Raw genomic sequence first — 142,206 nt, 5'->3', positions numbered from 1 at the left:
GACCGCCAGGAGCTCAGGTGTTTTGGAAAGGATGATGTCAGTAGGGTCTGTGATGAAAGGCTCGCTGACAGCCTGCCAGGCGATGCCACAGGGACAGCCACAGGTAGGGGCTCAGCTGTCCGTGGGTACCTCCAGCTCTGCTCCATCGGCCCCACATCAGTGGGTGCTGTGAGCAGGGCTATCCCACGCCACCAGCCACCCCATGGGAAGGCTGGACACGAGCTCAGGGACTTTGCCCCATCTGCTCCCCATGCTCACCCCCATGCTGTTATTTTTAGGGCAAAACCAGTTAGTTTTGTGTAAAGAAAAAAAGCTCAGAGTGAAAAGAGGCTCCGGAGCCCTTCCCAGCAGGGGACAGCTGGTGACAGTGTGTGCCCAGCCTCCCTTCAAAGCGTGAGTGGCTAATCTTGTTTCAATAAAACCAGCATCGTGTCAGAGTAATCAGCAGACGTCAACACTTTAATGGCACTGGCAGAGCCCCAGCAAGGTCTGGGGGTTATCCTGGCTGCATCATATTCCCACGGGAAAGGTAGATAGCAAGCTCCCTCCTTCAGGTACACATCTGATGGCTGTCAGATGCTGTGGGGCACGCGTAGCGCTGCCGGCACCTCTGCTGCAGCTCTGTCTGGGTTATTAATGGGCTCTCTTCTGCCTGCAGCCATCTCCCCTGGGCATCCTGCCTGCCCGTGGCAGGAGGGGACGGGAGGGGACGGGACGGGACACCTCACTCGCTAGCAGGCAGTGTAAATCTCAGTTTCCCAGGCGGGGCAGCTCTGTAAACCGCAGCAGCTTCAGTGCTGGGTTTATACACTTACATTTACAACAGGCAAATTGACAGATGATGCTGTGTACACAGATTGTGTAAACTGCTGTCGGGTGCTGCCCCGTGCCCCTCATCGGGTGCCGGCAGATGCCCAAGCCTCTCTGTGGGGACGGGAGGGAGATTGGGGGACCTGCTGGCGAGGCAGCCCGTGGCAAGCCCAGCGTGCTCCCACATACCCGTCCCCTCAGCCTCAAGGGCAGGCCCAGAGGAGAGCTAGGCGGGGGCGCATTGATTTAAGATGTGAGAAGGTCAAAAGTTTTCTCGAGTGGAGTTGCTATCACGATGCCGAACACTTCATCCCCCTTTTTATCTGCACCAGTATTTATTGTCCATGAGCAAATACTTGTGTTTTTATAAATTCCTTTAGAGTGAATCACCCTTCTCCTGTTTAAACCAGCAAAGACCACATCAAACAGTATCACTCCATCTAGAATTAATCATTAATTTGAAGTATTTGACAATATTTTGCCAGCATTATTTCTTCCTCTCCCCAGTTAATAAAAGTTAAGCCTCGGTACCGGCACTTTTGCAGGATGCTCAATGCACAGTGGTGTCACTGGGAGCTCACCAGCCCCAAACCCGCTCTGGGCAGCACAGGCACAGATGTGCAGGTCTGGTCCCAGCTTTCAGGCAGGTGGAAGCAGCTTTGCCACTGCCTGCATGTTGGCATGGAGCAGGCAGCCAAGCTATCACGCTGCCCAGTGCAGCCCCAGGACCCTCCAGCCCATAGCCAGAGAGCTAGTGCACACAGGGGCTGGTGTCAGAAGCCTTTTCACTCTTGGGGAAGCACAGAAAGGCTGGTCTGCTCTAGAAGATTGTAAAAGGAGATGGAGCCTTCCCCTGCCTGCACTCGCTGCAGCCTCCACCAGCACAGTTTCAAATCAGGCCAAAATCTGATCTCAGATGGATGCATGTGGCTTCTATTCACTTGAGACAGAATCCAGCCTTTAAATGCCACATTTTGTACTTCGGTTTTGTTTTATGCCTCAGACATGTGTTTTGCTAGGACACTGCATTTCATTTAAAAATTATTTTTGACAAGACCTTATGGTTCATGAATTCCTGCACGCCAGGTCCTGCAACACGCATCCCAGATCTCTGAGGCACCACATTGGGGTGGTTTTGCTTCCTGCTCACAAACAAGCCATGAAATGACCTTGTATTTTCCAAAGTCTTTGTGGCAGGACGTTTTCTCGACACTTTTATGCCAGTCTGTTACAGCCCTTGGATGGCTTGCAATCTAGCTTGCTTGGATGCTTTGCTATTTAGAGAGCGTGGCTGGTTGCTTAAGTCATGCAGCATCACTTCTTGCTTTCGAACAGATGGGTAAAATGTATAAACACACAACGGCACATGATGAAGGCAGAATATAGCCTGCCATCCACAAATAACACACCAGAGACAGAAAGATCAGACATGGTAAGCTGGCCATGCCAACATCACCCAGGCAGGCTGAATGAACTCCAGGTCTTTGGCATTTCATGAGCACATTTGGCTATTAACCCAATACTTAAGGGAGTTAAATATGGGCAGGCTTGGGACCTTTTGGCATGGTTTCCACATCGCAATGCTCCATGAGGTCCCCTCCAGCTCCCCTTGCTGAAACAAGCTGTTCTCCATGTGCCTACAGCAGGCACACTCCGGATCCACAGGTGCCTGCGGCTCAGAGGAGAAAGCAGGGACAAGCTCCTGGGCGTGCAGCACAAGCAGCCTCTTGTAGCTCTTTCCTCGTCCTGTGACATCCAGGGTGCTTATGTCACAGGGGACAGGGAATTCACCACCACGTGCTGCTCTCCTGGCTGCGGCTGGTGCTGCTCAGGAGTGTGATGGAGATGGTGCCAGGCAAGGCATGAGTCTTATTTTCTTGCCTCTCGTAAAGCCAGTGGGAAGGGGCTCTGCTTGCCTTGGAGGAAATCACCTGCCAAACTCTCCCCAGATTTACACCAGAAGAACCCCATTTTATTGTGAGACAGCAGCAGAGAGAGCAGGACAAAGTGCTCCATAACAACGGACTGGGACACAGTAACATCCCTGCAGAGAGCATCCCTGCCCGCTCTGGCTGCTGGCATTTCTCCACCAGGTTTATCACGGTATCAGCCATGTCAATACACCTTTTTTATGGCATGAGCCTTTCAGTGGACTTTCTGAAAGACAATGATGTGCCTTTGAAGGTTTGTCTGATCCTATTTCCGGTATGCTCCTGAGCCTTGTATACATTTAAATTTTACTTGTTAACTTTATAAGAATACTTCAGACTTGCATTGTACTGAAATTGGCTGGGATCTCAGTATCTCCCTTATTCCCACGTACTTTTTTCTTAGAAATGCTTTGTAGTCGTGTTATTGCTGTTGGGAGGTTTGGCTTTAACAGCCTCCAATAAAGATATGAGCCTGCAAAAGGGCACCAGTAGCCCAAGATTATTCAAGAGGAGCAACCAAAGTGCAGGTGCCTGCTGTTTGCAGGGCCTCTTATTTGGGGCAGCGACGGCCAGCCACAGCTCCGGCAGCCAGTGTGGCAGCAGGCAGGCAGCAGGCAGAGCTCCCCGTGCCCCGCAGAACAGGACCTGCCTGTGACAGGCACAAAGTCCCACAGTCCCACAGCCTCCAAAGTCCTGCAGCCTCCTGCTGCAGTGGAGGACAGCAGTGGGCTGAAAAAAGTCCCTTTGCTGGATTTATTTGCTCCTGCTTCTGTTTGAATCCTTGCACAGAGCCAAGGCCTCTCCGGTGCTCAGACCATGGCACTAACACCTCCTTTTTGTCGCCAGAAGTATTCCCCGCTCACCTCCTCGGGTCCTGCCTGTGTTTTTCACAGCTCTGCAGTCATCCTGCCATCAGCTAACACTGATGTGAAGCCTCCCAGCCCAGCACAGACATCCCTGATTTTCTCTCTTTGTGTTTTGTAGTATTAAAAAATTGCACCTGCATGAACCTAGGTTTGCCACCCTGCTCTCTATGTCGCTCCTGGAGGACTCTGGCCTTCCCTTGTGCTCCCAGGCAGCCTGAACGCATTTCTAAAGCAGATGATGAAAACACTGCCCTTCGTTGCACGGGAGGAAGGACAAGGCCCCAGAAATCTTATTTCAGGACATTTCATCATTTGGATTACATGCGAAAATAAATGTCATTTCATACAACACTCCAGATTACTTATCAAATAATGATCTGCCTCTTAATACCTAGACTACTGGAATCTCTGCAAATTAAATGTTGTATTTGCAAATGTATTTATTCATTACATTTAGCAATTAACTCATGAGTTAAGTAATTGGGCTGTAAATTATCCCCTTGTTTATAAAATAACAACATCCTCTGAGGGATAATATTTTCTATTACAGCAATTAGTAACAACACATCAATTCTTGACTCACATGTAAAAGACCTCCACCTTTTCTCCCCTCATACTAGCTATTATGAGAAAAACTCTCTCCAGCATGATGTCATGTCCAGCACCAGGGCACACACACAGCTCTGGAATGGCACGTGTGGCTGTGCACAACCAAAGCAAATGGAGAATGCAGTTTTGCCAAAATCCTACCCCTTGCTAATGCATGTCAGTGGCCAAGGGGTTAATGGAGGGGCTTGGCTGCAAATCAGCAAGAGAAGGAAGGAAATTAAGGGAGAAAAACAGTCCATCCTAGCACACACCCTGTTCTGCTGTCAAAATGTGTAAATTGAGGATTTTGAATCACCATCTCCCACATCAGGTCTGACTGTCCTGGGCAGAAAAATAAACAAAAATCTGCCGTCCCTGTGTCCCCCTGGCACACCATCCCTGATCACCTCACCTGCCTCCACAGCTTAATTCTGGCATAATTCAGGTGACTCGCTGGGACTGCCACAGGCAGGAGGCAGGGCAGAATCTGGCTCCCCAGAGAGGCGGCAGGGATGATGGTGAGGGCGCACTGCTGTGCAGCTTAGCACCGTGCCCTGCTGCCCTACCCACATGTATGAAGAAGACGTGTCTTCATGAGGTCGCTAATTAAAATAGCATATGATCATCCTGATATTCTTGATATAGCTAAAGGACTAATTTTACCTCTGCTATCACCTTGAATAATGATTTTAGGAATGCAGCATTCAAATTATATATACATTAAAATATTAGCGAGATAGGCTAATTCTTTCCATAATGCTGCCAAGCTAAAACAAAACTGAAGACGTGGGGGAGATCAGGCGCCAAGTGCAAATGATTCATCGTACCCTGGACTTATCAGAGTCCATCTACTTACCACTTCAAGAAAGACACTGGCTGTGCAAAGGCTCTATTCTGCAGAGGCAAAGCACTGCACCCTGAAGTATCCTGTGTTTTGTTGAATAAATGGATATGGGAATAGCGGAAATGGGAGGGCTGGCAAGCTGTGACCGATCCCATCTGTCAAGGGGAAATCCCAAGGGCTCCAAGACCAGGGGGGTTGCGACCTCTGTCCCTGCCCTCAGCAGGGCACACAGCCCCTGTGCTGGCGGTCCTGCCCACCTGCCTGCGCTGCCTCAGCTGAGCTTCCCAGGGCGAGGCACGGCTGCCTGTGCAGCGCCTCCCAAAGGTCCCAAATATTTTCTTGCTGCATTGCCGTGGTTGCCAGGATTTTAAGGATAATGTGTAGTTTACACACCACTCTCCCCGCTGCCAATTCATGGCATCAGGAATAAGAGATGACGATCAGCTGATGAATTTAACAGAAAGCTCTGTGGCAGTGATCGTCCAGGCTCCTTTCTTGGACTGATTAGTACCAAGGAGAAGGAATCGTATTGGAAAATGGGATTGAGCACTCTGCAGAGGAGCACAGACGCTACGGTCAAGGGCTGGCCCCATGGGATTTACGAGCCTGCAGTCGGTGAAGGTTGAGTCCCCAGGGAGCCACATGCCATGGCTCCCACCTGCCCTCGGCTGTGGGTGCCAGCAGGGCCAGGGAAAGAGGGCAGAGAAGGCTCAGAAGGGCTTGTGTGCCAGGACTTGGAGGGCACGCTGATGCAGCCGGGCGTGGTTTCCCTGAGCGGAGGATGGCTGGCGAAGCTCCCACCTCGCCACACTCCTGCCTGCGCCTTCCTGCCCCCCGGCTGCACCGATCCAGCTGCACACAGCAGGGCTGCAAACCACACTGCTGGTCTGATCTGACTTAACAGCCATGTTCTGGAAAAGCCTGTGCGGCTTCCTACCACCAGGGCATGCCAGGGATCACATACGGCTCAGCACACCAGTGCTGCAGCAACAGAGTGGGGGGCTGGACTCAGTGGATGTGGAGATGCACATCCACCTTTGCCTGGAGGCTCTCAAGTGGGTGCCTTCTGCTCGGTGTTTGGGACAGGGACATTTTCAGTGCCAACAAGCCCTGCACGCCTCCTCCAGCCCCACCATTGCCAAAGTCACGGTACTTCTATGTATGTACCCAGGCTCCATGGCTTGCAGGTCTCTTTGTGCCCTGCAAGCATGCAGGCAGCACAGCTCCAGCACAGAGACAGCAGCCTGAGGCAGCAACGCAAGCGGGATCTTAATAAATAAATAACTCGGCTCTCACTGCCAACACCTCCCACCACACAGGGAGAGGATGACAGCCGAGAGACACTCCTTCTCCTTTCCAGAGCGCAGCAGTGATTGCGCATTTATTTCTAGTTCTCAGAGGGATGCAGGCTCAGCTGTACGTCTCTCTGCCTGGAGCTGCTATATCTTGCAAAAGATACTGGCTGTTGTGCTGGAGCGGGACTGCCCTGTCATGGCCAACAGACTGCAAATTCGTGGCCAGTTATGTCACACGGGAAGAGCATCTCCAAGAGAAGGGTATAAGGCAGCTCGCAGCCCGCGGCTGGCAATGGCAGTGGCAGATAGAGGGCCAAGCCCTACAGACAATCTGGGGATGTTCCTAGTGCTTGTTCCCAGCTGCAGTGCTTGCCAGCCACCCAGCCCTCACTGCCAGCAGAGGAGCAGGCTGGAGCCGGGGCTCTACAAGGGCGCAAAGGGGAAAGCTGGGGCTGCACCATCTCGTGCGCAATAGCACATGCGGCCGCTCCAGCCCAACCGACAACCTCTGAATTAAAGCCATGGGTATCAGGGCAGGAAGGGAATTCCCATCCACATGGGTGGCATTTCACAGCTGCCAAAATGCCCTCCTTGCCAGCTCCCCGGCAGCGTTTCCTTGGTTCAGCAGGATAGGAGCCTGCCAAGAGGAATCAGCTTAGCAAGAGATCCAGGTACCCTGGCTCTTGTCCCAGAGCCCTCCTTGGTGCAGAGCTGTGCTCTGGCCTGTGCTGAGATGGGATGGGGAGATGAAAATGGTTCTTTAATCCGTCTTTAGCGACATTGGAGTTTCTCGGAGAGGTACTTTGCTACTCCAGCAAAGCCTCTGCCGCTTCATCCCACAGCTTCCAGCACCATTTCCAGGGATGCCTGCCTGGCCGTGTGGGCAACAGAAGGAAGGGTACTGGTTCCTGGAGCCCACAGATGCCCCCCCAATGCAGGTGTTGCCACAGAATGGCTGGAGCTCCCCCACACCCAGCCTGACTCACACAGTGAGGAGTAACTTGAATAAACACTTCAGCCTCTTCTCTGCGGTGGCAGCCAGAGAACAGCTGAAAGAGCCCAGCTCCTGCAAGGCACACGCTTGCTGGGGGAACAGCAGTCATGCAAGCACCCCAAGACTCATCTGCCAGCACCAGCATCCTGGGTCTCAATAGGCCCTTGGGATATGGGTCCCAGTGAAAAGGAGAGGTCAGGATCTGCCAAAAAATAGAGGCTGCTGCCCTACCCAGCAAGCTGCTCCTGCCATCAGGAGAGCCAGGCAGTGACACTGCTGCATGAAAGCTGCTCTTTTTGCCATGAGGACCTGATCTGTAGGGGAGCAACATCCAGGAAAGCTTTGCTTCATCTAAGGAGCTTTGTCAGGATGTCAGTTTGAAAGTGACCTTGTCCCAGAGATCTGGCAAATGTTTTTGGAGGGGAAAAACCCCCTGAAACCTGCACCCACAGGTGAGATCACACCTCCCAGGGGAGCTGGCTGGGTATGGTTTTCACGCCAGCTTCTGGGCTGGGGACCACAAGTAGAGGCAGTTGTGTGGCGGCCCAGAGGAGACATCTGCACCAGGAACATGTCCCTGAGACACAGCACTTGAAGCACTGCTTTCAAGGTGGTGATGACTCTGAGCTGCAGCCAGGCTAGGATTTCAGTCATGACCCCAAAGGGGAAAGGCTTGGTGTGTCATTCCTGGCCTCCAGCTTGTTCCCAAGCTCTTATAAGCGACTTGGTTTCTGTTTTTCTGTATTTCCTGAGATCCTGCAAGCTTTGGATATTAAGGCTTTCAGATCTCTAGAAGCACATTTTGCTCATCTTGGCTGCTTCCTAAAGGCCTGGAGAGCAGGCACAGCCGGCCCTGCCACCTCCTCACCACCTCCATGCCACACCAGCAGCAGCATCCTATTTTATTCCACCTTCCCACCCCTGGGCCCGTGCCCAGGACTAGTCTAAATTTTCTTGCCAACACATTTGTCCTCCAAGATGTTCTGCCAGTCAGTAATGCCCTAACATGCTGTCTAAAGGTTCTTCCCAAATCTATTTTGGACAATTCCCAATTTGTAACCCAAGATCACTGCCTGAGCAAAGAAAAAACCATTGCCAGAGGACTACGGGACAAGGGACGCCCCAGTCCCTGGGGCAGTCCCTTATCGCGGGGCTTCAACTCCCCCTTTGACACCTCTTTCATAAGCAAAGGCAGGGCTGGAGAAGCCCAGAGGATCCATTCCAGGTCCCCCCAACAGTTACAAACCCTTTACCGTCTCCTTCCAGCCTAAACTTGGCCTTGGCCGCTTCATTTCCAGACACATCCTTCCATGTAAACCCTCCCCTTCCTCTCCTGATCCCCAGGGAATTCACACATACACGTGCTTCCGCTTGGGCATCACAACCCTCGCACGTGTAAGGCATTTCACAGCACAGGCCAGCAGCAGAGGAGATGCAGAACAGGGACACCAGCGTCACTACCTCCCCGCTGCCCCACGCAGCACTCAGCCCGCGCACCAAGAAGCCTCTGCAGAAGTGGATGTTTTTGGAGACCCAACGTCCCCCAGCCCAGCACCTCGCTCACCCCAAAAGCAAATTCCCCCCGCTGCGGGCTCTGCAGCAGGCAGGGGCTGGGCTGCGGCAGGCAAGGAGGGAGTGTGGGTGACGGGAGGTCCTGTCAGACTCTTCCCAGGTCGTAGGCATGGGCGAGCACTGGCAACCCCTAATGACAGCCTGTTCTCACTGCCTGCCCCACTCTTGCTCCCCAGAGACACCGACCTGTTGCCAGCAATTAGAGGCGGTTAGCAGCTCTGCAGCTACCATAAACATGGACATAATTACAGCCTGTTCTCACTCCCGGCCAGGAGGGACCAGGCTGCCCAGTTCCTTGCTTCCTGAGCCCTTTGCAAATCCCCACAGGAGGGAGAACACCAGCTCAGTAATTGTGATAACCTTCCCTCCCCCCTCTCCCATGCAAATGCACCCAAATGCCAGCACTAGAAAGCATACTGGTCCACTAGGGAACTTTATAGGCTCTTCAGAAATGCATGGCCGTTTTCACGCTAATCAGTTGTCTCCAATTTCCCCATAAAGGCAACTGAGAAAAGGGTTTTCAGTAGTGACTTCCCCAGGGCAGCCTCCATCTTCTTCCTTGCTTGAGTTTGTCTGAACATCTAGCTAATTGAGACTTACGTCAAATATTGCTCATCTGAAGTTAAATCTTACACGCTGAAGGCTGCTCTTTGTCTTTAACTCGAAAAGCTTGTGGTTCCCTCAAGGAACTGAAAGAAAGCCTGGATTTGTACTTTTCTGCAGTTTTAAACATGACACTCTCCCTTTTATTTATTTTCCTTTTTTTTAAACTCTGAAGGCTCAGCAGGCAAGCCTCTGCAGAGACGAGAGCTTTGCACCGGTAAGATCTGCAAACATGTCTCTTCTTTCTTGAACTTTATTTTTCTCACGGTCTCTGAAAAGGCAAGATCAGGTGATACGTGTGGGATTGGCCCCATACAGGTGCAGATCAGGTACTGGAGAAGGTGGAAAAACATTACTGTGTATACTAACAAAAAAAAAAAAAAAAAAAAAAAAAAAAAGAAAAGAAAGAGAGACCAAGAGAAAGAAAGAGCGAGCGAGCACATTTTTGAATAGGCCAGGTCTAGTTCTTGGCAGGATGACTCAGGCTTAGCTGGCAGACCATGGGAATAGGAGTGTGAGAAAGTCAGTCAAGCGGAGGGGGAAAAAAAAAAAAAAAAAAAAGATTCAAGTCCCCAGGCAAAATACTTTTTATTTTTTTTTAAAGTAACCCACAAAGTGTCCGATCCAGCTGGAGGTAGCAGGAGAAGCACGGCTGGGCCAGGGCCGAGGGACAGGCACCGCCCTGCGGTTTCGCCTTCATCGCCTGCACACGCACCACCGCACCTGCAGCCGCACCGCCACCGACGCGTGCCTGCGGCGCGGAGCGCCACCCGCAACGCCGCCTTCCCTCAGCCCCGCGTGGGCCGCCGGGCGCCCCTGCCCTCCGCCCCGCCGGGCAGCCCTATCTTCCACCTCGCTGGGGTCCCCTGCAGAGCGGTGGTTCCTGCCATCGGTGATGCATGTAGGCAAGCCCAGATTGCCGTAGCAATGCCCAGGCTGCCGTGGCGAGGCTGAGGCCACCTCAGCGGCGCCCGGCGCCCGCCGCAGGCCCCGCGCACGGTAGCTAAGTTCCGGCCACCACAGCTAGACCCAGACCTCCACGTCCCGGCCATCGCCCCGAAGGGCCGCGGCCCCCCACAGCGCCGGAGCCGTCAACCCCCGAGGGGAGCGGGCGGGGCCGCGCCTGCCACGGGCGCCAATTAACCCGGTAATTAGCGCGGACGCCCCCCGCGGGCCACCCCTCCCGCCCCGCCGCGGGCGGCGCCCAAGGGGTTAAACCGCGACCGCCAGACCGCCCCGCCCCGCGCCATTGGCCGGCGTCCGCCGCCCGGCGCTCAGCCAATAGGCGGGCGGCGTCCACGAGCGGGGCCGCGTGCGGGCGGCGCCCATTGGCTGGGCGCGAGTGTGGGAACGGCGGCGGGGGACGTTTCACACGAGCCGGGCGCGTGCGGCGCGCGCTATAAGTAGGGGCGGCCAAGGGCGCGCGGCACCCGCCGGCCCCGCCGCCCCGCAGCGCGCGCCCTGCCGCCCCCTGCCCCGCCCCGCTCAGCTCCCGCCGCGGCGGCGACACCCCCCCCTCCCCCTCCCCCTACTGCGGCGGCGGGCGCTGCCGGTGCTGAGCGCAGGATGCCGGCCGACCTGATGGAGAAAAGCAGCGCCTCGCCGGTGGCCGCCACCCCCGCCAGCGTCAACGCGACGCCCGACAAACCCAAAACGGCGGCGGAGCACCGGAAGGTAAGGGCGGCCGCGGACGGGCGGCGGCGGGACGGGCGGCGCCGTAGGGAGCAGCGCCGGGCGCTGACCGCCGCCTCTCTTGCAGTCCTCCAAGCCTATCATGGAGAAGCGGCGGCGGGCGCGCATCAACGAGAGCCTGGGGCAGCTGAAGACTCTCATCCTGGACGCGCTGAAGAAGGATGTAAGCGGGGGGGGCCCGGGGCGGGGGGTGCGGGGGGCGCCTCTGACCCCGGGCCGGACTGAGCCCCGCCTGTGCCCGCAGAGCTCCCGGCACTCCAAGCTGGAGAAGGCCGACATCCTGGAGATGACCGTCAAGCACCTGCGGAGCCTCCAGCGAGCCCAGATGACCGGTGAGTCCCGGGGGGGAGAGGCTGGGGGGGCCCTGGCTGCATCCCGGGGGCTGGGGGTGTCGGGCTCCTCGTCTGCGTCCTCGGTAGTGAGGATAACGGGAGCACTGGGCTCCACACCTCCACACCTGCATCCCTGGTGCTGGGGTGCACTGCTCTGTACCTGTATCCCTGGGACAAGGGGTCAGCGGGCTCCCCACCTGCATCCGAGGTACGGGGTGGCCACGGGGGCAGAGTGCTCCCGACATGCACCCCAGTTATTTGGGATGGTGTGGGGGACTATACTCTGCACCTGTATGCCCAGTACAGAGAGGCTGGGGGGGGGGGGGGGGGGGGGGGTGTTTGTGCTCTTGGTCTGCACCCCTGGCACTGGAGGGCATTGGGAGGGTTGTCATCCTGGACTTTGGTCCCTGATACCAACTGAGCTGTGCTCCCTACCTGGGTCTGTTTTGGAGGGATGGGAGGCATGAGAGCTAGTGGCAGGACTGTGCTCTCAACCTGGATCCCCAGTACTGAGGGGTACAGGGAGGACACTTGGGGGTTGTCTGTTCCCCACCGGGACCCCTGGTTCTGGTGGACTTCGTAGTGGAGGGGCCACGCTCTCCATCTGGATCCTCGGCACTCAGGAGTGTGGGTTACACTGCCAGAGGGGCTGCAGGATGCAACACCGGTGGGCTGCACACCCCCTTTCCCCGCTGAGCCTGCTGATCGCTGTGCGCCTCTCTCCCCCTGTAGCCGCGCTAAGCACAGACCCCACGGTGCTGGGCAAGTACCGCGCCGGCTTCAGCGAGTGCATGAATGAGGTGACGCGGTTCCTCTCCACCTGCGAGGGCGTCAACACCGAGGTGCGCACCCGGCTCCTGGGCCACCTGGCCAGCTGCATGACCCAGATCAACGCCATGAACTACCCTGCACCCCCCCCGCCGCCCCCACTGCCACCGGCTGCAGCCTTCGGCCCACCCCTGGTGCCCCCGGGCAGTGGCACGGGGCCACTCCCGGGCATGCCTTGCAAGCCGGGTGCCGATGCAGCCAAGGTGTACAGTGGCTTCCAGCTGCTGCCGGCTTCTGACGGGCAATTTGCCTTCCTCATCCCCAGCACGGCCTTTGCTCCAGGCAGTGCCGTACTGCCCCTGTACGGTGGCCCACCCACGGCTGCCACTGCCGCCTCGCCACCTGGCCCGCCACCTGGCACAGCTGACTCGGTCTGGAGACCCTGGTGAGAGTGGCAGGCACTGGACCGGACTGGACTGAGCACCGCACCCCGTGCTGCTGGCACGGCTGTACATAGGTTATATGTTCATATTGGATTGTGCCTTTGTACCATAGCACTCCCTTGACAGTGTTTCGTGTTTTACACGAGATCTTTTTTCTCCCTTCCCTTCCCTTCCTTATGAGACACCAAAGATTGGGGGGGTGGGGGGGTGTTTGGATTTTTTTGAATGCTCTTAAAATAAAAATGTCCCTTCCATTTTGGAAGGCCTTTGGAGATAAGCTGGTGTGTGTGCATAGAAAGGAGCCCAGCTCCTGGCTTGCTCCTTGGCTGTGTGTGGATCATGCTGCTCCAGGGCTGCCTTGTCCTGCTCTCCAGGCTGGAGCTGTCACTCATGCTCTGTCCCCTCTCCCTGCCCTGGGGCAGATGTAATTACTGCTTCCTTGGGAGCAACTCAACTGATCAGACTTGTTAAAAAGAGCTTATGTTTGCAGAGCTGATGAACGTGCTGAGAGAGGCACCTCTGCTCTGTTCCTGGCTCCTCGGGCTGACGGAGTGGAGTAGCCCAGGTAAAGCGAGATGGATTTGGCACAGCCTGACAGCCGGCTCCCAGTCCAGGCTGCCCGGGTGAGCCTCCTGCCCTGGACCCAGAGGGTCCTGCTCCTGACCCATGGTGTAAATCTTGAATGACTTCAGTCAGTTGATTTAGAGAGCGGTGCCTGCCAGCTTCTCATGTTACAAAAACAGCGGCTCTCTGCAGGACAAGCCTGACACCAGTGCTCCTGTCTCCCAGCTGACAAGCTGCAGCAGGCGCTGGGCACCACCTCCACCTGGACTTAAAAGCGCAGAGCTGTTCCCAGCCCTGAGCACCAGCCAGGCTCTGCTTGATGATTGATGCTCTGCATGTGTTTTTGATAGAGTTGGGCATTTCCTCTCCTGTTATATGGAAAACATGTGTCTAGGGGAGTGCTGTGGGGCTGTGTGGACTCTCTCTAACCATGAGTGGCAACTGACCTCTGACTTGGGGATGCCCTTTTTCCAGGCAAGATGCAAGCCTTAGAGGTGAGTCGCAGTCTCGGGTTACAGCTTGCGTCGCCCTTCTTAGCAAGTCCTAACTCAGAGCGGACAACTTTAAAACATGCCAAGATCCACTGGGGACTCCTTCCAAATCCTGCTGCAAAAGCATGTTGGATTTTGTCTGGATCAGCCAGGTGCTTGACTGTATCCAGGTGCTGGGGAAATGAAAACTAGGGAGAGTGTGAGACCAGGCAGATGAAACCTGCTGGGGTTTGAATCCCTCCCCAGCTTCCCTTCCTTCTCCATGTATATGAGCACATCCTCCTAATCTGAAAATACTTATTGGGATGGATTTTGAAGGGGGACAGAGGGGGGTGTGTGTCCAGGATCTCTATACAGGGTGTACTGATGAGGTTTGGGCCAGTTGTAGCTCTCCTTTTAAAAAGGGGCTGCAGGGACTATCTCCCTGAGTGATACAGAAGAGCTTCCCCTTCTCTGTCTCCCAACACCTTGCTGGCTGCCTGCATTGCCACCCTCACAGTGGCATCTTGCAGCCAAGTTTTGTGTGCCAGGCTTGGGAATATTGGATTTGTCCCTAGGCAGGCATGTAGCTGTATGGGCTGAGCTTGGCTTCCCTTCTGTGCTGGAGGTACTGAGGGCAGGACTGAGCCCACCTCGTGTTAGAGAAGTGCTTGCAGGACCTGTCTGTCTGGGAATTGCATCAGACCAACTCCTGCTGCTGGACAGCCTGCATGGAGCTGATGCAGACCAGTAACGCATCACCTGTAAAAGCTGAGGCTGTTCCAGCTTAGCAGAGTCTTCCTTTTCTGCTGAAGCAGTTGGTTTGGAAAGCGCATTAGAAAAAAAAAAACTTTGCTGTAGGCTAATGGAGAGCACGTAGCAGATCGAGGAGTGAAAGACAAGAAGAAACCTATTTGCTAATGAAGTTTAAATAGCCTAGTATAAAGCAGTTATGCCATGCTTGGACCGGTTTCTCCAAAGCTCTCTGTGTTTACTCTATCCCACAGCCTGTTGACATGAGAGATCTGCCTGAGTTTGTGAGCTTTGAGGGGATCAGAGCAATTCCCAGGAGCCACACTCTTGATGCCGATTCACGGAGCCCGTGACGAATAGGGATGACAAATGCAGGCTGTGGGTCTGTGGATCATTATGTGCAGGCGTTGCCCTTCAGGTGCAGCAAGAGCCTTCAGACTGGTGCTGTGGGATGAGCAGGCAAGGGTAAGGGAGGGGTGGGGAGTGCCCGGGAAGGAACGGAGCTGAGCTGCTGGTCAGCGGCCTCTTTTTCTGGCTGTGACCCTGCATGGGCCTGTGCAGGACAGGTAGGAAAAGGGATGGGACTCAGTGGTGCTGGATGGGATGCAGCTCCTGTTGGCTTCCCTGGACACCTTGGTCAGCCTTGCCTGCCAGCGGAGAGGACCCTAGGGGGTGCTGGAGCCAGGTCTGTCCCTCTCGGATTATTGCCCTTGGGTTTGTAAGCATTTTGCCACAATCCGGTGTGTGCATTTGCAGCCCAGAGAGTGCCGAGCTGGAGGGAGCAGTATTCCATCCCTGCCTGCAACACCTGCATGGGGGTCCATGGGCAGGGGGCTTTGCCTGCCTCCCCCGGCACCCTGCCATGCCCCCCACCCACCACGGGGCTTACATCCCTGGCTGCCCCTTGCATCCCTGCAGCTCCCTTCCATCGGCCGCTGCTGCCATCCCGGGAAACCTGTCATTAAAGTCAATTAACTTTTCCCACACTCCTCGCAAGCGGTGCAAAAACCCCTCCTTGCTTCCTCCTTGGCTCTTAAGTGCTACCATATGGCATGGCCCCCCGCGCCCGCCCTGCCTTTGATTCCAGCCAGACAGCCGGAGCTTTATGATTTAAGCCGGGAGAGCCCTCGTACCAAGCCCTGGGCCGCTCTGCGGCCAAGGTGGTTTTTTTAGCAGGCAAGGCTGTTTTCTGGCAGGAAATGAATAGCTCCCAGATGAGCTCAGGAACCTGAGAGGTCGTGAGAAAGGAGCGAACCCCCGGCGCGGTGGCGGGCTGCCAGGCGGCGCGGGGAGCGCGGGAGGGAGCATGCTGCCGCCGCCACCACACGAGCCTGCTCCGGCCCCCGCTGGCAGGCGGCGAGGCTGAACGCCGGCAGCCCGCCGCCGCACGCCACCCGTGTGCCTCGGATGAGACCCGGCCCCGCGGCAGCGCGGCCCCCCAGCCGGCTGTCCCAAACCATCGTCCTCGCTCGTGCCAGGGGCGCGCGGCCGCTGGCTGACCTTGGGCTGGAATCCAGGCCTCCGGCCCACAGAGAGCATGGGGACAGTGAAAAAACAGCCTGGCAGCTGGGCTGGGATTTGTGCGGAGTGGGTTGGGTTGTCTTGGGGTGCCAGCACAAGTGTCCCTTGGGACTGGCACTGCAAACCTCTCTGGGGGCTGCATGCTGCGGGTGTGGGAGCAGGTTGAGGATGGCTGCTTGCTGCAGGGACCAGGATGCTCCAGCCCCACGGCTCCCACTTGGGGCACGCAGCCCCTCCCAGCCCCACGGTGGGGCTGGATCCTGCCCAGATTCATGGAGCCCATGACAAGGGTTTGTGCCAGTGCCTCAAGGCCAGCACCCGCCTTTGCTCTGCTGCTGCCCCTGGGGCAGGGTGGGGAAGGAGACCTGTGATTTACGGGGGTGACATGTGTTTTACTTAAAACAAGTCAAACAAAAGCCCGGTTTGTTTTGCGGAGTGCAGACTTCCTGGGGGGGTCAGCCCAGACAAATGACTCCACTCCCCGTTCATTAAGCATTCGTGGCCGGCCACGCCATCAGCTGGCGCTGGGGGCGGCATTCCTGGCTGGGCTGGGACAAACTTCTCTTCTTCCCAGCCTCTGCTGTAGGAGCGATTTCCGATACGCCCTGTCCTGGCATAGCTTCCCCCCCCCCAGCACAGCCATGCCAGAGCTGTGCACCCTGGGGTACCAGCTCACCATTACAGTGCCTTGCACATGTCTGAGAACTGTGGTTTGACCCACGCAGCCTCTGGTTTGCTCTTCTTGTGCACAGCTGTGGCTCAGCCCTGGGCTGGCACCTGCGGTGAGCACCGGGAGCAGGCTGGGGGCACTTGTCCTGCCCACTGGCACTTCAGCGAGGATGGCACAGGGGCTGTGTGACACCAGAGGGGTGCAGGGCTGGGGGGTGGCTACCCCTGGGGTGTTTGCTGAGGGGAGTGCAGGGGCAGCAGTGCAGGGCAGAGGTGCTGTTGCTGAAGAACAGCTGCAGAGGTAGGACTACCTGGAATCTGTAATGATTAAGAAGTTGTTTCTAGCCAGGGTTTGTTGCCAACAAAGCCAGCTCAGCACAACTGCTGGGACATTAACTCTCATCTGCCCAGTGAGACAAGAGCCCTGGGCTTTGCCTTTGGGCCCAGGGAGACCAAACTCTCGCTGCAGAGGATGGCACAGCCCGTGATGTGCCCTCCCACGCTGGGGACACAGCCAGCACCAAGCACAGGTGGGATGGGCTCCCCTAGCACATGCTCCCAAAGCCCCTGGCCCCAGCTTCCTCCACCTACTGCCCACCCTGCGGGTGGAAGCAGTGGGAGCCCAGCAGCAGGGGCAAAGTCTCCGCACCCGAACTCCTGAGGGGTTCAGCTGTACAAAAGCAGCGTCTCACTTAATTAAAAGCAGACCTGCTGTAACGAGCCTGCCAATACACCAGCGTGGCTCAGGCAGCTCTGCTAGAGCAGGGGCTGGGACTCAGCCTTGCTGTGGGACTGAGACACATGGTGGCCCAGGGGCTGGGAGCCAGGGCAGGGTCACCCTGTGGCTTCCTGCGAAGCCACACCTTCCTTTGTGTCCTCCCACCACCCTGAGGAAACACAGCCTGTCTCCAATCCAGCATGCCGCTGATTAGCACCTCGCCAAAAGTCATCTCTAACAATGCCCACAGAATGGGGCCTCTGCTGGGTCGTTTCCCCCCCAAGGAGGGTCCCGTGCCATACCCGGGCCGTCAGCTCTCATCGCACCAGGACCCAGTGAACGTGCTGGCCCTGCGAGGGAGATGTCTACTGAGCAGCCATGGCAGCACTGGGAGAAGGCTGCTCTCTGCTTTGGGTCCTCGGGGACTGGGACAGCACAAACCACCCTGGATGTGGGCACACTGGGGTGCCTCGCAAGAGCCTTTCCAAGGGTCCCCTGCATTTTGTTGGCTTTCTTTGGCTGCCGAGGTCAGAGGGCTGTCAGTAATGACTGGAAGCTGCTGCGGCTCTTCCCGCTGCAGAAGATGGGCTGCAGCTCTGTTCTCTGGAAAACATTATGAGTTCTTGAAACCGTAAAACAATCTGGCTGGTGTCTCTCCCTCTGACGTTGGAAATCTGGACAGTGTTTGTACCAAGAGAGGGAGCAGGATGTAGACACACATGCCGAACCTCACAGTTACATATCTTGCCTGGCTCTCACTCCTCCAGCCCTGCTGCAGCCCAGGCACAGATAGACCCCCTTCTCATTTGGCAGCGCTGACACTCGTAGGGCATCTGCCAAAAAAGGGAGATGGTTCTGGGCCTGAGCCCACCGCAGCCCAGCAGCATCCTTACAAGGCTAATGACTAGTATAAAGCAGGACCAAAACAGGCTGATCCTGCTGGGCTTGGGGAACATTTGGCTTTGTTTGCAGCTCCAGCATCAGACTGAGCCCCATCCCCACCTCTATCAGCAACAGGCTGAGCTCCAGACCTGGAAGACAACCCACCTTTGCCCCGACAGTGAAATGAATCCAGTTTATGGTGGGGGAGAGCAAATGGCCCGTTGCACTCAGGGGTTTGACTGAAACATGTAAATGCAGAGCAATATTGGAGCCCTTCCCGGCTACAGAGGAGAGATCAGGACATCCTTCAGAGCTGCATGACGGCGAGTGCTGGAGTAGATGATGAGTCTGGAAGGGGATGGGGGAGGTTTGGGATGATGATGCATTGGAACAAACCCTTCCACTAGGCAGCATTCCCAAGTGAACCTGTCCCATGTATGGTGAATGGACAGGTAAATTAGAGCCCTCATCCCCAGCTTTGTATCTGGGCGGGCTCTGGCTGGTCAGCAGCCGCACAAGGGTCTCACGGCGAGGACCCCGGTAGGCCTGACGGATGCTTCCTTTCTCCCTGCAGCCAAGCCTTGCTCCTCGCCATGGGGTCAGCACTGGCTCATTCCACAGCACAGAGCTCTGCGCTTCACTTCCCACGGGGTGGCTTGCTTTCAGCCATCCTTCAGCTTTCATTGTGCTCTGAAACAGAGGGCTGGCAGCTGGACAGCCCAGGCTGGTGTTTCTGAGCGGGATCCAAGCAGCTGTTTGTGCTCGCAGATGGTGCTAGTGCTCACTGCCTTCCCTGCTGGGCTCAGCTGCGTGCGGGCAGGCTTCAGGCAGAGGCTGCGGACAGCCCCCTGCCTGTGGCACTGCCTGTTTGAGTCAGCTCTTCCTGGAGGTTTGAGAGCAGGTCTGGTGCTGGGCACCGGGTGAGTGGGGTCACGTCTCCCCGAAGAGACAAGTTGCCGGACCACCACAGCCACCCACTGCTGGACAAACAGACACGGGCAGTGGGATGGGAGCTGACAAACAGACAAAGGGTAGAGGGGCATGGCCGTGAGCTGCATTGTGCTTGCTCAGCCAGTGTCGCAGTGAGCGTGAGAGGAGCTCCCCAAGAGGTGCCTTGCACAGCTGCCGCTGCCCCCTCTCACTCTGTCCCCCACAGCAGACCTTGCACGGGGTGAGGGCTCCCTTATCACCCTGTGTTTACCTGTCTGGAGGAGCATGCTGCAGAGGGACTGGTTAACCATCACCCATGGGAAGCAGGACAGGGAAAGGTCTGATGGGACAGGCTGTCCATGACCCCTCACCCTTCATGGGGGAGGCTCAGACCCCAGCTGGTCCCATGTACTCACCAGCGGCTGTGGGCTGCTCCAGGAACAGCTCTGGTGTCAGCCACGTTTCACAGCTCAGAGTTAGCCCTCCTGTGTTAAAGCCCGCTGAGACCCCCTCCCAAAGTAAACAGGAGCCAGTTTATTGCTTGCTGGAGTCGTTTCCCAGAGAGGTCAGGAGGGCTCTCCATGGGGCTTGTCACAGCCTGCTAAGCTCCACTGAGCCACAATGTTAGGAGAGCATCATGCGCTGGGAAGAACAGTGTTTAGCCATGGGGATGCCTGAAGCCTGCTCTAAACCTTGGGACAAAGTCCTGTTTGTCTTCCCTTGCTCTTCAGGGTGCTGTGCTCTGGGCTCCCCTGCCTGCTTGTTTATGGCACTGATGCAGAAAATTGCAATGGCTGTAATTGCCAGTGGTTTGCTGATTGTGTGCCTGTCCCATTTCTGGGCTGGAGACAAAAGCCCTAAATACCCTTCCAAGGTTTGAAACCGTGTCATCCTGATGGGCAAGAAGGGGAAGGGATTTATTTATGCGTTTGCTTAAAGACTGCCTAGACACAAAATAAGACCGGTGCACCTCAGGGCAGGAGCAACGCCGGCATCCCTGGGGACTGCCCTGTAATGCCAGTTCACTGCCCCCACGTGCCTCCCTGCACCAGGGAGGCAGCTGGGCAACCCCACATCCCCTCTGGGCTTAGTGTGCGGGAGGCTGACCCCGCACAGGCTGCCAGCTCTTCTTCTGGCACTGATCCCTCTGCAGCTCGGGCAAATTGGCAGAAAGCTTTCCCTGGGGGCCTGAGCCACCATGGACCCATGCTCTGTGTGCCTGAGCCAGCCCTGCAGGAGACTGCTCCTGGCAGGGTCCCTGCCTCCAGCCGGATACTGCCGGGAGGATCCGCAGGCTTTTGAGAAGGGGGGAACCCCACCCTGCGTGTGAGACCCCAGCAGGAGCTCAGCAGCAGCTGCAGCAGGGCTGAGCAGAACGATGCAAGATGTCTGGAGATGGCCAGCTACCGGCAGGAGTGCGTGGGAGAGGAGCTGCCCGCCACTGGGCTCTGCCTGTGTGCGGGAAGGACCACACAGACACTTTGCTGTCCAGCCCTTCATAGCCTTGGGGTGTCTGGAAAGAGCAGCACAGCTTTTCCATCCACTCCTGGGCTGGGTCTCCCCTCCAAAGCTGCTCCGTCACCCCCCAAAACAGGCAGAGCAGCAGTGCAGCCCCCAGAAGTGGGACTGGCGGATCTGTGGTTGTGCTGCTGGATGCTGGGGGGGCATCGAGCATCAGTCTGGGGCCTGAGGGGTGTCACTATGGCTGAAGGAGCTTTGCATGGGACCCTGGGGAGGAGAGAATGAGGATTTGACTGGACAGAGCCCCTGAGGGCAGCCAGGGCAACTGTTGGCACCGCACAGTGTGATGGACATGGGGACACCCTGACACATCGTGCAGCTGCAGCTTTGCACTGTGCAAGCCAGGGAGCACCAGCAGCTTGGTTACAGCCCTGCCAGGCCCCCAGGGAAGGACCCTGTGCACAGCCACATCGGAGCACATTTGTGCAGAAAGGGTAAAACTTCAGATGCTCGGTGTTGTTTCAACCCTGGAGCCTCTTCAATAGCAAGCTGCCCTCTGGAGACCTCCCCTTCGGCCGCAGAATGGAAGTAGCAGCCTCAGCACTTCGGCAGAGGCAGTGAGCTTTCGGCCTCCGGCCCCGCTGAATAGCAGCAGAATTCATTATAGCCCCATTTCACTTCTGCCTCCAATTATCTCCCTGGACAATGGGCCGGGGCTGCGGTGGAAGGTCCCTTTCAGGAGGTGCCGGTAGCAGGACATACTGCTGGGGCTTGGCCGAGAGCCCCCTTACTGGAGGGCAGTGACCTGAGTCCAGCAAATGCCAGTTTTCGGCCCAGGCAGTGAGCATGCACAGGACAGCAGGGCCAGCCCGGCTCCAGGGCCCAGGGGATGCTCCCTGCAGGGCGGGAAGCACTTGTTAACAAAAGCTAGCCCCAGTCTGCGAAACACCTGCAATATGGGGGTATTTTGGTCAAAAGTAAGATATTGATGATCACTTTAATCAAGTACCGGAGTGCTATTTTATCCTTACAAACACAGAGGTGATTCAGCTCATCTGGCACTTTGCACAGCAACTTGGGAGCCAGCAAAGACCAGAGGCACTACTTGCACAGTGGTTCTGACCCATGGGCCTAGGCTCCTGCAGGTGACACCTTGTATCCAAGGACCAAGATATCTTCCTTGCTGCGTTTTGGCCACCCAGATCACCACTCTCCAGCCAGCCATGTGTAGACCATCAGCTGCTGAGGTGGAGAAACCAGCAGCAATCAGTGCCGGAGCCCATTGGGGCTCTCTGAGAGGCTGGAACTGGGCTTGGGGGTCAGAAGATGGACATGACACCTAGGTAAGGGCTGGTCCTCACCAGTTCCCCCCTGGTTGCTTGGAGAGTCCCCTCTCTTCCAGAGATGCTGTGCCCCAACCACACTCATTGCTGCATAGCTCCCCAGAGCCTTGCTCCTGCCCAGTGGAGCAGAACTTGCTGGAGGGAGATTTGAGGGTGGTTGATGCTTGGAGCAAACTTTGGTGTGGGGAAGGGGCAGGTCCCCAAAGCCTGTGGGCTTTGTGGGGTGACTTGCAGCTACGCAGGCAGGGAGAGCCTGGAGGTTTCTGCAGCTACCCTGTCCCTTCCGCCACTGGCTTTGCAAGACATAAGGGCTGTTTTGGAGAAGCCAGCACAGGGGAGTGACTTTGCAACAGCAGGTCCAATCCTGGCATGCTCAAGGCCATTGCAGGCCATTGTGGTGTGCAGGTCATCAAAGCAGGCTGTGCCCCAAGCTGGAGACCCTGCAGAGAAACCCCAGGGAGAGCGCGGCAAGGGCTGAGGACATTTCCGATGGAGGCAGACAGGACACTCAGCCTACTTAGTTTATCAGGAAGAAGATCAAGAGGCAGCTTGATTACAGTCACAAGGACCTTGGTGCGTAAGTACCTTGGCAGAAATAACAAGCCAGGTACTTAAGAGCTCTTTAATCTAGCAGGGAAAAGCAAAACAAGGGCCAATTGCTCCACATTTCTAGCAGTCCGGGTGATTAACTCCAGAAGGAGAGGCAGGAACCCAGGCTGCCTTCCCTGAGGCTGCTGCAGGGCTGGCTGGGAGCTCTCACCTCAGCATCACCTGGAGCACCGTATTCTACCTTAACATAAGGTACAAAAATCTTCTGGAGATAGCCGAGGGGCTGCAGCAGGGCTGGGGCACCATGGGGTGACCTGTCAAACACTTTGGCTGCAGAGGGCGCACCTCTTCTTGGCAGGCGAGGTGCCCACCGCTGGTCCTTGGGACAAGGTAGGGTACAGGTGGGATTGTCTGGGAGCAGCGGCTGGCTTGGCACAGGGTGGGTGGTTCTGGCCAGGGAATCTACAAATTGGCATTTATGTTGAGATTGCAGCTGAAGGCTCTTTGTGCCTGAGGGATCTCCAGCTACTGAGGTTTGAGCACCTGAGTAGAGAAATGATTGATCCTCTCTGTGCAAGCTCACAAACCTGAAAAAAAGCTGCAGGGGAGCCGGATTGCCCAGCAGCCAGCAGCACCTGGGACTGATCCCGGTAATGTGCCCCTGGGATCTCCTGCTGGACACAGCTAACAGGTACTGAGCAGCTGCATCTCCATCATTCCAACAACACAGCGAAGCAGAAGGAGGAATGGAGCATTTATCCCATGGAGTGATTCATGTTTCTATTTAAATCCTATTTTTCCTCAGGTTTTTAGAGATTTCTGGTTAAAAATCAATAGCCTGGCCAGGGCCCTGTTGCAAAGCATCGGGAAGAAGCCCAGGAGGATGGCTCAGGGCCCTCTGTGCAGCCCTGATGCCCCACATGCTGCCAGTGGGGCTAACAAAAGGCCAGCAGTGGGGCCAGCCCATGCTGGGAGCGCCGTGGTGCCACTGCTGAATAGCTCTTCCCGCACAGAGGAAGGCATGAAGAGGCGTAATCAAATAAGGGTATCAGCATGGTGCTCCTTGAACGGCGCTCCCAGCGTGAGCTGGTGCCGAGGCCAGGCGGAGGTGACAGGTATCTTTATCCCGCCACGCAGGAGAGCTCCAACATCCCGCTGGCAGGAATTTGTCTGCAAATTTTCCCCCATTGAAAGGAGCGAGGGGGCCAGTGAGGCGCAGGCTGAGATGATCGCTTGATTAAGGCTGGGGCAAGCGAGGTGGAGAGACGGGGCAGCTCCCAGGGAGCCGTGCTCCCAGCCCTTAACCTCTCCTTGGGAGACCGCAAATTATCTCTGTTAATGTATCAGCCCCCTGGTATCCTACAAATAAGTCGTCTGACTAAGTGCGTGTCAAGGCATTCGCAGGAGTTGTTACCTTTTCATCACTTAATCATTTTCACCATCATCATTTAATTTATCTTGCAATAAACTTTAACCTGGTGAGTCCCGGGAAAGGCAGGTAAAGAGGCTTACCAGCCCAGCTGGACTGTAAACACGAGCAGGAGGCACCGGCTGTAAAAGGGGTTTGAAAAGCACAGGGAAACAGTTTTCCCTGCTCCCCCAGGGAAACGGGAAACCCTCTGCCACGGGGACAGGGGTATTCCCAGCCCCACTTCCCATCCCGCTCCCCTGCCAGCCTGGGACGAGTGAGTGCGCAGAGCTGGGGTCCCTTTCTGCCAGGGACCGGGAGCGGCTGGAGAGAGGATGCTCCCCCGGTGTACCGGGGCCGGGGCGGGGGCACATCACGCACTCCCCCTGGGTGCCAGGAGTGATTTACACAGTGCACTGAGAGCAGAGTCAATTAAGGTCACATTTCTGTGTTGCTAAACAACAGGCGGCTCTGGGTTCAGGCCTGCTGAAAAGAAAACAAAAGCCACCCCTTGAAACAGGGGCTTTGAGAGGGTTCAAAGGATCACGAAACAAAAGGCGGGCTTTGTGGGCTGCCCTCGCCCGCGCCTTCCCGGGCCCTTCCACCACCAGAGACACCGTTAATGTGGCAAGGGGGAGTTTTTAATTGTGCGGCACAAACAATGCTGGCATATTTAGGCCGGCCTCATTACAGAGCCATCCAAAATGCCTGAGAAGCATTCCCACCGCTTAGCATAAATAGCAGAAACGCTCTTTCACGAGCAGAGCAGGTCCCATCTGCTCGCAGCCCATCCTCACCTTGACTTGCAATGATGAGCCTGCTGGGTCGGCCCCTCTGCCCTGCTGCTCCCAAACTCCAGCGCGGCAACCTGCCTCTCTGCTCTCAGCTCACCCCACTGTAGGGTGCTCTCTGCACCCCACAGGAGTGGAGGGCAGGAGCCCTGGGGTTTTTCAGCAAGGGGTGCTTGACTGAATTGGCTGGTGCGGCATGCCTGGCTGGGGTTTGCTCTGCCCACCTTGCTCCAATGGCTCAGCCATGGGTGCTGGGTGTCTCAAGGGGCGTCATGCACGGCTCCTGACCAGACAAGGCAGTTTGCAGTGGCCCCGCTGGGTGCTGGCTGATGTCCCTTATGGGGAATGAGGCAGAGAAGGTCTTGGGCACCTTCTCCAGCTAGGCTGAGTCTGAATTGGCAATAAGACTGACATTTCCCAGAGAGACCCAAACCCAACTGGGAACCGGGGTCTGGGCTCTTCATGGCTGTGGCTCTTTCAGGTTTACACCCCAATGCACTTATTGGAGCTCCCTACCAGCTGGTGCATGAGTGCCCTTGACCCAAGCAGAACATCCCACCAGCCCCTTGCAGTGAGCCACACCAGCAGGCCATCGCCCAGACTGGGCAGAGGAGCACATGGCTGGGAGGGGGCTGCCCTGGCAGGGACACAGGCCCTCCGGGGCTTGGGAATGGCATGGCTGCAAACACTGCTGGGTCGGCTGCCACCACCGAGCCCAGCAATGTGCCTGGCTTTCCTGAGCAAGCGGTGCTGGCAGGTTGCAGCCTGGCAGCCAAGGTGAGGACGGAGCTGTGCCGAGCGGGGCAGCGAGGCTGCTGGAACCGTGGGCCTGGAGAGCAGGCACCATGGCACAGAGACAAGCCAGCCCAAAACCCCCCAGGCAGGGGGCCCTACAGGAGCCAAGCTGTGCTCCCTGCACCAGGAGTAGTACTAGGAGTAGTAAAGGCACTGCAGCCACCCACCCTGCATGTCCCACATGTTCAGGGAGCACAGGGACCCCTTTGCAGCCCAAGCAGCTTCTGTGCCCCCTGCCCTGCCTGGCTCTCCCACTTTCCCCCAGGACTTGCAGCTCCCACCCCTGGAGCGAGCTGCCCTGGCGGCCACGAGCAGCCCAGCGCAGGGCAGCCGGGGCGGTGAGCCTGTTTGCATTGCGTGGGTCCTGGCATAGAGCCTTGTCAGCCCACAGGGATCAAAGCAAGCGGCGTTCCCCCGACCGATACCTGATCCCGGAGCTGGAAGGGAGCCGGGAGGCTGCTGAGTGCCTCCTGCACCGCTCCCACCACCATGCAGCGCCGAGCGTGCCAAAGGCCCCGCACCACCGGGCTGTGTTTTATGGTACTGCCGTTTCTGCCAGCTCCCTCTTCCCCCCCTTTGCCTCCCCTTTCTTGGAGGCAACAAGCTCCCCCACGCCCACAGTTTATTAAAAATCCTGGGTACCTTGGAAGAGACAACACAATAGTGTACTTGTTACAGCTGCCTTATATTAATGGACTGCCCCTTTTGATTTTAGAGTGGAACTTTTGGCAGAAAACCAGCATCCAAAAGGGAAAATGGCTGTAAAACTCAGCAAAATGTGGTGGTGGGGAAGCCCCCAGCTTTGATCAGAAAGGCTTGAAGATGAATCACGGTGATGCCCAGGCAGATTTGCTAGAGGTGAAGTTCAGTTGCAAAGAGGGGAGCCAGGGTGGGCGCGAAGAGGCTGGCCAAGGCGGTGATGAGGCCAGGATGGAAGGGAGCCACAGCAGCCAGAGGTTCAAAGGCCTCTGCAGCGAGGAGCAGAATTGGAGGATTATTCACTTTCTATATTTTCACTCCTGCAGCACACATGGGAATCTAATTGGCCAGGATGAGAAATACAGCCAGACAGCTTACAAGTGGGCTTGAGAAGACAGAAAAATATTTGCAGCTGCAAGCCATTAAAGGCAAACCCAGCCTTGCTCTTACACTTTAATTACCCTGCTGTACGCTCTCCTCCGCGTACCAGAGCTAACGTCAGTTCAGAAACCTTTCTGATCTTAAAAGGCCAAGTGCAACGCCTGGCTGCACCGGGGTGGCAGTGCTCTGGCACAGTGAGGGCTGCACACCTCGCAGGGCATCCAGTCATCAACTCTCCCCCCACTGTACCAACACAGATCCTGACACTGCTCCTGCAAGGCTGACAGCACCCTGCGTCCCCCCAAAGGGGTTAGCGTGGCTTTTTGTGGAGGGAGGGAGCCCAGTCTCAGGGGGTCAGGGCTTCCCATGAAGCCCATGCTCTGCAGGGTCTGGCCAAGCTCATCCCAGTGTCTCCCTGCAGTGGTGGCGTGTGGCAAAGCCCTTTGCGTGGCAATGCCCACAGGTGCGTCCTCCCACAGCTTCCCCAGCCATCATTACTACTTTTGCGATGCAGCTGAGTCACTTATTCCCCAAGATCCAAAAGCACTTGCTGGGGAGATTTTTCTCTTCTCGGCACCTGGACCCACCCTGACGGCTGGAGGCAAAGGGTGATGGAGGGACCCCCATTTCCCCACCCTCACATCTCCACCATGGCAGCCACGTGTCCAGATCACTCATCCCAGTGCTATAGGCACTGCAGGCTGCCTGGAGGATCATGCTGCCCACAGCCACAGGGCAGCCACCCCAGGGTGCCAGCAGCACAGCACTGCCTGCGGGGGGCCTCTGGATTCAGCGAGGGGTGGTACAGCGGCAGTCACGGCCCATGCCGCCCGGCCACCATCGTGCTGCTCCCAGCTCCTTGACTGCTCATTTCCTTTTCCGCTCCTGCAGTGACACCAAAGATGTTATTGCAGGTGCCGGCCCCGGCTCCACTCACTCCCCTGCGTCGTTCACCCTGCTTCTCCTGAAACCTGAGGAGAACTGAACTCATTTTATGCCATTTTATTTCAATGCTCTGAGTGTTAACCTTGTGCCAGGCATTTTAAATCCAGCTATAAACATGGGAGAGGAGAGGGGCTGCAACTTTGGCTTAATGGGGCAAGTTTTTATTGATTACTTTGAAGCTTTGATGCGATCTCTTTCCAAATGCTTGAGCTGGGGCGGAAGAGGGTGTTTGAGTCTGGACTCATTTTAAATTGAGCTTAGAGTTGCTCGGCAGCACCAAAGGGGCATAGCAGGACATAGCCAAGGACCCCAAAAGACAGGGAAAAACCCTCAGGTGGAAGGTCTGAAATTAATACATGGTATTTGCGCTAGTTTGAGACATTAAACCCAGGTGTGTGCATGGGACAAGGGGAAGATCCACCTGGAAGTGCTGGTGCTGGGACTGTGCACCAGGGCATAGGCACGGAGCTCTCTGGTCCTGAGTCCCCGTAGTGTCAGTCCTGCAGGGTTGAGAGAGCTGCTGTGCTTCTGGGGACACATTTCAAGTCCAGTAAGGAAATGCAGAGACAGACAGGCTCAGGAGCCCAGTGCTGCCTGGGGACATGTCTGCTGGAGCCAGCGTGCTGGGGGGTGACGCGGTGTCACCGGCACTGCCCAGGGGCCGATGGGCACAGCACAGCAGAGCCTTGAAGGCCGGATGGCGCAGGGGCAGCAATGCAGCACTGCCAGCAGCCCCGGCAGGCCTCCATGCATGGAGTGCAGCGGGCAGGACCCAGCCTTTCTCTCTCCTGCCCCACACCCTGCCAACCTGGCAGGAGCTGGCAGGGAGGGCAGAGAGGGTGTCATGCCCCAGGAGTCCACCTGTGCCAGAGGACGGGGAGGAGGCGGCCGCTGGGGAGGGCAAAGTGAGGCTAAATAAGGATGCTGGATGCTCCTGGCTGCCAGCCCAGTGTCACCCCCGCAAAGCACCCAGTGGCAGATGAAAATCAAACCCCAATGGGAAGATGATGCCCAGGGCCTGGCTAAGCACCAAAGGAGTGATGTTAGCCCCTCTGTGGGGTGCAGGCCAGCGAGGGCCTTTCTGGCCACTGTGTCCCCAGTGGGAATTTGCCACGATCCTGTCTCACCCCTAGGGGGGTGGAGGTTTTCCCTGTGCTCCCCAGGAGAGGACTGGCCAGGGGACATGTTTGGGGGCTGAGAAGCTGGGCGGCTGCTGCATGCCCAGGCCAGCATCGGGGCTGCTCCCGGCTCTGCCCCGCTCAGCTGCTCCTGGCCCCTGCCGAGCCCCGAGGGGCAATGCAGGGGGAGCGGGGGCTCCAGATTGGAACCACATGGAAGCACATTTGCAACGAATTAGGCTGGGAGCCAGCAGCTTTTGCTTGGCCGGGTGTGCAGCCAATCTTTGGGGATTGTCAGCTCCTCCCAGGTTTCCACAGCGGATGTTCCCCGGCCAGAGCACAGCTGGGCTCTACGCGAAGCCACGACCAAGGCAGCCCAGAAGAAGAGCACACACGCGGGCAGGGACCCCCACCCACACACACACTCTGCTGGGTCAAGCAGGCCCCCATGCATTCTTTACCTGTGCTGAGGATGCTTTTGGGGGAGTGAGGGTGCCCCAGCACTCTGGGGAAGAGGAGGAGGTACACAGGAGGGTTTATTTGACTGTTTCCCAGCATGGCAGCAATGGGCAGCGAGGGGGCAGCTGCAGCGGGCATTATGTCTCTCTGCCTGCCCTGGCTCACCGACCCCTCGAGCTGCACCCAAAATTTGGCAGCTGGAGGGGTCCAGCTCGGGTGTTGGTGTGAAATCACATCTAGTGGATACCTTAGAAAAGGGCTGACCCTAGAGGGGTGAAGAAAAGCTCCACCTGGCAGCCCTTACGGGGGGGAGAGGGTTAAATCAGTGGTACAGAAAGGCTTTGAGTGTGCATGTCAAAGAATGACACTAACAACTCATGTGACAACCTGCCAGGAAAACTTTTCAGATCATAATTCGCATAGCGTTTGTATCATGTTCCCTTCCTGTTTAAAAAGACAATATGGAAACCGTGCAAGGGGTTATTTGCTGGTCAGGCCGGTTTGCTGGTTATGCTCCCTGTCACGCACATCCCTTTAGGAAGTGATGCCACTGTGACAGACATAATTTCTAAAAATAACACCATCCCATGCATTAGTCTCCAGTGCCATTTGTTTTAATAATTCTTCCCCAATTAAAAAATAATGGCTAATGATTAGCAGTGAGTGCATACTAAGACCCTGCCAGAACAAGAAATTGGGGTGCCTCCCCACAAGCCATCCAAGCATCTTCCTAGGTGGCATGTCCTCCCAATGGCAGAGGACAGAGAAGGGACGCTGCCTTCCTCTGCCCAGCCCAGCCATTTCAGCCCTTGCAAACCCACCACCAGCATTTCACTGATCCTGCCCCACATCTGAAGGACAAATCCTGGGGGCGCCCAGAGCCCCTGCGCAGCTGCGGAGCCACAGCACGGGTGCTTGGCTGGATGCTTGGGGCCCCAGGGGCACTATGGCTCTCCAATAAGGCCATGTCTGCTGTAAAACAGCCTCTTGTTTCATGAGTAAGGATATTTATGAAATGACAGGCTGCAGTATTAGCCTCTGGTTGGCAAGCGAGCATGCCAGTAGCATGGCAACCGGGCACAGCCTGCAAAAGCCTTTTGCTGCAGTCTGGGCAGGAAGGTGCTTTGTGGGGTCCGCTGGTGGGTTTCACGTCCAGCACTGTGCACAGCCCCTGCTCCCTGCATGCTGCCCGTGCCCAGCTCCCGGCGCAGAGGGGCCAGGGCAGGAGCTGCCCATGCGTGGGCATCCCCAGCTGGGGGAGCTGACCTGCAAGCCCCCCATGTGCTCCCACTGATCACCCTGCAGCAGCAGCAGCCCAAACACAACTCCCCTTTGGATTTTTTTTTTTTTATCGCCTGCATAGCGCTGGCGAAGGAAGGGAGGCCACCGCCGGGGAACATCTGGGCTCCATTGCTCATTGTCTGGCAATTAATGTCAGTGCTGAAGACAGAAGGGACGTCAGATATTAAATAAACACAACCGCACTCTGCAGACCAAAACAGCCCCCCTGGGGAAAGGCACACATGCACCCGCTCCCGCACGCCCCCCCCGGCACGGCCCCAGCCAGGGCGCAGGACACAGGCGGCTTGCCGCACACACGTGTGAGCACAGCCACACACGCTTACAGGCTCCCACACAGCTTGGGTTTCACGTCAGCTAAGGCAGAGCACGGAAAAAAAATAGAACTCCTTTTCCTTTTTCGTTTTCCAGCAGGCAGATTACATCTGTGAGTGCAGAAACTGCCAAAAACTCGACCCCATGAAACAGGGTGATGCAGGAAAGGTGGCCAGAGCCCCCCAGGGTCTGGGCTGGCTGGTACCCCCGCAGCCAAAGCTGCTGATCGGGGTCTCGCCCCTGGGCTGGACACATGCCTCTGGCAAGGAGCAGCCACGTGCCGGTCCCCGTGGGTGTGCACACTTCACACACGGGGCCATGCCGGCTGTGCCCTGCCTTTACGGGTACACCCAGCCCCTCCTGCTGCCCCCACAGTCCCAGCACAGCCCAGCACATTGAGGGGCTGACAGCAAATTAGCTCAAGGCCCTACCCTGTGGGTTCCTGTGCATCCTGCTGGCCAAACAGTGGGGATGGACAGTCCCATTCTCCCTTCCACCGAGCTGGTTAAAGCGTGTGTTTCCCCCAACTCCAACCTCAGGGGACTCAGGGGACACTGAAGCCTTTTCTTCTGCCCTTTCCCTGCCTGTGCTCAGAGTCAGAGCAAGTGTGAGAGCATCTGGACCCCCAGAGAGCGGGGAGGCTGCCCAGCCACTGCGCAATGGCAGGCACGTGCCTCAGTACTGCTCCTGCAGGCTGCCAGCCCCCGGGCTGAGTGAGCTGGTGCACTATTTAGTTCACAGGCTGGGGCAGCTATTCCCCACGGGCTGCCTCATGACAGGCAAAGGATGTACAGTTGGGCTGCTGGCCCAGCCCTAGCTCGCAGGGCATGCTGGCTGGGTCACCGGAGCACAGCAAGACTCAGCATCACCCCTGTGTGCAGCTGCGGTGCCAGGCTGGCCTCAACTTCATGCTGCCATGCAGATGCTGCTCTGATGTGTGTGTAAGAGCCACACCACAGCACTGGGGCATGGTAGGGACTGGTGCTTGCTGCTGTGCAGCTGTGCAGGATGCTCCTGACCTCTGCCTGCGCTGCAACGCTGGATCAAAGTTTACTGCATCCCGGCATTTTCCATCAAACAGGAGGTGTTTCAGCAAGGCATGTTCACCCTGTACAAGTGCGGGGGCAAAAGCAAAACACGGTGGGCTGGTAGGTGCCCAGGCTCGGCCTGAGTGGTCTCCCATCCCTTCTGGCCTTAAACTGGTGGGTCTTGGAAAGGGCAGCGAGGAAATGGACAGGCAGTGAAAGATGCCCCGTTCACACAGGAGAAGAGTGTTGCACCAGCCAAGGACAGCTCACAGGGTTTTCTGCTCCTATGTGCGTCAGGGACTCATTAGCTCAGGGCTGGCTGTGCCTACTTTATTCTCTGGAAGCTTTTGTTCCCATACAGAAATGTAGTCTCTCTCTCCATCACCCTTAGCCCCTTTTAATATTAAGGTCAATAGGTTGATGATTAAGCAGGAAGAGGGCATGAAGAATCAACCAAATTAAATCTTGTGTGCAAACAGGTGGGTGTGAAATTTCAATCAATGGCTGGTGTTAGCAGGGACCTCCGGGATCCCGATTTCCCAGGGGAAGACTGGGCAGCCCCAGGGGGATTTGGGTACAAAAACTCCAGACATGGGAGAATAGAAAAAAGTCTTCTCAAAAACCAATATTGACAAGGTCCCTGTGTTTGCACCCCGGCTTTCCTCGGCAGCACAAAGGGAGATGATTATCCCGGGTCCGGTGGGGAGGGGATGAGGGGAGCTCAAAGGTGAGCCGAGCCCCCCTGGCTCCCCTGGCCCCAGCCCCTATGCTTAATCCCCCTCTCGCCTGAGCTTTGAAGTCTCCAGAGGTCGAATATGGGATGTAAATCACGTTAGCCGCAGTGTGTGATCACAACACCACTGCGAGACAATGCCGCGCTTCCCCTGGTGCCCAGGCATCCCACCGAGCCACGGCCAGCGCCGGGTTATAAACAGCCCTGAGCTGTGGACGAAAGTGGGGACCGAGGGTGGGGTGTGGTGGGGGACAGCCATCACAGGCAGGAGAGATTCTCATGCTCTGCTGTGGAGCTGGGAGCGGGAGCCGTGGTGGGCACCGGCGCCCAGCGGCCGCAGGGATGCAGATAGCAGGAGGCTCGTCCCTGGGATTAATTAGCAAAGGCTGTGGCCACAGAGCGATGTAAAACACAGGCTGTTTGCTGGGGCGTTGGTTACCAGGGCTGTCCTGCAGTGTTGCACATCTTGTAAGCATTAGCATCACGTAAGAGGAGCCTGCACAGAAGGACGTGGAGTTTATTGGGTTGTAAACTGCGTTGTTCCTGTTACAGTAACGACGTCGCTGGTGAAGAAATGTGCCTTTCGCACATGAGGCTCAGAAACCAGGTGTGCTGGCAGGAAACATAGCAGGGTTTGGAGGCTCTACTATCACCATTGGGATAACAGAGAAACAAAGCAGGCATGGGAGAAAGCAGGAGGAGGCACCAAAGACATGCTACCACTACCCCCAGGGCTGCTGTGCCTTTCAGCCATTTGCATTTATCTGCCCCAGGCCCAGCTTGCCAGTGCTCAGCCCCCCTTCTCCCCAACACAGGGCTGCACACCCCATCCACTGCCTGGGAATTTCAGACCCAGGGTGCAAGGCAGTGACAGGGAGGCAGCAAGTATCTGCAAGCTCCTCGGCTCTGTTTTGATGCCCTTCACTCTGCCTTGCTCCAGCACTTGCACTGCTTCCTGCAGCAGCTGGGAAGATGTGACACATTGGGTGCTGCCCAGCACAGCACAAGGGCACTGCTGCCCGAGCGAGCAGCCCCGAGCATCAAGAGCTTCCCTGCCCCGCAGAAAAGTCTCCCGTGTTTAATCTTCTCTTAGCCAAGGAAGCATCCTCCAAAAAAAAGTGACGGTGGACCTGAATAACTAACCCATTTCCTTTCTTCCCACTACCAAAAATGCATCCCTTCTCTGAAGGCAGCATGTTAGCTGGTTTAAGTCTTTTTTCACCATTTCACACCCAAACCAGGACTGATTGTCCAAGACCAGCACCTGAGCTTATCAGCCACCACCATACGGCTGCACAGACCTGGATGAACTGCATTACAGGCACGTCCCTACCAGCCTGGCTCGAAATGCCCCTGGTTTCTCCCCAGAGCTGCCACCTGCCTTGGTGGCCCCAGCAGACCTTCCCCAGCAGGTGCCTGGTGGAAAAGTCAGGACCTGTCATGCTCTCTGCCTGGTGCTGAGTGACGGAGAGGAGCTGGATGATGCCAGGGATCTGAACCACATGACATCACATGACCACACGTACCCGCTAACAGGCACCAGGTGCAGGTAGCAGCCCAGCTCACCCCGCCAGGCTCCCCTTTGCTCCTCTGCAGTTGGAGGGACTGCTCCAACCCTGCTCACTGCTGCAGCGCCTGAGCACAGGGCCCTGGCAGCCAGAAAATATCTGCTTTCGAAGCTTTTTTTCTTAATTCTTAATTGGGAGACCAGATTTTTTTTTTTAACAAAATACGTTGTTATTGTGGAAAATATCTGCTCTCCACAGAAAATGGCTTGCATTCGCTGTACACATTGTGGGCCATACCAGAAAACATCTGATGTGCTTCCAAAACCGCTGGGGCATTTCTTTTCCTATTAGAGTGGAAATTTTCTTCAGGAAACAAGTTTTTCCTAGTTTGCACTGACATTTGCTGCAGCAGAAAGCAAGCAGCTCTGCCCCCGTGCCACCCCTCCATCTCCGGGAGGTTGCATCGTAGGGGAACCCTGGCATGACCCGGCATTCAAACCTGCAGCACAAACCCTGGCTTCGACCCAAGCTTTGACCCAAGTCCTGTGGGCCAGCAAGCACCAACTGCCAGCACCCACCCAGGCTGGCCCAAAGGGGAACCACGGCTTCTCAGGGCAAGATGATATCTGTTTGAGAAACACAGATGAAAATACATTATTTTAGTCCTATCAACAGCCCCCCAGTGCCATGCGAGAGCCGAGAGGAGCTCAGCATGCCCAGCAGGCTGCCAGGGTCATGCTGGCACAAGGGCAGTTATGGAGATGCCCTTTTCTGCCCCGATGTGTGATCCGCCCGATACTGCGGCACTGCTATTTGTCCCACGTTGGAAGAAAGGTCTGAAATTTACTGTGGAGCTGCCATGTTTGGCTATTAGATTTGGAAAAGTGACTTGATTTTATCACCATATCTTCTGCCCATATTGCTGGTGTTTCACAACGTGAAGTACCAACAGTGTCCAAGACTAACATCTTCTATATTTAACATTAGCCAGTATGGCGGTACAACATCAACACTAACTGAAAGTTTAGAAAGCTAAATCAAAACCAAATACTGCCATTTCAATTTAGCATTTTCCATGATTATTCTATAGAAATTTTTTAAAAATACCCAACAACAACAACAAAGCACCCTGCAAAATTTCACTTGTGTCTTTAAAAAACATCTGTGATTAGCAGAGATGTCAGGATGGTGATTACAGCAACTCTACCCATTGGTTTTCCTGCTGTGTCCACAGCACCCCGTAGAAAGCACCCAGGAACAACTGTTATGGTCCCTCCACAACAACTACCGGCAGCCCAGGACTTAAAGGCTGCCTGGCTTGGGACGAGCTGCACCCTTTCCTGTTGGGGACTATTCCTTAACACTGTTCCCCCCAGCAAAGCCTCCAGGGACAGTAAAGAAAACTGCCTGTGACTTCCCACCTGAAACATACCTAACTGCTGCTCATCAAGTGTTTATAGGGTCAAAACCATAGCGGCTTGCTGGGGGCTTGTTAGGCAAGGGCTGGCTTCGCTGGCGACGAGCCCAGTGAAGATGCTGCAATGCCATGTGGCGCACCCAGCCAGGCCACAGCCATATTCTGAATTTCTTTCTTTTTTTTCTCCAAGCGGTCTTCTGAGAAAACATCTGCTGTGCCCCAAGCCCGCACCAAAGCCGAAGATCAAAATAAAGGACTTTTGTCTTTTTATTAAGCATTTTAGCAAACGTGACTATTACATTCATATTATATTTCCCTGTTTTGTACAAATACGTTTAAGTCAGCACTAAGAGGATTACATTTATGGTGCACCAATCTCTGCTCAAATGGGCTGACTAAAGAAACTCTTGTTAAACAGTATTTTCTCTAATGCCTGTTGCTTTTCTTCCTTGCCTTAGTGCTCAGACATCTATCCAGGCTCCCTAAATCCACCCTGCTCATAAGCTTTCAGATCAAGACTCTTCCCCCCTCCGCCCCCCTCCACACCCTTTAATACAGCTGAAGATGAACATTAGTGCTTGGTTCAACTGCACTGGAAAGGGAAAGGGCAGATTCATCAAAATCTTTATACCTCCATAGAAAAATGTAGCCTTTTGCCTTTCCTCGAGTGAATGCCTTTTCTAGAGGGTATTCATTAGGGGTTCGGTCTGTTTTTGCAGACAGCTCCACAGATGTTGACATTTTTTTTCTTCACTGGGTTAAGACGCCTTCTATAGGCTTTCAGTCTTCATTTGTTACTTCTTTATTATCCAAGAGGGGTTTTTCTTTCTTTTTTTTCTTCTTCTTTTTTTTTTTCTTTCTTCCCAAGGAGTTGACTTGGTTCTCTGAAGAGAGCAGTGGTAGTCAGGCTCATTATTATCTCGGACCCTTTTTCATCGCCCCGGCAGGCCAGCCGGGGCCGCGGGGCCATTGTGGCGGAGCAGCAGGTAGCTGTGGCACGGCGGGGTCAGCGCTCCGGCCGGCGCAGCGCCTTTGTGCGCCCGCCTCGTGCTGCCGGCTCCATTTGTCCGGTGGTGGGAAAGGTCAGGAGCACGCCACCGCTCTGTACCTGAGCTTTTGTCTCTGGCCTCTGCCAAGAGCTTATGGAAATAATTTGTTGGAAAGCAATCGCTGGATCTGGGGGGAAGCAGAGTGAAGGGGTGGAGGTGTGTCAGCAGGGATAGGGCTAGTACCAGAGCAGCCTGGTCCATCAGACATGCTGCTTCTTGGCCAGAGCTGTTGCATGCAGCCAGTGTCCACCCTCTGCATGCTGCTCGGGAAGCCACAGGCTTGCCGTGGTCCACAAGACTCAACATCATCACCTTTACACATAGAGATAGCCAGTTTCCCACAGTGAACTTTGCAAAGAGAGCAATTTGTCTTGGTGTGGAGACTTAACGAAAGATGCAGGCAGCACCCTGTGCTGAGACCCTGTCTCTGAGACCAAATGCACCACACTTTTCCCAGGACCCATCACCCTTGCCTGCAGATATACACCAAATACTCCATCCCAGTGCCAGAAGGTGTCAAAATACCTCTACTCCAGCTCCCAAAGAAAATTTACTGCATACCTAGAGACTTTTTCCCAAAAAAAGATTGCAGGGACAGACACAGGGACTGGGAAAGGCATCATATTCGAGTGGTGCTTCAGGACCTGCCGTAACAGAAACCAGAGGTAAGGGCTCCAGCCTATTCACAGCTGGGATCATTCTACCGTCTCACCGCTGCAGGCCATGCATTATCTCAGGGAAAAGGAAAACCCTCCAGCTCCTCCCAGGAGCCCTCCTGGCCCGTTTCTGGAGTCACCAGCCCAGCAGCCAGCACCGAGCTCCCCAGCCGTGCTGGGGACAGGGCTGGGCAGAGGTAACAGGTATCTTTATCCCGCCACCCAGGAGAGTTCCAGCATCCCACTGGCAGAAATTTGTCTGCAATGTTGAAAGGAGTGAGGGCACTGAGATGACCTCTTGATTATGGCCAGGGCAGGTGAGGTAGAGAGATGGGGCAGCTCCCAGGGAGCTGTTCTCCCAGCCCTTAGCCTCTCCTCCCCAGCTTGATGGTTTAATGCCATAGAGGGGCATGTCAGCTCCAGCCATGGGGCAGCAGGTGGGCATTAAGGGTGATGTAATATCCCAATTAGCACTCACCACCTAAATAATGCCGGCTGTGGTTGGGAAGGAAGGTGTCTGGCCAGCAGGCATAGCACCCTCCCATCTTCACAGCCCTACAGGCTTGTGCTGCTGCTGGGTGCCCATGCTGGGTGCCCAAGTGCTCCCCAGACACCCTCACCTAGTCGAAGGAGGAGCTGGAGGGCAGCAGCTTCCCCCCAGACAGCTGTAGCCCAGTGTCCAGATCAGAATATTGATGGGGACACTGAAAACCACCACATTCAGCCCCCACCAGTATGCTAAAAGCTCCTGCCATTTTCCCTTTTTATCACTGCTTTAGCAGGAGAGCTCTCATTAGCTTTACATATCATCCTTGGGGAAATAGTGCTGATAGATGCGTGAGATCAGGCGGGTGGATTTTCTTTTCATCACTTATGCTGAAGAAGTCTTCCACTGCTAAAAGCAAGAGGAGAACAAGCCAGCTCCTGCAGCTTAATAGTGATCAACCCAGAGGGTCACAGCTGGATTTCACGCGCCTTGCTCTGTGCCAGTGCCTGGGGACTGCCTGGCCCTAGTGGGCAGGGCAGGATCTGGCCCAGGGCAGCACTGACCTAGAAGAGCTTTCCTTGGGGCTGGGCTCCCCATTTCCCCCTGCACAAGGATGAGTTGCCTCCCTGTGCAGCATTTCACCCTGGCAAATTGCCAGCCACAACTACAGGGAGAATGCAGCTTTTATAGGAAAGTGGAGTGATGGTACCCTTGCTGCGCCTGTTCTCTCTCACCCCACTGTGTTTGCATTGGCCGTTGTGTTCCCCCCCGAGCGTGCTGCAAGCTTGGTGGTGCTGGCCGGCTGGCATTCACACGTACTGACCGGCATGTGAGTGCTGGATCCCTGGGCGCGGGATCCACAGCAGCCTTTGCATAAACGTTGCGAGTGCTGAGGTTTATAACCCAGAAAATCTGGGCTCTGAAGGGCTCTATCTGGTAGGGCAGGAGGCGTGCTGCCCTGCCCAGAGGCACTTTTATGCCATTGTGCCTTTTCAGCATTGCATTAAGGCAGCCAAAGAAGGGGGATTTTTAATGGTTCCAGGGGAACAAAGCAGGAACGTTCAGCCCAACTTCATTACAGAATCATCTGAAATGCTTGAGGAACGTTTCCCGCTAATTATCATAAATAGCCGAAAAAAATCTTTCCCTCCCAAAGCAGGTTCCAGCTGCCCCTCTGTGTTTTCTCACCTCCACTTCCAATAGCCTGATCCTGCCCCCACACAAAGGGCAGACCCCATCTCTGCTCCCCCAACACTCGGGGGCTCTAAAGAAATACAAACAGGCAGCAGATTAACAGCACTTGTTTGCACCTTAAACAAACAGGCGACTTCCGCCCCTCCGGGCTCTCCCGCTGCCCAGGGGAGGATGCACTGGCTGGGTTTCCTTGTCCTTGCTCTACTGCCCTGCCCAGATCCTGGATAAAAGCATGGGCAGCACAAGGCATGAAGCAGGTGGACCACGGATAGGAACCTTGGGCATGCCAGCCCTGCACCCCCCTTGAGCCCTGTCCCCCATGGCTGGGTGTCCTCTCGCTGCCCCAGTTGCCCTGGGGGAGGTCAGGCCCCTGCCCCAGTGGGACGTGGCTGCAGTCCTGTTGCAGTAGGGTTGAGAGTTGCCAAGGCCAAAGCAAACAAATGAATGCCCCAGGTCATCTCCTGCCCTGTGCATCTCACACGGCTTGTCAGCAAGGAGCAGCCTGATGCAGCTGGATGGGTGCCATGAGTGGGTGCAGAGAGGGGTGATGCAGGGGAAGGATGGGGAGGGAGAAACAGACCATCCAGAAGATACATGGAGGAGTGGTGCTGGTGTTCAAAACCATCACCAGCATCGAGGGGGCACAGCAGCAACACCAAGCAATGACTGACAGCCCACAGTCACCTCTGCCGAGCGCAATAGGGGATGGATGGGTGCTGGACATGCCTGCTCAGCTGTCCCAGGCTGATCCCAGCAGCTGTAGCTGCCTCTGCCAGGTACCTGCCCCAGCTCAGGTCCTCACCCTGCAGGTCCCATGTCATCCATCTCACCTCTCCAGGCAACACTGCCAGCACCTCCCTGCTCCTATAGGCTCCAGTGTCAAACCAGCCCCTTCTTGCCCTGCCCGCAGCACACAGAGCAGCCAGCCCCCAGCACCCCACCCTGCCGGGGCAGACGGCTGTGAGAGACGTGGGGGCTCAAACCACACCAGCAGCCTGCGAGACACCACTCCCAGCACAGCTATGGCACGTGTTTGGGGCCGGCACACGAGGCGGGCGCCCAGGGAGGAAGCTGTGGCGGTGCAGTTGCAGGCTGGGGCAGGTTCCCAGCAGCAAGCCAGCAGTGGGACTCGCCCGCCAGAGGCTCAGGTTTGCTCCCCAACTGGGTTATTGTGCAAATCCCCCCATGCAGGTGTTCATTGCCCCCCTCCTACCAGCCACAAGAAAGGGCTGTTGCTCACGAGTCCCCTTCCTGCCCGCAGGGTGCCCCAGGGCAGGAAGGGGACCGGAGGCAGGTGGCAGGGACAGTCCACCGTACCCGCAGCATGGGGGCTCCCAGCAGGGCTGACGGGCAGAGGGGTTACAGGCAAGCACTGCAGCATGAGTGGCAGGGCTGTGGGAACCACATCTCGTCTGCACAGGGCAGGAAGAGAGCCAGCAGCAGCTGTGGGACTCCCAGACCATGCTGGGGACCCCCGTTCCCAGTGCCACTCAAGGACATGCATGAACAGTGTCATGTCTCTGCTTCTAACTGGTTGTCACCTGAGGCGGACTTCAGGCAGTCACAGAAACTGGGAAGAGGTTTACAGTGTCACAAGAAGCCTGGAGATGCCACACAGGGATGCTCACCTCTTTTTTTTTTTTCCAGTGCAAGAACCAGGGGCATCCCATGCAAGGAACAGTAAGCAGGGGGAGAGCAAGGGAGGTGCTGCCTTGTTCAGTGTGTGGGCAATCCTAGGCACTCCTCACCACAGGGTGCTGCGGATGCTAAAATCTTCCTAGTTCAGAGAAACCAGAGAAATTCACAGATTAAAAATTCATCAAGTGCTACTCAGTGCAATGGCTGTCCTGCAAAAGGATGCCCAGGCTGCACACAGCAGAGCAGGGAGGGTGTGCTGCGGGCTGTGCACTCCCATGGCACCTTACTTGGCCATGTACCTCCCTGCTGGGAGGACAGCCTCTCCTTGGCATCGCAGCAAAGTGCAGCTCTGAAGCAGCAAACCTGTACACTGGTCTGTCTCCCTGGTGCAGATCTCCCACGCTCTGCTCCATCCCCGTGTGCTCTCTGGCTGCCTTTGCTCAGCGATCAGGAAACCCAACCACGTTCCCCCACAGGGTGCCCAGGCACATCACCCCTAGGACATGCTGCATCCCTCCTGCCTCTCAGCCTCCTCCCTCCCAGGGGACACCAGAGGGAGCAGGGGAAAACAGCTGCTATTTCCTCCCAGCCCAGCAGAGCCAAAGCCCTCCAGGGATCAGCCCCATAGCAATGGAGGGAGCTGACTCCTGCCTGCGAGCCAGCTGCACCAGCCTGTCCCTGGGAACATGGCGGCTATATTTTCATTGCAAATTAGAAATCAATCATAGCAGGAAATTCCCGTGCTGAGAACACCCTGGCTATTATTATTTCACAGCACTCGGAGGTGTTCTGGGGACTTAGAAAGACGTGGCCCTTTCGGGGTATTATGGGGCAAATTAGTTTTAAAGGTGGCTGTAGGAATGCTGGCCATTTGGTTTCCAGAGCAGGACGGGCACAGGTGGAGGCTGCGGAGCTTTGTGCTGCTTTCAGACACACCACTGCTCTGCACAGAGGGAATCAGCATGCTCCGGAGTGAACACCTCTAGCCTGACCCCAGCTTTATTAATAACAAGTAATTAATATGAGAGCGGACGTGCCTTGTGTCTCTGAAGACCTTTTAAGATGTGATTATGTTGTGCTAATCTCACCCCAAAGTACTTCCCTGTTTAGACTGCACTGGGCCATTAAATATCTGAAAAGCCAGCACAGACCCCCCCTCACTGCCCTGGGAAGTGCTCGGGGTCTGTTCCCCAGCAGCCAGGCCCTGCTTTCAAACCCTCTAAATCAAGTATTAAGTCGAGCCCATCTGTACTGCCAGGAAAAACACTCCTTCCCACTCATCTGCGTCTCATTACCCACCGTGCCAGCCCCGGAGCCGGAGCCGCTAGCTCCATCCCGCCCAGATGTGCTGCCCTGCGTTTGCCTCCCGTATTTCACAGCCATCAGCAGGACTTCAAGGAGCAGCCGGAGGGCCTGTAACACTGCACAGGCTCTTAGCAAAGACATATATTCACATCCCTCATTCATCGCTGCAAGCACGTACCCTAACATGAAGCCCCCTTCCACCTCCCTTGGCCTTGCAACAGGCAGGGCATTGGGGGTCTCCAGCCAGGTTTCTGAGACACTTCCCCACGGCTCTTTGCCCAGCACATGTCCAGGCTACTGATTTTCAGGGGTTCTACCCCCTGAGACCCCCCCCAAAGCCAGGCAGCCCCACACGTTGTACCTGGGGAAGGGCACCCAAAGGCAGAGCAGGATGGCGCAGGCGCTGGCAGCAAACACGAGGAGTTGAAGACAGATGCTTGCAACCCTGTAGGAACCAGGGTGATTAAATCTGGGAGCAGCTTGCCTGGCACAGAGCAAAGTCAGCACAGAGCCTAGAGATAATAAGGTACCCAAAGACCCAAACCAAGGAACAACCCCTGTGTTCATCAGCGAAAAAATCTCTTGGGCTAAAGGTAAATCTTTCTAGTGAAAGTTTCAGCACTTCCAGAAAACCCAAAGAAACAACCACTTTTGTTTAAGTTTGGCACTTTCCTGGCCCTGGCAGCATCCCAGGACTGCAGAGGTGAAGGCGCACATCAAACCTGTATTTACGAGGAGAGTTACCCCTCTCCTCCTGAGCTTCAGAAGACCTGGTACTTAGCGGGCAGTCAGGGCTCAGTGTCAGGTGAAGTTATGGTATGAGCACTACGTGGCCGGTCATGCTTATACTCTGCCAGGGCAGGCAGCATCACAATGAGGTTTTTGGCACATGAGATTTAAGAGGGGGAAGAAAAGCATGTCTATTTTCTCCCTGCATCGCTGCCTGCAGGAGGATGTGCAGCCCTGGTCCTACCCCAGTCCCTGATGGCGGCACTGACTGCGCCCACCATGCTTTAGCAAGCAACAGGAATCCCCTGCAGCAGGTCGCAACGAGAAAAGCCCTGGGATGAAAAAACTACTCTTGCCAGCCCTTCAGTGCACGGCAGAGATGCAGGGGAAGCTTTAATATCAGTGAGGAGGAAAGGGAGAAAGAGAGGGGAAGAGGTCAGAGTGTTATGACAGACATACAGGTACTGACACCTCGTGTAACATGACGTGGGGAAGAGGCTGGGGTGTGGGGCAGGAAGCCTTGAGAAGTCCTTCCCCAAGGACTGCTTGTACCCTGCAGGTACCCGCCAGGGATGGGAGGAGATCCCGGCAGGAGCCCCGACCAGACCCTGCAAGCAAAAGTGGGCAGTGTCTGAGGTCCAGCGAGGTCCCTAGCCGGCAGGGTGCCGGGTCTCCAGCATTTCGGTTGCCCTCTCTGCTCCCGGTGGCCCTGGGCATGCAGTGGCAGCCACTGCCTGTGTCGGGATGCCATCTAGTGTCGCTTGGCAGAAGGGCCCGTCAGGCAGTGACACTGGGCATAGGCTTTCCAGGCTCACAGCATCTCCAGGGGCCAGCTGGGAGGCACCTCAAAACAGTCTGGGTGCTGGGACACCCATCCCTGGGGGACTGCACCACACCGATGCTGGTCCACACCCTGTGACATACACACTCCATTGCCAGCAAGCTCCAGACCCCAAAGGAGGGCAATGGGTATTTCCCAGGTCATGCAGGGGCAGCAAGGCTCAAAGCGGTGCCTGGGCTTGCTCGGGTAACCCCGGGGCAGCCAGAGCTTGAAGTCTCAGCAGCCTCACCGGCAGCAAGGGGTGGTCCTGGCGGCAGGTGGCTTGGTGAAGGAGAAGGGCGAGCATCCCCCATAGCAGCGTGCAGCCCACCTGCAGCACCAGTGCAGCCAGGCCCAGGGCCAGGGAGACCTGGCAGTGCTGTGGGCTGGACCACAGGGCAAAGCCCCAGGCATGGTGGCCACTGTGGGCCAGGGTTTGGGAGGCCAGCCAGGGGCTTGTATGGTCTGGTGGCAGGGGGACAAGAGACGTCGGGAGCAGGATGGTGTCTGCGGGGGTGGGAGCATGGTGGGGGGCAGTAGTAGTAGGCTGGGTGCCAACCATGGACAAGCCCCATGCAGTGGCATGATCCTGCTCCCTGTCTGCTGCAGGAGCATGGTGGGATGGGGAGTGTGAGGCCAGCGGGACCCTGCCTAGCACAGCAGTCCTGGGGGGTGGCCAGAGTGCCATGGGAGGTGCTGAGACAAGAGAGGTGCTGGGTTTCCCCCATGGGATGGTGGCTGGCCTCTCCGTGGGCACCAGAAGAGCAGGAGGCACTTGTCTGGTGGTGGCTGCCAGTGGGCTGGTTGGCACTGGAGTAGTGGCAGAAGCCAGAGTGGACAGTACAGGCTTTGGTCTGGTGGCCCCAGGAGGCGGAAGGCTTATGATGGATGGGGTTGGACGCAGGCTGAAGGCCTCCTGTGGCACACCTGGTGATGGAGCGGTGATGGAAGCCTTGGGCAGCACGGTTGATGATGGCATGTTAATGGAGGTCTTTGGCAGCACAGTTGGTGTGTTGATGGAGGTCTTTGGCAGCACAGCTGGTGATAGCGTATTGATGTAAGCCTTTGGCAGCACAGCTGGTGATGGTGTATTGATGTAAGCCTTTGGCAGCACAGTTGGTGATGGTGTGTTGATGGAAGTCTTTGGCAGCACAGCTGATGATGAGGGGGTGACAGAGGCCTTTGGCAGCACGGTTGATGATGGTACAGTGATGGAAGTCTTTGGTAGCCCACCTGATGATGGGGTGGTGATGAAGGCCTTAGATAGCATGGTTGGTGATGGAGCACTGAAGGTCTCCATTGGCATGATTGGCAACATGGCAGGGGTGGCCACAGGTGACAGCATGGTTGGCAGTGCCATGATGGGAAAGGCTGACAGTGACAACATGGCTGGTGCTGCAGTGGGCAAGGCTCCAGGCGACAGCAAGGTTGATATCTCTTGTGATGATGTGGAGGTGAATGGATGAGGTGGGGCAAAAGAAGATGAAAGAGGCAGAGTAGCTGGGCAAATTAAGTGGTCGTCCCTCAGTGATGTCACTGCTTGCCCTGCCAGGTGGGGGGGACTCTTGCATGACACTTGAGTGGACAATTTGACCTTCTCACTGTTGCCCAGGATCCAGCTGTGCAGGTAGCAAAGATTGCAGTCACATCTCCATGGGTTCCCACTCAGATACACTGAGCTGAGCTTCTTCAGGGGGTCCAGGAGACCTCGGGGGACACTCTCCAGCTGGTTCTTCCGAAGATTGAGTGTTTTCAGGTTTGGGAGAGAGGCAAAGACCTCATTATCCATAGCAGAGAGCTGATTTGTGTCCAGCTGGAGTTCTGAGAGCTTGCTGAGCCCAGTGAAGGCTCCTCTTGGTAGGGTTGCTAGCTGGTTGTGGGACAAGATGAGTTTGCCAAGAGATGTGAGGTTGACAAAGATGCCATCTGGAAGCATGGCCAAACTGTTCCTGCCCAGGTCAAGCTCACGCAGGTGTGGCATGGTATCAAAAAGGCAGCAAGGGAGCTCTGTAACGTGGTTTGAACCCAGAGTCAGCAGCTTCAATTTTTTTAAACCAAAAAAGCCCTGAGGTGGGAGAACCCTGATGAGGTTGTTGTCCAAGAGGAGTTTCTCCAGGTGAGACAGGCTCCTCAGGAGCATGGGTGGCAATGCCCTGAGCCTATTCCTCTGGAGGCTGAGCTCCAGCAGCCCCAGCTGACTGTCTAGCAGCCCCTCTGGGAGGTCCTGCAACTCATTCTCATACAGCCGGAGGACTTGCAGCCTGGGAAGTTTGCTAAAGGCATCCCCAGGAAGAGTTGTGATCCTGTTTCTAGCCAGGTCCAAAAATGTTAAATTGACAAGAGAATCAAAAATGCCTTCTGGAAGTGAATGGATTACATTGATGTGCAGTGAGAGCTCTCCCAAATTTTCCAGCCCATTAAACAGGCCTTTGGGGATGCATCTGAGGTGGCTGTCTCTCAGGTCCAGCTTTTGCAAGCTTGGGAGGTTTTGGAAAGTGCCCACAGGTAGTTCTTCTAACAAGGCACCAGATATCTCCAAGTCCCTCAGCTTCTTCAAACTATCAAAGGCTCCAGGTTCAACTGTCTTGATCTTGTTGCCAATAAACAAAATCTTGATCAGGTTGGGCATGTACCTGAAGGCACCTTTCCTTATAGCAGTGATGCTGGTTTCTACAAAGATCATCTCAGAAACGAAGGGCTTTGTAATCTTTGGAATCTCTTTGACGTCATTTCTTGTCCCTCTGTAGACCTCCTGGTAGTCTTCGGGCATTTCATCCAGATCTTCACCCACAATTTGATCTTGGCATTTATGGGGATGGAAGGAGAGGAAGAAAAGGAAAAGGAAGTGCTGGTTCATTGTCCTGAAAAAAAGGTTTCAAAAATCAGTTATGGAGAACAAAAAAAACCAACTCTGTCATACCATGCTGTCATTCAGCTCTTGGGACTCTTCTATTCACATATCATAACTCATTTTATGAGAGAGACTGTGCAAGCCAACATACACTGCATTTAAAAGAGTGCACTGCTGTTGGTACCAAGGGATGGAGAGGAAGGGAGAGAGAGCCAGCTCATGGCTTGGCACTGGAAGACGCTCCAGGAGGGGCAAGGGCTGGACCATCCTTCTCCCACATTTGGGCTGTAGGCTCAGCATCTGTCTGTGTGAAGAAGGCAAAGTGGTGCTGCCCATTAGCCCTGCCCCGGTAGGTCCAGTTACTCAGCATGGCAATAGCCCATTCATGCAACAACAGAAGCAATCAGCCCTGTGCTTGTTAATGAGGGACCAGAAAGGGTCCCAGAAGCCAGCCAAGACCAGACAACCTTGTTTATTCAGAATTTCTACACTGTGCTAGATGGACTTGCTATTTCATTGGTGCTTCTCTCAGTGCAGGGGAGTAATTTAAAACATTGCTTCTAAGCGTTTCCTTTTCAGGATTCTTGCTAATTGCATCATATTTTGGCCTTGGTTATGCCCTTCTGTCAGATAGAAACAGTTAACCTGTGAGCTTTAGAGCAAGGCTCGTTAAAATGCTATGAAATGTCCAGAGATTAACTCCTTAATTCCTAAAATCTAGGGCTCTGACCTGCAGTTAGGAAGTCACGCACTGATGCACATCTACCAGTACTCACATAAGGCCCGCCTTTTCCATCGAGTCATTTGGAAACACTCAGCTAACACATTAGCTAGGATTTAATGGCAGGGAGCATCGTCCTGGGACAGTAGTTTCCAGCTTGTGATTCACAGCCCTGGGTGGGAGCAGGCGAAAGGGCTGTGGGTTGCTTCTTGGGTGTCCATCAAAGCTCACCATGCAAAAAAAACCTTATGCTGGGAGGGTAAAGTTGCTATGAAAAGCTATTTTTTTTGAAAGATGTTGAGGTCAACAAATACAGGAGGCTGAAAGCTGCTGGGTTTGAACAGAAAGCAGTGGGAGGTGAGGTAGGTGCCAGCTACCCCACGGAGCTCTCCAGGGCCAAGTCATTGCTGATCCCTGCCCATGCTCTCCCCAGGGAGACTCAGGTGCGGGAGCCAGGGGTGTGGGTGCAAAAATGCCTGCTTCACGTCAGCTGCAGCGGCAGTGCAGTGGGTTAAATGCACACGTGGGAATTGCTGGGCTGGGTGCATGGGGATGGAATTTAAGAGTTATGAACTGCAAAGCTCTTTTAAAACCCTCCCTCAGCCCAGCTGACTGGTCCATCAGTGGACCTCGGTTGTGGTCTCCTGCTTGTCCCACCCTCCAGCAGCGCAGAGGGACATGTAGGGACAGCCCCCGCTCGCAGCACTGCAGCCTCTCCTGCTCCTTGCTGCAACAACACGATCAACAGCCCCCCAGAGCCACCCCTCCCGGCACATTTTAAAGAGCAAAAATAACTATTTTGTATCACTTACTTGGCCGAGTGCTTGCGAATGAGCCAGCTGCTGGAGTCAGCCGTGCCATGCCAGGAGCGACGGGGGGTCCCATCACCTGGCCAGCTCTTTATCCACGGCCCAGGCACAGGGCCTGGTTTTGTATGAGGTCAGGGTGCAGGTCTGCAAGGGGAGATAAGGGGACAGCCGGGGAGCAGGCAGCAGGGCTGTGACCCCAGCATGGGAGGCCGTTTGCAGAAACCCCTTGGAGAGGACACAGACACATACTCCTTAGGCACTATCTGCTGGTGCCACTTGACTAGTCACATCCAGGGAAACCTGAAGATCTCCAGGCCAGCCTGTTTTGTAGCTGAAGCTCTCTGCAGTCCCCTATCTCCACCAGCTCCACAGGCACCACTCCCACAAACACAACAGAAAGGAGATTTTCCTATTTAAAGCTTTTCCTATTAAAAATATCCAGCTGTTTCCTTCCTCAGGAATTGGCTTATACAGCTAAAGATGCTGCTCTGAAGCCATCTGTTTAAACTTATAACAGTGATGATTTCTGTGGCCGGACAGACACACTGACACCCAGGCTCTGGGCTCTGCTCTGTAGCCTCACACCTCACCGACCACAGGGCTGGGGCAGAGTGCTGATCTCCCCTCCACCCTAGCACAAGCCAAAGGCCCTCCCACGGTGACAGCCAGGGCTCCTGGCCAGTGCAGGATGTCTTGTGGAAAAAACCCACTCCATTTGATGCAAAGAGTTAAAATGACTTCCCACCAGATAATTGCACTAATTGCATTTAAGTGTTTCTTCTTTGGTTTTCAGGTGCTTTTGTTAAGGTTCAGCTGTTGCTCCCGGGCTTTCCCAGCAAATTTTGAAACCCTCCAAACTTTTGCATGTTTTCAACAGCCTTACCCCTTTCCAACATCAACCCTGTATGCATCCCCACTTGGTACCTGATCCAGAGGCTGTACGCTAGCAGAGCCAGGGTGCACAAGCGGCTGGAGCTTGCAGTAGGAGTGACACCAGCTTCCCTGGGCCACGGACAACATACAACCCCACGGTGTGGCAGCTGTGCCAGGGCTGGGGAGCTGCAGCCAGCCCCAGCCTCCCTGGTTCAGGCTTGGGGGTAGCCACACCAGCATCACCTGGCCTGGGAGATGGCCACAGTAGGGTGGCAGTCCCTTGTGTGGGAGAGGTGGCAGGGTGGCTGTGTGGCATTGTGTCTGGGGGTGCAGCATCACCCACCTGCCTCCCAGGAGCTAGCACAACACGGAGCTTCCACTTTGCCCCCAGCCCTCTGGCTGCGCAGCAGCAGGGAAGGGGCTGGCAGAGACGCGCAGTCCGGCAGCAAAACCAGCACAGCCCCAAGCAAGGACCCCAGGACTCCTGCTGCTGCAGGCAGGAGGCACAGGCAGGCGTTCTCCCAGCTCTGCCTGCTCTGGCCCAGGAGAGCCCGTATCGTCCCATCGGCCGCAAGATGGTGCAGCGACACCGCCCGGCCTCGGCGCCGCCGGCAGAAGGGCGCTGCTGGCTGGCAGGTCGCTGCAGGCTGCTGGGCGGGCGCCTTGCACCCACGCACACGGGCGTGCGCCCACGAGCACACACACACACGCACGCACCCAAGCACACGCATGTGCGTGCACACACACCTGCTCTCTTAGGGGAGCACCCACCTTACCTGCCACCCCCTAGACGGGCAGCTCTGCTGGGACTTTACACCCCATCTCCGCGGGTCCCCGTGGCTCCCTGGGGCAGACCACAAGGACCCAGGGCAGGGCTGTGGGCCAAGCCCTGCCAGGGTGGGTGGGGGACGTGCTGGTGCACAGCCCTGGGCCAGAGCCCACCCGGCAGCCAGGCAGCCTGTGCCCCTCACTGGGCAGCTGGCAGCGCTCGCCCACCCCACACCAAACCCGTGCCCTGGGGGTTGGTGCCAGGCTGCAGCTGAGCCTCTGCACTGCTGAGGGAAACGGGGAAGGAGGAGAAGCTGGAGAGTTGCAGCGGGCAGAGATGAGCACACCACACAGCAGCACCTACTCGACACCAGGCATCTGCACCCATGGGACACCACGCACAGCCCCAGCCAAGTCCCCGTTGGACCACAGTGACCGTCACTTCCCCCAGATGCACAGGCAGAGATGGGGAAGTGTTTCCTCTCTCCATGATGGGAACTGGTTGCACAGAAATAATGTACACATTTTAATGATATTTGAAATACACAGGAAACACATAGCTGCGAGAATAAGTACCATGAAGCCAGCTCTTGCAGAGAGCTCAGTGACAGCTGGTGACTGTGGTAGGGGTAGCAGAGCAAGACAGGGTGCCAGTTGTCAGACTGGTTCAGAGGATGCCAATGCAAGAGCAGAGCAGAAGCGGGTGCCTGCCCAAGCCCTAGGGTGCAGGGGGGAGACCTGGCGATGTGGCCCCATCCCTGCTCTGCGCTGTGATGATGACGTTGACCTGCAGCGTGCCACAGCGGGAACGCAGCTCCCAGGTGCCCTGGTACACCAGCCCTGGCCCCATCACTTGCCTGGGAGGAGGAAGAGGAGGAAGGCAAAGGCTGAGCGGCTGGCAGCTCGTGGCATTGCAGGCCACACTTAGGGTGCCCTCGGAGTTGCTGTAGGTGCACTGCCCTGGAGCATCCTCCCCTGGCACCTCATCCCAGCCCACCTCTGGGGGGTTGGTGGGCTCTCCCGGGCACTCCAGATGCCCCTGGGGGATCTCCAGCAGGGACTGTCCTTGGAGGGTGGCCGGGCTAGTGCAGGAGGCTTGTGCATGGATAAGGGGTTCAGCGAAGCTCTGCAGCCAGCCCAGGAGATAGGTCAGGTGGCAGTCACAGGCCCAGGGGTTGTTGGCCAGGCCCACGCGCACCAGCTCCTCATTGGCATCAAAGAGCCCCGGGGGCAGGCGGGCCAGGCGGTTGTGGTCCAGTGCCAGGGAGGCCAGGAGGGGCAGCCCAGCCAGCAGCCCAGCCGGCAGGCTGGAGAGGTTGTTGTGGCTCAGCTGCAGTGCCACCAGCCCCACCAGCCCCTGGAAAACCCCAGTGGGGAGATGGACCATGGCGTTGTGCGAGAGTGCCAGGGTCTGCAGTGCTGACAGGTTGGTGAAGAGTCCCTGGGGCAGCGTCTGCAGCTGGTTGTGGGCCACTGAGAGGTGGAAGAGGTGAGGGGTGCTGGCAAGGAGGGCGGCGGGCAAGGTGGCCAGGCGGTTGCCCTCCAGGCTGAGGATGGTGAGGTTGGGGAGACCAGCAAAGGTGTCAGGGGCTAGGCTGCCCAGGGCGTTGTGCTGCAGCTGCAGCCGCCACAGCCCCCCCAGCCCAGCAAAGGCACCGGCTGGCAGCTCCTCCAGCTGGTTACCATCCAGGTAGAGCTCGGCCAGCTGGCCCAGTGCCCTGAAAGCACCGGGGGGCACCCATGACAGCTGGTTGTCACTGAGCTTTAGGAGGCGGAGGGCAGCAAGGGGGGCCAGCAGCCCAGGTGGCAGCTCGGCCAGGGCATTTTGTGAGAGATCCAGGGTCTGGAGTTGCCGGAGCGGGTGGAAGATGCTGGGGGGCAGTGCCTCGATCTTGTTCCCTGGCAAACGCAGGTCCTGCAGGTGGCAGGTGGTGGTGAAGAGCCCCGGCTGCAGAGAGCGGATGGTATTGGCACCCAGGGAGAGTTTGCTGAGCCTGGGCAGCCCCACCAGCACCCCAGGGCTGACCACGGGCAAGGGGTTGCCTGACACCTCCAGCTCAGTGAGGCTGGGCAGCCCCTGAAAGGCACCAGCCTCCAGCTCCTCGATGTCATTGTTGAGGAAGACGAGCTTGGTGAGGGTGGTGCTGGAGCCCAGGGCCCCGCTGCGTACGCTGCTGAGGGCTGTCTCCACGAAGAAGAGCTGGGTGGCGTTCCCTGGCAGGCCCGCTGGGATCTCCTGCATCCTCTCATCCGAGCAGAAGACTTTGGAGGTGTCGTAGCACTGGCAGGCAGGGGGGCAGGGCAGGGGCAGCCCCCTCACCAGTAGGGACCCCAGCCCCAGCAGTGCATAGACCACCAGCCTGCACTGGAGAAGGAGCAGAGCTTCAGCCCCTGCCTCAGCAGGGCAGAAGTCTGTATCCACAGGCAGGTGCTGCTGGGGAAGAAGCTTTTGCACCCAGAAAAACAGGGGAGCAAGCCTTGGGGCGCTGCCAGCATGGGCAGCTGTCCTGTCCATGGGGCATCCCTCCAGCTCCAGACCCCCACACCACCCCAGTGCTCCCCTTACAGGAACGGGGAGTGCTTCCCTCCCACATCTCCCCACACCTGCCCCATGTGGTGGGTTGGGGGTCTTCCCCTGCTCCCCAGCCCTGCTCCAGCCCGACCTGTGACAACCAGGGTGGCCCCACCCTCGCTGACAGTCCCCACATCTTGCAGAGCAGTGGCTGAGGTGGGAGGTGTGGGGTCCCGCAGGAGACTCAGAGGAACCTGCTGCCTCACGAGATGTCTCTGCTGACACAGACCTGGCCACTGGGGCAGGGGAATGTGTGAAGCACGGGGATGTGCTGGGTGCTAGGGACAGCACTGCAGGGCTGCGCTCAATGCGAGCTTCACTGGTTGTATTTCTAATTGCCCATCAAGTACTTCTTTCTCTGCAAGCAACCAGAGCAGCATCAAACCTGCCCGAGGGATATTTGGCTTGACCAAATGCCTGTTCCCAGCCCATGGGAGGCACTTTTTGACCACCTGAACAAAGTGGTTGCCTCCAGACCTCTGCCTGTCCCTCCTTACTCAGGGCACGTGCCAGTGCTGCCAGGTGACGGGGGATGCTGCCTGCCCCACAGTGATGCCCACCTGCAGACACCCTGCACAAGCGCAGGTATTCTGGACTTACATCAGTGCTTGAGAGCAGTGTTGGGCTTGCTTTTCCTTTCCACCACCTCACTTGTTTTCACAGAGAGCCAACAGCAACTCCCCCACCTGTCCCAGGCCCCCCCAGACCACCCGAGCAGTGTGGCTGCCACTTACCGAGCGTGGCATCGTGGGGGGCCGCTACCAAGCCTGCGGCAGGTTTGCAGTTACGCCACTCGCTGAGATGGGACGATGTTTTCTGAAGCGGATGGGAAGCCAGCGGACGAGCAGTTCCTGCTGGGGCGGAGCTGCCTTTCGCTGCTTATCAGCAACAACAACCTGTGTCCTTGGAATGCTTTGAAAAATAACCTGACCCCAGAGGGACTGGAGGTGAGGCCAGAGGCAGCTGCCAGAGACCATCCTGGCAGGGAAGTGGGGTTCCAGTCCCAGACATCCACTGGCCCTGGGACGGTAGCAGGGCGCTGCTGTCACGGGTGGCACAGGTCCCACACTGAGGTTAGCACATTTGCTTGCAGCAGCCCCCCAAGAGTCCCCCCCTGGACTTTATCAAATTTCAGTGGGGAATGGGGCTAGCAAATGTCCTTTGCATGAGGGGACCAGGTGCCGCTTAGCAAGGCAAAGCAATGCCATGGGGAGGGGACCATCCTGGGACAATCGTGCTGAGATGCAGCAGGTGCTTTTCAGCCTGGGACATGAACCCAGCCAGCAGTGGGGTGGCCAAAGGGACCCATGGACCAGCTGGACTCTCAGGGAGCTTGCGGCCTGCCCAGCGGAGCAGCATACACCACCTTAAGGGCTGCCCTGCAAGGGCCTGTGTTGCAACAGGCTGGGATGGCAGCAGCCAAGCAGGCACCCCAGGGGCAGGAGGAGGGGCACTTACGTGCATTCAGCCAGACTGATGGAGCAGACAGTGACGCACAGAGAAACTCAGCTGACGAGCCAGCAGCAGCCAGCTCTGAAGGGAGCACCCCACCACCCGGGGGTGGAGCTGGGCAAACCCTCAGGGCCCTGCCCCAGGGAGAGGACTGCACAGGAAGCAGTTGTGTCTCCACCCAGAAGCTCACCCCGATCTCCAAAAACCATCCTGCTGCTGTTGAATGGCTGAGCCCTCCTGGGTCCCTCGCCCCAGGTCAGACCCCAGGCCATCGCAGGCTCTGCGGCACAGCCCACTAACTCTCTCCCAAACCCACCAGCCTGTACAGGCTTTTTGTCAAGATGAAAAAAATCCTCTTAGCAAATGAAATCAAGCACAACTCCTGTCCCTGCTGGGTCATTCCCTGGCTGCACACCGAGGAGTGGTGAATGAACAGCTCTTGGCACTGGGGGGTGGACAACTGTGCTTTAATGGAGAGGTCACAGAGCAGCACCCAACAGTTCCCCAGCACAGCCCCACGTCTCCCACCACCATTCAGGACCCAGCCCAGAGGAGCATCCCATTATGTGCACGAGTATGGGGATGCTTGTGCCAGTGCTAGCTCCTGGGGCGCTGTGAGCAGCCAGCACCATGGGGTGCACACCAAGTGTGACCCGTGGCAGCAATTCTCAGCAAGCCCGATGCCGCCACACCGCTCTCAGAGGTGAGCTGCACTCCTCTGTGGCCTTGCCATGGCTGGAGGAGGTACGGTGGCCACTGGACACAGGTGCTGCGGGGGGGACAGTGTGGCCTCTTCTTGCGATTTGCAGAGCAGCCAGCACTGGCTGACCCCGCTACCAGCTGGCATGCACCACCAGCATCCCTGCTGTCTGAGGGCTGTGAGCAGGGAGCAGGACTGGGCACACACACAGGGGGACACTCGGGATGGGAAGAAGAGTGGAGAGGAGAGGATGTAGCTTTGCCAGGCAGAGCAGGGCCAGGCTGCTCACTAGCTGGCAGGGTACACACGAGGGTGCTGAGGCAGCGAGGACCAGCGATAGAGTGCAGCAGGAGCAGCCCAAGCATGCTCCAGCAGCCCTGGGGCACAAGTGCAGGAGCCTCTCCCAGCCCCTGGCAGACAGCCCTCACAGGGAAAGGGGTGGCCAGCATGGCCAGGCAGCGGGTCCAGCTCTGTGTATGCCCCACACCCCACCTCTAGAATTCCCCTGCAGCAGGGACTGGTGTGAGCCCCCCGACCACCTGCAGGGTTGGGGCAGGGTGCTGCAGGCAGGGGCAGGGCTGCAGGAGGGTTAGCACCAATACAAGGCGAGGGCTCAGGGGATCTGCAGCCGTGCCAGACACCGGCACGTGGCCCCATGGCTCTCCAGGCAGGACAAGCACAAGCGCGAGGGAAGCAGGTTGCTTGGGGTGAGGGAAGATGCCGGCTGTGCTCTGGCCCGCGCTGCCTGCAGGTAGGGAGGGCAGCTTGGACGCAGCCGAGTCAGTCAGGGTGTGCCACCCTAGCAGCAGCGCCAGGCCCAGGCAGCCCAGCCCTGCAGGGATCCCCACCCGCATGCTGGCGAGCTACAAAGCAGCACAAGGAGACACGGTTGTGCCGGGGGTGAAGGCGTTTGCTCAGCTCCCAGCCCTGCATGATGGCTAGCACCTGCCTACCCAGGCAGGGGCAGAGGATGGAGGTATGGGGTATGGGGGAAGATGGGGAACAGGGGCTGGAGAGGGCAGCAGGCAGTGCAAGAGCAGGCAGTGCTGGATGGGACAATACAAGGTGAAAGGTGGGAAAGTCCTGTCATTCAGGGTAAGCACCATATGGCCAGATTGTGATTCCCTGTTTGAGGGTTCCCTCCCAGACTCCAGCCCGGCAGCTGCCCCTGGGCAGAGAGCGGGCACAGCGGCTGCGCTGGGGGCAGGAGGTGCTGGGGACAGAAGGCAGCTGAGACAGGGCACCCAGGGGGATGCCCTGCTGTAGAGCAGGGACAGGGCAAAGCAGAGCAGGACAGGCGAACACGCAGCACACGGGGTGATGGCAGCCTGTCCAAATCAGTGAGGGCAGCTGATGCAAAGCTGCTGTCGTGTCCCTTGGCCCCATGGGGAGGGGACCCCCGACAGCAGCGCTCCCCCCAGGGTCTGCCAGGTGCTCAGGCTTCGTTAGGTGCCTTCATCCTCATGAGCACAACGTGGCTCTTCTTCCTACAGCCATAGACCACCAGTGCCACAAGAGCAGCAAGCAGGGCCACACACACCAGCACGATGACCGTCACCACCACCCCGCTCTGCATGCGCGTCAGCCCCCACTGCCCCCTCTCCTCCTCCTCTTCCTCCTCCTCCTCCCGGGGGGAGACCGGCAGCCCCACAGGGGACTCCGTCCAGGCACCCTCTGGCAATGCTACCTCAGAGGGGCGAGCAGGGAGTGGGATGCTGGAATGGGGAGAGGCAGTGGGAGGCTGGGAGGCAAGGAGATGGTCCCGCGGCAGCCCTGCAATGGGGGCACCGCGCAGGGCAGGGGGCTGGGCACAGAGGGGGGGTGTCTCGCCCACCTTGTGGGTGTTGTCCTTCAGCCAGCCCCACAGGGGCAGGATGCCCTCATCGCAGCGCCAGGAGTTGTTGTGCAGCTTCACGTCCCGCAGGGCGGCCAGGGGGGAGAAGATGCCGGCAGGCAGGTACTCCAGAGCATTGGAGTGAAGCTGCAGGTTCCGCACCCCCGGGGTGGCCTCGAAGAGGCCCCGTGGCAGCGCCTGCAGCTGGTTGTGATGCAGTGAGATGTTCTGCAGCTTGGGCAGCCCCTTCAGCACCTGGGTGTCCAGGCGGCGCAGTGCATTGGAGTGCAGCGACAGCTCCAGCAGCTCCCCCAAGCCCTGGAAAGCCCCTGGTGCCACTGAGCGCAGCCGGTTCTTGCTGAGGACCAGGAGCTGCAGCTGAGTGAGGTTGCTGAAGACAGCATTGGGGAGGGTGGAAAGCTCATTCTCATAGAGCCACAGCTCCCGCAGATCGGGCATGGGCCCAAAGGCACCGGGAGAGATGTCCCGCAGGCGGTTGACGTGCAGCGTGATCTTGGCGAGGGTGCGCAGGGGCAAGAAGACACCGCTTGGCAGGGCGGTAAGGAGGTTGTTGGACAGGTAGAGCTTCTGCAGGTTCCTGTTGTGCATGAAGAGCTCTGGGGACAGTGTCTCCAGCTGGTTCTGGTGCAGCCCCAGCTCCTGTAGCTCTGGCAGCCCATCGAAGGTGCCCGCTGGGATCTGCCGGAGCCGGTTCTCATAGAGCCGCAGCACCTGCAGCCGCGCCAGCCGCTCAAAGGCCCGGGGCGGCAGGCGGTCAATGTTGTTCCTGGCCAGGTTGAGTTTGGTGAGGCTGGTGAGCTGGTCAAACACCCCCTCCTTCAGGTCCTGCAGGTTGTTCCCGTGCAGCTGCAGCTCCTTAAGGTTGCTCAGGTGGGCAAAGTGGGAAGGCTCTACCTGGAGGATCTGGTTGCTGGAGAGAAGCAGCGACTCCAGCTTGTCCAGGGGCTCGAAGACCTGCACGGGGAGCTCCTGCAGCTTGTTACTGGCCAGGCTGAGGTAGCGCAGGTCAGGCAGGTGCTGGAAGGCCCCGGGGCTGATGCGCGACAGGTTGTTCTTCTCGATGCGCAGCCCAATCAGCAGGGAGGCGTTGCCAAAGGACGCGTCGCCAAGCTCGGCAATACGCGTGTTGATGATCTGGAGGGTCATGGCGTTTGCGGGGATGGGGCTGGGGACTGCAGTGATGCCAGCACCAGAGCACTCCACCTGGGCGGTGCGGACACACTGGCACTGCTCTGGGCACTGGCTGCCGGCCAGCTGGATCCCCAACAGAAGCAGCAGCCACCACCACCAGCCTCCCTGCTCCATTGGGCCTGCAGCAAAAACAAAGGAGGGGGGCTCAACCCCTGTGATTTCCCAGCCGGCAGGGCCACTGCCAGGGTTGGGAGCTCTTTCTCCCTGAAAACGGCCACCGAGCCTGGGCCACACAGCAGCACGGCAGAGGAGGGCAGGCGAGAAAGGCTGGGGGCAGGCAGGGCTGGGCACAGCCTAGGCGAGAGCGCAGAGCAGGACCAAGCCAGGGGCTGTGGCGCCTGGCTGCCATACCACAGCTATTAGTGGCATCCCCGGCGTCCCCCTCGCTCAGCTCCTCCAGCAGCCAGGAGTGCGGTTTCCAGTTTTGCAGCAAGTGTGGCGAGCTGCTACCAGCGGCACTGGCCTCCTGGCCCCACCGAACAGCCGAGACCTTCACCAGAGCTGGCCTGCAGCACCCACAGCTGAGCAGGTCCCAGGGATGCTGGGTGGGGGCAGGAAGGAAGATGCCCCCCCGAGCACCCTCCTGGCTCTGCACAGCAGCAAGGGCTCTGACCCCTTTCAGCCATAAGAGCGGGGTGTCTGGTGTGGGCACCTGTTTGTGGGCTGATCCCAGGGGTGGTGCTCAAGGGAACCCTGGAGTCTTGGGGGAAAAAGGGAGAAAACCCACAGCTCCCTTGTCCCCAAGCATGGCTCAGCCAGATGGGCAAGTCTGGCAGTGCAGGGATCCGGGCACAGCACCCTGGCCGGCACAGCACCCCAGGGTGCTGAGTCACAGCCCCTGCCATCCACCCCTGCTCCCTCCAGGGAAGACGCTTGCTCTCCAGCAGGGAGGGAGGAACCCTCCACAAGTCAGTGCAGTTTATGTTTCCCATATGGAAACAATCTGCATCCAAGAACAGCTTTGTTCATAGCAAGCCATTTATAAACTTCTTCAAATACTCTGCACATCAAAAGCCCTGCTCATGTCACTCCCTGGTAAGGCAGCTCAGAGAGCTTCCACGCTGGAACACCCTTCAGAAAAGGCAGCTGAAAACAATTTATCTCCTCTTTTCTTCTAAGGACAAAAAGCTTACAGAGCAAGGGGCTGAATATGCCCTACTGCTCAGCCCCTCAGTACCCACTGCTCCTAACCTCAGCCCCCCTAAATGTTGCTTTGTCCCCCTTAAGTTTCGCTATTGGTTATTATTTAAGAGATACTACCTATGTAACTCAGCTCCCACAATGCCTAAGTGGTCTCACCTTGCTGGAGAACCCTTACAAGACAAACATCTCGATCAAATCAAAAGATGCTGAACGTGCACATCCCGCCACTGCACCACCACCACCCCTTGGAGCTGCCCCAGGAGTCCCCTGGGCCCAGGGCCCCTCACAAGGGCAGTAGCGGAGAGGAGACTTACCCGAGTGTCCTGCAGCTGCGAGCGCTGAGCGAGCACAGCTCCGTGCTGGCGAGAGCCGAGTGTGGTTCATGCTTCCCCTCCCAGTATATAACCCGTCCAAATCAATGAATCAGCACAGGGGCAGCGTCGGGGTTAGGGAAAGCGCTGGAGCAGAGCTGTTTCCAACTCAGATTTCCTTGTTAACACAGCAATCGTCTCAAGGATGGAGTTTTGGGTTTCCCCCTCCTGAACTTCAGTACCCTTGTTTGAAGACAAGCATCCAGACCTGCGAACACACTGCTCACACCAGCCAGTGCCCAAGTAGCAGCTTGGCCCTGGGAGCCCCCCTGGTTCCTGGTGGGACATGGCCGGGTGCCCTGACCGTGGGGGCAGGTGAGGCAAAGCCAGGCTCCCAGGTACAATCCTGCCCTTTGCTAGCATGCATTCACACTGGGGCTACTCCATGGCATCACCTTGCACATGCACAGTGCTTGCCTCCCCAGCTATGGCCCCTGCAAGTATCAGGACCTCTGGCAGTGCTCCAGCCCAGGGCCGGCAGCACCGGCAGTCCCCCAGCACTCCGACCCTGCCAAGTGTCACAGCTCTTGTTCACTCCCCCCAGCTGCAGACCAAAACAGGCCAGGAACTTGCAAGCACCCACTCCAGCACTCTGCCCTGCAGGCATCTCACCCAGCCCAGCAAGAGAGCGGGCACCAAGCAGGGGTCATCAGCATTGCTGGTGCCAGCTGGAGGCCAGGCAGCTTCAGAGAGCCCTCAGCAAGCCAGAGCACATCCCACCAGCACCGCTGTGCCTGCAGGCACTGAGAAATCCCCTTGCTGCCGATTGCAGACAGCCTTGCAGCCCCAACGTGGCACACGCTGCCATCTCCCAGGGGCTGATGTGGCTGCGCTGCAGCCCCCCATATGCTTCTCTTCATCCTCAGCAGCCCTGACACATGGGTGATGGAGTCCAGCACCCAGGGGTGTTTGGGAAGCAGGGCACAATCCCTTCCACTTGTTCAGAGGAGCCTTCTGCCAACCCTAACCCCTGCCCCCTCCACCCCGCAAGGGTGCATGGGGGTGCCCTTGGTCCCCCCCATCCAGCCCAGGTCCCCCCCGCTCGCCCACCTCTCCTGGGCAGCCCCAGTCCAGCAGCCACCAAGAATGGATATTCAGGAGGAAGTAGCTGGGGTGAGCCAGCGTGCGTGGCCGGTCGGGCTTCCAAGAGCCGGAACAACCCTGTGCTAACCACGGGGCAGCTGGAATTTTCCTGACCATGTCTAATCCTGTCTCAGCCCACCCATGAATCCGCTGGCTGCAACAGCCCCTGCTCAGGTCCCAGCTGGTGCTAACGAGCTGCTGGACATGGGAACAACACCGAGCTGCCGCTGGAGAGCCGGGGGGTGGTGGGGGTGGTGGAAGTCTGCCTCCATCCTTGTACCACAGTGTGCTGTGCTGTGAGGGGTGGGAGGGCACAGGGCAGCGCAGGGGATGGGGACACTGTTCAAAGTGGAGATCAGACAGATAAAAAACAATCCGCAGGGACAGAGAGGGGATTTTCCAGCCAGACTCTGAGGAAGGCAACAGGGACCATGGGAAAAGGGTAGGAAGTGGGACCTCAGCTGAAGGCAACTGCTGCCAATATGTCAGATTGCATGGGGGCCTGGATGCCATGGGACATGCCACACGGCCAGGGACCGACCCCTCCCCGGCTGGGGAGTGAGCACCGAGGCTGGGGCTACTCCCCAGCCATGGTCCCTGCCTGCTCCTGGGGCAATGGCCAGGGATTTGGGCATGGAGAAGGGGCATTTTGAGAACACCACCCACAAGCGTTTCAGCTCAGACTCTGTTGACATAGCAGATTTTCCCAGCACCGTGGTTCCCAAAATAATCTCCCCGCTTCCTTGACAGCAGTGCAGCTAGAGGTCAGGCAGCAGGCTTGGGAGCTGCCCACTCCTTGCAGCCCCAGCATGAGGGCAGGGTTCTTGTGGCCTTATCGCACCCGTATCGCCAGCTCTGTCTGCCCGCCATCAGCGCCAGCACTGCTGGGCTCCTGCCAGCTCTGACTCACCCCAGAAGCACAGTTTTTTTAGCAAGGCAACACAGAAATTAAACCCCAGCACTTCTGAAAAACCACCACCCCGAGCCCAGTCCAACAGAGAAATGTCGGACTCCGCTCCTTCCAAGCAGCGCTGCCCCAGGGGAGACGCAGGGATGGGGACACAGGGGGGCTGCCCTCAACCATCCTGCCGCCAGGAAGGAGGTGATCAGATTATGGTACTAACAGCCACGTAGAGCACCCAAAGTTTCAGAGGAGCCCAGGTAAAAGCCCTGCCAAAAACCCAGCTGCCTCTAGCCAGGCCTCAGGAACGTGGCTCTGGCCCCTGGCTGGGAAGGACAAGTCTGTTTTCAAGACAACCCTAAAAATAAAGCGAGGCTGAGTAATGGCACAAGCCCGTGCACCACAGCCACGGTGGAGAGGGAACTGCTCCCAGAGGTGAGCGCACAGGAGCTTGCCCCAGGCTACATGCAAGGGAGAGGAATGGGGAGCAGGCAGGGAAGTGGAGCTACTGCCTGTGGTATGAGAGCTCAGGACAGACAGATGGACACGCTCTGCACATCTGGAGGGGAGAGGCAGCTCCCAGAGACAGCATGTGGATATTATTGAGGGTGAGATAAGCGTTTTGCAAAAGGAGGCCTCTCCACATAGCTGGGAGCTCACACGATGCTGGATAGAGCTGAGCAAGCCTCATGCCATGCGAAAGCCCTCAGGTCTAGCAGTGCTCTGGGGACCTTCCCCCGCTCCAGCCACACCAGCCAGAGAAACGCTGAACCCCCAGACCAAGCTTGGGACAGTGTGGAGTCACCGCCATGTCCCTACGCCTCTGAGGGAACAATGGAGCCTAAGGGTGGGCATCTGCCAGACCCTGCACCCCCAGGAGACAGGGATGGCAGCAACACCTGCAGTCATGGCTGAGCTGGGGGATTGGCTCCTTCCTCCAAAGCCCCCAGACCTCCTCACCATCTCTGCTGCCTGCACAAACGTGGTTTTTTGATTCCTCACAAAAGGCAGTGGCCAGATGCTGCTATGTAGGGAAAAAGCAACAGCACAGAGTGCTGCCCCACAGCCCAGCCACTGCCAGCAGTTGCAGCCCGGGCTGGAGGTGCCCTTGCACCCAAGAGCCCCCAGGACTTTCTGCAGGCATTTATCCGCCTGCTGCTGAGCCCACAGGAGGGCTGGAGGTCCTGTGGCAAGTAGTCCCAGCTAGCGCTACCTCTTGCACTTTGACGTAACCCTGGCTGGTGGTCCCAGAGGTTGGCACGGCCAGGAGCAGGCAACCCTTGGCCACGCTGAGCCACTTGCATTTAACACAGTTGGGGTTCCCAGCCCCACCAGGGCTCCTCCCTATCCTGTGACCTCTTGCACAAGCCCTGGTGCTCCCCCATCACCAAGTTCAGCCCTGAAATGCCACCAGCCAGGGAGGTCCCAGGAGCCCCGGAACGGCAGCATCACTGTTTCCAAGGAGGTCAGCCTTGCCGCTGGACAGCGGGACAGTCATTGGTGCATCCATGCTGGCATACCTCCAGCACATCCCCATGGCCAGGGTGGTGGGCGAAGCAAAGCCGAGTGGCTCTGAATCATGAAGGGACTCAAGACTGCTTGGAAAAATTCATGTAATCGCTAAAATTAGCAGCTTGTGGGCTTGGCTAGGAGAGTGCATTGCTCATCTGCGAAACAGCTGAGCATGCTCACCCACGCCGCAGGGCTGAACAGCCCAGCAGCCTCGGTTCCCTCCCACCCCCTGCTCCCTGCACACCTCGAGCTCCTGCCTGAATTCACACCCCTCGGGGGGATGGGATGTCCCCAGGCCCCATCACTCCCCACAGCACAAGGCTAGGACAAACACCCCCTCCTCCCCATTATTTTGCACTACTGCAAGCCACCCACCCCCCTATGAGAAACCCCCACCGTGGCCCCCGGTGCTTGCAGAGACCAGCTGGCCCAGGGCATCAGGCCAAACTCTGCTCTGCTGAAGCAGAGGAGGAGGATGGAGGGCTGGGCTAGGGGCCAGAGGAAGTGGTCCCCTCAGTGCTCCAGCATAGGGGGACACCTCCATGCCTGAGCTGTGCAGCAGGACACATAGGCTCAAGCCACAGCTGAGGGGTGAAGGAAGATACATTAGTCCCTCAGGGGCCAGTGCTGGGGCCCCCACCATCCATTAGAGGGGCACTAGCAGCCCCTTCCCCACACATGCCCACCCTAATCCTTTGAGGAGCACAAACAAGAGCTACTTCACAGGGCTGGCAATCTAACCCCCCCAGTGTCTTCAGCTCCCTGCTTGAGGAACACAGGGCCAGGGCTGCCTCTCTACTCAGGGGTACAGGATGCCCCATCTGTATCTACCCAAGGGATAGGGACGTGCCCTGCCTTCCCTGGGGAAGTGCGTGTGCAGGGAAGGAGCAGCAGCCCAGGTCCCTCCAGGATGGGCAGCAGGGATGGACATCAGGCTAACCTCCATCTAAGCACCAACACAAAAACCACCACAACCCTCCTGGAGCTCAAGGAAAATGGCATTTAGGATCTCAAGCGCCAGCAGGGCTCAGTCCTGGCCTAAGACCTGAGCAATAGCAGCAGCACACAGGGCTTGGCACGGGCTCAGTGCAGCGCTAGGCTGGAAGGAATGTGGGGCTTGTGGCCAAGTCCGCCTGGAGAGATAATCCAAAGCGGAAAGAGCTTGTCCGATGGGCGCTGTGAGGCGGGGGGGGGGGGGAGAACTGGCTGGAGCAGAAGCCAATGGTGGGAGGCCGCCCCTGCTTGTGCGCTAGATGTTTGCTGGACCAGCTTCATCCCATTCTCCATCAAACCATCCCTAGCACCAGGGAGTGCCTCAGGGACCCCTTCCCGACACCCCATGGGGGAAGGGGCTCCCATCTCTCCCCAGTGCCCAGGGTCAGCCAGCAGAGTAGTGCACAGCAGGCGGCACAGCCGCCGCCGGCTGTTGCTGGCTCCCTGCCCTGGGCTTTTTTCATCTAGAGAAACACAAAGGCAGAGCTGGAAGCCTGGCCCAGCGTGAAGAAACATGACAGTCCTACAGCAGCAATTGGACAGGAGCCCGGTGGTGGGATGCCTCCAGGTGCCACTGGAGCAGCGGACCCCCACCCACCATGTCCCAGGCAAGAGGCTTTGCCAGAGCTCATGCACCCATAAACACCCAGAGGGAAGGGGATGTGAACCCAGCCTCGGGCTAGGAAAATGGAGGCATAACACCTCCATAGCTTGCCCACCTCTGGACAGAGCAGGGGCAAAGGAGGAGCTTCAGGGCTCCTGATCACTTTGGGAGCCTGTAAACACTTGCAACCTCAGCCTTGTCCCACAGGTATGTGCTTTTGGCTGCACCCCCTCCCAGCTATTCTGTCATCCCTAGGAAATGCTGTGCTCCAATATCACAGCTGCTGCATCAGCTTCCCCAGGCGATGTGTGCTGGTCAGAGGCCTAGAGGAGACATGGCCAATGCTCCATAGCATCAGCCAAAGGCTGACAGAGTTCCTGCCTCGCAGCCAGTGGTCTCACACGTTCCTGGGTGTCTTCCCTGAGCACACCTGCCATTACTTGGCTTCTTTTTGCCAGCAGGAGAGGGAGGATTCAAGGTGCAGGTTCCGGTGTTGATGGTACCTGCTGGTGCTGAGCTGCATGTAGTAGGCATGCACCTGAGCTCACTCCCTTCTGCAAGCACCAACGGCCCTCCAGCAGCTACAGGTTACATGGCAGAGGTGACACAGAAAGGGCAGAGATGCTGGGGACATGAGTACAGCATGTGGGTGCTGGTGGCTTGGAAGGGCCCTGCAGCACCTGGGAAACAGGCAGAGAGCTGCCAGCACTTACAGCAGCAGTTAATTCCCTCCTCACTACGTCGCTCTTCTGGGACTCGTGTGTTCAAGAAAAGGAGAATGGCACCTGCAGTGACATTGGGCTGGAAACATGCTGGGTACGCCCATGGCCCAGCACAGGGAGCCAGAGCTCCTGGTGCTCCAGGACTTACTGAAGCAGAGAGAGGAGGAACGACCACCACAGAAACAAATGTTTGAGGGAACCAAGCGAGTTACAGAAGACCTGTAACTCAACGAGTCTGCATTGGTGACAAGCCCAAAGCGCTCCCGACTAGGATGCGGTCCCAGAGGCAGCTCCTGGACTCAGAGGTCTAGTTAACACACAGAGCTGTTAACCATGACTCTGCATCCTGTACAGGAGCCAAGGGTGTGGAGCTGATCCCCTCAGCCAGAGCGCAGACATGCTTTGCATCCACCCTTTCCCCAGCAGCAGGGGCCCCCAGACCAGGGATTAGATACCTCCAACCTTTTCCAGCCCACTGTCCCCCCACGCCCAGGCTGGTGGCAAAGGCTGGGCAGTAGATCATGGAGGTGTGGGCTGCAGGCACCAGGAAAAGCCTTGCCAATACCTGGCAATGGCAAGTCATCAGTGCCTTGGGACAGCAGCAAGGCAATGCTGCCCAGGGAGAGGCTCCAAGATGCAGCTGCACTTTTCCCGAGGAGCCCTCCCCCTGCTGCCTCCCCGCCTGCCACAGCCGCTATCACACTGACCTGGAAGACCATCCCTTTTCCAGGCAAAATGGAGATGGGATATGAATAAGCATGTCCTTGGATTTACCAGACCAGGGAGTTTTGCAGGAAGGGCTGAGCTGCGCTGGGCAACAAGCAATGAATCAGAGGCAGCTCAAAACAGGACACCTCAGAGGAAGAGTTAGTAAAACACCCCAGGCTCTTATTGCTCCAGCCTTTTGTTGTCTGCTGACTTCACTTCCCCATCTGGCTCAAGCATGGGGAAAGCCCGATGACAGCATGTAAAGAGGAATCATCCTCCTCTGAGCATTTGACTGTACACAGCCGCATGCCAAAGCCCCCACGTGCCAGAGCTCAGCAACTGCTGAACGGAAGCCAAAGGAGCAGCACGGAGACCCAGCTGGCCCCGCTGCAGGGCTGGGTTGGCCAAAGAAGGGTTCAGAAGGATGGCAGCTGCTGCTAACCCACTGCTCTTCCAGAGGCCAGGCATCAGGGTATCGTACGCCCATATGGCAACCAAACTGTTGTTTTCTCTTAGAGGTCAAGACAGTGTGGACCTGAGTGCCTGTAGCCAGGAGCACACTTCTTCAGTGCCTTCAATAACCAGCACAGTTTGTAAGACAATTTCCTCGTTAGTCCAGATTATACTTATCTCATGCCTGCTGCAAGCAGATGCTTGCGTGGCACCAGTACAATGGCGCTGGAGCTGGAACAACACTAAGTGATCATTACAGTTGCCCAACCAAGAACCTAAATTTGTAACAACAGCCTCCTTTTAAGCACTAGCATGTGACAACCCAGAACCAGCACCAAGAAAACTTCATGTGGGCTTTGTACTTCTTTTAAATACATTGCAATAAAAATTTTGGTGCTTCTGTTTATGAATCCAGTCTCAGTTTGCTTCACACCAGCGGCAGTGACCTGCATTTCTCCTCCTTTAGAGATGGCTCTACCTACCATTTAAGCTAGGCTTGCCAAGTTTTTTTAAACCTCACCAACAAGACAATCGTTATTTAACACCATAGAAGCACATTACCTCTTTTTGCAGCCCAGAAGAGTAATTCAAGTCCAGCAGCAATGCACCCTGAAAAAACAGTCTGTAGTTTATTCTCATTGCCTGGAGTAGCACACAACAGAGAACAAGCCACAAACCTGCAGCATATGCAAGCTCTCTTCAGCTCAGCCTTGTGAAGTCCCATGTCAAGGCCATCCAGGAAAGACCTCAATAGTTAGAAAGTCAGTAAGGTTACAAAAGGAGTCCTAGAGGACAGGGTCTTCTGCCCAAGGGAACAACATTCAGAGGCTCTTTAATGCAGCCCTAGCTTTTGAGCACGTCAGAGCTTTTAAGAACAAGCCAAGTCACATAACTAAGATAAACACTGTTAAACCCAAGAGCTACCAAAGCACATGCAGTCTGACAGCTACCATTCAAAATATTAAAAAACATTTCAGTACGAAGACCAAGACCCACACTATTGCCTCGTAGCTGTCTTTGCATATCAATACTTGAAAGGGCTGGAAGTCAGGGAGCAATACTATAGGGTGAAAAGCACGTAGACTGAATACGCTGCTGTATAATGCAGTTTGATGGAGATGTGTGTGTTCCCCAGCCAACTTCAAAAAAGGTGGCAACACTTCAGGGCCCTCAGATCAGGCAGGCTCCCTGCCACTTGGATGCATGCCTATGTTTTGCTAACCAAGCCCAGGAGGGACCATCCCCTTCTCTCCCAGCTCACTCATGACCAGTACTCAAAACATACTCCTCTAGAGCCAAGCCCCAGTCCTGGGCATCTGCTTGGCACTTTGGTTTCAAGACTCGCTGTACCATGCAGTGAGTAACACCTTGCTTTTCAGACTACTGGTCAAAGTTTAAGGATGAAAGTGTTTACTTAGAATTCAGATTGGTAATAATGTCACAAAGTTTCCAAAAAACAAACAAACAACAAAATACATCAAGATTATACTTCCTAGCCCAGCATCTTACTTATCTTCTGGTTAAGCTGGAAGAGAGCACTGTTAGCTTTAACAGTGCCTTCCTCCTGCCACGTCCTAGAAAGGGGTTGAGGGCAGAAAGCACAAACTAAGACATTTGCGCCTCATCATTCCGCCCCCACCTCTAGTTTTAAAAGGTCTTTTCCAGCATCTCCTCCCAAAAATACTATTCCTTTTCTCAATAAGGAGACAAAACAATGCAGGCAATGTAAGGCATAATAGCATTTGGAGTACTACAGGCAACCTTTAAAGCACAGCTAAAGCCGTGTTCCTATGTCAGCTTCCTTACATTGAGCGTGACAGCAGGCAGCGGTGTCTGGCAGGGACAGGGCTGCAGTCCAAAGCAGGAAACGAGCAGCACACACGTAGAAGTAACCACAGATTTTCTTTCAGCTCTCCCTCTGGGTTCATGCACCAAGTGCTGTAGCAACATACAGTGATTACAATCACTTTTCACAAACACTGTAAGGAACATAAAAGTGCACTTTCATTATACTGTAAAAATAAGGTCTTCATAGTTCTTGCTATGAAGATGTGTAATCTGTATCTGAATCAAGTGTGCACTGCCCAAATGCTCAAAATGCATGCAAAACAGTGCTTCTAATCCTCTCTTTGGCTGGTATTCTCCGTCTCCTTAAAAATTTTATCAGAACTACAGGCTGAGCAGGAATATTTCTGGAGTGCAAGAACTGCCTGGTTATACCCATCACATACAGGCTGAGTACAATGGTTGCACCCTGGAGTGCTACAATCAAAGCATAAAGACACAAGAATAGCTGACAATAAGCAATTCTGGTATTAAAATAGGGCTTAGCACTCCTGCGGGCTGGCAATTCATCCCACCAGCCAAGAGTAGTTAAATCTGTTCCTCTAACACTGTTGGTTTCTACTATGATGGGAGAATCTTGAGTTGGAACATCTGATAAATGAAACCTAGGCCATCTAACATCTTGAACATGTGAGTAGGTAAAACCTGGAGTTGCAAGAGGAACTGCTGTGGGTGTGCTGGTATCCATTCCAGACATCACTGTTACAGTAGTCTCCCAAGATGATGTCAAGTGCTCCATCACAGGAGAAGCCGAAGCCTGGGAATAAGTTTTTCTGAACATCTGGTATGCAATGGCTGTGGTTGGCAGGCACTTCAGGTGATGATCTGTTAATGCCACAACAGAAATATTCTGTAGCACCAGTGGGCTGTCACACGTTAGAGATGGCACATTTTTAACAATCTCCATGCTTTTTTGGAGCCACTCTTGGAAGCCAAGAATTTGGCAATCGCATTTCCAAGGGTTGTCGTCAAGGGAGACTTCTTGCAGCTCAGGTAAAGCAGTAAAGAGATCTCCAGGAAGAGACTGCAGCTTAGTACTATTGAGGTAAACCTTCTGAAGGTGCTTGAGATTATGAAAGAGGTTTCTAGGAAGAGCCTCAAGCCTCGAATGAAAGAGGGAGATGTTCTGCAGTTTTGGAAGGCTCAGGAAGATGCCCTCTGGCAGACTGGAAATATTATTTGTATGCAGAGAAAGGCCCCGCAGTTCATTTAGACCACTGAATACATTCTTAGGAAGAACACTAAGCTCTGGATTAAAACTCAGCACAAGAAGCTCTAAATTTGTCAAGTTACTGAACACAAAATCTGGTATTGTTGAAAGCTTTGTGTGATACAGCCACAGGCTACCAAGATGCCTCATTTCTCCAAACAATACTTCTGGAAGAGACTTCAGTGGGTTCCCATACAAGGTCAATTTAGACAGGTCATGCAAGTGCAGAAAGAGCCCAGGAGGCAAAGCCTCAAGCTTGTTCCTGGAGAGTGTTAGGCTTCTCAGTTTATGAAGACAATGAAATGCATCAGGGGCGATGGACTGGATGTTATTGGAATGTAGGAAGAGTTCCAGCAGCTCCTTCAGGCTATCAAACATACCAGATTCTATTGAAGACAGCCTATTAAAATACAGCATCAGCCTCTCAAGCCTGGTTAACGCACTAAATATATTTCTAGGCAGTGCTGCCAAATAATTTCTTGACAAGTTCAGTACTTTCAGTTTGGCAAGATTCTTTAGCACGCCACTAGGAAGTGCTGTTAGTTGGTTTTTGTTCAATAAAAGGTCCTCCAAACTAGCTAGTTTGTCAAACAGATTTTCTTCAATGGATTTTAGCCTGTTATTTTCAATGATCAGTTGCTGAAGCTGTACCATGTCATCAAACACTTGCGGGGGAAGTTCGACCAGCTTATTATCTAGCAACTTGAGGGCTTTTAGCCTTCTCAAGCCTTTGAAAGCCATTGGTGAAATAAGAGAGATGTTGTTTGAAGACAAGATGAGATGCTGCAGTTCCACCATCCTAGAAAAAGCATCCTGCAAGTATGTTACATTAGTGTCTATTACGTGAATTTCTGTCATGTTGCAAGGCAAATTTAGTGATTCCAGGTCTTTTATGTGGGGACCAAAGCAATAAATTGCATTTTTTGAAGAGCAGTCACACTTCTCCAGGCAAATAAATGCATCCAACTGGAAGAAAAGCTTGATCATCACTGACAAACGAAACACCAACATCCTTGCTGAAGTGCCAGAAACATTAGCTGTTGAAATAAGAGAGAGTCAGGATGTGATCACATGTAGTTAATAACTTAGCAGCTGACAAAGTTGTGTAAATATATCATAAAACCTGCAGATGTGTGCAAAATTTCTCTTGGCTTGAAAGCAAACTTCAAAATCTCTATTACTGTGGACTGCAAATATTTCTAAGACACCCAGCTTACAATGAAAAGTACAGATAAAGCGCCTTTGTAAATCAAGTATTCCTTGCTTATATTTATACTAGTCAAGCATAATAAAAGCATATGAAAATCATGATGAAACTCTTAAGTAGTCACAAGGCATATATTTATTTGAACAGAAAAGCATTATGCTAAGTAACACACAGGAAGTCTTTAAAAAAAATGATCAAATATTTTTTATTGTAGGTTACCTGAGGTTTAAAAATAAAGTCTAGCCTGCAAAAATAGATAATGGAGGTAAAAAGGGTGTCCTATATTTTAAGTGGCCAAAAGCAAAACAGCACACAGTTCTGTTATATCATCTCTCAGCATCTGCAAGTGATCGCTTCTTGGAACAGCCCAAGAATACAAGAAGCAACAGGCTATTTTTGACATATCCTGAAATAACACACAAGAGCTCATGCAGCACAGGACAGTAGGGGCCTTTGATAAGCAACAAGTCTCATCGCAACAGCTTAACAGTGGTATTAAAAATACAATGAAATGAGAGGAAAGAAATACCATGAGGTTTGCTAGAAAGCTGTACCATAAAGGTAGATCTGCATGAAACATACCAAAGTTGGACAGGTTGGTTTTTTTTTTTTTAAATCTATACAAAAGGAAAGGAACAGGAAAGCAATCATTGCAGCTATAACAATAATATTTAAAAGACCAAGTCAAACAAATCCTCCACAGTTAGAAAATACTTCCTTAGTGAAATCAACAAGTATCAGAAACGTGGAAGTCAAGCACCTGGCTGATGAGCAGGAGAAGCAGCAGCTGAGACTACTGGAAATAGATCTGCAGAACTTGTCCAGCTAACTGGAATAGCTGACACCATGTCAGTCTTCAGCCTGAGAACACTGGGGGAGAGGAGGGCTACCTCCCAGTACACCATTTTCTAGGGGCAAAGATGAAGCTGTCCCATACCAACCCCACACACAGACATGGGTACAAACACAATCACTTAAGAAGAAGTCAGGTAGGAGAGCAGAGCTTCTCACGTGCCTGAACTGTTGACAAGAACATACCACCATGCAGCAAGAACAGCTGCTGCATCAAAAAAAAGGAAAAGTACTTAAAAAACCCTTGGTTAGTTTCAGAGTACTGACTGGTAAAATCTGCATCCTTTCCTGGGGAAGGGAAGGACATGACACCTAGTGATATCAACTACCAGCAACAAGGTTTGGCAAGGCAAGCTCTCACTGGCCTTTCTACAACTCTTTGAATGAGACTTTTTGGTGACTACCAAAAAAAGGCCTTGGCATTTCACCCTTCCAAAGGACTTTTCCATGTCAAAATATGTCTCAGAGAATCTCGTCCTCCTAGCAATCCCCCATCATACATCTCCAACACTGACCATCTCACATAAACCAGCAATGCCTTCGCCTCAATAGAGAAGCTCTTAAGTCAGCCTGTCCCTGATCCTACCTATCTCCCCACCCAGCATGGCGATGAGGAACACATCCCCACAGCACACAGGCCAGGCAGCTGGTGACCTGCTTCTGGGTGGTGCATGAGCACAACCCTGCACACGCGGCAGAAACACAACAAGAAATTTCTGTTTCAAGCCCTGACTGGCATCTCAATCTGCACCAAATCAACCCAAGACCACAGAACTGCCAGATTCAGAGAGATCAGAGAAATAAGGATGTAGAGAACAAAATGGGGGGAAAAAAATCCCAAATTGTTGTGCTACGGACTGCAAATGCAGGTCCCTCAGAGGGCACAACTGCAGACCAGAGTCTGTAAAACAAGAAACAAGCAAACACTAGTCTGTAGACTGGAGGTGTCCACCTTCCTGGTCTCATAACAAAAGGTAAGAGTATTCAATGAGACACTGATACATTTTCACAAACAACGCAATGGTAGCAATTCTTTGCAAGAGATTAAGGCCACAAGCATATGACTGGCACAGGGACTGGATAATCCTATGGATCTCAAACATCTAGAGCTGCTAACGGTATTTTTTGAAGCAATACTTAAGCTTCCACAAACGAAGATTTTAAGAGCAGAGAATAGAGTAAGGTCCACGTAAGGGTCATGCTTATACATTCCTGTGTGTGAAAATCTTCTCAAACCCTCCCGTGAAACTCCTGCCATTCCAGAAAGGGCACCAGCCTGGCTAGTGATTTACCATGTTCTGGTCTACAGCCTCTTTCCCTTTCTACCATCCCTTTAATATTTCTGCAGACTATGAAAAGATGACAGAAGTAATACATTAATACTGTTAGTATATTAAAAATCACAAATAAGTTTTTAACATAGTTTCATAGAATACCAAGCACACTTACTTATTATGGTGCTTAACCTTCTTTCTTTCTTGCAAATTCCTAAACTCATATGAGCATGAAAAGGAATTTTGAACCGTACTGTAGAAACTTCTCTGCTTGTTAGAGGAACTTACCAGGAGCATAGCAGGCAATCAGGCTTCACCATGATTCTGCACTTTAAATGGGAAGTAAAACAGCAAAACACATCCTCTAGATAAGACTTTCACCCATATTTGCATAACTACTGTGAAAGGCCAAAGAATATTTTAAGCTCCAGAGCAGATTTTGCCTACATTTAGTTGTGTAAGCAACCAGCATCCATAGGTTGTATGCAACTGCAAAAGTGGAACTTGAGACCACTCACGAAACAGGAGAAAGTTTGAAGTCACACATGCAACAGCACAAAACATACTTGTAGCTTCTTCGACAGTGATATTAGATATGAGATTAGACATTAGGTTGGTACTTCAGCCAACGCAATGCAAATCTGGCTAGAGTCAGCAATCTATATTTCAACATGAATTACAATCAGAAAAATTTCAAATCTGTTAGACACTTAGTTTCACCGTAGTCTGCTACACAGGTGCATTATGTTTTGAAGGAGTGGACACATCTACTTTAAACAACCAAGCAACTGATATGTACCTTCACAAGGCTGCTCTTTTACTTTCTTGCAGGATTGGAGTCAAAGCAATTTGAGTAAGGAATGAAGTGTGTTCTACTTAACCCTTTGGCTAAGCAATCCAGGGCTGACCCATTTAGCTTCTGTTTTTCTTCCAGGTCTTCTGTACTCACAGGCCAATAAAGTCTAAAGCCTGAAAGATTCTGAAGAGAGAAAAGCTTTAAGTTTTCAAAATATTAGCTTGAAATTAAAAGATTAAGTTTTTGTAATGGAGTAACCAGGTATTTCAAACATCTTCAAGTTTAAAATAATGTGCTCTGTTAATGAATGTTTAAACAGAAGGTGAACCACAGGATGGAAAATATGTCTTCATTTCTGTGTGATTTTTCTGATGATGACTGGGACAACAGTGCCAGCTCACAACGAGGAACATTTGCCCAAGAGTCAAGATAATGCCTCCCATGCATCAGAGAACAGAAGGAACGTCTGTATAACAGAAGGTGGAAACAAGTTGCTTTCACATGTACGAGGTCTGGCTTTAAAATGGCTCTCATAAGCCACCAGATAGAAGCACAGTCAGTATTGTCCTACTGCAGAAGAGCAGTGCTACCGTGTGCACAGCTAACGCATGGCGTACATACTTCTCCACCCCATCTTCAAAAATACAGAGATACTGAACAAGATACCCACGACATCAATAAGCTTTGGATCTAATTGTATAAAGAGTAAAAACAATTTCATGAAACTAATGGAAAGAGTTAAAATATCTGTTCATTTTAATTTTATTTTCAAAGAGCTTCAGTCACAAAAATGATTTACAAGTCTATTTACAATTCTATTGTACAGTTCTTTATGTATGCCTCGTGAAAACAGGGTACCATTCTAGAGCAGCAATACATATCTTAAATACAGAGATGTAGTATCATTTCAGATTTAAAAATAAAAAGGAAGCTGAGCTTCTAGAGAGCGCTGCAATGATAAACCTTTTAATCTGTGTTAAGCTCGACGAATTCATGACAAACCGAGTAATTTGTGGTTCACATAATTATCAAACAAGCTGCAGTTTGTTGAAAATAGCTTTAAAAACCTGAAGCTTTACTGTATAAAATCAACATATTCAAGACTCTAAAAATTGTCAAAAACCCACAGCTTTTCCTTAGACATACAAAAGCCTAAGTTTACAATTCAGAATCTCATGGGAGAAATCCTACAGAACTTTAGCTCTCTCATTTTGTGATGACCAACACAAGCATTAAAAATTTGCAGCATAAAAAGGACTCCACATCTGTTTAGTATTATACTGTATACACATATACAGTACAGGATTATTTACCCAATTTGGGATGACTGTTCAGCACAACCTTCATGAAGAAAGAAAAAAATAAATAGAATTTAAAATCCAACAACTTTGAAAAAGTGCAACAGTAAGAGTTTCCAATTTAAGGTTACTATGAATATGGACAGTCAGTTCTGTGGGTGTTTTTAGTCGCCTCTACTCAAACATTATGCGCAGCATTTTCTTTACAGTAGATTTAGTTCTATAGCACATGAAACTAGAGTTACTAATAATTGAATCTGAAGGGAAGAAGAAAAAACCAACTTTAAAAATAACCCTGAGGGATATACAATTTAATGATCTTACAATTTATTTCTAAAAAGTAATATTTATTATTTAGCAATTGCTTTTCTGGGTAGACCAGTCCTTTAAGTATCTGCATAAATAATATTTTAAAAAATCAGTAATATTTACAAATCCTAATACATCAAAGTAAAATACATACAGATTAAAGTCTGCATACACAAATAATTTAATAGTAAATCAAACTCCTCAATATAAGGCCAAAATATACAGCAGGAAGAAAACGTCTACCAAGTATCTAGTGGAGATCACTAAATTGGTCTATTCACCTGAATTTAGACTTCCAAGATGAACATTAGAAGAGATTCTTTTCACTACAAACTGAATTTCATCTTACTTCAAAGCAGAAACTGAATACACTAGTGCAAATCTAATTTGCTGCATTTCTGAAAACCAGAAAAACTAAACTGCTCAAAATGAAAAAAATTATAGGTGGCCAAACTCAGCTCTTGGGCAGGAAGGCATAAATCCCAATAATTGCAGAAGATGCAAAAGCTTATTCTGTGGCTGACTTGCAACAACAAGAAGGATTCTCAGAAAAGCCGATTTATTATTCTTGACGAAGCGTCAGAAGCAAATAGGTCAGAGCTCAAGCATGCAACCTCAAGAACATTTACTAACTCTCAACACATACCTTGAGGAAACTAGCTCCCTTTTGCAAAATACTCAAGTTTAGTAGGCTCATGACCCATTCGTCACTCAACCAAGTGGAGACACTGGGCAATATCCATTTTAGTAAGAGCTCCCTAAAACATTCTCCAAAGACAAGCCCACCTTAATAAGCTGCTTCCTCCTCACTTTCTAGATAAGTTTAATAAACTAGAGTAAGACTGAAAGACTAGCTTCACAAACTAAACAAGCTGAGAGAAATGATCAGTTTAGAGAAAGTATTAAGCAAAAGCATATAAAAGGGAAAGACATATTTTTCTTTCACTTCTGAGGGAACAACCAAGCTAAAATGGTCAATGAAATAGAAAGCAGAAGCTTATGCATTTAAGGATGTCACAGCTCCCAGGTCCAAGATGCATAGCTTCACAACATTTTTCAACTAAAATATTACTTTTCTTTAAATTTGAATACTACTTACGCAGCTATGAATTATTCTTCATCAATTATTCCATGCTACAAAGAGTTTGCAAAATCAGTATTGACAGAAATTAGCCACCTGTCTCAAGTTCATGATTAATAAATTTATCCAAGTCTGCAACAGCAGACCCCTTAAAAGGTACTGATGATGTTTGATGTTTATGACCCTAAGAAGCCAGGATAAAAGTTTTACATTGATCCGTTGAATAAATGTTAAGAAAACCACTTCCCCCTTTCCCCTGCTCCACCCCTCAAAACCAAACAACAGAAAAAAAAAAAAATCAGGAAAAGAGTTGACAGCTGGACTAGAGGATAATACACTATATGCATCCTCTTTATGAGAAGCAAGTGCTAGTAACTTTCCTAGAACTTGAAGGTTTAAAAGTTTTCCAAACCATTTAGCACCACTTTTAAATTCCCCATTGGCACAGTATGTTCAACACTGCAGAAACATGAGCAGTGGGGGACACTGTCCATACTGCCTTACAGAACAAGCACAAGGGAATCAGGCCCAACCTGAAAAATTCCCCTTATTAAAGCAATGCTGGAATAGGATCATCTCCACAGGAATTTAAAAAAAATAAAATTAAATTTAAAAAAACCCACACAAAACAAAACCTCAAATTCCATCATTAGAATACACACAATTCAAATGTATCCCAGCCGGCCAGGGAGTTTGGAGCCCTCTTTCCACGACTACTCTAAGGGACCCAACTTCCTCCTCTAAAAGTTCTCTACAGAATTATGACTTCTCCAGATCCCAGATCCCCTCCAGAGGCTTGGAGGTGTCTGAACCAGTCAGCTGCAGCTGGTCAAAACAGACTGATCAAGAGTCTGTGTTTTTATCATCTTCCCAAAGACACCAAAGATGACTTTTCTGAAAGTTTAGCAAGTTGAAGATGGTTTGGAGATAAGTAATTTGTGGTTAAAAAAAAAAAAAAGAGAGAAAAGTTTTAAGCTCTGCACATGAAGATGATGCCTGCCTCTACATCTTTCAGATCTATTTTTCCAGTGGTCTTATGTTTTGACACCGCCTAATGGCAAAATGATGTATCGCTACCCCAAGCACTTAAGCAGCATTATTGGTGATGCAAGCTTTTTTTTAAAAAAATAAAATCCACATAAGCCTCACAGTTCTGAAGCAAGACAGATTTTAGCTCATCTATTTTCTCTTAATTTTGTTTCATACAGCTACATATAGTGCTTAAGACACTGGCAGACTCTATGAAATGCATATGTTCTTAACACGCACAAATCCCAAGCGTGGGCATGTGAATGTATTCCTCCCTCCCACCCCCATTTCCCTTGCAGCAGTAACTCCAGCCTTACTACTTCAAGGTATATAGGAAAATTATCTTAAGATTTACAAATAAAATGTGGTCCACAAAGGGATAATCCATCCCTTCTGCTGGAAAAAGCAAGGCCTGTGGAGAAATGCATAGCTAAATGTAATAAAACATGAGACAGAAGAAAGTGTTAAGATTCTCCAGCTTTCTTTCTCCAAAAATTTTGGTGTAGCCAAATGTCTCCTCTGAGGGCCACCTAAGCCCTTCCTTGGGGTTAGCTAGAACAGAAACTGAGAACCCACTTGAAACCAATGTGCTTTCTTGTTAAGGACAGAGCATATTGCTTCTATAGCATTCCCAGTTCCTGCTGTGGCAGACTAAAGAATTAAAACTTAAAATCCAAACTTTACACCTGGAAACACTCCTTACTAGTAAGGACAAACTTAGAGGTACACACACCAAAACTTTAGAACCGTTCTGAGGCACGGTTTTCAACCATGGAGCTTTTCAACAGTGAATATTTAAAGAAAAAAAAAGCATGACAAGGTTATGTGCCTCTAGTACTACCATGAAACCATTACATCATTGGGTTTACATGAACATGGGCCTGGGTAAGCCAGTTAGAACAATGATTAAGATACCCCTGGCAAATAAAGTGAACCTATTTTAACTGCCCTGCAGTGTAAACCTTCAAAGAGATCTCATTTAGGAATAATGAAATGTGAAAGAAGGTAGAAGAAAACAATCATTTTTCTTCTGCCTAAGGTAACCTACATTTTAAAAATTTATAGCCATAAGATGTCTGACTCTGAACCTTGTATTCAGAGAGACAAAACAGTTGGAAATATTTGCATTACAATTTTGACATTTAGTATACGGCAATTTCAAATAAAGCCTTAAAATTACATTCTTCTGAATACTACTAAAGACACATGCCACCAAGATCCACTGTTACATTACAGTGATGATTTGATATGAACCATTTTATTGGGATGGTACTTTCGCTTCTGTTGTTGTTCTGGGTTTTGGTGGCCATTCTGGATCAACCAGCAGTTCCTGAGCTAGATGCATATACTTGGCTTTTGGTGTCTTCTCTCTACAGCCAAACACGGAAGGAAGGAAACAGACTCCACAGCGATCCACAGCCTCCTGCAGAAGTGAACAGATTTAAAAACTGGATCACCATATGAAAAAAATGAATAAAACTAACAATACAGTAAGTCGCTAGAAGAAAAACTATTATTTTGTAGTTTCTAATTTACAATTTTATTGTCACACTGAACCTAGAAAGTATAGTACAGAAACTCTTCTGTTGGGTCATCTCTTCTATACAATGGTAGCAATAACATTTAAAACAAAACATTAAGAAAAAACCAGGTATTCTGCATTATCATAACATTTAAGGGCACCAACAGCTTTTATGCATATTTTATAATACTTTCAATAAACAAAGGTGTAACAGGCACCATTACACACTACTACTATTGAAGAACAAAAGCTCGGCCTGGAAAAAGCAGTCAAATTCCCAGAGCCTCAAAACCCTTTTTAATTTAAGTTGTTTAACTGAAGGCAGGCAGCCACCCAAAAGTGGCAGAATTTAACTTGCTGATACTGTGAAACTTAAGTCTTACAGGTATGAATAGTTATTAAAACAGACACAAATTACTGAACTTAAGTCTTCCTCCCTATTTTTCCTCTCCCAGTCCTAAATGCGTGTAACTTAACTAGCTGGAGAAGAGAAACACCATTCCTCATTCGCAAGACTGGATCCCTCTCATGTTGCAGGGAGCACCTGTAGTCTGCACAGCTGACATTTAATGGGTATATATTCTATGGTTTTCTTCAAACTCTGAATTTCTATCAATTGGTGAACTGAACCAAACATGAGCCTTAAGCACAACTTCCATTCTTCAGTGAACAAAATGCAATTTTTTTCCCTGAACAGCCTCAAAAAGACAAATGTAAATCTGAAGTGAATACATTTAATAAAATTAAGTGCTGAGAATCATTGTAATTTTAACAAGAACAAACGTACAACCAGCTGAAGTAATAAGCCAACAGGCTTAAAAAAGATTTCCTTCATGTATTAATGACAGAGGGGCAGACCACACCAAGATTCACGGTTACCTGAAAAGCGGAATCTAAATCCTTCAGTCTCCTAAACCATCTGAAGTAGTAATAACATACTTTCATCTGCCATTTTGTTTCGGTTTATTTGTACACGCTGTAAGTTACTGCTCTCACACGACAATGTTCTAAAACCCTAAACCAAATTAGTTTAATGAAGAGCTGGATTAGACCCAGCATCAGCAATTCTTCTTCCAAGCAAATCAAGACGTTCTCCAGTCCAAGCATGCTAACTTGTGACAAGGCAAGTAAAATTTGCTAATGTGCAAACTGAAGATAAAGCAGGAAAAGTCTTAAAAGCAATCCTCTGTGTTTGCTTCACAGTTCTTTTATACAGGGCTAAATTCTTTAAGCTCTGTATATAGGAGAAAAATATAAAACCAGAAGCCTCTCCTTTTAATACTGAAGTTGCAGAAATCTCATTTAAACAGTCTTAAGCTTAAGACATAGCAACAGACACTTATAGATCATAAAAAAGACAAAACTGAATAAATCTGCATGCACTCAAATGATGACAGCAAAATACTAGTCTCCAACCTGAGGCGGCTGGGGTATGGTGAGGCGATATTCTCCTTGTTTGTCTCGATTGAACACAACCTTCCAAAGGATCATATCAAGGAGGACATTCTGTGAGACATTGCAGTGAGCGGGAAGAATTAAAGAAACTAATGATCATTTGTTGTTAGCGCGCACATTACAAACAAAACCTGAAATATTGTGTTAGGCATAACTAATTCAGTGCCAGGCAAAATGGAGAGTTTACAATGCTTGTCAGTACGTAAGTGATAAACATTTTCATTCTTAAAGTGCTCACATAAGATTTAAGAATATGAACATGTACTTTAAATAAATAACAACAATGACCAAAACTGCATCCATCGATACAGGTAAAAATCATAAATACACATTCTGAATGTGTTTTAATATTCTTAAGAAAACCTGTGAAGCACTGCAGACACAAGTGCTTAAAGCAGCTTCCACTGAAACCATCTTTAACTTTATAGTATACTTTATACAAACAAAGCTACAGTAGTTAGTTCTAAACCAGTGACTTTCCCAGAAAAGCTTCAGTGGGGTGGCAAAGCTGAGCCACCAGCAGGAATTCTGAAGGAATTCTGTAGGAGCTGTTCCAGATTTTGGAAGAGCGGGCAGAAGTTGAACAGTATGTTCAGTACATCTGGTTATTCTCATATGGCTGTGTGGGCAGACTTGAGAGCTTTGAACAAATCTGGGAACACAGGTGTGAACCTGTATCTTCCATGGCCTTGAGCCTACAACTCTGATCTTTGGACAGATTTAATTTCTAACATCTGCCATTGAGAAAGGAGAGATGAATTGTCCAGACTTTTATAATAGATTTTATAATGCTTAAGATTTTATAATACACCAGACTTTTATAGCGCTTTTATAAAGCATTTGCTAACAACTCTTCAGCTTGTTAGATGTTCATTTTTAAAGCCAGTCTGGTTTAAGTATGTCTATACCAGGCATCAGGGTAAGGAGGAACAACTGCTAGGATCTGCTTTTGTTGTGCAATATTTTCTCTCATCTGGTAGAAAGAATATGCGTGCTTTGAGAACCTAGTCTGGCACCCACATGGAAGGAGCTAAAGCTTGACACAGCATTTCAGAAAACATGTTTGGGACAATCACAGTCAGAAACCATTTCTGTTGTAGAAGCAATTAAGAAGTTACACATGATCATAGTGTGACAGAAGTGTCAAACTAGTGAGTGTGACAAAAGAGGATAGATCCAGTCCCTCATGTATCTCATCATTATGAGACACTTAAAGAGGCAATTATGGAGGGATTAGTTTCAGCATAACAAACTATAGGTGATATACCTACAGAGTACCTAGTTAAGAGAAGTAAGGAGATGCCATCAGCAGCCTTTCCTAGATACTAAGAATATGACCTGTGGTACCCAGTAACTCTGTAATGAAAAAGTGTAGTGAGCAGGAAATCCAGCCTGGCACACAAGGACAGAGGGCCATGAGCTATCCTGGAAGTGAAGGAACTTAATAGCCTGCATTTCTACACAACACATTGGACCCAGTGAGTTGGCACCACATGAAAAAGCTTCAGGGAGCCTAAAGTAATACTGCTGGGGTTGGACAAGTACAATTCAAAAGGTGGGACAATGGCAGGTTGAAATTATGGAAGGTGAAGCATGTGTCGTAAAACAAGGTTTGGGATTTGAGGATCACTAGACAACACTTCTGTTGGATACCTGCTGTACAGTATGACAAATTATCTCTCTAAACAAAGCATTCAACTAACAGTGAAAAGTGGAAGAAATAGGCTTTAAGTCAAAGCAGAACATCCCAAACAATTAATGTCAAGAAAAATAAACTCTATAGTTACTTTTATTCCACTCCTGAAGTATGGGCAACAAGATAAATAGGAAAGTCTGGTTAAAAGGAATGTGACAAATCATTCTACCAGGTTTGGTAATGACAGTGAAGTGACCAAAGCATTGAAAGATGCCAACTCACACCTGCATAGGAAAAAGAGTGGGGTGGGGTTTGAAATACTGGGTGAAAGCAAACACTCTACAGTAATTATATTGCTTAGGTTATGCTTTTGATGTAGCAACTAATGAGGCCCAGGAGTGGAACCTTGTGAACATTTAAATGAGAGAACCACTTGTTCTTGAGACACACATGCTGATATGTGGCCTGACACAGTGTACAGACTTTCTACCAGAGCCCTTACGCTTCCAGAAGAGAAACATGACCAGTTTGTATAAAAGTTAGAAAGATCATCTGCAGAACAAAGTAATTTTTCAGCACACACAAAGTTTAATTTATTTCTCTCAGTCAAGTTTATCACTGGACTGAAAATTGTAACCACCACCTGTTTACACTCCGTGTATCAACACAAAGCTGAATTCCAAGGAATAATTTTAGTGCTTAAAAAAAGTTGATTTCCCAGAGATGGCAAGAAAAACATCAAAACTAACTAGAAAAAGTAAACAGGAAGAAATAGTTCTATCTAGGAGGCTTGGTTTAAACTTACCAGATGACAAAAAAAGCCATGATTCTGCAGCTTCAGAATAACTATTTTGTTTCAGTAGCAAAAGACAGCAATATACATAAATTTTAACTTTTAACGAATAAAAAAGGAGGCAAAAAAGAAAACTAGAAGAAAATTATTAAATGGCATAAAGAAAAACTCCATCACAAGCAGGGTTAGAGTAAATATAGGAAAGTATAAGAAAGGCACAGGATCTTTAGGAGACGATAAACTTGTTAACAACGAGGCAAAGGCCAAAAAATTTAATATCTAATAACTTGTCTTTTCCAAAACATGGCATCGCTTATCATGTGAAGACACTGAAAAACATGTTCTAATAGGAAGCAACATAATAGCATATATTGCAAATTCTAATTGGAACAACATTTTGAACACAAACCCTTGGTAATTTTGATTAAAGTATCAAATTATTTTATTTCTACTAAGTCACGAATAAAATGGGAAAAAATAGTCAACTGCAAAGAATATTAATGCTGTAGTAATCTTCAAAGGTCAAAATGATATTATCCAAGCAAACATTATGCTGGTTACCTTGATAGCAATCCCTCACATAGTAATGGAAATACTGACTAGAAGCTGCAGAAAATGTTACACAGTAAAAAGACATAATTGTACTGTGCAAGTGCTAGATAATGTTGAAAGGCTTTTTCATCTTGCAGAAAAAGAAATAGTGAAAAAAAAAAGTAACTAATGGCTGCAGCCAAAACCCAAATGTATTCAGGTTGGAAACAAGGCATCAATTTAACATGAAGAACTAACCACAGGAATAAATGACTGGCTCTGAATCCAGACTCCTTCTGGAAGATGTAATTGTCAGACTGATTCTTGGAAACAACATAGGAGTACCCGGATGAAAGGCAGGGCGTGTTTCTGCCCACATTAACTCTGGAATTACAGCAGAAGAGGTCGATATCCAGAGTGACTGACTTTGGACAAGCTCAGGGCTAGAAAAAGCAGATCTACATGAGCATCTCTACCTCTGGACTTGGATCAGATAAGATGAAAAAGTTACATAGACCTGCATTATTCTGAACAATAAGGTATGCATATGACCCAACTGAATGAAGATGGGCTCCCCTACGGATTTTGTACAGTTCTTTACTATGTTAGGTTACTCTGAACTGAATTAACGCAGCAAACAAATATGGAGAGTATTGTCCTATGAAACAGTTGAAGTAATTTATACCTTTCAACTTTTCCCCCTTTATTTTTTTGTTAATAAAAAAGGTTTTAAAATTATGCTTTTAACACAGAAAGCCGTGACACCTTAAATCTAGTCTACAAGGATATTTTTAGGAATACAAACTTAACAAGAAAACAGTGGCCGCTTATAGTGGCATGTTGTGAAGAGAGGCCTTCTAAAAAGACAAACATGTACTCTAAGAAAAACCCCACTTAACAGACAAGCATTTTTTCCACCTTAATATCTTACCTCCATCAACACGGATACAATTGCATTGAGAACAACAATGACGAGAATTCTTAGGCGCCACTCATATGGCACGCACACGAGCTGTGAGAAAAAGCTGCCAGAGGTTAGCAACACACATATGAAGTAAACACACATTCAAAACAGGCTGAGAGTTATAAATTCTCCCTTCCCCCACAGAGATGCAAAGTTAAGCTCTAAAAGGATCAAGCTTGCCCACAACGCAGCCAAACAGTTATCCCAGGAAGTACAGAGATCAGCATATCTGCTGAATCTTACCTCAAGAAATGTGTCAATAGATTCAACAGGATGCAACATGATGAAGAATATGAAGACATAAAGCACTATCACAGATACAACAAACAGAACTGTAAAAAAAAAAGTTTAGTTGGACATCTCACATTCAGAGTTTTAGACAGGTTTTTTTTCCATGTATCATGGGTTCATTACTCCCTGGAATTAATCTCTCTTCTCCCTCTAAACCCCTTCCAGGTAGATTTTGGCAATACAAGTTGTGCTGATAAACAGAGACAGAAGGTCAGACTCAATTTCTCACTGGCTCACCTGTGGAGCTGGAACACTTCTACAAACAAAGCAACTATTAACACAAATTTCTCTATACAGTTTAATACTTCCCTGTTTCCATCTCTGATTATCAGAGGATAGTTGTATTATGTTCCCCTAGCAGCACTACTGCTGCTGAAGTGGCACAACAGAACTATAAGCAAGCTATGGATGAGTAAGTGCAGAGTCACTTGGAGTTCTACTTTGAATTGTGTATAGTAAGAAAGTACTTACAGTTTTTGTAGCATGGTTGTCTAAAGGGCTTTCCTTTAGAAAAGACAATTGCAACTATGAGGTACTGAAAGCTGGATATAAAAAACAAAGTTGTGTTTTCGTAATTTTTAATATAATGTTCATCATGAAGAGTCTCATTCTCATGGTGTGCAGAACTGGTGTTTGTGGCATCCAACACATTACATGCACTACAATATTAAAAAAAATTAACAGAGTTAAGGAGAAGAGGCAAACAAGGCCTACTTATTAACAAAAGTAATGACAGAACAAATAGCTACAGTAGTTAAAAAAGCTTATCCTTGAAAACCTATTACAGGTAGTAAGGAAGAACTCAAAGCAGCATCAAGGTCGTAGCAATCTTTCTGAATTCTGAGCTTCAAGTTCTTTTACGCTTCCAGCTTCTAAGTTCACTACATGAGCTGTTTAGAAGCTATCACTGTAGATTCACTTTGAAGACAGGTAAGAAAATATTGCCATCTAAAAGAAGATGAAAACACCTCTTCATTCTCAGAAATATAAAATTTGATTTACTGGAGCTCTAACAGGAAAACAAAACTTTATAGCATAGTAGAGTTAAAATAGGTCTGAACCATTAATTTCAAATTTCAATCTCAACTGTCCCAAAGAGGATTCTTCAAGACCCTGCGAGACTGGCTCTGACCCAATTTTGTATTTCAGCCATTGGGTAACTCCTATGTTTTAGTATGCTTTTCATGAAAAATTCAGCAGACTACCAAGCTGCCATACAGAAGCTTTATTTACAAAGTCTCCAAAGGGTGTCAATAAAGAAGGGAGCAATTATTGCCTCTAGCTTTCCAATCCTAACTGTATCCTGCATGGAGTCACTGAAACACTTACTCAGATTCCATTGTCCAAGGCTCATACCAGGGCTGCTGTTTGACCCAAAAAAACCCGAAGGTCTGGAAAGCAAGGCAGATGATGATCTGAGACAAAACAGAACACAGAAGTGGACCTGAGATAAGACCTGATGGAGGCCTTCGTGCAACAAGCTCCTTCCAAGCAGGGTTCAGACTCACTGCAAAGAGAAAGGAAAATAAATCACACATTACATCATTATGGTTTTCAAGAGTTACCCTGTTCACGTTCTGTGGAATCAGAATGGCTTGCTCATGACATCACTTTAAAAATTAGTCCAGAACTGCAAGTGTGAAACCACTTTGAAAAGATTATACTGCACTAGAATAATGCCACAGTGCCTTCTACAGGCTGGTTACCCCCAGCAGCACAGGATAGCAGGGAACAATAATAGAAGCCATGAGACTTAAGGAATTAGTAGTGTCTGGCCAAATTCCCTTTGTCTGGCACAAGCACTTACAGCTCATCTCCTCAGTTTTGGTCTGCCATTGCTTCAAATCAGCAGTTTCTATTAAACTTGAAAATGGAATTCTACTGCTCGCCTGTAAACTGAGTGCTAGGTTCGTATGTGGAATCAAATATTTCATTAGGTAATAGTTTGAGTGTAACATTTTGTGGACAGAAGTTAAACTGAAAACGCAAGAAATCAAAACATTTGAGAAAAGATAGTGTTGGAACAACTCCTTGTTTGATTCCAAAAAAAGTTTCCTCATGTCATTAGAGATTTATGACTTCCTGCACTGTGAAGAACTACTGTCCTAAGATCAGGCCTACAACCTGCTTTTTGTATGAGGGCATTTCACCAACTTCAGATTAATCTAACTCAGTACACAGTGGTCTGGGTTTTTTTAATGCATATCCTGTAGTAGTTGTTACATCTTAACTGTATGTCACCGTGCTTACTCCAAAATACTCCATATTAAAAACAATTTGACCAAGCAAAAACTGCTTTATAGAAGCCAGCAGGGGTATTCAGCACAATACTTACTAGTGAAGACAACCACCAAAATGATTGCCAAATCAATGAAGAGAAACTGGAAATCTCCCAAATTGCTCAGGATCTAGACAGAAATCACAACTGAAACATTGGTAATTTCTTCACACCAAGGAACAACTTACAGTGACATTCCTATGGCATTAATTCTCTAAATTTCACTCTATAAACAAGAGCCTCTTATCAAACCAGCTTCCTTTATCTGCAGGAGTCTTGAGAACTCTACACTTCACAGATCAATTCCTGAAGTGGCAAGGTATGAAACAATTTCCGTTTCAAGATGCATAAGCTATTTGTAATTGAAATTTGTTTGCAATCAAACTTATATTACTGAATCTTACAAACCCATGAAATAGCTTAGGCTCACAGTAAGGTTATGGTGTTTAGAGAGCTTTGTAATCATACAGTTGTCAGAATTTCTACCTCAGAGGTCCTTTAATACTTTGCATGTGTAACTTAATCAGGATACAAATTAAAATACAGGATTTCTACTACATGCCATTCTGTGAATCCAATCATATTAACAGGAAATACTCCACTTTACTTTTCTCCCCCCTCCTTACTCAATACTTGCAGCTGTTCTCTTTCAATCCTTATGTAAAAGGAATGCATTGCCCTTAAATAGAGTCAGGCTATTTTAAAACACTGGCAGTTTTTAAATAACAGAAAATTGTACTTTTGTTCAATTTATATGCTTATTTGGACTTCCCATAGTAGAGACTTTCTATTCACAGGCATTAGTTATTCTTTTTAAAATAGATACTACCATGTTTTTCATATAGTTAATATGAAAAAAAAAAGGGGGCAAAAAATACTAACAATACTTTTAGTCCAAAGACGGTTTTTAGAATGTGGGTCTTGTGTACTCAAAAACTTGCAACAATTTTTATTAAATATCTATCAATTTTCAGATCTCTGAATTATGTTGACACTGCTTAAGCACAATTAAATACTTACAGAATATAGCAGAGTAACACTGATGTACTGGATAATGCTGTATAATGCCATGAACTTAAATACACAGAAGGAAGTTATTAAAGCAGCACGGCCTTCCCTGTCAAAACAAATGCAATCATGTAACTAGAAAGCTTTCTGAGCAAGCAGCTAAACTCTGCTCAGCAAAACATTAGCTGCAATTAAACATATCAGCAAATCCTTTGAGGGACATTAGGCTGAAGACATATGGAGAAAAAGGGGTCAGAGTGGTACACTTCCAAGTACATCAAAGTTGTGAGCATGCCTTCTGATTACTTCAGTGTTCTCTGGACTTTACGTGGTTTTTCCAGAGCTTTTAAAATGAAGGTCTGCTTGCAAAACCATCTATGAAGCACTAGTTTTCTACACAAATTGAACACGCAGTCAGCCACAGAGTTGCTGACTTCAGAAGTGTTTCTGATTATGCATTACTTCATTAGTTCCACACAGACTTCACTAGATTCTTCTCTGGCTGACCCTTATCCAAAATTATTACCTAACTTCCGATTCTAGAGTAAAAAGTTGGTCAAATCTTATTTAGAAAATTTGTTTTCTGCTTTGTATGGTGCTGAGCAGTTATCCAAAGAGCTTTACTGCTTGCAGTTACACACAGCCTTTATGGAAAGGCAGTCACTAAGACACCAACTTAAATACTAACGTGTAGAAGCTCACTCACACTCTAAAAAATTAACTTTACATGGACAAAAGGGTTTATAACAAAACAGTAAATCATGCTATCACAAGCCTTTTCTCAGCTTGAGTCTGAGTAGTTGTTAGAAGCTGAACTACTAAAAATTTATTGCTTGTTCTTTAATTCAAACTGGCCTCCTACAGCATCGAATATACACTAACACAGGGTATACAAAACGAGTTACACAGAGATGTTTAAGGTCACAGTAGGTGGCATTACCTGATCAGCTTTGGCACGCAGGAAATACTAGGTGTTCTGGAAGTGAATGGTGATGCCACAGAAGCCTCAAGTTCAGACAAAGATATACCACCATGTGCCCTCTTTAGCGCCTGCCAGTTGAGATTGAAATAGGGAACATTTTAAAACTTGCTTTCAGCTGTAACATTTAACTGAAGAGTTCTATACAGAAAATAAAAATATACTTACGCCACAGTCATTTGCTCCATCTCCACACATGCCCACATAGTAACTATAAAAACCAAACAGATGTCAGCATCCCAGACCATTCCTTAATCATAGTCCATTTAGCTTATTTCATTAACTCAGTCTATATTATTTGACTCATTCAGGGTTTGCATAACAACGAGTGATTGTTAATGCTGAAAGCAATTACTGTTCCCATTATACATATAAAGAAGTCGACAGAAAAGTAACATGGCTTAGCCAGGTCAGTCAAACCAGTATGGTTATCAGCCTTCTGTCATTCCAAGGTGGTCTAAAGCATCTTTGCTCTATGCAGAGACTTTTGTACTGTTTTGTGTAGGCGCAAGGCCTGACACCAACAGACCATATACTGACCATATGTGAACAGAAGTCATGCCATCGATACTTCTTTAATACATGGAAGACATTTGATGGATTTGTTTATTAAGCCAAGCAACCAGATTTATAAACTATATTAGTCAGTCTAGTTATTCATCATTTGTAACTTCATGAAAAGTCTGAAACTTTCACAACTAGCCAGCAGATGGTACTACTCTCACTCCTGCTCAGCTAATAGGCTGACATACCAACTCAAGGAAGTTATATTAACCCAGCCTTTTTCATTTGGCAAAATAGCTAGAAGCATACAAAATTTTTTCTCCTACCACACCAAACGCTCTGTCAACCCTCCCGCTTTCTATGCATAAGCAAATACTTACTCTACATTTTGTAAAGCTTCCACCAGCTGAGTTTTCTGATCAGGCGCCATACGAGCAAACACAGTGCCATGTAACACAAGCTGGAAGACAGAATATTTCTTAATGCTCACAGGGCAAAGTTTGTTCACCATCAAAAGCACTCATGCTCAAATAAAACACTCACCTTGGGTACCAGGTCCTGAAAATGCTCCAAAATCACTGCAAATGACTTTCCGTTCATTGCAAAATGGTATTTGGTCATCTGGAGATCCTCAAGGCTTTCATGGACCAATTTAACTGGAATATCCTATCAAAAGTAGTGTAAATCTCTAGCTGTAGTGTATTTATACAGACATCTTAATTACAAGCTAATACACAGAGGGGTATTCCTAGAGATCCCACACTAGAGGAAGTTTCTAAGAATGTTACTTGGAAGAAAAACTCAATACAATGAAAACCTCTTATTTAGTAGTAAGAAAATGTGGTTTAGTGTTTCAACTACAAGCAGCTAGAACAATCTTAAAGAAGGAAATGTGGAAACAAAACAGTCTTCTGCACAATTAAAACATCAAATGTCACATCACAGTTGAAAAACCAACTCCCCCAGCTGTTTTACTACTCTTCGTATTTTAAGATCTGAAAGTTAACTAGGACATTTGATTTGACACTTGACAGCAGATTTGCTCCTTAATGGAGTAAGATAAAAAGAAGGAAACTCAACAGTAAAACTAACTGCTTACATTCTAAGGGCATAACAATGCTCATATTACCTCTGAGTTTATGGCTGGTGATGAACTAGTGCATTTTGCGAGGGTATCTGCATAATGCCAGTTGATCCTGGCAGCCTGCCCGTCCTTTGGAGGTAGTGCTTCAGCAATAATGACCTTATCCTGAGGTAGAATCATTCCACAGTCTCTGGCCACAGAGATAGCAGTTAACATATTATCCCCTGTTAAAAGCACATAAAACGGTTTGAGTTAGAAAGGGATCAATAACATACACTGATATTCCATGTAAAAGAAAAGCTAACAAAGGCAGTTTTAAACTAGGAGGAGAACTGCCTAACATGCCAGTGACAACCTTAGGGCAAATGAAGTCTACAGACGAAATTCAAAGTCTAGCCCGTTAAACTCCTCCCCTGCACTAGCATCACTAGAAACTTTGTATGCTGCTTTCAGCCCCAAAGATCTCTTATGGACCAAATCTAAAATCAAGAAAACATGGGGCCCTTCAAAGTACAGCTTTTTAAACATGGTCACAGATCATGCAAGACGAACACCCAGTTGTATTGCTCGCCTATCAAAACACTACTCCAAAGTTGCAATACCTGTGATTTAAACACACACGCAGATATATTGCATGCAAAACACTGAGCACAGACACCTAGCCCATGGAGGGGAACATAAGAAGCAATTTTTACAAAAAGAAAAATTACAAAGTGACTTATAACTTAAAATGGTAGGGACCCTCAGGAGGTCATCTAGTCCAACCTCCTTCTCAAAGCAGTGTCAGTCATAAGAGTAAACCAGGACTTTTACCTAGTCTGATTCGGAAAACCTCCAAGGTTTTTCACCCTTCAATTTAGTATAAAGTAACTTGTGCATGGAGCTTGGGAGAGGAAGCTACGAAGTAGAATTAACACCCATGCTGGTTTCTGATCTCTGACTTACCTAAGTGACATTCACCCAGAAAGAAACAGGTTAGCATCTGATATTCTCACCAAAGTTTCTGAACTTCCCTCTTCCTATACATACAGTGTAATCTCAGCTTACTGATGCTAAAATTTTTCTTCATACACTATAATTACAAGACCACCAAAAAGAGATGGATTTTTATCTTTTTGAGCGTGAATGTTTACATGCTAACCTGTAACCATGACAGTGCGAATGTTGGCTTTATGCAAATCTTCAAGTACAGCAGGGGTTTCTTGCTTTAGTTTGTTTTGCATTATAATTAATCCCATAAAATCCATGTTGCTTTCAATAGCATCTCTGCAGAAAAGGAGGCAAGGAAAAGAACAATTATTAGATGTAGCTTAAAGAGCCTGATTTTCTGTTTATTAAAGTAAAATGAATTTTTTTAACCATTAGAAGCGTGAATAATTTGCATTATAAAAAGCAACCTGAGAGGTATCGTCATTAATATTAATTTATACTTCTCTCACTGCTTTTAGTTTAAAACCAGTATGAGAAAAATGTTTCCTCTCATGCGCAGTTGTTTAGTTTCTTCCACAAGAATTCTTTCTAAAAGAAATTACATTCTCAACAAGAGAGATCACTGCTAGAAGAAAATACTCTGAAACAAACTGCATTCCAGCCAAATTTTAGTATTTATGTAGAACACTGATCTCTGATTTCCAAATTACCTGACCCTTAACATACAAAGCTACCAAATTATGTTAGCAAGGCCATTAAGATTAATAGACATTAGCTAATTAAGTAAAGCAACTATTTAACTTTGTTTTACATGAAAGCTAGCGCATTTTCACATCTTAGGTATTCTGCTGCTACTGTACATTTTCACACATGAAATTGGAAAACCCATTTCTATGCTTTGTACTGTTTTGCAGAGCCAGCATTTTCATAGCAACACTACACCCTCAAACACTGTGACAATGACAGCTTTATCCACAAAACTAGGAGCAGCTGAAAATTAACACGAAATACTGCTCTTTGAAGGAAGAAACCTTTTTACCTTCCAAACGTTTCTGGCAAGGTTTATGATGAGAAAATGGACATGCTGCCTACAGCAGATGAAGAAACTAAAACACGCACAGGAGGGTTTCCACTACATGTCATTATCTTCAACAGACACAGATGATAACTATGTTCAAGTAACAAAGAAATCAGAAGAGGTTTTCTGCCACATTAGCATAAATTAAGCCTCATGAAGAATTATTATTACAGTTAATTTCAAGCTTAAAGATGCTCCTCAGAATTCACATTATTGCAGAAAAACTTCCTTATCTTAAATTTCCATGTATTGTCCAGGGTACAAAGGAAGAATGCACAGAACTACATATGACAAGACAGAAGAAAGCTAAGGAAGAGTAGTAATTGATTTAAACAAAAATAAACATTACATAATTACTTCAAAGCATGCAGCTTTTAAAGTCTGTTACTTATTAAAAAAGTGAAGTCACTCTTACCTATTAATAGTCTGGACTTTGTGCCATGTGAGCTTGGACTCCAATTTTCTGTGAGCAAGAGCAATAACTCGGAAGCCCTGCTTAGTGTATTCTTCCAGGACACACTCGAAGTCAGCAGGAACTTTAAAAAGGTCAAGTTTAGCGTTATTAAAATCATTCATATTGCAGCTGAGCTACACAAGAAATAAAAATAGTTTGTTCCTCTACCTGTTTCCTGCTTACACAAGCTGGCAATCACTTCAGGGGCACCTTTCATGTAAGCATCCATTCTCTTCTCCCCTAGAACTCTCGCTATTACACACATACGTTGCAAAACTGAAGAAAATGGAAACTGACGCACAATTCCAATCTCATAACTGGTCTGTGTCATACAGGAAGGAAGGAAGAAAAGGGTTACATCCACATACATTCTGAAAAAAGAGGTACAGGTTTAATTGGAACAGCATACTTACCGAAAGCTCAAATAATTCCTAAAAAAAGAAAAAATACATTTAACTGTAAATATTAATTTTTAAGTATTTTTTCAGCTACAAATTATTTCAACATCAATCAGTAATTAATCTACACAGTACTCTCTGCATAAAGTCACACTGTATTTGCAATGGGTTTCATGAAAGCTGAACACAAATATACTGCATCTCCTTAGTATCCTTTACTTTAAGTAAGACACAGTAGAACTTCAGAGCTTGATTTCTTGATCAGAACTTGCAAGACCTTTCACAGTCCAACCTGTGTCTGTTTAACCTATGTACATGATTAAAGTTCTATGGTATTTCAGAATAAGTCCATGATTATTAAGTGTAGAAAAATCATCATGTAATAGGTTTCATGAATGTTCATGCATCAACTACTGCATAATAATTACCGCTGTGTATGTACACCGAGTTCTGAACAAAGAAAGGTGCTTCTATCCACTTAGAACAAGACTCATACAGAGGAACCAACGTGCTATACCTTCCCACTACCCTGCTCTGTAATAATCTGGATATACAGTCACACGCTTAAATTTCCCCTGTGTTTCAAAAAAGTACTTCAAAGTGAAGATAAAAGAACATTTTAAATCTGCACTTAATTAAAACATACATCTCTAAGGTACAGGTGGCAAGAATTCCATACTATGCAGTGACATTAACAAATTATTGTTTTAACTGAAACTGCAAGGTGAGCACACCTAAGCACTTCATTAACATAGTAAGAATTTGGTAATGATACCAATACTAAAATGCGTAGGCTCAAAAAGCATTACAGCACTTCACAACCAGTCTGTAAGGCTAATAAAGCTTGCAAGCAGTCTGCTCACCTTGAAAGTGGCATATACAGAACCCCTACCTCCAACAACGGTTTAAACATGTCTTCTCTATCTTTGCCATCAAAACCCACACAGTTTTGATCCTCTTTGAATTATACCAGCCGGAAGCACAGTATAAGGTAAAATGTATTTGTTTAACATGGAGGATTACTTTAATTCAAAGAATTGCTTTGAATTTTTATACCATTTCTTGATCTGTTGCTTGCTTGGATTCTGGGAAAAGTTGTTTTGAAGGTCGAACCACTGTCGGCATGATTCGATTATGAAGAGCTGTTTCCTCTTCAGTTGCTTCTTCTAAAATCTGTATTAAAAATAATCAACTGGTTTTATACATTCACTAACTCATTTTCTCATAATGTAATTTTCAGGAAAAAACAGCCTTGGAAGTCAGCCCAAGGTGCAATGATCTTTCTAAACAAGATTTCCTGTGAGAATTAAGTGTCTTAATTTAGCAGTTAACTTAAGATCCACTTAGCTATTTTACATGTTTATTATATGCACTGAAACCTTGCCACACACAACATCAGAAAGCAGTAAATTAGCTCTTCCTATTCTTTCAGTTCTTTTAATTGTTGCTCAGAACACATCTTTGGAACATTTACATATTAAGACTTCCTTTGACACATGGGCATTGTCAAAAGCCCACCATTTTACAGCTTGAAACAGCATGTAATGGCTTATCTTGTATGTAACAGCATAGGAAGTTGCAGATTACTAATCTTAAAAATGTTCCTTCTCTTGACACAAGCAGACACTTACCCATCCTATTGCGTCAAACATCTTCAAGTCAAGTGGATCCCCAGAAAGTACCCCTTCAATTTTTGTAAGGGAATGACAAGTTGCCATGCAAGCAACAAACTCAGACTTCAGCAAGCTCTCACTGCAAGCCCTCTCTTCCGGCAAAAGGAAACTAAAACAATGAAGTTAATATACTTAGCACTATAATTATTTATTATGAGCCAATTCAAAAAGTTTGTTTAGATTAACAGAAGAAAATTGACTGCACGAGTCTCTTCACTTGTATTTTCACACATCACAGAAAACATTAAGACTCTGGGCTGGAACCTTCAGAAAGTTACAACTTTTGTCTCCTTCAAAAACTGTGTTAATTCACTGTCTAGTTTGGTTCCTCATACAGAGGCCTTTCATCACTTTGTACTTAACTCAGTTAGCTGAGCTAATTCATTTCAGCAGGCCAAGAGGTCATCACTTAGGACAGAATTAAGGAAACATGCTATACTCCAACTGCATTATTTCTGCAGTATGAACCTAATGAGGACTCAGACTTTAACAAATGAAATTCCACCTCAGCCTCCTGAGAGAGTTATAACTTTCATTACACCTAAACCATATTTTCAGTTGCATTCTTACAGCTCATTACAGAAATGCAAACATATATGAGCTCACATCGAACCTTCTATTCTATTCTGCTGAAGCTGTTAAAGCACAACTAAGTATCGTCTCTGCTATCACCTCTGAGCATTTCCTTACCGAGCATTTTCCACCCGTTGAATTCCCCAAAGATCCAAGCCATCCTCAGTAAGTGTGCCAGTCTGCAAAATAAACCAAGGGGCACAGCAAGAAAAAAAGCCTTCAGAACACAAGTTATCCTCAGATAAAGCAAAAATTACCACCTAATAAGCCAAATTACACCTGAACAATATCTTTTATTTTGTCTTCATTAAAAATCAAGGCTTCAGGACAGGAAATACAGTATCTGCCTTGCTTTTTTTCCTAGTGACTAAGTTCCAACTCTGTTAAATAACTTAAAAATAAAAACAATTAAAAGCAATCATGCCCCTCTTTGGAGACAGGACAAAGAAACAGACCCTTAAAATCCAAAGATGATAGCTCATCATCTCTGTATTCAGTGTTGCGGACAACAGAAAATAGTACTGAGCCCTTACTACTCCTTTCTTACATAGTTGAAACAGTAACTGGAATATATTTACACAGGAAATAATAAATTTAGTTTGGATATTTAAGACAGATAGAAATCTGAGGAGGAAAATAAATTGTATTTAAGAATTAGCTAAAAGCAAATGACTCTGGCTAGTGGCATTACTGTCTTTCACTCATGTTTTTGTTACAGAACAGTAACAAAATATGCTGGTTTGGCTATGCATTGAAATAAATGAAAGTGAGAAACAAGTCTGACCTCACACTTCAATTTTCCAGAAGCCTGTACACTAAATAAAACTCTTACTAAAAACGCCTACTCTCACATTCCTGGGGTGCTAGTAGTAAGTTAGGACTTAGGAGCCTTGAGGTAAGGAAGTCGCTCTGTATTGAAACAACTTTATCGAGCAAACTAAATGAAGTGAATTAGCAGGTGGTAAACACTGAGTACTTGGAAGCTAACACAACAAAAATTATCTAACGTATATGAAAGAAAATTCATTACTTGCAGTTTGCTAGTCTATACGAATTCCTGTTTATAATACAATGCCTCTCCAGGTAGCAACACAAAGTTTCAAAATTCACCTAACCTTATCAAAACACACAAGATTCAGCTGGCCACAAATATTTATCCTTTGCGGGCTGATGCAGAAGATGCCAATTTTTTTCAACCTTCTTTGTGCATAAACAATGCCAGCAGTCATGGCAGCAGGGAGCGCTGGAGGCACCGTGATAGTGATAATGTCAAGAGACTCAATGATGATGGTATCAGCTGGAACCTGCAATAAAGGTCAGAGTTAATGAACAAGAACTCACTACTTAAAGATTCACTACCCCATTGAACCGTTACATCACTGTTACCAAACACAAAATCCACACATTGCTTTCCACAGTACAGCACATTCTGGATTGCCCAGAAACCTAGCACAATCTTCACCCACCATCACCAACCATGATAATCCAGTGCTAAATTATCCACAGTCCATAACTTCAAGTTTTCACTTTTTCCCCTGTAAATGTATTACTTTACAACAGTAACTGAAAAATGCAAAATTTTTTGAAAGAAAAAAAATTGCTGTTATCAGGTATCAATTTCTCAGTAAGGATATTTTGCCTGCAGCATATGCTTTAATATGCTGTATCCTATTTCTTCCAAGTGGATATCAGTCAGAGGGTAATCTTACATATAAAAAAGATAAAAATCTAGTAATTGGGTCAGTAAAAATTGAGGTAAACTCAAATTTCACTGTAATATATTCAAATTCCGCTTCTCTGCTGAGTTTTGTTCTCAGTAAGTTGTATCAACAGAACGAGAAAGATGAACATAAAGCAAAAGGAATTTTCACTTAAAATTGAATTGTTTATCATCTGAGATATGCTGGAAACCATGATCAACCCTTTTCTAAAATATGGCAGTTCTGAACCTGAAATGAAAACATACCTCTTTTAAGATGCTATTGACGACCGTGTAAAGAAACCCAATGCCTGCCACCACTACCAGAGACAGAAGAAACAAATAGGCATCTCTGTAGAGTTTAAAATCAGTTGGCTTTGGATACAGTATGGAACGAACAAGCTGTCCTTTAGCAGTACTAAAGCCTAGAAATAAAAGGAGTAAGTTAATAAAGTATAAACAAGAGCAAAGCTATTAAAATATATTAAAAACCTCAATGAAACCCTTAAGCTACTCATTTCATTAAGATTGTTTCTCAATATACAGTAACAGATGTTTTGCAATACCGTAATTAAGGTGCTTCAAAAATGTACGTGCACATCATACTAAGTGTTTCTCTCCTATGGCAAGGACATGCAGCTGTTGCAAATGAACCCCTGTTCTACAGCAGCAATAAACTCTCAAATGGTTTGGCCTGGAAGACTTTGTCCCTCACAGTGCAACAATATAACTAGTGGGTATATTTATTAGTTGTCTAATTAAGCCAGTCCTTGAAAAAAGAAAATCAAGTTACTCATAGAGTGCAACCCTAAATATTTAAATAGCAAATCTCCGTAAGTTCCCTTGACAGCCAGAAAGAAAGATTCAGAAGAAAACAGTAATGCAGAGAATCATCTTTTGGAAAAAACCACCTCTTGACGCACTTTGACACCTAAACTCAGAGACTAGCCTTCTAAGGGTCTTTGATTCAGACAACCAACAGACACCCTGAGATCCTCCTTGAACCTTTGCCTCAACGTGTGAAGAGGCTAACACCACTGCCCAATTTTGTATGCCCTGAGCAGATACAAAATATTTCGACTTAAGTCTTACTACAACCTCAATATCAATGTCAGGTCTGCTGGCATTAGTGACAGCTCCTTGACAGCTTCTCATTCTGCAAGACGTCACAGCAAAGGCTAGGCCTTCCCAAGCAAAGGCTAAGCCCTCCACACAGATATGTGGCACACAAGATTCTACCAGAACAGCAAATATTGCATCAATCTTAAAGAGAGTGAGTTCATCACAGGAGGATCAAGGCATGAAGCCTCCAAGCTTTGAATTTGCTACTGCAGAATACAAACCATGGGCCTGTTCAGAGAAGTTCGGCATCTCATTATGTACTTGAGTAGTTAGTCATGAATGCTTTGTAATTGACACACCAGGAAAAAAAAAAAAACACAGAACTACTTCTGATTTCTTTTTAATGGTTTTGCAGAAGATTCTGTAGCCACATAGGCTAGACACACCAGGATAAAACAATAAACGAAAACCCCATGTGGTGTCTTGAGAACACGATGGACATACATATAGTGTCAGCTAACATTTCTGTTCTCTGAAAAAAAAAATTACCAGTTTTGAATTCTTTACAATTATAATAAGAGCCACAACAACATACGCACTAACATATCCATGAACTGAGTTTCAGGAGAAAAAAATTAATGCTTTTAGTTAATCTGTATTTTATGTATATTTCAGCTGTAACATCAAACATTTCATGTTAAAGGTTTAACTCTGATGAGTACTGTGAGTACAGTCCCAGCAGATCCATCTTATATCCTGATTTACAAGATACACATCTTTGCACACAACCATATGGAGTTCTGCTCTCCTAGAATTCTTTTAAGGATTAAATTTTCTAGTACCTTCAATTTTGTGGCATCCCCTTTCCTCAGATAAAGGGATCTTTACTTTTATCTCACTAGGTAAGAATTACTTTAGTTCTTACTATCAGGCATCTCAGAAGTGAGAAGCTACAAGCACTGTGACACCTATCCAGTTCTGTGAAGTGAGAAATTCCCTACTTGCGTAAAAGTCATCCCTGTAAACCAGACAGAAGAATAGAAAGGATTTTACATCCCTTTGCTCCTCTTTCTTTTTGTAGTCATAGCAGAAAAAAGCATACTTGTCTATAAGTAAAATCTGAACAGGGTCCACAACCTGTTTACAACACAGGAGCTAACTCTGACCTGTCATGGGCAAAGAACAGATGAAAAAAATTACTTCAGACATCAGGGTAGTTAAGACTCAGTGCGTTGGAAGCAATTACAATTCTCTGTGTAAGAGTTCCAGACCATGGTTCCAGACTTTTTTAAAAAAAGAAAACCCACAACACACCAAAATACTCTTTCTTCTGCTCTGCGGGAAGTATAAGTCTTCAGCAGTTCATTTCTGTTCCTGTTTTGGACCACTGTTCTGTATTTACACATCAGGCTGGGCACATAAAAACCTCTTATTTAATTAACAAGATAAGTTGAGATGGATATTATTAAAGGGGAGGCATGTTCCAGAGAAGGGAAATACTTTTCTTTGAAAAAAAGACTAATAAAAGCCTCTAGAAAGACATTAATGAATTTAATTAAAATATCAGAAGATTTACTGCTAAAACAAACTAACAGAAGGTGAAAAGAAGACACCAGAGAAAAGAGGCTAATCATGATGAAGTTATTTGTTGGAAAACTTGCTTTAAGTAGTATTCTGTCAATGTAGTCAAATTTATTCTAATTCTATTGCAGCTTGGATTATAGCTTACATTCATCTATTTTGTGATGGGTTTCTTAACAGCATCTTGGTAAAGCAGAATCCTACAACTACAGCAGTCTTAATAGAACATCTGTATTATCTAAAACCATACCTTTACCATAGCATGAATAAGCACTTCTGTAGAAAGGGCTGTATCAAACATTTTTTTAAGGAAGTGTTACATGCTTTGACAAAACTATGAGCGAAGAAAAACATTTGAAATTGCCAATGACTTTGCTAAAATAAGCCGAGCCCCTCTCCCCACCCAATCCGAGGGTATGCCAGACTTTTTCAGAGAGGCATATGTAGTTCAACCAACACACCATAAGACACCTACAGGACTTGAAAAAGCATTCAGGTAAGTTTAGAATTTATGCTAAAGACCGATTCACTTTCTTGCTTGCCAGCTGATACTCTCCAGGCCATTACCTACTTCTATTATTGTTGTAAAACATCTATGAAATTATTTGCAGTATACTCATTTATCCAAGCTTCACAACATTCAACACAATACTCCAAAGTATCAGATAACATACACCTACAAAAGCTCGAAGTATGTTAACAAGTGATAAACTTAATCGTACCTGTTCTCACTACTAGAGCTTTGACCAATTCTCCAGTATAAAAGCGGGTTTGAATGACATTGGTTCCACAGAACAAAGTATGCCGTTTATGCACTTCTGGACTGTATCTTTCATCTCCCATTGCTTTCGGATATTCTGAAGGATTTGGTAGATTAATCTTTGTGACAGGAACACTTTCACCTTAAAAGGAAAGAGAGTCTCTAAGCAAGATCAAATAAGAATAGACATGTTTTCCTTCACAACTTCAAGTAGAACAATTAATCTCACTTCATCAGCACAGAAGCAGAGTTTTGGAAGAAGCCACCTTCCTTTCAGCACATTATTAAGTAGTCTTTCACCTATTAGCTTCTGCTCGCCAGATTCCTATCCAAATCCTGTTTAACTCTGTTATTCACCAATACAGCTTTTGTGCCTCTTACTTCAAATCAGATAGATGTAAAATACAGTTCATTGAAAGAAAACAGGACAAACTTCCTTCTCCTGCTGCAAGACATCACCCATCTTTACTCAGAAAAACTAGAAGCTGAAGAAAATTATTCTCAGCTCCTTTGGTGACTGAGTACACTCAAGCTAGGGCTGTAATCAATTTTTATCAGTTGCTAGCAGTAACAAGAGGCTCCAGTATATTCAAAGAATTGAACACAATAAAACGCACAATCTCTGAACTACAATTTTCTAAATGCTGCCAGTTTAGACAGATTTCCTAGGAATACCGAAAAGTCCATCCTATTCACTGAAGCTGTCCTTCGAATATATCAGGTCCCCGGTTTCACAGTATGCAGGCACAACTTGTGATAATTTCTGTTTTTAAATACAGCAGAACATTCTACTCACTACCTTCATTCTAGGAAGCAGCTAAGAAGTTTGGGCAAAAAGTTTCTGATGAAACATACCACAGAACTCAATCTGCACTGAGAACACCAAGTCAAGAGGCTGGAAGACAAACTATCAAGAAAGCTTTTCAACAGGAAATCATCACTCCTTTTTGGAGTTGCCAAGCAGTACCACGTAGCTGTTGCAGATAAGCAGAACACAAGTATGTGATACTTAGGAGCATACGTAACTGCAAGAACATACACTTCAAGCAAAATAAATATTCCCCTTCTGCTAGAGCATACTGCAAGGTAAGCATGCACACAGGTATAAACTAACACATTTAGCCATGCAAAACTGTATCAAGTTCACTTTACCTGTTAACATACTTTCATTTACAATGCAAGTACCACTGAGAAGTACTGCATCACAGGGCATAATTGTTCCATTAGATGGAATCAACATGATATCCCCAGGCACAAGGTCGGTGGAAAGGATTTCTTCTATTTCTGGGTGTTAAAACACAAACAAGTTTACCTGAAAATAGTCACCATCTACAAAACCTGATCAAGATCCTCACGGCTAATATCCAACTGGTGACAATTGAGATTATACTCCATTTTATTAATTGTGTTCTGAAAATTTTTTTAAAAGATACAGAAAATCCATTGATAAACCCAATTCCACCACAAATTAAACTGTAGAGCACATGGATATAGTTCATCATAACAAATTAAAGGAATCAAGTTTGTACAAAAGATATTAACAATTAACTGAAGCATAACTTTAGTATACAGACACAAGTCCAACATAAATGTAGGTCTTACAAAACGATATCACACACCACAACCTAACTATCTTCAGCTACTGTGGTATCCACATGAGCAAGAGTCCAGAAATCAATCTGCAGCCCCTCCTGGGTAATAAATTGTAATGGAAAACTAGCGCATGCATGTCTAAGCCAAGAAAGAAATTACAATGACAATTACATGTGTGGAGTGACAGATAATGAGAAACAGGAATAGGACAAATATCTGATCTAGAACAAACCTGATACTCACTAAAAATACCTTCTAGAAGTATAATCCTGAACAGGTGACTATCCTATCTAAATTCTACTTTGCAACTTCTCTTTCCCATGCAATTGTGCTAAGAATGCAAGCATTTCAAGCTGATCAAAGAAAGCACAGATGCACACCAACCTTACACTCACACTTACTGACCAATTTAAACTCAACCTTCCAAACCACCTGTGAAATTTACCTTGGTTTCCTCTGCAGACAGAAACCCTGACAATGCTGTGAGCTGCTACCATGTCATGTAACATAACATATTGCTGCAAAGGCAAAAAAACAGTTCATTATTTAAAAGCACAGCTTCTCCTTCTAAATCCTTTTTCTTCTCTACAAGCAGAAGTGATGAGATTCTTTTACTAACATTCTTTTACAACAAAATGTTACTGAAAACATTCTCTTGAACATAGTTTAGGAAACTTACGGGCACAAAGTCTGAGTGCATTGACCAGTACAGGTTCCTACTTTTAACAGCATACTGGAAGCAAACATACACTGCCATGCAAAGTGTTAAAAAACCATTTGATTATTAACGTACGTAAGTAAAAACTGCAGTTCTATGAACTTGGATTAAGGTAAGAGGTGGGTTGTTTTGGTTTTTTTTAGGTCTCTGGTCTCAATTCAGAGATTGTAATTTAAGGATAATTACTAATTTGATTTCCCCATCAGCTACAGCTAAATCTACAGAGGAAAATGTATCACCAATTTAACAATCCACACATTTGGCTGGTGCTCAGTTCTGTTGGTCTTTTTCAAACAGAAGGAAACAATGCAAGATGAAATCACTAGAGTCAATACAACTTGGTACATGAACTTATGCCCAAGTTTTATTTCAGTGAGGTAGTATTTCTGTTACTGAGGTCAACCTACTGATTCAGCAGCATGGAAAGTCAGCAGAGAAGGGCCTTGAAGAGAATGTTAAATCAAAATTCTTTCAGCTCAGAGGGAAAACCCATAACAATATTCTACCTGTATAGCTCTGAAAAATTCTTAATGAATTTGTAGGCAATTTCACATCCAAATAAACCAATCAGTTGAAAGCTGAAAAGATGCATCTGTTTTCTTTGAACTTACCTTTCTGATGGTGTAGAGTGAGCTAACAATGGATATTACAGACATAATCACAATTGCTAATGCATAGTAGTGATATTCATCAGTGATCCACAATATCACACTGAACAACTGAAAAATGTAAAAAGGGTTGAGAACCTAGAAGGGTGACAGAACATTAAAGTTACACCAAAAGGTCACAAGCATTCTCAGTCCAAAGATAGTTAGAATCGTCCTCCATGGAGGAGATAAACCTGTCAGTTCTTTGCAAGTTACTTTTGTCTCTTTTGCCAAACTGATCCCTCTTTTTCACTACTTCCTCAACCCCTCAAAAGCACAGTTCTCACTAAAATAATACACAAATACATGCTTTTAAAACTGCGAGCATTTTCCCCTACAACTCAAACAAAATGAAAGGAACACCTGATGTTCAGTGATGTACAGTGCTGGGCTCTGGGGGAAGGTTTCTGTTTTACATTATTATTTGAAGACCAATCCAATAGTTATTGCACTTAAAGTAACTTCTAATGATTTTTTTTCATTGTTAAAGAGAAGATCTTACCTCCTTAATCAGAAGCTTAAAAATGGAAGGCACTTTCACAGCAATTTCATTTACTCCATAGAATGCTTTTCTGCATTAAAAAAAAAAATCGAGTTAAAATTTTTATTAGAAATCTTATTCACTTCAAAGTAATTCCATTAATATGAGAAGGTATAAAATACTACTTAATCTGTGGCCCCTCTTATTTATCATATTGTTTCAGAAGGTGTTCATCAGAAGACATTTACCCAGTGAGATGTTCTAATAAAAATACAATTATATTATACTTCAATTTAAACTGTAACTTAATTTTTAGGTACTTTCATAGTAAGATTTCCCTGTAAACTGTGGTCTGAGGTTATTAAACATGTCATTCTGAAAGCCAATATGGGATTCTCATTAACTTAAGCTCAAACAAGTGTTAACTCTTAGTCTGCAGTAAGACACTGTTTCCATGGTTCTGTGTCTTAGTTTTATTCTTAGCATGAAGAAAGGCAAATCATGAAAGGAGGAGCAAGAAACTAACCTCTGATGGGATCTAAGATGGTTAAATGACATTGACACGAATAAGCCCTTAAAGGATGTTCTTACGGAAAAGGCTTTTATTGTAGGAAAAGAACAAAAACTGACAGAAAATGAAATGATGAACAAGGAGATGCTTCCGTATTTTAAACTGTAAGAAGGTCACATTGTGCAAAAAATAAACCAGGAATGCAACAGAACTATCCTAGTTTGGGTAGTGTATCAATAAATTAGAACACCAATAATTAAGTCTATAGCTACATTTTCACAACGTATATTCCAGCTGGCTGTTCACATTTGAGAACTCAGAAATTCCTGAACTATGTACCATTGAAGTTACATTTTAAAGTTTTTTTTCTAGACTAAGTTCTTCTCTAGCCGTGCACTTCAGCTGTGTCCCTTGACAGGAATATTTACACCATTAGTCTAAAACAGCACATTAAAAAATTAATACTTTTTTGCCAACCAGAGTTAAAAGAAAAAGTAGGGAATGCACTTAGCCCCAAACAACCAGAGACAGATTCATGCAAGCTATGGGACACGCCTTTGATACTAACTAAACTTTTAAAATTAAAGTCGAAGTCCTGAGACCTGTGAAGTTTCATCTTGATCTTCCTAAAATAAGAAATTAGTTACAGTTTAGGCCAGGTTTGCTGCTTCCTGGCATCTAGTATTCCTTATTATCCATCTAGCACACTATCCCCTCTCTCAGAATAACCCCTAGCCAAGGATGGGGAAAAAACCAAGAAGCAGCAAAGTGATCTCCTTCAGTGTTCCCTTCAAGCCTTCAAGAATCTGCAGCTCAAGACAAATAATGAGCATCTTTCCAGCTAAAGAACTCTTGATGGACTTTTCCACTGGGAATCAGTCTATTTGCCTCTGAACCCCTGCGTGCCCTTCAACAATGACACTATCTTATGGTAACACTTAAGTCACTTAAAGGTGAGTTATATGGAAAAAACAACTACTTTGTTTTACACCAACTGCCAAATTTCACTGTGTCTGCCAACATGATTGAAAACATAACTGCTTGCTATTCTTTTTGTACACTCATTTTATTTCAAAACATTAAGTAATAAATACAATTTCAGCAATATATTCTAAATTACTTTGAGCAATAGTTCCAATTCCCATGGTCAGCATAGTTTGAGAAAAGTAAGTCAACACAGCATCAGAGTCTAGCTCCTACTCAACATATAGGTAAGAAAACCAAGAATTTCATACCTCTAACAGCCTTCTTTGAAGAAGCCCATCTGTAAACACTAATTACTTGATTCTTTTCTAGTTTTGTTACACTGAGCACAGGTAATGGAATGACAAAAATTCTTCCCTCAAATACTGTAATATTACCTGTAATCATGCATTTCCTTTGTCAGTCCTGTGCTGTGTTCATTATGAACTGAAGAACATAATGTAGATTCATCTAGACCTCTAAGTAAGGGAAAAAGTCAATGAGTTATTTAAGAAACCTGATATTTTAAAAAATTAAGTATTCAGAAACTCAGAAGAGCTGGGTCTTTGCCAAGAGCTACATTGTATTATAAAAGAACAAAGTCTATGGGTTAATGTTTTTCTCACTATTTTTGTCACAAGTGCAGGCACCAATGAGATGTTCAAAGCAGTCCTCTTGTTGACATGCCTCGCTCTGTAGGACAGTCATATCTATTTCAATCAAAATGGAGATACGCTTTAAAAATTAAGTAAAATAAAAGCATAACTATATTCAAAGGCCTCTAAAAAGAAAAAGTGATCAAGTTTTATAAAACATATGAAATCAATATGGATTAATAGTCCTTCAAATTATCTTCATTTCTTTCTAAGTAGTAATGGAACCATTTTAGAAACAATTATTAAACAATTTATCAAATAAACATATGCTGAAGCTATTTTGCAACATCTTCCTATCAAGACTTTATCCATGACTAGGTAGAGTACAGTTTACATTTTAAGTACTTCCTTATCACTGGAAGACTCATCTTTACAAGACTTTTCTACATACTGTGAAAGCAAATGCTGTAATTTAGAAGATTTGCAGATAAGCAAGAACACCTGAAATGTCATTATGTTTATAGCTATGGGATCATTTCAACTACCAAACTCAGTAAGTCAGGCATATTATGCTCAATATCCGGACATTTTCTAGTGGACATACTTAGGATGCACATGAAAACCTTGCAAAAGGCTTTCATAGATAACATGACAAAACCAGCACTACTCAACACAGATCTTTTTTTATATTGGGTATCTATTAAGTTAGCTACTAAAAATAATTCAGAGTTCATCCAGTGAAGAAAAACCTCTTTATTGTGCATACATAGTAACAATTATTTCTATTCCCTAGAACACAGGGAAAGCTTTAAACATCCTCACTATTGCAAAGGCTAGGATCACGTTTCCACCAACCCCTCATAAAAGAACAGAGGGTGAAAATGTTGATATGTTAATCTGGTCCCCGGTTTACAAGATTTCCATGAAATTTTTCAAATTCAAGGATTTTAACATTGCGATTTTTAGATGAATAAATATAAAATTCTCTGTTAATAACCACGCCTTTCCTCCCATTCTATCCCAAATGATTCAATTTTTCTTTTCCTGCACTAAAAGGAATGTAACAATAGGATTAAGAAGGGTCCCTAAAACTAAGTCTTTATAGGTTAAGCTTAGGAAGTGCAAATTCGATGAGTCAACAGTGAGTGGACAGAGAACTGGCTGAACAGCAGAACTCAGAGGTTTGTGATCGATGGAGCAGAGTTTGGATGGAGGCCTGTCACTAGTCGTGTTCCACAGGGGTCTGTGCTGGGTCCAGTCCTGATCAACATATTCATCAATGACCTGGACAAAGGGACAGAGCGCACCCTCAGCAATTTTGCTGATGATACCGAGCTGGGAGGAATGGCTGATACGCCAGAAGGCTGGGCTGCCACCCAGCGAGACCTGGACAGGCTGGAGAGCTGGGCCGAGGGGAACCTCATGAAATTCAACAAGAGCAAGTGCAAGGTCCTGCCCCTGGGGAGGAACAATCCCATGCACCAGTACAGGCTGGGGGCTGAGCTACTGGAAAGCGGCTCTGTTGACAAGGACCTGGGAGTGCTGGAGGACAGCAAGCTCACCACGAGCCAGCACCGTGCCCTTGGGGCCAAGAAGGCCAACAATATCCTGGGCTGCATTAAAAGGAATGTGGCCAGCAGGTCGAGAGACATTATCCTCCCCCTCTACTCTGCCCTAGTGAGGCCACATTTGGAGTGCTGTGTCCAGTTCTGGGCCCCCCAGTTTAAGAAGGATGTGGAACTGCTTGAGCTAGTCCAACGGAGAGCTACCAAGATGATCAGGGGACTGGAGCATCTCCCTTACGAGGAAAGGCTGAGAGACCTGGGTTTATTCAGCCTAGACAAGAGAAGTCTGAGAGGGGATTTCATAAATACCTATAAATATCTAAAGGGTAGGTGTCAGGATGATGGGACTAGGCTCTTTTTATTAGTGCCCAACGACAGAACAAGGGGCAATGGGCACAAGCTGGAACACAGGAAGTTCCACCTCAATATGAGAAAAAACTTCTTTACTTGAGAGTGACAGAGCAGTGGAAGAGGCTGTCCAGAGAGGTTGTGGAGTCTCCTTCCCTGGAGACATTAAAAACCTGACTGGATGCATTCCTGTGCCCCCTGCTCTGGGTGCCCCTGCTCAAGCAAGGGGGTTGGACAAGATGATCTCCAGAGGTGCCTTCCAACCCCTACCGTTCTGTGATATGCAAATATGCACACCTATGTGTGTAGTGTCCATGCAAAGACAAAGCTTCTGACAGGATGTTATCTCCTTTTTACACTACTGTTACTGATTCCCAAGGCATTAAAAAAAAATCACATGTGCAGACAGTTTATTATATAAAGCACTCATCAACTCACTCAGAGATTCAGTTGACATTAGCTAAAACAAAACAGACATAAAAGGTCAAAGTTGCATCCTCTTTGGCTATGTGACCAAGTCTGATTTAGTTGAAGAACAATTACACTTGCATTTCCTGTGTTTAAAACAGTCATCTTAATATTACATTATTATAAAAAGAACAATGATATGAAACCCAAGCCCTCATAACCGAATTAGTTGGCCAAGAAATCTTAATTTGCCTCCCTTCTGTAGTGTGCTAAGTCTTTAATTATGTGATCAAACTGTTCTGTCTCTGGATACGTGCATAATTAACTGCACAGAGTTAATCTATCTTCATGATGCAGTATTGTTCTTACATCACAACTACAACTGTGTTGCTTGCCTTATGGATTTTATGATCAAGCACTCAGTCTCATATACTGCCTCTTTACAAACTTGATTCTCTACCATGTTATTGGGTAATACCAATTTCTGGTTTTTACATGAACTGAAGAGCAGATTAAGAAAAAGTATCTCAATGAAGGACAAATTTTTAAGACTTCTTTTCAGAATATTTATCATTCATAAGGTCAGTTATTATTTTGCAGTGGTATCTAGTATGGTACTACATGACAAGACCTAATTCAGTTTAGAGAAAAGTTATAGCAAACTCCCATTCTTATTTGACCTTGTGCAAAAGTGACTTTGTACTTTGCCAGTATCGGGTACGTCCCAGATCCAGCTGTTTCTCCTCCTTATTATCCAGTTGGTAAATAATGGTGTCCAGCTGAGCTAGAGTACCTGACTGAACAAGGGGAGAGGCTCAGTCTTTGCTAATACATCAAACACATGAAAGTTTGGCATATCAGCAAGAATGCAATTGAATAAATGCTCACATAACTTCACAGGCATATCTGAGATTTTTCCACGGCTTATAAATTGGCAGAGTTATCACAAGAACATCAAAAGGCACAGTCAAACAGTCAACAAATGCCAAGTTTCAAGTCACTGCTTTAATGCTAAGGAATAACATCTTTTTCTAAAGGCATGGAGTTTTACGATATTTTTCCCATACCTGTTCTTAGCATAAAAGTATAGTTTTGAGGTTTTTTAAATCTCATCTGTGGGAAATATTCCCTTTGAACATTTTAAATTAGCAACACTATAGGCATAAAAACAGGACCCTGTAATGCAAAATTACAAGCATCACTACCTGCACAACTAATTCACGGAAGGCTTAACATAAAAAAAACGCACACAAAGCTTTTAATTATTTACACATGAACTGACACATTTCCACACTCCCAGAGGAGCGGTGTTCAGTTTTGTAACTGCTTGTATTACAATCATTTCTTTAAATTGTGGTCATTGCTGATAACTTTCCATACTATTTGCACACATTTTTTTAAAACATAGAAACATTTGTAGCATCAGAAAAAAGAACTTCCTTCTTCAACCCTAACATCATGCAATGGTGCTGCTGAATAAAAGAAAATACAGCACATCACATTCAGTGATCACAGCTAGTGCTGCCCACTGAAAGAGGTTTTCTATCAATGCAAAAAAACTGGTTTTGTTACTAAAGAGTAACAAAAGAAGGATCAAATTCAGCTCAACTGGACTAAAATGTAGCAGAAGACCTACACAAAGGTGAACTATAAGGTATTTGGCGAATTCCCCTCCTCCCAGATATTCCTTCCAGTCTAGCTCAGCAGCAATGCAAAATATAAGTTATTCCATCAGAAGGAAAGTTTTTAAGAGTTTACAGAGGGAGAACTACTGGCTATAAACAGGTGTTCTGATTCTCAGTTAACACTCCAAGAACAGGCAAAAAGCCTGCAGAGGCATGCAGCCTGTCACCCTATACAAATCATGCTCAATAATGGTAGATTAAACAAATATCTTCCTTCCAAAGTCATGCCAAGTTAAAATCTCCCTGCTCTCACTATGGCTCAAACAAAGACTCAATGAGCTAAAACAGCTGGTCAGAATATGATACCAATTTTCACCATGTTCTTAGGCATGCTATTGTATTTTTAAAAAATGCGGTTTGAAGTACAACACAAAAGAAAAAAGTATTCTTACCGTACAACATCAAAACTTTGAATTGAATCATTCCAGAAATACTTCACACTATGATGCGTGAAATAACGAATCTGCAAGGGCAACAGACACAGATATTAAACTAGGACTGCTTAACACCTCTCTTTCGACTGACTTTATTCTGAACAGTAATAGAAAGTGAATTTAGAAAAACTTCACTGAAAAACATATACTTCTCTTTCAAAATAATCTCTCAAGCATTCTACAATTTCCAGTTACAGCTTATTGAGGAAAAGATTTGTGCTCCAAAGAATGAGGTACCTTTCAGAAACAAGTAGCAGCTCACCTGTACTGCATTGTGTGCATTCACTCTAGACAATGCTTGAGATCTGTTGAAAATTAGCAAGCATAGTATTGCAGATTTACTTACAGGCAAATACTTTTTCAAATCGCTTTTATTCTCTTCTGCAGCAGATTCACAGAAATGAACAGCATGGCCATTTGAAACCTTGTGTACAATAGGGTTAGGATTCTGTAAAGGATTGGCTCCCAAAGAAGGCATAATGCGAACCTTTGCACAAAACCATATCTTGAATTCATCCTTAAAAAGAGGGGGGAGGAAATGAGTTGGTTGAAACAGCGTTTGAACAGCATTTTACTACAACAGCTATAGCAAAATATGTGAACAACAGATGACAGAGCAGCAGAGCCCATACATAACTACACAAGATATCCCTGAGTTAACATCAGCTACATTAAGAATACATTTTCTTTCCATGATTCTAAAAGCTTTTTTTTTTTGCACTGTAACTGTTTTTTTTTTTTCAAGCAATGAGTCTTGGTACTTGAATTTTGACATCTTCAGCCCTTCACAATTTAATATAGTTGTTCCTCTAGGAGGAGGAACAATGGGATTCCTATGCTTTCAGCTGCACCCACCCTGCAGCTTCAAATAACCAAGGACTTAACATAAGATCATAACCAGGGACTGTACACAGCAATTGTGGAGGGAGAGAATCACTGGAAATCAAACGCACTTGGGTCCACAGTTACACCTTAATTCAACAAATGTATCTTTGCCTAACAAGGGAGAGAAAACCTGAAAACCATGTTATCAGGTTATACGAACAAGGTATCTGGTTCTGTAACTTTTGATGACAACAGCATTCAGGTACTTCAGTCATAAAATCCAAAAGCAAAGACTATTTTTGCTATGTCCTCTGCAAAGAGCTCTGTCTTCCCATATGGGCAGCAAAGCTATGTACAGTACACCAAGGAGCACAGTTCTGCAGTGCTGTAAAACAAAATCATGTCTACGTTGCAGGCAAGGATTTGTGTATTTTAACAAGCAGCAAGAGGGATGTTTAGCCGCTAACTGGGAGAAGGACACCCTCCTATAGACTTACGGTTGTTCTCAGCAGAACCACTTCACAGTCTTTAAGCGTAGTCCTTTTGCACGTTGCTTTCACACGCCACTGAGGCATCCAGTAGAGGAGCAGGAGAAGAAAGCCACCAGAACAGATCACCCCTACAGTAACTAGCACCAACTTCCAGCGACACAGATCGTAGCCACAGATCTCCTGCATGGAAATAGAGAAACAAATAACAAAACAACGGCCCTCTTAATTACTCTGGCTCATGAAGCCAACATTCATTTTTCATGAAGTGTGGTATTTGAAGTGAATCAAATTTCAAAGCCATTTTCTCCTTTTCTGGGGGAAGGAAATATTTTAAAAACTTAATACATGATCGACTACCAAAAAAATAGGAACACTGTTTTGCTCAGTCAGAAATACAAACATCAGTAAAAGCCTCACAAAGGCTGAACATCCACATTGTTGAAAACATTTCATTGCAGGACCTGTCTCCTCTCTGCACTGCTCCCTAAGGACTGAGGTAGCAACATAACCCTCCTTAACTCTACGTGAATGACCAAATTTTTGACCATGATACAGCACAAGTCAGCTAAGCATTTAAGACCAAAAGCATCAGTGGTTTTGTCAAATGCTGAATTCACCACATTAGCATTTGATTAGCTAGCATAGTTTTGAAATACTGGTGCTAACTGAATTTCAAACTCTCTGAGCAAGCCTGTAAATATATTTATCCAACACTGCTTTTTAGTAGAGAAACTGGCTTATTTTGCTTGCCATTTAACAAGAAATGCTACTGTGAAACATTAGAAACAGCAAGGTACACTGTCAAAGGTTCTCTAACTTGCACCAGTTGGAAAAAATTTTAAAAAAACCACAAAGTATTAAGTGTGCCTTGGTCAAAGGCAAGTACCAACTTAACCTGATGACAGCCAGGAACAGAAAATAATTCAGTGACTTAGTAGATGCTGTGTTACATTCCTGAGTTTCACATTACATTGTTAGATTATATTTCCTACTGCAAAAGAGCAATGAAGTTTCCCATTGAGTCCCACCCACATTGTTCATATTGACACCAACTTTTTGCAGATTTTTTGTACTTTTCATTAAACAGTATTAGAAATTGTTTAAACTGCTTTCCTAAGAAAAGGTTTTTCAACAAGTTTACTTTGCACCTTCTCAGCTGACAAAAAGCAGAAAAACCCATTCTCTGTTACCCCCAAAACACTGGAGCCAGTATTCACTCCTTACCAATAAAAACAGGTGGGTGAAAGATAGTGGGAGAGGTTAATGCTTCTCTGGGGGCAAAACAAAATTATTTCCTCTGAAAAGGATTTATGTTAGTGATCAGACCATAAGCATCTCAGTTTCATTTTTTTGTTTTTGTTGTGAGGTGCATTTGCCTACTCTCCATATTAGAGCTGGTCTAGTGAAGAGCAGCTTTTCCTAGCAGCATGCACAAAGATGGAACAAGGACTTGAGCTCCCAGGAATCTACCATTTTTTTAAAAACCAAAAATCCCTGTATACCCCAAGTAGTTTCTGCTGTCTCTAGAATGGACTAGAAATTTAAAGATCATCTGCAATTGTTTTCCTGTCAAAGCTAACTGCTGCATCTTCCCAGACAAACAATAAGAGATATCATTGCTTCAGTAGGAAGCAAAGTTTATGTACTACTGAATACCCATAAAACATCTTGCCATGCTTAGGAAGTGAGTCTTATCTGCATGAATATGAACATGCAGGATTATGCAGAGTACAGTCAGATTACGAAGCATTAACCTGTTTTAAATGACAAGAAAAAAGCTCCAGGATTTGAAGGAGGGGGAAGAAAAAACCACCAAACCCCACAACCCACTTACCTTCCATTTTCCTTTAAAAAAAAAAAGCTGTTATATATGAAAATGTGTTATCTGTTGGACTACTGACCTCAACGTAGCCAACCCAGCACCTTTGCAAAGGCTTTCAACAAAACCATTCCCTATCCTAAGACTAGGTTTCTTAATACCAAAAAAGATTATCAAGGATAACTTTAAAAAATTGCTAACCTGGTTTAAACTGAGACAGTCCGCTTCCTGATGTGATATGCCCCAATTAGAAAGAAAACTATGAAAATGCGTTTCTTTCACTGTATAAAAATAGATGAACAGAATTCATTACCATCTCATCTTCCTCTGCTTTATTGACAAATTTCTTTTCTTCTTTCTCCATGTTTAGTATGATATGAAACTTCTCGACTTGAGATATGGAAGACCTTTAACAACAAAAATTAAAAATTGAAACAACATGATTGATTTTATACCTAAGTATTAGGTTGTTTCGAGATATCTTCTGTAAGCACATACAAATAAAAACACACTGACAACATATTAGTATAGATCTTAAATCTGCACTGTTAACTAGTTCCCAGTAGTAACAACCCAAGGAGATCCAGTAAAGCTTTAAGACTGAACACTGGATGAATACAAGTGGAATGCTGCAGAAACAGCAGGCTTTGAAGGAGGGGAGAGAGTTTGTACAAATTTAATTTGGTTACATTTTACATGCAGCAAGCAGTTTTTGGTACGTTCTACAATCTTCATGATGGAAACAAATTAAACCTGTAAAAAGAAAGCTTATAAGTAGGTCAAGATTACACATCTCTATCATTATGTATATAATAGCTCAAATCAGATGCTTTCAGAAGCCAGGCTATCCTTCAAGAAGAAAGGCATCTGAGCAGAAAAATAAGTACATGCCAATAAAAGTTTAATCCCCAGTTTAATATTTCTAAATCAAGACATGTTTAATGGTCAGTTAGTCTTTCCCCTTCTTTCCAATTCTTTTGCCATTCAATTTGTATCAATGGGTTAATTTCTTATCATAAATCTCTCATAGTTGCAAACCTTGAGGGGTGCTTTGAGGAGAGATTATGACTGCAAGTTTCATGAATAGGGAAAGGCATGGAAAAATGTGAAGCTACCGATGAGCATAGTGCACACAGATCCCTATTCCAATAGGGAAGAACTACAAACAAAAGGCTACAACATTATGAGGTCCATCAGAAGTTTCAACATCACATAAATAAAGAAAATCAAAGATACCAAGTCAAAAAGCTACATTTTTGAAATTGAAACTGCATCTAACCTTCATTTGGACATCCCTGAACATGTTAGTTTTATACGATTTATAATTAATGCACCCATATCCTATTTCCACAGACCACCTACTATAGTTAAAATGACTGAATAGCCAGTGCTCGCTTGCCAAGACATGGATTAACTATCATTCTCTGCACTGACTTTGTACAGCCTTTGATTTTATTTACTGCACATACATAAATCTCTCAGAATGCCACACTTACTCCCATAGCATATAGGCATTCCTCAAGTATTAAGAGTTCACTGTCATAGCAAATAGTTATTTTAATTGTCATTTTTCAGACAGAAGGCTGTTACAAAAATAAAAAAAAACAACATCAAGGTGAAAGCCATCCACTTAACTTCATCCCAGTTGTCCACTGAAGACTAGGATACCACTATTGAAAATACTTAGCATTAGGAAGCATTATGATAAAAGCACAACCATTACCAAGTTCTTTGCTTTCATTAACTCCCCAATATTTTCACAAATCAATTCCCCAGACTCCAAGTCAGATCCTCTCAAAGCGAGTCCCTGGATCCAGGCACTTACATTCAGCAGCAATGCCAACTTCAAAAGGTCCTTCTCTCCCAACTCCTGCAGTTTATCAACATCACATCCTGGAGTGCTTTGTGCAATCTACCACCTCCTTTCTAATTAAGCCAACAAATGAAGCAGGAATCCAACAGAAAAGGTTTATTTTGCTGCCCAAATCTGGGTTCCCTCAGAAATCTATTCCCACTTCTAAATAAGGTCCTAGTTGAAGAAACACACACTTGAAGCAAAGAACTGCATCACAACACAGGCCTCGGTCACAGGTAAAAAAACTTGGCACTTCATAAATTGAGTGCTTGATACAGTTTGTATTTCGTGCTGTATGGAAGGAAGCTCATTTGGTAACGACTTTGACAGAAACACCAGCTCACACGCTCCGTGCTTCATTAAACTGAAAATTTTCTATTAATATCCAATATTGAACTACGAATACCTTTCTTACAGCAGATTAATTCGGAAATTAAGCCAAAAGATGTGCACCAATGTTACACAAGTCATGCAAGTTCTAAAACACGTTTTTGTTTAAATTGTCACTTTTCTTCACTAAACGGATTTTATCCTGGGAAAGATTATATATATGAAACCAGTTAAAATCTGCCCTAAACCTACACAGGATTGCTAAGAATGCTCCTAGAACAATCTTTGAATTAATAACATCAAACAACTTTGTGTACACCATACAAATCACATTTTCAATCGAGAAGTCACGCAACCAGAAAAAGTTGTGTTTTTACAGAATTATACTTCTAATGGAGTTCACAGCTCCATGAGAGAATTGTTAGATTTATCACACTTGAACTAGTCTGCTCTTAAACAAACACGCATTTCCCTCCTATAGTGTACTGCAACATCAAAACAGCGCCTGCAGGCAAAACTCCAATCTTGATGACCATATCTAGCAACAACTGTACTTGATACAGGAAAGCACCAGGTGGCAAAATAAATGCAAACAGCTTCAAGATCAATAAATCTCAACTGAGATTTCCATATGGCCAACACGTCAGAACAGGCACCTTACAGGATACTGCAGCAGCATAAGAGAGGAGTGCAATTGCTTTAATTTAGGGCTGTTCCACAGCTAGGAAGGAGCATCAAGTCATTGGTCTGAAGCACAAAGGGAAATCTCAGCACTGAGAGCACCAACAATAATTCCTGTGATTCAATGAGTTCTTTGAACAGCTGGGTAGAATCACACGGGGAATACATGAGGAGCATTAGGAGGCTATTTTTGACTCACATCATTAGCTCCATCTGCAATTTTTTTTTTTTATACATACTCATTTACTGAGCAACCTTCAACTAACACATTCTCAATATTTCACACACTGCCTGTAATTTTCCAAACTCAAATTCAAATCTCTAAACTTAGAAAACATTAGAGATCTTTTCTTAGTTAATGGGTCATGAGAATCATTACTATTCAGCAATGAAGAACAGCACGCTTTCTCCAATCTTATCCCTTTTGGTACATCATCAAGAGTTCAAATGCATAACTACTTCGGGTTTGTTTCTCTCTGCCCTGCTGAAAGTCGGGGTTGAACACCACCACCGTGGGCCCCACAGGGTTGCCCCCTTTGGCGGTGACTTCAGGCTGCCGGGTCAGACTGAAGAAAGAACTAGCAGCATCTCACCAATTCAGAAGAGACTTCAGCAATCTGCATTTGATCTTTACTTCTTTCTATAATATGATGGGAAATTAAACGTTTCAATACTTTAATATTTAATTCAATATTTAAATGTAAGCCTTGGACTTTTCAGAATTCAAGGGAGTATGACATTTTATTAGTAATCGAATTGAAGTGAGGTTGAAACCCACTCAGAAACAGCAACAAGGACTCAGGAATATTCAGATATAAAGTGCCTCCGAGGCAAGGGCTGCCACTCAGTCTCTCTCCAGCACAAGTTCCCTGGAGTGAATAGCTAGAGAAATCCTTTCCCTCTTAAACGAACTGAAAACAGCAAGCTAAAAGCACTATTTGTTCCTTTTAAAGAAAGGGGCCAAAAACAATGGAAATGGTGAAAGTTACTGTCGTTCCACTTACATAATTTTTACTCATTGAGCAACTATTGTATAGCTAAGCATACTCTAGAGTCAGAAAAGTAGGAAGTATCACAAAGGTCTGAAAAGAAATGTTTTTTTGCCACTGAGACTAAGAGGATGAAATCACTTGCAACACCTTAGAACATTGGTACAAATTTAGCAAATGATATAGCGACCAGCCGAACAGTGTCCGAACTTCTACAAGCATACATTTGAATCACAAGCTTAAATGGTAAATCTGCAACTTTGTAAAAAAAGCATATAAAAATTAAGTTAAACTGCATTTGCTATTTGCCTCTGTCCTGAAAAGTATGTAGCTATGAGTTAAGACAGCATCTGCAGTTTCAGATTTAAGTTGATATTATTTTGGAGCTAAAGTAAATCACAAATTGGATCACTGGAGAAATTACAGCAGTGCACAGACCTTAAAACTACATGCATCCCTCACAGTGAAGAAAATGTTGCACCTTTTCTGAATTACTACACCAATATCTATTTGTTGATCTACCCTGACTGAACAACGAGGATCGCGAGCCATTCTACCAAAATACTTATAGGCAATAAACGTTTGTAGCAACAGCATATAAGGTGCAAGTGAACTCATGGCATATTTATTAAGGAAAACATTGTTAAAGAACTACAGTAAGTCTCAATCAGTATGCCTGAAGAGTTCTGCAAGCCATGCTTTTAAGGGACTACTAGCTTATCTGCAGTCAGTTTTCTAATAGCTGGCATAATTAACAAACTACTTGAGTGCAAGTTTTACTGAATTTGATTTGGAGGATGGGAAGCAAAGAGATCTTCCCTCTGTTCTCCTCAGCATTCATCCCAAATCCATAATCCTTAAAAACTAATTCTGCTTTAGCATACATACATTGTTGCCATCAGTTTATTCTTCCAGTTTTCCAGTTTAACTGGAAGTTTCATAATTTCAAGAGAAAAATTCCATGGACTGAAAAGACTACAGCTACAAAAGAAGAAAATTTTGAGATCTCATGCAGTCACTGGGTAATTTAAATACCAAGCTTCTCAGATAAAACTATAATTTTGACAGCTCAATTCTTTATCTATACATGAATTTTACTATGCATAAAACATTACCAAGTTGTTACATATGCTTATGCTCTGTCGTCATTCATCTTCTGTAACATACACAAGTTAATAAACTTACAAACTTAAACATTCCTTATTTTATTCTTTTCAGATATTCCTAACAACCCCTCAGGATCAGTAACTAAGAGAGTTTCTCTTACCAACAAGCAGTCCAGCAGCTGTCCTCTGCACTTGCTTTTGTTATCATGAGCTAGTGAGGCAGTTCTTAATAACTGAGACCCTATCTACAAGGGAAGTCCTGACAAATGAACTATTTTGTCTAAAATCTAAAAAAAGTCTCCGAGGGCTTTTCAAACTGTTATCAAAAGATTAACATATCAAAGAAAATTTGGCACTGCTTGGAATGCTTTTTTTCCCTCTTCCCTCCAGTGTGGACGAACAATTGCAAGACTGTGGCCGGGCTGGCGCGGAGGCTGCGCTTCCAGGCATCAGCCACTCGGTCCAGCTCTTTCTATTCAAACCACAAATGCCTCACCAGGAGCCTGCAGACAGTTTCAGGTCTATGCATGAGTCCTGATATTATCTGCCCAGCTAAAAGCATATATGCTTCTGACCAAACCCTTCCTTGCATTTACAGCTGTTGCGAGTGAAGACAACAACATTCATTTTGAGGAGCTGATCAATGTCAAAGGCAGCAGTTAAGAAATACACACATTTTTCACTAAGTATTTTACAGTTTATTACAGAGCATAACGAAGCAATCACATACACCAAATTAGACAGCCATTAGAGATCAAGTGCTATGAAGCTAACAGGTAACTTGGTCCCTACCCGAATGTTGCAGAAGTAGGTTACTTTTCTGTACAAGACAAGAATCAAATCAGCACTGCTTTGGTAAGAACACAAAGGGCAAACGAAAAGATCTAGCAATGCAGACAGGAAAAGTGAGACACATGCATGAAAGAGGCCAAATTTAAAAACCACTTATGTGCAAACGTTAATACGAGTCAATCTTCCTCAGTTCCCTAGGTAGTCACTGTCATTAAATAAACCAAGCACAGTAAATTTCTACATGAAGAGAATGAAGACCAAAAAATTGGCCTGACTAGGAATAAATCATTATATAGATCAAACATGAATCACATTCCTGGAACCTGATCTAGTGTGTTACTAAGTGACCAGTCTGGCTCTCCTGGGCCCAAAAGGTGTCATTATGGTGTCTTTAAGGGCTAAGTCCTTTTCATGAACTTATTTACAATAAATATATCCTCCGTTAAGAGACACTTCACAGCTCTGGAGTTGAAAATTAAGTTTCTAAATGGCCTGATGTCATTACAACTCTTTCAGGTTTCTGAATTTAAAAAATGTCTTGAACAGTCATTCTTAACTGCAGAGTGTACCTGTTGCATAGCAGACAGACATCATCTTCAACTATATCCTGACTAGCTGTCAAAACACAGAAAAACCCTGTTTCATTTTGAAACTAGAAAGCCAAACATTATTTCAGTCACTCGAAAATTAAACACTTCTGGACTTTAGAGCCATACTTCCAACCCTTTACCATGAGAGAAGGAATCAACGAGCAAGGTAACAGACTTTACAAAGCAATGTTTACCTCTAGGGCTTATTCTTGTCCCAGTAACATGCAATTCCCACACACTCAGAGCAGTTACCACACTGAGTCCATTTTTTCCACATGTTACAGTAAAGGTTTTTGGCATTCATGCAATGGACTTACAGGAGGTAAGCCACTGCTTTACATAAACAAAACACCAAATAACATTCAATCTCTGCCATACTGGCAGTTATGGAATTAAAAGTTGAAGAAGTACTCAAAAACTAGAAGAGCAATAACAAGCCAGGATGATGTGCGAATGTATTTTCTGAGAACACATTCATTTCAAAATACATTCAGTTTATTAGGAAAGATGAAAACACAGCCTGGGCTACAGCTGACCATTAGCAGAAGAAGATGGCAGTTAATTTTACAAAGCAATTCACAGAGCATGTTTTTGCCCTTCCTTAGAAGCCGACTTTCCACATCACCCCACAAGGGCTGTGGATCAGGTGCTGCACGGGAGCACTTGGCACATCCAAGGAGATGGGCTTTGGAAGACAGTTTTGCACTCACATCTCAGGCTGAATGCCAAAAGTTTCTCTGAATATGAAGTGTATTTCAAAATTTTAACATTATAACATGTCCGTATGCATTAAAAGAGAAGTACCTCTTTTACAGCTACTAGCAGCAAAAAAACTGATGAAAATTCTTCTTCAAAATTATTCCAGAAAGATTAAGAAATCTCTCCCCCAGACCACAGAAACATTTATCAGGGCAGGGGGGAGGAGAATCTGTTCTTGACCCAAGATCTCCTTTGCCATCCTGTTAATGAGACCTCCTGGTCTACACCTGACTTGGCAGCACTGACCATGCAAAGTTGCATTCAATACATTACTTTCAATACATGTAATGTTTAATCTGGTATCAGAATTGCCAGCAGCCAAGGAAAGAAGTTCTAGGTATAGCTTAAGAGACCATACTCTAGAAAAAGCACAGTTAAATGGAGCTATGAAAATAGAAGGAAAAGTCTTATCAGCTATTACTACTTGAGCCTGCAGCTCCTGCCCATGCCAACTGCCAATGAGTTCCACACACAATACCTGAAAAGCTGAAACTAAAACATTGACTTCATTTAAAACATGCTGTACCAATAAATAAATAGACATGGACACAAGGCTCAGAAGACATAAGGATCAGAAAAAATAAAGATTAAAAAATATTTAGGAGCACATTCTTCTCAAACTGTATCCTATAAGATGCTGCATACTTTAAAAATCAATCACAAAAAAAGCAAACTTGAACAGAACATTTCAAACTTTCAAGAGCTGAAACCAAAGCTTCTGCCCACAGTGCCTTGGACTTAAGTCCCATTTTTACTTTCCAGTCTTCCTCCTTTACATAAGAGATCCTATTTCAGCATCTATAAAAATAATGTACTATTTCTTAAAATTACTCCACTGGCTGCTTTTTAAAAGATTGGCAGAACCTGCAGCCACCAAAAACTTTAAAATTACCATTTTAAAACAGACTTGCAATTACAAAAGCTAGGGGTTGATTTTAAAGGCTGTGAGAATGCCCTGCTAAAATCCACATTGTGCCATCTTGTCTCCAAACAGGCTGTTACCAGGATTCACCATCCCTCACTCTTTAGTATCTCCTCAGAGAAAACAGTTTCCAAAGGTCCTTTTTATGGATTCTTACTGTCTTCAAGAAACTTCTGAGCACCCATGCGCCTGCACTCAGCATTTTTGAATCTCTTCTGTGCACCACTGCTGCAGTGACAACTTCCACTTGGTATCCAGGACCACAGCCATGATTTGGAGTAGATGGGATTACACTACACCCTGGCCTCAGAGGGGTCCATAAGAACCGAGCTGCAGCACAGTGCTAGACACCTCTCATGCCACCTGGTGCGTCTGACACCACACACGAGACCCTGTCTTTGCCTGCCCCCAAAACATAAAAGCCATGACACTCAAAGATTACTTCAAAACTGAAATAGATCACTTCATAGCTGATATACAGCTTTGCCAATAGCCTGAGGGTATCACATTTTTATGACGGTAAAAACAAAGCTTAACACACTTTACTTCAACATACACTAGGATGAGCTTACGTGTGTTAATTTAAATATTTGTAATGCTTTCAGTATTATTTTAACACATTAATATTTATTGTATGTGTGTAGCCCAGACTACAAACATAAAAGATACTCTCCTTAAGAAGCCCCTTCAATCTGAGAAATGCACCTTACATGAATGGAAGTCATTGTGATTTACGGTTCTCCAGTCGCTTGCAGCTGAACCCTTAAATACAACTTATCCACATAATGTAAAAGAAATGTTTGGATACGACCTACAAGCTAAAAGATCTATGGAAGATCAAAAATCCTCCAGCTATATTTTGAAGGAAGTTAAGATTATAATTTGTACTACAAACAAAGCTTAACACTTTAGTCAACCAACCAAGCTCTAACAATAAGAATGACATAATGGTTTAATGAATACATGGAAATTTTACAAGTACACGAGCTAAATTTTAACAAAGCCCTCCACTCAATACCTATTTTATCACTTCCCATCTTGGGCTTTCTGTTATAATACAAGCTTTTGTTTCTGTGTTTAGGCTTAAGGAAGACCATTGTATCCAACAATCACCAAACCAAAATTGTATTTACATTTGTAGAGTGTATTCTTTGTAAAGTATACTTTTTGCAGGCTGCAATAGCAATTGCAATGTTTATAGTAGAATACATGCTACATTAAGGAAAGATAATTCTACATCTAACAATAAAATCAGTACTGCAATTCATAATGATAACAAGGTACTACATCCAATACTATTCTCAAGACTTACTTTCTAACTGGTCTTCAGATTGTTATTTTCAGACCACTTAGAAATTTGCTATTAATATAACATACACAAGTTGAAGGTATGTTAGAAGAGAACTTAGGAAAGCAGTCATTCTTATCAAGGACAACTAAGGACCCAGGACCACCTAACTTTCCTGGCGTCTCATTTACCTTACTTCAAGTAGCACCTATTTACACTAATGAAAATTTTCAACTGATAAACCAAGCATCAAAAGTCAAAATTGTCCAACGCTTACTCCCACAAAAATACAGTCCTTCCTTGTTTCCTTTCTAGATCTCTGGATCTCCTACCTGGCTGCCATGAAGGAAAGAAGGTCTGTTCCACAGTCAGGGAATCCAATAAAGCATAAATTTAATTTTAGATGCTTATTGTTTCTTTCCTCTCTTGGAAGAGCATACTGAACATTTGGGTTAGAATTCACAGACTTTGACAAAAGGGACAATGAAATGTTTTATTTATTCTTGGAAGAGAAAGTTAAATGGTTTCAAATACCTTGGGTAAGGCATGGCGCCATTACACCCAGCGTGAGTTTTCAATAGCGGAGCACTGAAGCTGTTTCCAAAAAGACATTCTGTTCTCACACAGGGCATGAACTTTACTCAGTCTTTCTACTTGATTAAATAACCAAGACTATTATGGTCAGATAATGAAGATGGCACAGGTGCCCCATCCCAGCACCGAGAGAACTGCAAATATTCTAGTGGCGGTTTGGGAGTCTGAAGACCCAGATCCAGCAACAATGGGTCTTTTCAAGGAAGCATTTCCCCTCAGGGGCTGTGCCAAGAGCCCAACCTTTCCTGCGTGGCTGCCGCCTTATTGTGCAATGTAGAGTATCTGCTTCCTGGGATATATTTGCTTTTGTAGTATGGATGCTCAGTAAAAGGAGGCAATGACTTTTTTTCCTCTTCCTCTAAATTCTTGGAAAATATTTTTGAGATTAACATAACATTTGAATCAAATTTCTGCTTGCCTACAAGGAGATCATCAAGCACAACCAGACTAATCACAAGAGATGAACTTTCCTCTGAAGTTTAGATATTTTACTTTTGTTTCCTCAAAAGCACATATAGATGGCACGTAGCTATGACTACAGCGTAGTTCAAGAATCAGTCATACACATCATAAGCACGCAATCTGCTATGGCATCCTTCTTTTCTTTCCCATCATAAATATGACTTAGTACCTTTCATTGCTTTCAGCTGAGCTTTCCAAGACAAAGCAGCAGTATTTCTTCACTCTTTCCTGAAGTCGTGCTGTAAAACTTAAATATTCCTAAAGTTCAACTACGTGACTGCTAAGTACACACATGCAGAGTATCTTCCAGATTAACAGAAATAGCACCAAATTGTGCTTACTTCTAAAAATGTATTCTGTAAGAAGAGCTACGTATGCAAATAGGTTAAACTTCAGCACTTAAACCTGGGTTTACTAACGTTTACTGAAAGTACAATTTTTTTGAACAGTCATAACAAATTGATACAAAGCCTTAAGTATGCAGCACATTCACTTTACTCAGATCAGAAACACTCTAAGGAGCTCTTGTGTGCAACCAACCCACCAATCAATAGAAACACTATGCATGACAGAAATTGCTAAAACTCTAAATATCATATAACATCACTAAAAATTAAAGTTAAAAGATTGTATCAAAGAATTTAATACAATTTAAGATGCCAAGCAGGACAATTTGCGTTGATCAAATTATAACTGAAATAAGTAACAGAAAAATCTGCACACAAGTTCTGTTCAGAGATTAGACTGCTGTAGAAGACTTTTCTTATGCACAGGAATTTGTACAGCCTGACAGCTTAGCTCCTGAAAATGATTAATTTGCTGTCAGAACTACCGTATGAGGTAAGATGAGAAAACCAAGGGGGAAAAGCTACACTCTATCTCCATGAACTGAAGTTCGACAAAGACAAGAAGAGAACAGATGTACAGGACTGTAACATTTAACGCAACTCCTCCATGCCTGTAATGTAAACTTTGGCCCACGTCCACCTAGCTACTATGTCCCAGTCGTTCAGAACAGTCCTACAAACCCAGAAGAGCTTTAGCAATTTAGTACAGTTATCCCTCAGAGAAGGGCTTCTACAATCTGTGAAATTAAATGAACTCACAGCAGCCTACTATAACACATTCCATCACTGCCTTAAATAGCTCGGTCTAAATGATACTTCACAGCACTTGTGTACCCCTTGGGAATGATTTCCACAGCATCAGCAGTGGGAGACATCATCTGTAGAATGGAAACAGACTCTGCAGAAATCTGACACGTGATCTCCCTTCAACTGCCGCAGTCTTCTCAGCACTGATGATGACAGCCAGTAACAGTTTTCACACTTGCTTCTTCCAGTAAGCAATGGCTTTTGGTTATCACCCCTTTTATAGTTAACTTTTATCCTGCTCACTTACCTAAAAGGAGAAATTCTCCTTTAACACATCATGTCTAGGGCAATATTTACATCCACATTTGAGCTGTGTTTTTTAGAAGTTTTTTTCTTTCCTAGCCTATAACCTTTTTTATAACAGTACTAAGAGTTGTAACTGTATCCATCTTCTCTGCCACAAGGAGAAAAGTTAGTTTTCTTAAAATTAAGACTGAAATGTTGTACTTTAAATGTATCAAGAAGCACTCTTTCCTCAAGCATTGACTTCGCTAACTGAAATATCACCACTGTCTATCTAAATATTCAGAAGTAGCCTCTTAGATACTTCTGGTCCAGATGCTCCACTCAGATTTCCCACACCTGCCTTGTTTTTTCATAAATATCAGGCAAAATCAGAGGTCAGCTTTCTGAAGCACTGTTAAGGACTGCCACAATCCTCCGCATATATTACATGTGTGAGGAGCTTTTACTCTATACCCTTTGAATGGAAGTAACCCATGAACAGAAAGCCTGGCTGAAGACGAATAGAGCAACAAAATAACAGTCCCTGAAAGGTCAGATCAAATGTGCATTTAGCCCAGCATCCTGAAGGGCAGCCATCAGGAAGCCATCACAGGGAAAGTCATATAATGATACTACCCAGTAGATTTTCTCCAGTCCCAGTGTGTTGCAGTTCAAGAGTTTCATCATCCAAATACCGTATCATCTTATTTAATACTAAGTGGATCTTTCTTAATGTTTTAAATTATTTTGGGGCACATTTTAAGCATGCCAACATCCTGCAGCAAAGAATTCCTGAGTTCACGGGGAAAAATTTTTTTCTTTCCTTATTTTGACCCTCCATCTGCTGGTTTCAGCTGAAGCCTCCTACTTGTATTTGAAGGAGCAGTGAAGTCATTCCTTATTTACTCCCTCCCTGCCACCTGCTTTTCTTTTATAAACTGTTTATCCCCTACCCTTCAGTTTTCTCCATACAGAAATGACTAACAGTTTCCCTTACAGAGGTCACGCCATACTTCTGATCATCCTTTCAGCACATTTCACAGTTCTGCTATATATCTTTCTTACAATGTCTCCTCCCCCATAAGAATAACACCCTAATGCTACCAAAAAAATCAGAAAACACCACACTACACAAATAGCTAATTAAGACTGGTTAAAAACCATTTTTCAAGAGCAGGACTGTCTGTCTTCCCTCATACATACTCAGTCTTTACAAGTAAGTGGAAGAGAAGTCACACATTCCTAGAAGCACCTGCTGGTTACATTAAGCGCTGATGTTAAAAAATAATAATCTATGGCATAGAAATATTAAATACCATCATGTTTATTACACAAAAATATATTCCATGTGGACATAGTTCTGGGCAACTGGCTCTAGGTGGCCCTGCTTGAGCAGGGGTACCGGACAAGATGACCTCCAGAGGACTCTTTCAACTTCAACCATCCTGCAAGTCTGCAATTCCACTTACCATAACCAGTATGTTTTCATACAAGAATGTCTGAACAATAGTAGCTCACAAGACGAGAGATTTAAAACAAACATTTGAATGACTTTTCATAAGTTATCATGGAATTAAACTTCCAACTATATAAGCACTAAATTCCTCATCCCTCATCCTCAAGTCCCAGATCCCTGAAATCTCTCTAGAACATGAGAAGTTCTCATCAGGACTATCCCCACATGCCATTTCTGACGAGCACAGGTCTTTCTGGATTTCTGGTTTACAGGATGAAGACAATGCTTCTGTTCCAGATGGTGCCACAGCATCCAAATCCCCAACCCTGTCTTACATTTTGAACCTCACAGTAAAGGGATCAAGGGCAGAGCACAGACTATATCTGAAAACACTTCAAACACAAAGCAAGCAATGTTTGTTTTTTTTTTACCCTGCTTTTCTACACAGAGGAAGAGGGGGTAGACATTCACAGTTTCCATAAAAGTGACCACAGGGCAGCTCTGTCAAAGCTGGCACCTCACCCTGAAGCTTCAACAGGATCATATGACTTAGGCATAAACTAAACCCCTTGTAGAGTCTCTGCAGAGTCCTCAAACTTATATGCTCCTTATAGAAACTACAGCAGAGGAGCCAGATCCAGATGCAGTAGACTTTATCCAGCAAACCAGTAATAATCCTAGCAAACAAGTAATTAATACAGTTAGAAATCCACACATGCAACTTTCTGACAGACATTAACTTAACTCCCATGTTACCTGCAAACCACCACAGTTGTAAAAAACACCTTCATTTATCAAGGTAGAACAAAATAACTTAGGAAAGACCTGACTGCAACACTATCACAACTTGCTGCATGAATATGCACCTTGGTTCCTCCTTGGCCACAGCACTCAGGAAATTCACAACCAACTACTTTTTCTGAATGAAAGCAAAACAATCAAAAGGTTTTGAAAAAGCCTGAAGCTCTGAACATTATTTCTATGGAATATTAAGAATGGAATCAGGCACAAGTTACTGTATTTATACTATCTTTGAAGTTGATGTTATAGGTATTTAGAGATGTGATGAGGCAGGCCAAGGCCCACTTGGAATGAAATCCGGCAATGCATGTCAAAGATAAGAAGGGCTGCTTTAAATACATCAGCAGTAAAAGGAAGACTGGGGACACAGTGGGCCCACTGCTGAACAAGGAAGGGGCCCTGGTGACACAGGATGCAGAGAAGGCGATGTTACCGAATGCCTTCTTTGCCTTGGCCTTTACTGCTAAGGCTGGCCCTCAGGCATCTCAACCCCAAGAGAGGAGAGGACAAATCTGGAGAAGGGAAGACTTACTGTTGGTTGAGAAGGATTGGGTCAGAGATCACCTATGCAAACTGGATCCTTGCAAATCCATGGGCCCCGAAGGGATGCACCCGCAAGTGCTGAGGGAGCTGGCGGATGTTCTTGCTGAGCCACTCTCCATCATCTTTGAAAGGTCATGGAGGACAGGAGAGGTGCCCGAGGACTGGAGGACAGCAAATGTCACTCCAATCTTCAAAAAGGGCAAGAAGGAAGACCTGGGGAACTATAGGCCAGTCAGCCTCACCACCATCCCCAGAAAGGTGATGGAGCAGTTCATCCTGGACATCATCTTCAGGCATGCAGAGGACAAGAAGGTTATCAGAAACAGTCAACATGGATTCACCAAGGGAAGATCATGCTTGACCAACCTGAAAGGCTTCTATGATGGCATGACTGGCTGGGTCGACAAAGGGAGAGCAGTAGATGTTGTCTATCTCGACTTCAGTAAGGCATTCGACACTGTCTCCCATAGCCTCCTCAGAGGCAAGCTAAGGGAGTGTGGGTTGGATGAGTGGACAGTGAGGTGGACAGAGAACTGGCTGAACAGCAGAACTCAGAGGTTTGTGATCGATGGAGCAGAGTTTGGATGGAGGCCTGTCACTAGTCGTGTTCCACAGGGGTCTGTGCTGGGTCCAGTCCTGATCAACATATTCATCAATGACCTGGACAAAGGGACAGAGCGCACCCTCAGCAATTTTGCTGATGATACCGAGCTGGGAGGAATGGCTGATACGCCAGAAGGCTGGGCTGCCACCCAGCGAGACCTGGACAGGCTGGAGAGCTGGGCCGAGGGGAACCTCATGAAATTCAACAAGAGCAAGTGCAAGGTCCTGCCCCTGGGGAGGAACAATCCCATGCACCAGTACAGGCTGGGGGCTGAGCTACTGGAAAGCGGCTCTGTTGACAAGGACCTGGGAGTGCTGGAGGACAGCAAGCTCACCACGAGCCAGCACCGTGCCCTTGGGGCCAAGAAGGCCAACAATATCCTGGGCTGCATTAAAAGGAATGTGGCCAGCAGGTCGAGAGACATTATCCTCCCCCTCTACTCTGCCCTAGTGAGGCCACATTTGGAGTGCTGTGTCCAGTTCTGGGCCCCCCAGTTTAAGAAGGATGTGGAACTGCTTGAGCTAGTCCAACGGAGAGCTACCAAGATGATCAGGGGACTGGAGCATCTCCCTTACGAGGAAAGGCTGAGAGACCTGGGTTTATTCAGCCTAGACAAGAGAAGTCTGAGAGGGGATTTCATAAATACCTATAAATATCTAAAGGGTAGGTGTCAGGATGATGGGACTAGGCTCTTTTTATTAGTGCCCAACGACAGAACAAGGGGCAATGGGCACAAGCTGGAACACAGGAAGTTCCACCTCAATATGAGAAAAAACTTCTTTACTTGAGAGTGACAGAGCAGTGGAAGAGGCTGTCCAGAGAGGTTGTGGAGTCTCCTTCCCTGGAGACATTAAAAACCTGACTGGATGCATTCCTGTGCCCCCTGCTCTGGGTGCCCCTGCTCAAGCAAGGGGGTTGGACAAGATGAACTCCAGAGGTGCCTTCCAACCCTACTGTTCTGTGATTCTGTATTAAGCCTATTTTCATAGCTGTATTTAATAGATACACTGCCACACTCTCAAAATTAAGAAATACTAACTTAGCTAAAATCAAAATTAGCATCTAAGGAATGAGGATGTTTCCTGATGGAGGAAAGCATAGATATAACACACACACACACTTCAGGAATCTAGCAAAGATAAGATGTCAGGAGACAGTGAACACCGAGCAGGTGACTCACCACAAAATACTGCCCCATGATCTTCACAAACTCAACTGCCTAGGTATAACTCGATGCTCACAATGTCAAAAATTACAGTCTGCAAGGAAAATGAGCTTTACAAAAGGTGAACTACTTCCAATTTAGCAGTAAGTCAATGGAAAGCATTTTCTCAGGATGCACACTAAAACACTCTCAACCTGATACAGCTTCTGTTGACAGTGGCTAATCAACCAGCACAACTACTGTCTGACTATAGTTCTCCTACCACATCCACCAATGTTACATATAACAAGCGTTGCCTGCCTTCAGCTGGACAGGCAATCGTGGCATTTAATATACCGTTGCTTCCCAGACATTCACACCATCAGAGGGTAACAGCAATCAGAAGAAACTGAGGCAATCTGTTTGTTCCACGTGCAAGATGCAGACTATGCAAATTCAAAACATTTTGCACTGAAATCTGCACAAGACATTCCTATGATCCATTCTACCACTGGCGTTCAGTGGACCAGCAATCTCTAGCAAAGAGACAGCAGCAATTTAACGCACCAGATAATCACTACTGAAATGACCACAGGCCAAGAACTGGTGTTACAAATGCTACTAGCAGTCCACTACCAGCTTGAGGCACAAAAATCCTTCATAATGTATGCTCAGAAAGCAATTAATGCCAGCAGTCTTGCTACTGACAAAAGCTGTCTCTCTGGGGAAGGGATGTTGCTGGATAAAGGAAAGGGTGGCCCAGGGAAGGGCACTACAGGGATACCTACGCTTGCTTGCTATATAGAATAAGCACTCTGTCAAGCTAACAAGATCGTGAGTTATTTTTCATTGTACTCTCCCCGTACAAAAGGCATACAATTTCTGTGGTGAAGCATTATGTGTGTTCCTAAATTTTTGCCTGTTTATTACTCTAATAAAGCTATTTCTGCTGGAACAGACACAGTCATAAGAAAATGCAATTTGTATTTCAAATAAAAATAAGATTTGTAGATGAACTAATGAAGCTTTGGAAGTCAGGAGCCCAAGTATGCATTCAACCAACAGAGACTGCACAAGAGGGGTTTTCCAAGTGCTTCTGTTCACTCAGACACATTACATCTGCCTCTGCTCCAGACGCATGCTCTTCACCATGGGTTGATCTCACCCAAGCCCTAGAAAACTGTCACAGCAGTACAACTGTACAACAAATAGGCAGCAGCTGTGTTTCATCCATACACTGCTGGCATTTAAAGCCTGGCTGTCCAAAATGGAGTCAAAACCATTACTTCTTTTCGCACCACAGGTCTTCAATATTGCCAGTATTAAGGCTCAGTGATTGACTCTAGTAATAAAACACAGCTATGCTGCAGGAAAGTAATATCAAGACCCTCTCTTGAAACACTAAATTTTTTTCTGGTCCTTGGCAAATGGACCAGCTGAAGGTAGGGTTAATCCAAAGAATGCACTCTGCAAGACTGCACATTTGACAGCCCTTTTATGTTCCTGTTTGAATTACCAGTTGGTCTGAAAGCAACTTTTTGTTGGCTTGTCAGATCTGGAGTACTGTTATAGTGACAGAAGAACCAGTTTTAGACAGCAGCACCCTCAGCCAAAGACTGCTCAAGCCAATGGAACAACCCTTTGAATTCACTGGGCTTTGGATCAAGCCTTCACAACTTAGTGACAATGGCAGATATGTTAAGATTCCTCCACTCCTCTAAGATAAAAACAGTTCCTCTGTCTTCCTTCTGCTCAGAGAAAGAATTCTCTAGCAATTCAACAATAAGGTTTTTCAGGAAATTTATCTGTACCCAAAAGTTATACAGTTAAATAAATCCTACTACAGGGTGAAGGTAAAGTCAAGCAGGTAACTCAACCTAACTGCCAACATACCCTACAATTACCACATCGGAAGCCAACCCTGATCTACATCACTGAAATTTCAGCTCCTACTATCTCCTACTGCATTAAACATCCTCCAGAAGATAAGCTCTTGCTATTGCTGACATTAAACATTGTGGCAGATCTTAAGGCCAGATTTCACAAAGGAAACTGTATATTTCTTCATTGATTTGGAGACATGGTATGACAGCAAAATGCACAGGATTCATTTAAATGTTTCCACACATCCCAGTAATCTTACAAATCACTGAAATAGAAGTAATAGTTGGATCCTTTATTTTGTCATGTAGTCTACTGCAGTCAAAAGCAATTTTAAGAGTGCATGAAAATAATAAGTAAAATAGCATGGCTAGACTTGCAGTTGGACTTCCCACTTTGAAATCCATCCATCCTCACTTAGGCTGCCTGTACTGGTAAATATCCCAAAGTACGTGTCCTTCAAAGAGACCTTCAAAGCCAAAATTGGACCTTTCTAAGTATGGATCAGAAGCATTAGGATTACCATCTAAAGTCTAAAGTAGTAATCTGAAGCTACTGAGACTACTAAAATTATTGAAAGTTCCCCAATGCTCTGCTACGCTGAAGTCACACACACCCACACCTTGCCATCCTGTAGTACCTCTACCACAGGTTTAGAACATCCCAACAGCACAAGAAAATTAGCTCCATTTGCAAGAGACAGCATCCCAAAAAGAGTAACATCCAGAACACCGTATGTTTCCAAACTGATATAAGCACCACGATCTAGCCATATGAACCTGTGCAAGGTCCAAACCCACGTGATATGCCCAAGCGATGGACAAAGAGAATCCTGTGTATTTCCCCCTCATTTGCCTAAACTTGACAGGCTAACACCAGAATCCTATAAAATGAGATGAAAGGGACATCAGAGAGTTTAGTCTATTCCACAACCTAACACAACTATACTTGTCTTTCTCAACACATGAACTTGCTCTTAATGGCCACCAATAAAAGACTTCTTAAAGTACCATTTTTGCTGTGAGAAAGTTAAAAGTTTATTTGGTGTTTTCCTTGATGAAACTTTAATCCCATTTCAACTGCCCATCACAGTCATTGAAAATAGCATTTCCTTTTTACAGATCTTAAACACTTAAAATATCTTACATTGCCCTTAACCTCCTCACCTCTTGCCAAAATAACTCAGATTTTCTTCCAACTTTATAAAGTTTTGTCCTTGGACTCTGATCATTTACATTTCTCTCCTCTGAACTCTTTGAATTCTGGCACCCAAAACAGATGCTGTCTGTGCACTGCAGAGTATACCAACAGCAAATAAAGCCAACAGATTTAAACTTTACATCTCTCAGACAATTCTCCCGTTTAACCATCCCAGTAAGATATTTGCCTTTTCTGCAAATAGCATGACGCTGACTCATGTTCAACTTGTGATCCAGTACACCCCCAGGTCCTTTTTCTAGTACCTAACCCGTTATTCCTCACCCTGCATTTGCACAGCTGACAATTCCTCCCTAAGTGCAGCACTCTGCCTTTGTCCCTATTGAATTTCATCCTATTTTTCAGGTTATTTTGATCTCTCATCATGTCCTCTAACACACAGTCCCTGAGAATTTAATAAGCACATTTAATCAGCCAGTTGACTGACACTTCCATTAAAGGCAACCACACCCAGGACAGAACCCTTCAACATAACCTCTCATTTCAACTCTAAATCAATAATTACTGTTCTCTGAATAGGATCATCTACCCAGTTTTGTATGTTTCCTAGACTACTTCCCCCAGATCATGTTTCCATTTACTTACGACGCCATTAAAATGTGGAAAACCTTACTAAACAAATAAATCGATCAATCAGGAGACAAGACCCCCCCTGCTTCTGCCATAGCCACAAAGCCTTCTGCTCTGCAGTAAAACAGCATTAGACTTTGGATGCAATTAGTCTTCCCACAAATCAGTTCATGCTGTTACTCTCATAGTTATCTTCCAAGCACTTGAAAACAGAATGTTTGCCTATTAATCTCAGCTGATGGAAAAAAATGAGAAGTGAACTGTTTCTGAGCTCACTTCCAGTATAACTCTCTGAAGACTCATCTTTTGCCAACCTTCTAGTACTTCTGATTATTTCTAGATAATATTTTTGCATTTTTTGAGCTGTTTTGAGAATCACACAGTGAAGCTAATCGGGGCCAGCTGACACAAGAACATCTAAGGGAAATACGCTCTAGTGTACAATACCACCTTATCACAAGTATTAATAAGATTAAGCACTTGCATGACACTACGTTAGACAGGACAAGAAAACAGGCACCGAGCACTTTAAATGTTCTACACCTTCTGGAGATACATACATTCTCCACTTGCTACCATTTCCAGTACCTGGAAGTGGACCTGCATCACTTCAGAGCAAGCAGCTAGACTCCACGGCCACAGAGATCCCCTTCCCAATCCCAATCCACGCACAGCGCTCCATCCAGATGGTGCTGAAGTCACGTGTTTTAGAAAAGGAGCAGCAACATACAGCACTTCAGATTTTTGTGTGGACCGCACCCATAACTCCTGAAGTGTAACTGCATATCACCCGTCTTTTTTTTAAGCCTGCCTTTCAGCTACCAAAGATTAAAGTTTACGGTCTTATTCCAATCAGGAATAAAGGTGTCAGACTTGAAGCTATAATACAACTACAGTTTACTACAAACTGAACTTTTGTTCTCTGCTAAGCAGATTATTTAACAAAGGAAGTAGCTTTTTTATGAATGAAAACTATTTTTAGCTCATTGTGTAGTGGTGAAAGGGAAACCCTTTAGCATTACCGTTATTTAAAAATTTTTTTTAAATGTCTAATTGGGAAATTAGGATTTTTGACCTAGGATTTGTTTTGTACAAACTCTACCATGCTAAACATAATCAGACCCAAGCACTAGTCAGAATGTCGGGTTTTTTGCGCCACTGGAAGAACAAAAAGACTACTAATTTGCACAACACCATGCCTATAGATCCAATGCAGGCTTGGCCATACTAGACTCCATGCTGTGGAGACCAGTAATCCCCGCCCAAAAAAGCAGACACTTACACACACACACACTCAGTTCTCCAACGCAAGCCTTTGAGACTCATCTTTTGAATGGCTTAATGTACACTGCAGAAGCATACATTTTCACATTACCCTGATACTGTTTGGGCAGTGAGAAGATGAAATCTAAGGGAGCCCTTTTTTCTAATTTCCAAAACTCAGAATTTTAGAAGAATTAACTAAAGGACACTAAAGGAATGAAACCTCTTGCCTCCATGGCAGCTACCATCAAGTTCATACCAGACAGGCATTTAACAAGGACAGTGTTAGAACAGTTCTGCCTGGCCTGCTCTTAAAGATGCTTAAGTGTACCACTCAACTCAGGCATTCTTGACACCAGAAGTAATAATTCCTACAACAGACCTTGGACAAGCTAAGTCAAAGTAATCCACTGTTGGTATTTTACAGGAATAAAACAAACAGCATCTGAAGATTGCTAGAAAAAGGAACAGCAGTGCAATGGTCAAGATGCTTCATGAAAACCTGGCCTTTCCACATCAGCCCCCAGTTCTAGTACAGATTCCCTCTATGACCTGGGCAACCCACTTGGACCTGGCTGTAACAATAAAACGATAATTTTACTCCCACAGAATAAATGGAATTTCTGTCTATACCACTGAAAATCTGTGTCTTGTTGACTGTTTTATATGCCACACAGAAGACAGTGAGGATACTACATCCTCGAGGCAAATGAGAAAAATTCACCTGAGGGCTCCATGTCAATACAGACTTTTTTATTTCTTTTTTAAAATAATTTATTAGGACCACAGCAAAACCGCTTGTCTCATGCACCATGCCTGTCACATGGCACGCTAGCAGACGAGGACTGAATCACAAAGTTTCTCAATCGTACTCATGATTGAGCCATCATGATGCAACTTCCCACTCCGCTAGGCAGCCCCCACCCTCCCCCACCAGGCACCGTGCACTGCCCGACCAGCAGCTCGGACACTTCCGCCCTCACTCCTCAGCTTAGGGATGAATTAGCGCCCACCCAAGGCATCAAGCCCTCCCTAGAGGAGAAAGGGATGAATGAAAAAGAAATACAGGAAGAGACACTTGACTCTAGAAGACAACTAACAAAAAAATTAAAGGGTGGGAGCATAATGAGCTCGAAGTCCAGAGAGCACCACTGGGAGACACTAAGCGGGGCACGCAGAGCAGCACCGCTGCTCCTGGGAGGCATTCAGCAAGGCGGCAGCTGCTGTCCAGCAGCAATGCTGGAGACAGAGCCTGCAGAATCGCTCAGATCCCTTTCACTGCTTTCTCCTCCTTGCAGCATGGACAGTCAGCTTTGGCCAAAACCAAAGTTAGCAAGATCACCCCTCTCACCCATTTTCAGAAGCACTTCAAAAGCTGAATGCTTTGGAGCACATCAGTTTTTCCTAGCTGACCTAGGCGCTCACGCTGGAACATTGCATGCTGCCAGAAACCAGCGTTCTTCCTCACAGGTGACTGCACCAACAATACACATCTTTATTTCCCCAAGCCATCTTAACAATACACTTCGTATTAGTCAGGAGAGTTAAGTCAGCACCAACAGATTTCTAAGCCAATTATTCAGTTCAAAGGCTACACAGTACACCATCTTTAAACTTTATGTAAAGTTACATTTGTAACTAGCCAGCAAGAAAAAGCAGCTTTCAAAACTAGCAGCAGGTGGCCCTTACTGTCACGCTACCCACCCAAATGTCTCCTCAGGGTACATGCAGCCCACATCTACCGCTGTCACCGGTGACACTGCGACGCGGACACTATGTCTGTGAGGGCCTGACTTACACCACAGGGTACATCTAGATGATGCCAAAAAAGCTGTTTCTCCACAACTTCAAGAGAATCAATACAAGAGATAACACAGTGCGGTGCAAAAGTCAGCTTTACTTCAATAAAAGGTAAAAGTAGCAATATTTTCAGTTATGATGGAACTGATGGCAGAAAAACATAGCTAACCTGTCTGAAGAGTCAGTGTGTGGACAAATCTCAGACACACAACGGCTGAGTCACCTACAATAAAAAAAATACAGTCAGAAGAACAAATAGGTGTAATGAAACTTAATCTTAACGGCCCTAGCTAAGAAAACACCATACAGTATGCCAGCACATATAGCGAATAAAACACGTTAACAAATTCTAGAACTGAAACAAAATTCTCAGCAAGCTCAGATGAAGAGGAAGCAGCCTGTTGGCGCGGCCGGACAACTGCCGGCGCTCACGTTCGAGCAGCTCAGAGTCAGCAATCTCCCGCTGCTGGAAGCTGCACTACCTCAGCGGAGGGAGACGGTGTCGCCCGTCCCTCCAACTGCAGCACCTGCAGGGACGCACCGACCCGGCCGGCAAGCCGGAGCACCGCTGGCAGCCGCAGGCTTTTAGAGCAAATACTGCGGACACCCAAATTCTTCCTCATCACCTTAAGCACCAAGGCAGGTTTTAAAACTGCCTTGTCAATTCCGTTTCAGCTCTCAGCTGGCAGTCGCTTGCCCCTGCACAAGCAGGCCCCCTCCCTGGGAGGCGGCGGCTGTCAGAGGCGCCTGCAGCGTGCCACCGCCATGGCCAGCTCGGCGGGCCGAGGGGCGCCCCGCAGCCCCTGCCGCCGGCGGCGTAACGCCCGCACTCATCCGCTGAAAACGGACGAGGCGCCCTGAGCCCTTTTCTTGCACTTTGCCGGGAAAGTTTCATCCTCGGGACGCGGCCACGGACGCTCCCCGCCGAGCTCTGCCCAAGCGGCTGGGGTTCGGGGGTCCGTGCCCGGTGAGCAGGGCCGGGCTGCGGGCAGGGCAGGGTTGGGACTCCGGCCCGACTGCCGGCGGTGCCCCAGCGGGCCCGGGGCTGCTAGACCCGGCCGGGCGGCGGGAAGGGACGGGCGGGCCGCCGGGCCGGTGCCCCACGTGTCGGCAGACCGGCGGCCGGGGAATCCCGGGCGGCCGCTCCCGCTCCGCCCCGGGCGGCCCCAGCCGCGGGACCGGCTGCGAGGGCGCCGGGGGCCGCTATTGCAGGGGTGGGGGGGACGGGCGGAGGCCCCGCCACGACCCCCGCGCCTGGGAGGGCCGGGCCGCTGCGAGCAGCCGGAGCGGCTGCAGGGCGATGCTGGCGGCCCCACCGAGCCCAGGCGCGGGGCTACGGCTGCCGATGGAGGCCCGGCCCGGTGCGGCCCGGCACAGTCCGCGGCCCTCCCTCACCTGCCGGCCGCGCCGCGCCGCCCCGCGGCCCCACTCACCGGTGGCGCCCCCAGCCGAGCCCCATGCCGGCGGGGCGGGCGCGGGACCCGAGCGGGCGCGGGACCGGCTCTCCCCCGCCCCCCCCCCGCCAGCCCGGCGGCGCGACCGCGGCTGCCTCGTGCGCGGCGCGACCGGCTCCGCCGCCAACCGGCTCCACGCGCCGGCCGCGCTGGGCGGGGGCAGGGAGGGGCGCGGAAGTGACGCCACCCCCACACCACCCCGGTCACGCGCCGGAAGAGCGGGTGCCGCGGCTCCAGGGCTGGGCGGGGCCGGAGGAGGGGCGGGGCCTCGCCCGGGGAGGGGGCGGGGTTTGGGCAGGGGCGGGGCAGGGGAGACGCACGGGGGGTGGGGGCAAGGGGGGGTCTTGGAGGGGGGAGCATGGTTACGGGGGGTCACGGCCATGGGGGGACGTGGCTGTAGGGGGCATGGCTGTGGGGACATGGCTATGGGGGAGACGGCTGTGGGGGCACATAGCTATGGAGGCCATGGCTATGGGGGGCCATGGCTGTGGGGGACATGGCTGTGGGAGGCATGGCTGTGGGAGCTCTGTGGGGCAGGACAGTGGGGCTGTGGGGCAGTGGGGCCCAGGGAAGCACTTTCCCCTCCGGGAGCAGGGGTGGAGCTCTCCGGAGACCCCCAGACATGGGGCAGCGCCGGAGTCTTTGTCTTGGCCAGGGTTGGCAGTGGGCAGTGGGCTGCAAGGCCTCACACCAGCGTGGGAGCGGAGGCTCGTGGGGGTCCCTCAGGCCACGGTGCTGGTTGTGGGGCATCCTGCAGGGGCTGGGGAGCTGGACATTGCCCCTCAAAGCTGCAGGGCAGACATCCCCATGGAGCCGGGGGCCAGCTCCTCAAGTGACCGTCCTGGGATCCCCCAGTCCTCAGTCGCCGTGGGATGGGGAGCAGCGCTGCAGGCATGGGACCCCGCTGCTGGGCCAAGCGCTTTAAAGCCTCTGTGGGAGGAACCGACCCCATCCAGCACAGGCGTTCATGCATCGTGGGCTTGGCAGTCAACCCCAGCACCCACAGGAGCGGGCCACTATATAACTTTGTACAACCACTCCGTATGTTACACAGTGGCGACGGAGGGTGGAGAACAGCTCATGGAAACCTCCCTGTAAGAGGTGAGCGTCCCTCAGCACACCCTGGGATGTCCCAGCAGAGGCACCACCCGCCGAGGGGCTCCCTCACAGACCCCAGGCTAGGGCTGGGACACAATCCAGGCCCCCCTGTTTAAAAAAACCAGCAGGAGGGTCAGCTCCTCTTCCCCTCAATCTGACAGGAGTGACAAGGGATTTGCACACGCCACTGTCAGATACAACCTGCCTTTAATAACCCATCTCTACTTATGTGAAATACCTTTGCTGCCAGCTAATGATACGCTTATCTGGAAATGTAATGGTGTCCAAGGAACATGCCCAGTGCTCAGCTGCCCGTATCTTCCTCATCAGCAGCCTTCTCCCGTGTCACTGCTCTCCATGGCGTGCTCAGCTGGGACTTGTGCGCGCTGTGCTCTCAGTGACTAGAAGCCGGTGTTTAATTTTATAAAATTTGCATTGCTCAGAAACGCCCAGCCAAGAGAGCCAGCTAGGGCAGCATGCCTGACGGCCCACTCCGTCCCTGTCCCACTGACTTATGCATCTCTCCAGACACATTATCAGGAATTATTTTTACTGCTTCCAGGTAACACATAAAGGTAATCAATAGTGTAAAGGCAAGAAGGGACACCTGCGTGACTTCACTAAACATACCCTCAGGTGGATGGCGGGTTAAGTTTTCAGATGCATCAGTTAAAGATTTTGAAGAACGCTGTAAACCATTTAGGGGGTCTGTAAACCACAACACTGTCTATATTTACTTTCACATAGTACTATTTTTTTTCCAGTAGTTCTCCTCCGTTGCAGATTAAGGCGGCCGTTGACCGTTATATCTCATCACATGCAACCCCAGCAGTGACTGAACAGGGGCTACATCCACCTGGCAGAGCACCCCATTGTGCCAGCAGCACTCTCGGCTTCCCACACCAGCTTCAATGACCCCCCAGCTCTGAGGTAAGTCAGCCCAGCACAGGGATCCATCAGGAAGCTCTGCCAATAATAAAAAGAAAAGAAAAGGCATCATTTTCAGTTGGACCAGTGAGTTGAACTGATTCACCAGGCAGACACATGACTACTATTTAGGAGCATGAGAGGAAAAGGAGAAACAAACCTGCCCCTTCTGGCAGCCACCCATGGATTAGGCATAATACTGAGCTGCTCTGGCTCAAATCAGAGTGGTTGCCTTCTTCTACTCAAAAAAAAAAAAAGTAAACCAATCTATTTTCTGTTAACGTGTTAACTCTAGTACTATTGTAGTTTAATTTTGCGTTCACTGCATGCTTTGTTGCCCTCCTCACCGATTTTGCCAAAGGTTGGTGTCAGCCTAGCCAAGCTTCCGTTCCTGCTTACCTGGGACACATCAGTTACTGGTTTTTATACGTTGACTCAACAGTTTCTTCCCCTGAATCTCTGGAAATTCAGTGATGCAGTATTTGCTGAGAAATCAGTACTAAGGGTTTGGTGACTGGTGATCTTCTCAGGCATTTTTTAAAAAACTTTTGCCTGCAAGCTTTAAAGGCGGGTATTAACCAGAGATTTTCATTCACTCCGGTTGCACGTGGAAGACAAAAAGACAAAGACAAAACCCCCCCATTAAAAAATGTCCCCATAAAAAATGGGGACATCGTTCTGTCCACTTTCCAAACAAAGACAATAAAAATTACTGAGTAGTTTCAGCTTTTTTTTTTTTCACTGAATTGTTATTGTCTTTGTCTAACATCCAGCCGACATCACTGCTGGGATTTTCTTTATACCTCAAGGAAACACCACTGGGTCGTGATCAATTGTATTGGCCATATATATTTTTTCACTGAATATCCCTAATTCATTACTCCTGTTTCGAAACTGTTGATCTAACCCATTGCTATCAGCTTGCCAAATTTCCACCCATATACAATTCTTTATTGTTGCCTATACCTCCCCTTTTGAGCAGGATGTTTTGTTTCATTTTAAAATCAGAAAAGCCTCCTTTTGTGACGCTGAAATTGCGAGCAATAACACATGGATGAAGAACTCCCCCAATTTCCATTCAGATCGCACTGAAGTATTTCCTCAGGCTCGCTTTTGCTCATAACTGCTTTTAGCCTTGCAAGCTTGGCAGCAGTGTCCCCAGTAGACTCATTCAAAGGCAGGGAGATTGAAATGGGTACCATTCCACCTGGGTATTGATGGAAAGAGAAAAACAGAGGCAAACCTCATAAGTAGAAATAGCAGACATCCCTACAGACCCAGAAACATGACTATGATGAGGGGAAGCCAAAGAGGAGATTTCTTTGGATTAAGCATTGACTGGTGAAGGGAGTCTACCATGTGACTTACAGTAAAAATATTATTACGTTATTAGTGCTATTAAACAGAAGTTCTTATTCTGTCGTTCCCTATTAGTAGCAAAAATAGAAAGATTTGCTTTGATACATACATTTCTGTGTTCTTCGTCAAAATTCCTTCAGTCATTTTTCAATTAAAGGTTAATTTCTCGTCACATTTTTCAACCCATTGCATACTCTACTGTATTATCTTTACCCCCATTAAAAGGTTTCCCTTAACACCTAATTGCTTTTCTTTTTCAGTCTCTGGCAAACCTGAACTTGTTTATTGCTTCACAAACCTCAAACCATGCCTGCTTTTATTAATTCAGAGATTAATTTTGTGGTTGGCACGTTCCCTCCACCCATCACCTTAAGCTGTTTCTCAGCTGCTTTCCAGGCGTTCACGCTGGTTTGAACCACTGGAAGTGCTTGGCAAGCACTGCTCCCCTGCAGCACTGCTGGCTGCAGCTTCTCTAGGGAAAAGAAGGGTCACAGGGCATCCTGAGTTATGACCTACATAGAAATCATGGTGTTTGGTGCCTTCAAAATATCAGGTGTTCAGCCTGGTAGGAATAAGAATAAGAAAAAATTACAAGGCAAATAACAGTTTTTCCTCTGTTCAGTTCACCTTAGTGAGGCTGGTTGACAGGAAGAAGTGAGCCAGAGCACACAGTCCCGCACTGTCACCGCTTCTGGAAATGTTACGGCTGGTCACAGCTAGTGTAATTCCTCAAGACTTTGCTCAGTAAGGTGGGAGCAGGCAAGCAGCATGGGGCTTGAGGAAGGAGGAGCTGTAACAGCCTGCTTAGGTCACTCCCAGCAGCCTTTCTTAATGGGCTTCCCGTGACTGTTTTGATTTCATAGTCACATATATTCCACCTGAACTTGAGCTGGGTACAGGTCCCACAGTAAAACTTACAACTTTCTGTGACTAGAACATTTTGCATAGGTGATGTTTCTCAACTGCTCCCTCCCACTACCTTTTCCAAAGTGTCAAGGGTGTACACTGTTCTCCGTGTCCAGCTTTGCCCCACCAAACCCTGCACTCTCCCAGACGGCGGCACAGATGTGCTGAGCGATGCTCATTATGTCTGCAGCATTTAGTGAGTCTCAGGCTGAGTAATAATATTTTATGTGCTTTCCCAGTGTGACTGTATCCACTGTTATCTCTCATCTTAAACTGTAAATCCTTCAGGGCAGAGACTCGCTTTGTTACCTGCTGTATATTACCCAGCCGACAGGGGCCAAGGATTTCACATGCTTCAGCAGTACACAGTGTAAAAATCATTTTGCTTTAAGAACACTTGCAAAGATTTTTCTCCTTTGCACATGATTTCTAAACCAGCCAGGACAAGACCCTATCTGGAGATCACATTTGTGTACAAAATCTATCTTGTGCCAAACCTAAGATATCCAAGTAGCAGAGAAAATAAATCAAGACCTACTGTTT

General features: G+C 47.8%; 5 protein-coding genes across 9 annotated transcripts; 1 reads left to right on the top strand and 4 right to left on the bottom strand.

The window, feature by feature from the left end:
- The first annotated feature begins 10,807 nt into the window (after positions 1 to 10,807).
- Positions 10,808 to 14,605, top strand: HES1 (hes family bHLH transcription factor 1). Its single transcript, XM_075098938.1, has 4 exons — positions 10,808 to 11,177; positions 11,263 to 11,358; positions 11,440 to 11,527; positions 12,260 to 14,605. The coding sequence occupies exons 1-4, from the start codon at positions 11,070 to 11,072 to the stop codon at positions 12,742 to 12,744; spliced, it is 777 nt and encodes a 258-aa protein (XP_074955039.1). The 5' UTR covers positions 10,808 to 11,069; the 3' UTR covers positions 12,745 to 14,605.
- Positions 14,606 to 42,897: 28,292 nt separating this feature from the next.
- LOC142059814 (uncharacterized) lies at positions 42,898 to 53,482 on the bottom strand. 2 transcript variants are annotated; one of them, XM_075098935.1, is made up of 3 exons: positions 52,701 to 53,482; positions 47,757 to 47,897; positions 42,898 to 46,233 (listed from the first exon to the last, which is right to left on the bottom strand). In XM_075098935.1, exon 3 carries the CDS (start codon positions 46,227 to 46,229, stop codon positions 43,554 to 43,556), a length of 2,676 nt encoding a protein of 891 aa, XP_074955036.1. In that variant the 5' UTR covers positions 46,230 to 46,233; positions 47,757 to 47,897; positions 52,701 to 53,482; the 3' UTR covers positions 42,898 to 43,553. The 2 variants fall into 2 exon arrangements, with proteins under 2 accessions (XP_074955036.1, XP_074955037.1); XM_075098936.1 differs by lacking the exons at positions 42,898 to 46,233; positions 47,757 to 47,897 and adding an exon at positions 49,897 to 51,759 and having other exon boundaries at positions 52,701 to 53,434.
- Positions 53,483 to 53,864: 382 nt separating this feature from the next.
- Positions 53,865 to 62,329, bottom strand: LRRC15 (leucine rich repeat containing 15). The gene is made up of 3 exons (XM_075098934.1): positions 59,729 to 62,329; positions 58,622 to 58,897; positions 53,865 to 57,283 (listed from the first exon to the last, which is right to left on the bottom strand). The coding sequence occupies exons 2-3, from the start codon at positions 58,689 to 58,691 to the stop codon at positions 55,554 to 55,556; spliced, it is 1,800 nt and encodes a 599-aa protein (XP_074955035.1). The 5' UTR covers positions 58,692 to 58,897; positions 59,729 to 62,329; the 3' UTR covers positions 53,865 to 55,553.
- A 4,712-nt stretch (positions 62,330 to 67,041) lies between these two features.
- GP5 (glycoprotein V platelet) lies at positions 67,042 to 72,982 on the bottom strand. The gene is made up of 2 exons (XM_075098933.1): positions 72,842 to 72,982; positions 67,042 to 69,746 (listed from the first exon to the last, which is right to left on the bottom strand). The coding sequence occupies exon 2, from the start codon at positions 69,718 to 69,720 to the stop codon at positions 67,747 to 67,749; it is 1,974 nt and encodes a 657-aa protein (XP_074955034.1). The 5' UTR covers positions 69,721 to 69,746; positions 72,842 to 72,982; the 3' UTR covers positions 67,042 to 67,746.
- Positions 72,983 to 76,651: 3,669 nt separating this feature from the next.
- Positions 76,652 to 137,480, bottom strand: ATP13A3 (ATPase 13A3). 4 transcript variants are annotated; one of them, XM_075098930.1, is made up of 34 exons: positions 137,353 to 137,480; positions 136,089 to 136,142; positions 113,206 to 113,299; positions 111,080 to 111,253; positions 110,104 to 110,274; positions 109,716 to 109,786; positions 105,120 to 105,200; positions 103,269 to 103,338; positions 102,731 to 102,865; positions 101,847 to 101,919; positions 100,961 to 101,092; positions 99,771 to 99,950; positions 96,673 to 96,830; positions 95,822 to 96,010; positions 94,824 to 94,885; positions 94,092 to 94,242; positions 93,517 to 93,633; positions 92,476 to 92,493; positions 92,231 to 92,384; positions 92,024 to 92,144; positions 90,742 to 90,866; positions 89,646 to 89,824; positions 89,060 to 89,182; positions 88,897 to 88,976; positions 88,181 to 88,223; positions 87,974 to 88,083; positions 87,046 to 87,142; positions 86,083 to 86,155; positions 85,077 to 85,254; positions 84,219 to 84,406; positions 83,700 to 83,788; positions 83,424 to 83,504; positions 79,494 to 79,583; positions 76,652 to 77,978 (listed from the first exon to the last, which is right to left on the bottom strand). In XM_075098930.1, exons 3-34 carry the CDS (start codon positions 113,254 to 113,256, stop codon positions 77,814 to 77,816), a joined length of 3,729 nt encoding a protein of 1,242 aa, XP_074955031.1. In that variant the 5' UTR covers positions 113,257 to 113,299; positions 136,089 to 136,142; positions 137,353 to 137,480; the 3' UTR covers positions 76,652 to 77,813. The 4 variants fall into 4 exon arrangements, with proteins under 4 accessions (XP_074955031.1, XP_074955032.1, XP_074955033.1 ...); XM_075098931.1 differs by lacking the exon at positions 137,353 to 137,480 and adding an exon at positions 137,315 to 137,333; XM_075098932.1 differs by lacking the exons at positions 79,494 to 79,583; positions 137,353 to 137,480 and adding an exon at positions 113,582 to 113,645 and having other exon boundaries at positions 136,089 to 136,104.
- Positions 137,481 to 142,206: the final 4,726 nt, after the last annotated feature.

The sequence above is a fragment of the Phalacrocorax aristotelis genome, chromosome 7, assembly GCF_949628215.1.
Source record: "Phalacrocorax aristotelis chromosome 7, bGulAri2.1, whole genome shotgun sequence".
Classification (NCBI taxonomy): Eukaryota; Metazoa; Chordata; class Aves; order Suliformes; family Phalacrocoracidae; genus Phalacrocorax; species Phalacrocorax aristotelis.
Note: the sequence above shows the minus strand (reverse complement) of the source record. Positions and strands in the feature narration are given on the sequence as shown.

Bases quoted from the DNA above. Each gene is read 5' to 3' on its own strand.
- HES1 (XM_075098938.1), top strand. From the start codon at position 11,070: ATGCCGGCCGACCTGATGGAGAAAAGCAGCGCCTCGCCGGTGGCCGCC. The intron at 11,178-11,262 runs GTAAGGGCGGCC...CCTCTCTTGCAG, and splicing joins CGGCGGCGGAGCACCGGAAG to TCCTCCAAGCCTATCATGGA. The intron at 11,359-11,439 runs GTAAGCGGGGGG...CTGTGCCCGCAG, and splicing joins TGGACGCGCTGAAGAAGGAT to AGCTCCCGGCACTCCAAGCT.
- LOC142059814 (XM_075098935.1), bottom strand. From the start codon at position 46,229: ATGAACCAGCACTTCCTTTTCCTTTTCTTCCTCTCCTTCCATCCCCAT.
- LRRC15 (XM_075098934.1), bottom strand. From the start codon at position 58,691: ATGAACCACACTCGGCTCTCGCCAGCACGGAGCTGTGCTCGCTCAGCG. The intron at 57,284-58,621 runs GTAAGTCTCCTC...TTTTTGCTGCAG, and splicing joins CGCAGCTGCAGGACACTCGG to GCCCAATGGAGCAGGGAGGC.
- GP5 (XM_075098933.1), bottom strand. From the start codon at position 69,720: ATGTTGGTGTTTCGTTTGTCAGTGATGATCAAGCTTTTCTTCCAGTTG.
- ATP13A3 (XM_075098930.1), bottom strand. From the start codon at position 113,256: ATGGAGAAAGAAGAAAAGAAATTTGTCAATAAAGCAGAGGAAGATGAG. The intron at 103,339-105,119 runs GTAATATTACAG...TTTTTAATGCAG, and splicing joins AAGGAAATGCATGATTACAG to AAAAGCATTCTATGGAGTAA. The intron at 84,407-85,076 runs GTAAGTGTTTCA...TTAATATTGTAG, and splicing joins CCTTGGACAATGGAATCTGA to TGCATGTAATGTGTTGGATG.